This window comes from Carcharodon carcharias, chromosome 1, assembly GCF_017639515.1.
Source record: "Carcharodon carcharias isolate sCarCar2 chromosome 1, sCarCar2.pri, whole genome shotgun sequence".
NCBI classification, from domain to species: domain Eukaryota; kingdom Metazoa; phylum Chordata; class Chondrichthyes; order Lamniformes; family Lamnidae; genus Carcharodon; species Carcharodon carcharias.
In genome coordinates this window covers 212,798,926-212,924,713 of record NC_054467.1, presented here as the reverse complement: position 1 = coordinate 212,924,713, position 125,788 = coordinate 212,798,926, and the positions used below count along the sequence as shown (strand labels likewise).

General features: G+C 41.8%; 1 protein-coding gene across 1 annotated transcript; it reads right to left on the bottom strand.

Annotated features, from left to right (window-relative positions):
• Nucleotides 1-46,672: 46,672 nt before the first annotated feature.
• On the bottom strand, nt 46,673-121,812 carry lman1 (lectin, mannose-binding, 1). The gene is made up of 13 exons (XM_041201197.1): nt 121,606-121,812; nt 108,773-108,927; nt 108,578-108,685; nt 106,698-106,759; nt 105,416-105,515; nt 84,485-84,608; nt 84,269-84,327; nt 78,629-78,761; nt 72,419-72,609; nt 70,548-70,618; nt 53,495-53,639; nt 51,790-51,911; nt 46,673-47,894 (listed from the first exon to the last, which is right to left on the bottom strand). The coding sequence occupies exons 1-13, from the start codon at nt 121,781-121,783 to the stop codon at nt 47,858-47,860; spliced, it is 1,485 nt and encodes a 494-aa protein (XP_041057131.1). The 5' UTR covers nt 121,784-121,812; the 3' UTR covers nt 46,673-47,857.
• Between the last annotated feature and the right edge of the window lie 3,976 nt (nt 121,813-125,788).

Here is a 125,788-nt window from a genome sequence, read left to right as displayed (position 1 = left end):
CACATGTGCACAATGTACAGTGAATATAATGTGTATCCATTTGTACTTAGAGTCAGAAGATTGTAATTTGAGATTAATTTGAAAAAGATATTTATGATAACATTCTATAAAGAACATTTCCCAATTCAATAGGGAAATTAATAACAATTTACTACAGTGAATTCTATGATGTATTTACTCTCAATTTTCGTAAGGGCAATAGTAGCATGTTTTGTATTTTCAATGCAGAGTCAATTCATTTTTCAAATCCAATTCATTTCAATAACAAGTACAACAGAATACATTTCCATTATGGAAGAATTATGTTCTCAATGGGTATTATTTGATGAAATGCTATTGCATAGGATTTTAAACCACAAGGTTTTTATTCATAAGGACATAAGAGCTGTAGGAGGAGACAATTGCTGTGAACATTGGTCCTTAAAACCATTTACAAATGTGCAAACCTAGGATTGGGATTTCCTGGCCCCATCGTGGCGGGACCTGCTGAGGGAGATTTGGTAGCCCAGCCAAAAGTCCATTGACTTTCAGCGGAGCCAGCTAATCCCTGGGGCAGGAAAGCTGGAGGGCGGAAAATCATGCCCTGGGTCCCAAATGCAAAACCTAATTGTTTATATCATGCTGCTGGTAATCTCCAAAGAGGTTCATTACGCTAACTTTTTTCTGATTAAAGATTCATTCATTTAAAGGTCAGTTATGCAACACATTTTGTGCAATCAGAAGCTGCTTTGACTTTGCTTCAATGGTCTGTGTGGTGTAATTCAGCTGGGAAGCCTTCCACATCAAAAAAGGACAAGTGGCATAAGACTATTTCACGGAATCAATTTCATTCTACTTCACCTTCCCAACAGCTGCAGTTTTACTACAGCCACTGCAGAGCAATGTTTATAATGTTCCCACGTGGTTCAATAGATTAACAAGCACCCTTTAAAGATTGTTTTTAATCTTTTAATGCTGACTGTCTTGCTGACTCTCTCTTAACATTAAACTTAATACCATTTGAATGTCAGTGAGTAATGTTTGGTGTGGGGAATGAATGAAAGCTTCCTCCACTTAAAAATGTGGCCAGAACTCCTCCAAGTGGGAACTGGACTCTTTGCCCAGGGCAGAGATTACCACTTATAGAAGGTAGATATTGTATAGAATTACCAAGGCCGTGATGATATTCTGGACTAATTTCAATTGCGTAAGGAAGTTGACGAAGAATTTCCCAGATTTCTTCCCCCACACTGGCCTGATTTTTATATGGTTTATCGCTTTTCCCAGGAGATCACATAGGGTGGAATTTTCTAATCCTGGATTAAGTCCCGTGGCGGTGGGCGGGGGTGGGGGTTGGGGGTGGGGGGGAGAGGAGGTGCAGGGGCGGGACAGGGAGAGTTTCCTGTTGTGGAAGCTGGTGGGAATTGGTGCTGTGATGCGTGATGCTGGCCTAATTAATTATGCAGTTGGGGATTTCCCAATGTTTTGTGCGGCAAGGTGGCCAGGATGGCTTGCACTCTCACCAACATATCCAGGCGTCATATTCAAAAGGCACCCGGACATCAACTGACCCACTGTTGAAGAAGAAGATCCACCTCCGGTAAACTCCTGAAGACAGATGATCCACCTCTTGGAAGATCCTGAAGATATAAGATTTGCCTCCGACAAGATGCTGCAGCTCCAAGATCCACCCACTGCTGCACATAGTGTTCCAGGGTTCACAGTCGCTGGAGGCCTCCATCTGATCTCTGCAGATTGCCCCAGTCCTTCTTCAAGTAAGTCCCAACATGTCCATCTACATTGGTCCAAACATATTCTGAACCGACATGATATCCCGCTGGCTGTGCTGACAATCAGGCAGGGGGAGACAATTTGTTCAGGCCTTCATCTTCATCCCATTAATGGGATGCAAAATGGTTTCATGTCGGCCTCTGGCAGGAATGGTGACCTGCCATGACGGGCGGGAGCTCAAGATCCCCCGCCTTCATTTTACGCTGGCGGGAAACCGATTTTACAGCTCGTGCTGCATTGCACCACCCCCCCCCCCCCCACCCCTTCAGTCCCCCCCCCTATTCAACCCGCCGTGGGGGTACTGTAAAATTCTGCCCATAGTCTTGGGTGGACTGGTCAGTGTAAGTATTGTGTGGAACAAGCTGGAAGGAGTGGAGAGACTTTTTTGATCATCATTGCTCATTCATATGTGGACCTTATCAAAAACCTTCTTGAAATCCAAATACACCACATCCGCTGCCTGTCCCTTATCTATTCTACTAGTTACATCCTCAAAAAACTCCAGTAGATTAGTTAAGCATGATTTCCCTCTCATAAACCCATGCTGACCTGACTTTGTTTAATCCCATTAATGCCTTCCAAGTATTTTGTAACCATATCTTTTATAATAGACTCTAGCATTTTCCCCACTACTGATGTTAGGCTAATGGTCTGTAATTCTGTGCTCTCTCTCCCTCCCTTTTTAAATAGTGGGGTTACATTTGCTACCCTCCAATCTGTAGGAACTGATCCAGAGTCTATAGAATTTTGGAAGATGACCACCAATGCATCCAATATTTCCAAGGCCACTTCCTTTAGTACTCTGGGATGTAGATCATCAGGCCTTGGGGATTTTTCAGCCTTTAACCCCATTAATTTCTCTAGCAGCATTTTTTTTACTGATACTGATTTTCTTCAATTCCTCCCTCTCACTAGACCCTTGGTTGCCTAACATTTCTGGGAAATTATTTGTGCCCTCTTTTGTGAAGACAGAACCAAAATATGTGTTCAATTCTTCCGCCATTTCTTTCTTCCCCATTATAACTTCCCCTGTTTCTGACTGTAAGGGACCTACTTTTGTCTTTGCTAATCTTTTTCTCTTCACATATTTATAGAAGCTTTTACAGTCAGTTTTTATGTTTCCTGCAAGTTTACTCTCATACTCCATTTTCCCCATCTTGATCAATCTCTTTGTCCACTTTTGCTGAATTCTAAACTGCTCCCAATCCTCAGGCTTTCTGCTTTTTCTGACAATTTTATATGTCTCCTCTTTGGACCTATTACTATCCCTAATTTCTTTTGTAATCCATGGTTGAGCCACCTTTCCTGTTTTATTTTTGCACCAGACAGGAATGAAAAATTGTTGTAATTCCTGCATATGTTGCTTAAGTATTAGCCATTGCTTATCCACCGTCAACCCTTTTAGTAAGGTTCTCCAATCCATCATTGCCAACTTGCGCCTCATACCATTGTAACTCCCTTTATTTAGATTCAGGACTCTAGTTTCGGATTCAACTCCTTCACTCCATCTTAATGGACAATTCTGTATTTTATGGTCGCTCTTCCCCAACAAGATTGTTAATTAATCCTTTCTCATTGCACAATACCCAGCCTAGGCTAGCTTGCTCTCTAATTGGTTCCTCAATATAATGGTCTAAAAAACCATGATGTACACACTCCAGAAAATCCCTCTCCACAGTATTATTGCTAGGTTGGTTTGTCCAATCTATATGTAGATTAAAGTCACCCATGATTACAATTGTACCTTTATTGCATGCATCTCTAATTTCCTGTTTAATGCCTTCCTTTACATCTCTTACTGTTTGGGGGCCTGTAGAACAACTCTCACCAAAATTTTCTGCCCCTTGGTGTTTCTTATCTCCACCCAAACAGATTCTATATTATGATTTTCTGAGCCAATATCCTTCCTCACTATTGCATTGATTTCCTCCTTTACTAACAGTGCTACCCCACCTCCTTTCCCTATTTGTCTGTCCTTCCTAAATATTGAATACCCCTGGATGTTCAGTTCCTATCTTTGGTCACTCTGCAGCCATGTCTCTGCAATTGCAACTATATCATAACATTTATATTTATTTGCACTGTTATTGCGAATGCTCCGCACATTAAGATACAATATCTTTAGACTTGTCTTTTTAACCTTGTTAGTCATCTTTGCTTTATTTGTCACTATGATCCCATTTGTTTTTCACTCTTTTTTCTGCCTTCCGCTTTTGCTTCTTACTCTTATGTTTTTCGTTTCTATTCATATTTCCCCCTCCTCTGTCTCCCTGTTCAGGTTCTCATCCCCCTGCCCTTTTAGTTTAAACACTCCCCAACAGCACTAGCAAACAACATCCCCACCCCCCCGCCCTCCACCAAGGGCATTGGGACCGGTTCTGGGGAAGGTGGGACCAGTACAAATAGGATGGGTTATATCTGGGCAGGACCGGGACCACTGTCCCAGGAATCTGAATCCCTCCCCTCTATACCATTTCTTCAGCCACATATTCATCTGATATGTCCTGTTATTTCTACCCTCACTAGCACGTGGCACTGCTGGTAATCCTGAGATTACTACCTTTGAGGTCCTACTTTTTAATTTACCCTACGCTATGTGGGAAGTCATGGACACTTCCAGTGTCCCTGGCGCAAGAGGAGCGTATCACGGGTGCAAGCACTGCAGCCATTAGTTACTCCCTTTAAAGAATATTAACTACACTAGGGGACTTATTCCACTCCAAACACTCCCACTACAGTCCAAAGTCCTCACCTTATTTTGTTTAAGCTAATGGACTGCAACAGTTTAACTATTGAAAAAGTAGAAGTAGAAGTACTCACCTGACCTTACTTACCAATCAGCTGCCTCCCCTCCGTCACATCATTTTTTGAATCGTGATGTCACCTCGAACTCCACTGCTTGAAGGTCCTGAGGGTATGCCTCTCCTCTCTGGTCCCCGCCTCTGTTTTTCATGTCCTTTTATACCGCTTTTGCTGGCCTCTCCTCTCCGGTCTAAAACTCACTTTCTTCCAATCCTAACAGCAACTGTTAGTTAATTGACAAATTAAAGAAAGACTAGATTTAGATAGAATTTAACCCTTAATTTAACCCTTAAACTCCCTCAGTCACCAATCTCCAGCTGAAGCTCTCTACTGCAGCCAAACACAGCACTCCAGTGCAGACAGCTGGGGAGCTGACACAGACTCATAAAAACACTACAGTAGATGGTGTGCAATGTTGTGGTATGTTTTATAGGTTGGACTAGCATTAGTCTATAATCTCTGTAGGACCTGTTTATATTCTGATTTATTATCTGTATGGCTGCATTTTATTGATCATGCCACATCAATTTATAATAGTATTTTATCATTTAAAAATAGCCTCTGACATATCCCAAGTTTGGAAGGACAAAATCCACCATTGGTTTTCTGTGTATGTGTGAACAAGTATACATGCACATATGGGTATTGGTGGCCATCTTTGCCACCATCTTGCTTTGGCAGGAGACATAGCGTTCAACCAGCAGATTACTTTTGAAAATGCAGTCATTGATGTTGTGTATACAAACATGGCAGCCAGCTTGCATACAAGAAGGAATCATGAACAGCAAATTAAAGAATGCCCAGATAATGTTTTTGGTCATATTGGACAAGGGAGTGATGTTGTCCAGGATAGTTGCTGGCTTTTAATTGAATAGAATCATGGGATCCTTTATATTCACCCAAGCAGGCAGTTAGGATCTTAGAACATGGAATCATAGAATGGTTACGGCACAGAAAAGGTCATTAAGTCCATTGTGTCCGTGCTGCCTCTCTGCAAAAGCAATGCAACTAGTCCCACTTCTCTAGCCATTCCTTTAGCCCTACAACTTTTTCTCATTAGAGAATTAATCAATACCCTTCTGAAATCCATGATTCAATCTGCCTCCACTGCACTCCCAGGCAGCACATTCCAGATCCTTATCTAACCTATCCTAAATTTTTTCCTCATCTTGCCTTTGGCTCTTCTGCCATTTTTACCTCAAGCAAATAATCACCACTACTTGAATAAAGACAATAAATGCTAGCCTTGCCAATGACACGCATCCAAAGAATGAATAAAATAAAAATCATCTTAAATCAGTGTCCCCTGGTTCTCAACCCTTCCATCAATGGAAACAGTTTCTCCCTATCTACGCTGTCCCGACCCTAATGATTCTGAATACCTCTACTAAATCTGCTCTCAGCCTTCTCTTCTCTAGGAGAAAAACAGAAAATGCTGGAAAAACTCAGCAGGTCTGACAGCATCTGTGGAGAGAAAAGCAGAGTTGATGTTTCAAGTCCACAGACCCTTCTTTAGAGCTACAAAAAAGTAGAAATGTGATTAAACTTATACTATTTAATGTGGGTGCAGCAGCTGAAGTTGGATAGAAGGCCAGCGATAAGTGGGGGCAAAGAAGAGATTAACAAAGATATAATGAACAAAAGGACGAAGGGCAGAATTCCACCCCCCCCTCCCGATCGGGGCCCCACTGCCATTTTATGTGGGTGGGCTAATTAAGGCCTGCCCAGTGTGACGACCGCAAGGAAGCGCTATGTGCTCCCTGTGCTGGTGGGGGGGATTCCCTGAGCCAAGATTGTGCTCTTTCGTGCATGCACACAAAAAGCACATTCATCTCCCTGAGGCTAAGTGCTGCCTCAGGGAGATCAGCTCCTGTCTGAAAAAATTTTAAAAACAAAAAAAATAAATTTCCCTGACACTGTCACATGAGTTGAGACATGTCCATCACTTTCATTGACAATATTATTAAAAATTTTAAAACCTACATGAATCCTCATCCCGTCCGTGGATGAGGTTTCATGCTTTTTCTTAAGCCCGCCAGGGCTCCTGGCCTGCACACCAACCTTAAGGTTGGATGGGCAGGTCTATTAATTACTTTAACTACTTTGTCAATGACCTCAATTGGCCATTGACAGGTCAGCAGGTTGCGCAGCTGATTCTACTGAGCCCCCGCCCACCTGAAAATTGAAATGGGGCAGGGTGACGTCGGGAGTTATGCCCGATGTCATCCCGCGTCATTTTACGTGTCGGCGAGCGGACCCTGCACCCCTGCTTGCCGACAGGGACACCCTGGCCAAAGGGAATGTTAATAGTAGTGATAAGAGCTAAAAAAAGGTGCTGATAGTGGCAGAGATAAGAAAGCAGAATGTGATAATAGCAGAACAAGAGTAAGCACTTTGAAAAGAATAACATGAACAAGTAACAGGTGGCCCTTGTGGGGGTTGGGGTGGGGGAGGGGTCAGTGGTGGGAAAAAATGGATCGAAAATGGGATAAAAGGGGGGATAAAAAAGGGGATAAAACAATGAATGAATGAATAAAAATAAAAATGAATAAAAACAAAAAAAGTGGATAAAAAATAAAAATGAATTTTGAAAATAGGGATAAAAAATGGGTGAAGATGGAGGAAAGAGTTCATGGCCTGAAGTTGTTGAACTCAATATTCAGTCCGGAAGGCTGTAAAGTGCCTAGTCAGAAGATGAGGTGCTGTTTCTCCAGTTTGCGTTGAGCTTCACTGGAACAATGCAGCAGGCCAAGGATGGACATGTAGGCATGAGAGCAGGGTGGTGTGTTGAAATGGCAAATGACAGGAAGGTCTGGGTCATGCTTGCAGACAGACCGAAGGTGTTCCGCAAAGCGGTCACCCAGTTTGCGTTTGGTCTCCAATGTAGAGGAGACCGCATTAGAAGCCGCGAATGCAGTAGGCCAATTTGGAAGGAGGTGCAAGTGAAGCGCTGCTTCACTGAAAGGAATGTTTAGGTCCTTGGACGATGAGGAGGGGGGAGGTAAAGGCGCAGCTGTTGCACCTTCTATGATTGCATAGTAAGGTGCCATGGGAAGGGGATGAGGTGTTGGGGGTGATGGAGGAGTGGACCAGGGTGTCCCAGAGGGAGCAGTCCATATGGAATGCTAACAGGGGGTGGGTGAGGGGAAGATGTGTTTGGTGGTGGCATCATGCTGGAATTGGCGGAAATGGCAGAGGATGTTCCTTTGAATGCGGAGGCTGATCGGGTGAAAAGTGAGGACAAAGGGGACCTATCATGGTTCTGAGAGGGAGAGGAAGGTGTGAGGGCAGAGGAGGGAGAGATGGATCAGACATAGTTGAGGGCCCTGTCAAACACAGTGGGTGGGAAACCTCGGTTAAAGAAGAAGGAAGACATGTTCTGGAAAGTGGCATTATCGGAATAGATGCGATGGAGGTGAAGGAACTGAGCAAATGGGATTGAGTCGTTACAGGAAGCAGGGTGTGAGGAGCTGTAGTTGAGGTAGCTGTGGGAGTTGGTAGGCTTGTAATGAATATTGGTGGATAGTCTATCACTAGAAATGGAGACAGAGAGGTCAAGGAAGGGGAGGGAAGTGTCAGAGATGGACCATGGTAAGGCGACAGAGGGGTGGAAATTGGAAGCAAAATTGCTAAATTTTTCCAGGTCCAGATGAGAGCATGAAACGGCACCAAAAGTCATTGATGTACCGAGAAAGGGTTGTGGGAGGGGGCCTGAGTAGGACTGGAGCAAAGAATGTTCCACATACACCATAAAGAGACAGGCATAACTGTGGCCTATGCAGGTACCTATAGCCACACCTTTTATTTGGAGGAAGTGAGACAGGTTGAAGGAGAAATTATTCAATGAGACAACAAGTTCAGCCAGACAGAGGAGACTGATGGTGGATGGGGATTGTTTGGCCTCTGTTCATGGAAGAAGCAGAGTGTCCTCAGACCATCCTGGTAGGGGATGGAGGTGTAGATGGATTGGACGTCTATGGTGAAGTGGAGCTGGTTAGCGCCAGGGAACTAGAAATTGTTGATATGACATAGGGCATCAGAGGAATTGAGGATGTAGGTGGGAAGAGACTGGACAAGGAGAAAGAGAATGGAGTCAAGATAGGAAGAAATGAGTTCCATGGGACAGGAACAGGCTGACATAATCAGTCTATCCTGTTTGTGGATTTTGGGGAGGAGGTAGAAGCGGGCTGTCCGAGGTTGGGAGACCATGCGTTGGAAGCTGTGGAGGGAAGATCTCCAGAGGAGATGAGGTCAGTGACTGTCCTGGAAACAATGGCTTGATGTTCAGTGGTGGGGTCATGGTCCAGGGGGAAGTAGGAAGAAGTGTCTGAGAGTTGGCGCTCAGCCTCTGTGAGGTAGAGATCAATACGACAGACAACAACAGTACTACCCTCGTCAGCAGGTTTGATAACAAAGTCAGGGTTAGACCTAAGAGAACAGAATGTGGCAAGTTCAGGAGGAGACAGGTTAGAGTGGGTGAGAGGGGCAGAGAAGTTGAGATGACCAATGTCACACCAACTGTTCTAAAATGAAAAGATCAAGAGCAGGTAAGAGGCCAGAGTGAGGGGTCCAAGTGGAGTGAGAAAACTAAAAGCAGGTGAAAGGGTCCATGGAACTAGGGGAAGACTCCTGCCCAAAGAAGTGAGCATGGAGACAAAGGCAGCAGAAGAAGAGTTCAGCATTGTGCCAAGCCGAAATTCATTGAGGTGAGGGTGCAAGGGTATGAAACTGAGTCCTTTGCTCAGTACTGAATGTTCAGTACCAGAGAGGGGAAAGTCAGAGGGTAATGTGAATATACGTCAAGGGCTGGGGTGAGAAGATAGGATGGAGCCAGAGGAATGGGAAGAGGTGGAGTGCCTGGATAGGTGATGGTGTCAATGAGTGGTTGGAGCTTCTCTGGGAGGACAGCCTCAGCTTCTCCAATCTATCCATGTAACTGTAGGCCCTCATTTCTGGAACCATTCTTGTAAATCTTTGCTGCACCCTCTCTAATGCCTTCACTTCCTTCCTAAAGTGCAGTGCCCAGAATTTGACACAATACTCCAGTTGAGGCCGGATAGTATTTTATAAAGGTTCACCATAATTTCCTTGCTCTTTTAATATATGTCCCTATTTATGAAGTCTGGATGCCAAATGCCTTATCAATTAATCGCTCAACCTGCCCTGCCATCTACAACAGTTTGTGCAATCAAACACCTAGGTCTTTGAGCATAGTAGCCTAATGGTTATGTCACTCGCCTGGTAATCCAAACTGACTGGATGAATGATTCAGAAACACAAGTTCAAATCCCACCATATTAATTGGGGTACTTAATTCCACCCAGATCCCTCGGCTCCTGCACCCCTTTAGATTTGCATCCTTTATTTTATATTGCCTCTCCTAATTCTTCTTACCAGAATGTATCACTTCACGCTTCTCCACATTAAATTTCATCTACCACTTGTCCGCCCATTCCACCAGCCTATCTATGTCCTCTTGAAGTCTATCACTATTCCTCACAATACACAATCCTTCCAATTTTATGCCATCTATAAATTTTGAAATTGTGCTTTGTTTATGTCATCAATTAGATCAAGAAAAATATGGCCCTATTACTGATACTTAGGGAATCCCATACTTAATAATCATTTGATAATACCGAACTTGAGTATTGCCAAAAAAGAGATAATCACGAGAAATTACCAAGCGTAATGGGGAAACAACATTTCATATTGCATGAGAAGAAAGTGCTAATTGGTTGGCAAATGGAATCTGATTGGTGGAGGCATTGCCATGGAGAATGCAGCATGGAGCAATTAACTGCCCAGCTTTGTTCAAATTCAAACTGGGCAGGTCAACACTGATTGGTCAAGGCATTGCCCTGGGGAATCAACCAGGGAATGACTGATCCCTAAGCTTTTTAATTGAAAAAGGCACAATGTGTGAACATGTTCCTTCTGCCTGCAAAGGACACAGCCTTGTGTGTAAGTGTATGTGGCTTCTAGCATACGTAAGTGAGCCAAACTGTGAGTCCGACTGACAATCTTAAATTGGTTTTCAGTGTAATTCTTAGCACAATCAGGATTGTTTAGGAGATGTTGTCCAATCGCAGAATCACAACTGATGTTGGACACTATGTTTTGAATTTTGCAACCATGGGCTGATTGGGTATGGTCGGTACTTTGCCTGTTGCAAACAGCTGAAGAGATTTGCTGCTTGCTATGCTCTGCCATCATACCACATTGAAATTCACTTACAACATTGCTCATTTGTGTGATAGGTAAAACATCTTTTTGGCTTGGAGGCAGCATCATATTAGTATAGTAACATGCATGCAACAGCTAGCTTCAGCTGTTGTTCAAATCTCAGGTAGACTGGGCACTTTTCAGGACCAAAAGTGGCGGCCTTAGGCCCATTCATGAGTTTGCGTGATATACAGCGAGTGATGGTTTGATCAGGGTACCAATTATCTTGCAAGATGGCTCGGATGCATTTTAGTTCAGCATCGAGCTTGCACGGTGAGCAAATGGCTCGTGACCTATTTACAAGGATGTTGATAAGGCCAATCATATGGCGCGTGGAATTGTAGGAATCCCAATGCACCAAGTGAAGGTAGGCTTGCAGTAGACAGTAATAGAGAACCCATTAGTAGATTTCTCAATGATTTCTCCCACAGTTGGACAACATCTGTTCACAATCCTGATTGTACTAAAAATTACTCTGAAAGTCAATTGAAGGTTGTCAGTTGGACTCGTAGTGTGGCCTAATTATGCATGCTAGAAGCCACATATATTCACGTGCAGGGCCCCATCCTTTGCAGACAGAAGGAATATGCCTAATCATTGCACATTTTTCAACTAAACAAAAGCTTAGGGAACAGTCATTCCCTGGTACATTCTGCAGGGCAATGCCTTGACTAATCGGAGTTGTTACGACCCATGCCCAGGTGAGGCTTCCCAAAGTTATTGATCCAGGCAAGACCCCTCAATTTGTCACCATCTGGCTGGCACCCCCAAATTTTTATGCCCCAGCTGAGGACAGATGAACTGGCTTCCTGTCTTGATTCGGCCACCACCCCCTCACCAGCACCACCGCCCCCCCCCAGCCTTTTGTTGGTGGCAACAAGATTTAATCTAAAAATCATCACTTCCACGGACATCTTTTTCCCAGGCCCACCCGATCGTTCTGGTGTTGAAGGAGCCAATTTGATCAGACTTTCTTGAGTTAAACTTAAGAGTAAGTTTATTAACTACTAAAGGCAAGAAAGGATAAAACACCTGCATATACATTCATACAGGTTAAAGGTAAGGATTTAGTAAGGGAATATATATATGTATACAAAAGAAAGGCATACGGAACAATCCTTGACTCATGGGGAGTAGGTGGTTGAGCATTGCAGCCATTGCAATTTGAGATTCCAGTAGAATTGACTCCAGTAGACAAATAACTGGATTCAAGCTTCCAGCAGAGTTGACTCCGGCATTTGAATAGTCAATTTTGAGGTTCCAGTAGTATTGAATTCAGTAGAGATGGAGAAAGATCGGGATATCTACAAAATGGCGATTTACAGGGGAATTGTGTGTGGCTGTCACTTCTAAATCAACGTCCAGCACTTGCTCTCTCTCTCAGAACACCCACCAACAGATACCAGGACAGCGTATCAACTCACTTTTAAACCTCTTCTTTGTATATTCTAAGTGGGAAGCAAATTCACAAAACTGTCTTGATACTGCTCACAGGATTTCTTGATGAGATGATACTCATCTCCCATTATGTCCCATTGTCTCTACTGGAGGGAGCAATTAGTTTCTGAATGTCTTTAGAGGTACCTTGCCTGGCAACAGGGTGGGGTTCCATTAACATTTAGGGAGTACCCTGCAGCCTTCCATTCAGTGGCCTTTGTGCATTTTTAAAACTCAGGTCTTATTTTTGAAGTCCAATGTTTCCGGACGCAATTTGGTGTTTTTCCTTTATTATCATGACACTTAACCTCTTCCCTGGAGTGCAATGAGATTCATTCTCATTTCATTACCATAAGACCATAAGACATAGGAGCTGAAGTAGGCCATTCGGCCCTTCGAGTCTGCTCCATCATTCAATGAGGTAATGGTTGATCTGATAATGTTCAACTCCACTTTCCTGCCTTTTCCCCATAACCCTTGATTCCCTTTTTAATTAAAAATCTGTCTATCTCACCTTGAATATACTTAACGACCCAACATCTACAGCCCTCCGCGGTAAAGAATTCCACAGATTCACTACCCTCTGAGAGAAGAAATTCCTCCTCATCACTGTTCTAAATGGACACCCCCTTACTCTGAGATTATGCCTTCTGGTCCTAGACTCTCCCACAAGGGGAAACAACCTCTCAGCATCTACCCTGTCTAGCCCCCTAAGAATCTTACATGTTTCAAAAAGGTCGCCTCTCATTCTTCTAAACTCATGCCCAACTGACTCAACTCTCCTCATAAGAAAAGCCCTCCAAACCCAGCATCAACCTCCTGAACCTTCTCTGGACTGCCCCCAATGCCAATATATCTTTCCTTAGGTAAGGAGATCAAAACTGTTCATAGTATTCTAAGTGTGGTCTAACTAGTGCCTTGTATAATTTTAGCAAGACTTCCTTATTTTTATATTCCATTCCCTTTGAAATAAAGGCCGACATTCTATTTGCCTTCCCTATTACCTGCTGAACTTGTATGCTAGCTTTTCAGGATTCATGCACGAGGACCACAAAATCCCTCTGTGCCGCAGCTTTCTTCAATCTTTCTCTATTTAAATAATATTCAGCTCCTCTATTCTTACTACCAAAGTGCATAACCTCACATTTTCCCACATTATATTCCATCTGTCACATTTTTGCCTACTCACTTAACCTGTCTATATCCCTCTGTAGACTTTGTGTCATCCTCACCACTTGTCTTCCCACCTATTTTTGTGTCATCCGCAAACTTGACGATAGTACATTTGTTCCCCTCATCCAAGTCATTAATATATATTGTAAATAATTGTGGCCCCAGCACTGATCCCTGTGATACTCCACTAGTTACAGGTTGCCATCTTGAAAATGTCCCCCATATCCCAACTAACAGTCATCTATTCGTTAGGCAGTCCTCTATCCATGCAAATATACAACTCCCAATACCATGGGCCCTTATCTTATTAAGTAGCCTTATGTGTTGTACCTTATTAAACATCTTTTGGAAATCCAAATATATTACATCTACTGGTTCTCCTTTATCTATCCTGCTTGTTACCTCCTCACAGAATTCTAATAAATTTGTCAGGCATGATTTCCCCTTCATGAAGCCATGCTGACTCTGCTTGATTAGATTATGCTTTTCTAAATGCTCTGCTATTACATCCTCCATAATAGACTCCAACATTTTCCTAATGACAGATGTTAAGATAACTGGCCTAGAGATACCTGTTTTTTTGTCTCCCTCCCTTTTGTTACATTGGCAGTTTTCTAATCCTCTGCGACTTTTCCAGAATCTAAAGGCTCCTGGAAGATTACTACCAGTGCATCCACTATCTCTGCAGCTATTTCCTTTAATATCCTAGGATGCAACCCATCACGTCCAGGTGACTTAACGGCCTTTATCCCCATTAGTTTCCATAGCACTTTTTCTCTAGTAATAGTTACTAGATTTATTTCCTCCCCCTGCCCTTTTGCCCCGTGATTATTTAGTACTTTTGGTATGCTATTTGTGTCTTCTACCATGAATACTGATGCAAAGTATTTATTCAACTCCTCTGCCATTTCCTGGTTCCTCATTATTATTTCCCCAACCTCATTCTCCAGTGGCCTATATTGACTTTGGCCTCTGACTTCCTTTTTATATATTTAAAGAAGCTCTTACCATCCATTTTTATATTATTTGTTAGTTTACCCTCAAAGTTTATGTTCTCCCTCTTTATTATTTTTTGGTCATCTTCTGTTGGTTTTTAAAACTTTCCCAATCCTTTGGTTTACCACTAATCTTTGCCACATTGTATGTTTTTTTTTCTTTCACTTTGATACTATCCTTAACTTCCCAAAAAAGGGAAAAACTTATAAACAACAAAACACTCTCATAAACACATTCATTCTTTTAGTAATGGTCAATTTAAATTTTCTGGTTCTAACTCAGCTCTTGCAATTTCTGAACAGGGCGTCCGCAATCACATTTGATTTCCAAGGAATGTGGGTGATTTTTAAGTGGTACGGCTAGAGGAACAAACTCCAACAGAATAACCTGGCATTCTGTGTCTTAAACTTTTCCACAAAAGTTAACGGATTGTGGTCGGTATGGACTGTGGTCTCTCTATACTCATTTCAGACGTATATCTCAAAGTGTCTGAGGGTCAGTAATAAACCAAGGGTCTCCTTCTCTACTGTGGAGTACTGCTTCTGATGCTTGTTGAGCTTTTCAGGATAGTACTTGATTGGTCTCTCTATTCCAGATTTTTCCTCCTGTAGAAGAACAGCCCCAACCCCGATGTCATTCGCATCAATGGCTACTTTAGATGCGTGATTAAAGTACAGGCCTGCAAACATGGGCTCGCCTATTAAAATAGCTTTTCGAAAGCTGTCTGGCATTTCTCAGTCCATACTACCTTTGCTTTTTCTTGTTTTTTCTAGGCCTGTCAGCAGGGAGGCTACTGTGGTCAAATTTGGGACGATCTTGCACTAGAACCCACTCATCCCCAAGAACCTCATGATTCCCTGTTTTGTGGTGGGAATGTGGAACTGGGCTACTGTTTGTGCCATGGCACCCCTGGGCAGTATCTGTCCTTGACCAACTGTGTGTCCTAGTAGGTCATTTTAGCTTTAGTGAATGCGTTCTTTGTGAGATTGACCACCAAGCCAGCTGACTGTCCTTTCTGGAAGAGGGCTTCCAGTTGCTCTGCATGGTTTCCCAAGGTGTTGCTGTACACTAGGAGGCCATCCAGGTACACGACGCAATTGGAAAAGTCCTCTACTACCTGTTTCATCAACATTTGAAAGGTAGCTGGGGCATTTCAGAATCAGAAGGGCATAACCTGACACTGGTATAACTCCTTTCAAGTTACAAAAGCAGAGATTTCTTTCATGCGGGCCGTCAAGGGAACCTGCCAATATCCCTTGAGTCAATCTATCTTCATGATATAGGCTGCTTTACCTACCCTATTTATGCAGTCTTCCAGCTTGGGTATCGGGTAGGGGTCAGCTCAGCTCACTGCAAGAGCTTTTCAGTAGTCAGCGCAGAACCTTGTGGAGCCATCCGGCTTGGGCATGAGCACAGTTGGTGAGCTCCAGCTACTGTTGGTAGGCTCTGTTAGTCGGTGCTTCAGCATATAGTTAATCTCCTCCTGGACCGGGCCAGCTTTGCTGGGCCTAGACAGTAGGGGGATGTCTGTTGCTTTATGGGTGGGGCCTCACCCACATCCACGTTATGTAGGGTTAGGGTGGTGCAGTCTGGCTTATCTTTGCCTGTAAATGCAGTGAGCAGCCTCGTCAGGTCTGCTCGCTGTTCCGTACAAAGGTGGGTGAATAAGGAGTCGCAGTTTGTTGGTATCTCTGTGTTAGTTAGACGGGTAGTAGAGGGTTCAATGTGGGCCTCACCCACATCTCCCTCCAATTCATCCCCACTGCTACCCTCCTCCTCCAGGTTGATGGGAATGGGACAGACCGCTACTTGCTTGTCCCCTTCTCGGCTATGATTACAGCCTTTGCTTTATCCCCCAGCCTGGGGACTCAGTTAGATTGTTCACTTCCCCGAGTTGCTTTGCTATTCTGTATGGGCCACTGAACCGGGCCTGTACGGGCCACTGAACCGGACCTATAAAGGTTCACCTGGTATTGGTAGGAACCTCAACACGTAGTCTCCCGGCTGAAAGGTTCAGGTCTTGGCATGTCTGTCGGCCTGTTTTTTCATAGCCATCTGGGAGATTTTCAAGTGATCTCGGGCACCTCACAGGCTCTCATGAGCCAATCCTCGAACATGGCTACATAATCCAACATGGAGATCTCCTACTTCTGCTCAAAAAACCTCTCCTTGATTAGTTTTAGAGGCCCTCGCACTTGTTGCCCATAAACTAATTCGAACTGAGAAAGTTCCAGTGGACTCATTGGGTGAGTCCCTGGTAGTGAACAGCAGGAAACCTAACCCTTTATCCCAGTCATGGCGGTACTCATGGCAGTATGTCCTGATCATTGTTTTCAGGGTTCTAGTGCCCCCCGGGACTGCAGGTGATACGCTGAAGACTTCAGCTGAGTCATGCCCAGGTTACCCATAACTTCCTGGAATATCTTGGGCATGAAATTTGAATCCTGATCTGACTGGATCTTGGTGGGTAGACCATACCTGGTAAAGCTTTAGGTCAATTCCCTCACCACTGCTTTGGCAGGCATGTTTCTCAGGGAACTACCTCTGGGAAACAGATAGCCATGTCCATGATGGTAAGGATATGCCTGCGGCCCCTTTTATTTTGGGTAGGGGTCCCACACAATCCACTAACACCTTGTTGAATGGTTTCCAAAAGCCGGCACTGGAATCATAGCTGCAGGTTTTATTGCAGGATGGGTTTTTTCCAGAAACTGGCACTGTGAAGGCACGGCTAGTAGAAATGCTGGCTGGTGCGGGCTTGTGTTTTGAGTATGCTGACGTGCCCAGCCATTGGAATTTCATGAGCTAGCCGCAAGGTTTCCCCACGGTACCTCGGCGGCACTACCACCTGGTGGATCACTGTCCACTCCTCGTTTGCAGGTCTGTGAGGGGATCTCCATTTCCTCATCAGCACCTCATTTTTAATGTAGTAGCATTCAGGGATTGTTTCTGCCTCAGCCTCAACGTGAGCAGTCTGAGCTAATGTTTTTAACAGTGGGTCAGCTTGCTGGGCCACTACCAAGGAAGATTTATTTATCACCTCCTTAGCGTTGTCTAGATTCCCAAAAAATGTTACAGATAACCAGGCCAGAGGGTCTTCTGTCTGCAGTGCCATTTCAACTTCCACTGATGGAGCTTGTGGGGCCATAGACCGGGTTACCACACAGTCAGGGAAACTGCCAAGCACTTTCTGCTGCAGCTGCTGGACATCAGTGGGCTTCCCTGATGCCACTGGAGATGCTTTTATCTTTGATCCTGCCAGGGCATTGCTGAGGAGCAGGTCAACCCCGTCCACAGGCAAACTGGGGGCGGCTCCTGCCGTCACTGGTCCTTTTACAAGGTCACACTCCAGATGTATCTGGTATAGGGGAATGGGCATGTACCCTTCTGCAATCCCCCTTACCAGGGCCTCGGCACTATGGCACTCTCTGGTGGGAAGGTCATGCCTTTTCCCAGCAGTAGAGTCTGGCTGATCTCTGTATCCCTCAATATCACAACAGGCTTACTCGCCTCAACCTGGAGAAACGTGGCCACCCTTCCTTCAGATACAAAATTCTGGTAACCTTCAGGGATTCATTTAACCTCATCCGCACCCTCAGGAGTGCCCCTACAGGGATTCGCAACCATAGTCAGAGCCATAGCCTGGTCTGCTATGCTTTCTGACTGACTCCCATTCTGTGCATGAGGAGTATGTGCCCCGATAAATCCCATTGAATTTTCCTGTAACCTCCAGCAGTTGGCCTGGATGTGCCCTAAAACGCACAGGCTGCTTGGCCTCACTTTTCATCTTAGCATCACCCTTTCTGTCCTGAGGGCCCCCAGCATTTCCCTCTCTCCCATTGGTGCTCAGCCTCCTATCACTCGCCCCCCTACCCCCTCTCTATCCTTGCCAGTTGGTTGGAGGTGACTTAGGGAGGATCCATTCTGGAATAAGGGTTTCTGGATCAACTCGTGTCAGCTAGTATGGCTGCCTGACCCCTGTGACCCCCTTCTCCTCTAGCTGTGTTCTTATTGGAAAGGGTAAGGAGATTTTAAACTCCTCAAAGAGTTATTGCATGGGGGTTTTTGTAACTGGCTTCTGTTTTAAGTGCCTGCACCCACTGGTCAAAAGCAAGTTGCTTAAACCTTTTAAATTCCAGGTCCGTCTGGTCAGGGCATTTCCTGAGGGTATGGAATTTCTGATTGTACGTCTCTGGCACTAACTGGAAGGCACTTTCCTCAGGCAGGAGGGAGTAAATCTCGTGAGCTTTCCCCGAAAGTTTACTCTACAGTAATAGGGACCACTATTGCACTGGCCACTTTAACTACTTTGCTCACCGCTCAACAGAGATAAAGAAGGCTTCCATCTCTGCTACACCAAACTTAGGGTTTAGATGAGCAAACTGGGCTGCCTCAATCCTTGAGCGGAATTTTCCGTGCCTACTGGCGTTGGGCGTGATCGGTGGCGTGAGCGAACAATTTGGTGCGATCGGTTTCATGATGGCATGAAACCAGTTTGCGGACGTCCGCTCAGCCCGCTGACGGCAGGCTGCATTTCCTGCCATCGGACGTCGGGAACCTCATTGTCATACATCAGAATATCATTATCAGGCCAGCCCGCCCGAATCGTTCTCCCCCGCTGGATCGTCCATCCACATCGGCAGGAAAGCACACCGACGTGTTTCACAACAGCACATAAGTGAGTTGCACTTGGCGGCCTTCACTTTGAGGGGAACTCGAAGGTGAGTACACAGTTATTTGTGCAGTGCTTGCCAGGGTTGCCTGTTGGACTTCAAGCTTGAGGGGCACTGGGGGATTGAGGTTAAGTGCAGCCCTGCCATTGAAGTGACTTGTGGAGGGGCGGGGGGGTTGGGGTGGGGGGGTGGGATGTTGCAGGGTGTTGGTGGTGGGGTGCCAAGGCCCTGCCGTTGAATATGGTGCACAAGCATTTGAGGTGGGGGGGGTAGGGTGGGCGAGGGAAGTGGCCACGCATTAGAGAAACCAGTATAAAGTGACCATTCCTCTGCAACTCACACAGTTCAGGCACAGTCACATTGATAAGATTGGAGTCGGGCTTCTAGTTTACCAGCCCACTCAAGCAATGCAGAGGCATCAAAGTGCTACCAAGTGCTCTAAAGCTTTTTACCCCGCACCCCCCCCCCCCGCCCAACCCGTCCCACCACCCCCATCACGTCCCCCAGCACAGACTGCAGAGGCATGAGCATTTTAGTGGACTGCAGAATAGATGGATCATGTACACGTTGTACATGTTGTACAATCTCCTCACTAAATCTGGCCATTGAGCAGCCACTGCTGGAGGCGCTCACAGCCCCTTGCAATGTCAGCATCCTGGTTTGGACCTGTCTCCCCCATGGTTCATGCCAACAGTGCAGCCTTGCAGTGTGGTTTAGGAGAATGCCTGCACCTCCAGCATGCAGTCCAATGGGCAAGGCTGCAGCCAATCGGTCAGGTGGATTGAGGTGGAGGTGGGTTGGGTCTCGGGCAGCCATACAGTGCATTAAACTCTGGCCATCCAAGTGGAGGCTGGCACTCTCTGGGAATCATTGAAGGGCCTTCACACTTAAAGATACACCCATGATAACCATGTGTTTCTCACTTTCATCCTGCAAGAGGAATACATCAGGATCATGGAGCGTGGTGAATTAGCTCTATGCCTAATGGCCTACAGAGTGTGAAGAAGACAGAGGAGAGCGTGACTGAGGCTCCAGGCTGCACAGAGGCAGGAGCAGCCTCCTCAGGAAGAAGGGGTGGCTGGAGCTCCTGCACAGACTGCCCAAGAGCCATCGCTTGCTGGCTATAGATGTTGTCTTTCATACCTGCAGATGACTGAGGACCAGTGTTGCTGAAGACTGTGCATATCCAGAAAATTGGTCGCTCACCTCTGCCAGCGACTGCAGGATTTGGTGCCAAGGGGACATAGAGGGCATCCACAGCCAGTGGCCATGAAGGTGACTCAATTTTTACACCAGTGGCTCCTTTCAGGACTCCACAGGTGACCTCTGAGGGTTCTCACAAGCCTCCACCCACAAATGCATTCATGAGGTCACGGGTGCCATCTTTGCGAGGGCACACAACTTTGTGCATTTTGCCCAGGACCAGGACAGCTATATTGAAAGAGTGATTGGACTCGCCCATATCTCGGGTTTCCCACAGATGCAGGGTGCGATCAACTGCACTCACGTGGCACTCAGGTCTCTGTCGCAACACATGGTGAACTACATCAACCGCAAAGGTTTCCATTAGCTGCATGTGCAGCTGGTATGTGACAGAAATGCATCCTGCAGGTGTGCGCAAGGTTTCCAGGGAGTGTGCACGACGCCTACATCTTCAGTCGGTCACAGATCCCTGGAGTCTTCCAGGGTCCACAGAAGCTGGACAAGGGCTACCCACAGACGTTGTGGCTGATGACACCCTTGTGGCAGCCTCAGACTGCAGCAGAGCAATGCTATAATGAGGCTCATGCTGCAGCTCACAACTTGGTGGAGCAGATCATTGGGATGCTGAAGATAAGGTTCCAGTGCCTGGACTGGTCTGGTGGAGCCCTGCAATATTGTCCACAGAGGGTGTCAGGTATCGTCATCATGTGCTGCACCCTTTACTACCTGGTGCTGCAATGGGAAGACGACTGGCTGAGGAGGAGATGGAGGAGCTGCATGTCTCCTCCGTTAAGGAGGACACTGACAGGGAATGAGGGTGAGGAGGCCCTCAGAGGCGACGATGATTGGGATGAGGCCCTCGCACTGGATAGATAAGGCAGGCACACTTGGGAGGCCCAATCAGCTACTAGATTTGTGAAGAACAATGATGAAATGCAATTAGGATGTTCCATAGATCTTCACATAACCTCTGAGGATGTCTGACTCCTCTCTGGCTGAGGGCAGCTCGCTTGTGCTCTGTGATTGGGGACATATCTTAGAGACCCAATCATGAAACTTTAGAAGCATCTGGTGCTTTATCTGCCTTCAGCACCTGAGCCCTTCAGGAGCTGGAGCTCAGCATCACTGGTCACAGTTATGAAGAGATGTGGGCCAGCCCCTCCATAAGTGTGCTGAGAGCACATCAAGAGAATGAGAGAACTTTGTGGCACCTGCCCACTACATTCTGGCAGCAATGACCAGCACCGCTGAGGTGCAGGTATCAGTAATGTTTCCAGGGAGTGTGAGGCCGGACCATCACTGTGGTCTGAAGGTTGCACAGAGCACACGGACGAGGCTCTGGACTGAGACAACTGCCTTTACCTTGTACAGGAAGGTTTCACATCTGAATGACAAGAACACTGCTCATCAGAACAAGGAGCCATAGGCAGAGAGACATTCTTGGGAGTTTATTGACAAATAATGCCCAGGCTCTGCAACTAATTCTCCTTAACTTTCCTAATCCTGCCATTACATCTTGGTGCTCCCTGGACATCCACAGTGGAGGTGGAGGCAGTCTGCTGACTGTGACACCCTGTCTGTGATGACTTCGGTAGTCGTCCTCTGGAGGACTGAGACTTGGAGGGCTCCAGCTTGCTTTCGGGGTCCTGTTGTGTGGTAGTGACACCCTCTTCGACCTATAGAGCTGGAGCTGCTGAGGTCACAGGCAGAGGGGAGTCGGATGGGCCAGACACTCTCGGAGTTACCTGGATGGATGAGCCCGGATTGTGCACCTGCTGATCCTCCTCCCTATGGATGCCCAGGGGCCCCAGCCTGACTCCTTGAGAAGAAGGTGTAGCTGGAGTGGGATTGGGCATCCCTCTCTCGTACACACTGTTGGAGGCCAACTATGGCATCAGTGATCAAGTTGAGCCAACGCAGCAGTGCAGTAGCGAAATCCTGGACCAAAGTCTCCATGGCAGCAGCCATCCTACAAGTGTTGACCTCGGTGTATTGTCATGCTGGCGCTATCACCTCAGAGTGAAGGACTCCTCCATCGTACCTTGCAATGCAGTGGACTCCTGATGACTTCCTGATGTTCCCTAGCTTGCCTTTGCAGCTCCAGCAACTGTGACGTGATCAAGTCCAGAGGTTCATCATCTGACTCGGTTTCAGCAATGTCCTGGCCTCCAGCAGTCCTTCAAGTGCCTTACACCAGTGAGTCACTGCCATCGCCTGCTGTGGATCAGACAATGTGATGTGCTCACCAGATTGTGAACCTGAGGCTATTCTAAAGCTAGGTCCCACTGAGGTCTGTATCTCTGCACTGTTGGAGGGTGTGGGTGAGCACTCTGATGGCACTTTAAAGAGATTGCTCCAGATTCCTCTTCAGGGATTTCTTTGGGGCTTGATTGGACAGCCTGGGTCATGGCTGTTTGCTAGATGTGCCTGCAGAAACATGGAGAAATAATTAGTTCATGGCAGTGGCCTGTGAAACTGGGCACATTGCTCACAGGATGGTTGTCTGATGGATGTTGCACTGTTGGATCCTCACTTGGTAGAGCAGTGCTGACTTCACCATCAGCACAGGAACAGTCCAGCTCCTCACCGGCCAGCTGGATGACTGTTTTCAAAGTCAGTGAGGACCTTTATTTTGGGCATTCCGCCACCAGTCTGAAACCTCTCTTTCTTGTTGTGTGCCAGCTTGTCCTGCATGAATAGAGATGGAGAGAGCGTAAGCAGGACTCCTGCCAGGCCAGATGGCAAGTATGCATGGCCTGTGTGCGTGCGGGATGAGGACGATGATGGTGTGTGTGAGAGAGTGAATGGCGATGCTTCTTGAACTGGCAGCAAGTGAGATCACTTTGGATGTGTGATGGGTTTGTGAGTGTGTGAGTTGAAAGTGATGAGAAGAGTGACTTACCCTGGTGGAACAGAGGAGATCATTCATTCTCTTTTGGCACTGGGTGGCTGTCCTCTTTTGAAGAGCGTTGGTGCTGACCACCGCTGCCACCACATCCCAAGCTGGGTTAATGCTATTGCTGTTTATCCTGCGGTCAAAGCAGAGGTAGAGGACATCTCGACGGGTCTCCACAGAATCCAAAAGGCGCTCCAGGGATGCCTCGATGAACCTGGGGGCTGCACTTTCAGGGCCATGTCTTCTGTGCAGCAGTGGTGGTCTGGAAACATAAGATGTGTGGTTGCAGCTGGACCTTAAATATGGTGCCCAGTGTGATGCAGCGGCGGGGTGATGGCAGGCAGGCAAATGAGAGTCAGCTGACCATGGAAACGGCGTGTTTCACGGGAGTGCCGAAATGATGTGAATATATGGCGTGAAAACCTACCATTGCGGCCAGTGGGTAAAACATTGTTTTACCAGCCCGCTACCCCACTTAGTGCAAACCTGAGAAAATTCCACTCCTTAAGTCCGCTCACGGTGCCATCAAGGGATCCTGCTCTTCTCTTAAAGCTGTTTTAGTTGAAACTCCCTTTCCTCTCTCTTTTCTCTCTCCTGAAATTTTCCCTCTTCCCTTCATGTCTTTCCTGAAATTCCCTTTCCTTTTCTCTTTCCTGAAATTCTAATTTCTACTTCTGCTATTTTAATCCCTCAACTGCTGTGCTATCCATTTCATCATCCTTAATTTCCACCTGTAGACCATTGGCCAACCCTTTTAAAATTTCAGGATTTCTGGCTTTTGGTTGAAATTCTAATCCTAAACGCCTCGCTAACTCTTTTAACTGTTTGACGGATAGAACTTTTACACCCTTAAAAGTAACTGCTTCTGGTTCTGCTAGAAAGGTAGTAGGATTAAAGTGGATGTTTTAACTTATCAGTGGTATAGACTAAAGGAAGTTCATTTGCAATTCCTGAACAATTGATTTCAAAAGGACAATTTATTTTCACTATTCTAATTCATTCATTTCCTCTGTTGAAAAATATATTCCAGACTTCGAGCCCCCAATTTGTTCAAATCCCTGACGAGCACTCCAAAGTTGTTGATCCAAATGAGACCCCTCAATTTGGCACTGTCTGGCTGGGACACCCCCAAATTGTTATGCCCCAGGTGAGGAGGGATGAATTGGCTCCCTGTCTTTATTCAGCTCCACCACCCCACCCCCTGTCCCTTCTGTTCGTCGTAACAAGATTTAATCTAAAAAGGATCCTTTTTGTGGATACCTTTTTCCCAGAATTTAGTCAGTGAATATATATATATGGATATAAAAGAATGGCATACAGGACAGTCCTTGACTCGTGGGGGGTAGATGATTAAGCGTTACGGCCATTGCAATTTGAGATTCCAGTAGAATTGAATCCAGTAGACGAAGAATCGGATTTGAGGTTCCAGCGGAGTCGACTCCGCCAGAAAAATAGTTGATTTCAAGGTTCTAGTGGTATTGAATTCGGTAGAGAGGGAGAGAGATCGAGATACCTGCAAAATGGCGATTTGCAGGGGTATAGTCTGTGGCTGTTACTTCTGAATCAATTTCCAGCACCTGCTCTCTCTTAGCAGCCAATTGATATTCTTTCTCATTGGTAAATATTCACTTGCTAATTAATAATGCACTTTGGATAATTTTTTTTTTTTTGCACCCACCAACAGACACTGGGGTAGCTTTTCAGCTCACTTTTAAACCCCTTCTTTGTATATTCCAAGTGGAAAATGAAGTCACAAAATTGCTCACAGGATTTCTTGATGAGATGATACTCATCTCTCATTATATCCCATTGTCTCTACCGGAGGGAGCTACTAGTTTCTGGATGTATGTAGAAGAACCTTGTCTGGCAACAGGATGGGTTCCATTACTTCTTAGGGAGTCACCCTGCAGCATTTCAGCCAGTCGCTTGCATGCATTTTTAAAATTCAGGTCTTATGTTTAAAATGCAATATTTTTGGATACAATTCAATGTTTTTCCTTTATTATCATAACGGAATTGACATGCCCAGTTTGAATTTGTACAAAACAGGGCAGTTAACTGTTCCATGCTGCGTTCTCCGTGGTAATGCCTCCACCAAGCAGAGTCCACTTGGCAACCAATTAGTATTCACTTGTCATGTGGTATAAATTGTTGTTCCCCTATTACTTTGGTAATTTCTTGTGAGTGCAAGATGAAAGCTTCGACGGCATGTCTCTTTTTTCAGCAATACTCTAGTTCTGTACTATCAAATGACTATATGTATATCTGAGACTGAAGCACAACAAAGACCAAATTTGGGATATCAACAACATAGTTTGACTCATGGGCATGTTCAGAACAGCTAAACTGTGTATCGAATATCTCTGAGAGTGTATTGCCATAAGATTGTGCCAGTGTTCATCTCCAAGCATATTGACAATGCTAAAGTGAGACACAGTCCCACGACTAAGTGAACATTTATGCAAGATGAGGTGGAACAGATTGGTAGTAGGGTCATGAGTTTATGCCATGCCCCACACTACACTTGGTCTGAGATGCGAAAATTACTTTTTTTTTCGATTTGATCCACTTCTGCCACTGTATTGTCTCAATGGATGACCACACGCTAGTGATTGTGGTTTTATTTAGTGGGTCATGTACCTTTAAGAATAGTATATGTTAGAGAGGATCACATGATCTATAGTAACCAATAGCGGATAGTGGATAGTAGCACAGACTACCTCTGCAGTCAGTGTAGAGATAGAGTTGGAATTGAAAGCACATGTGTAGTTGCTGCTGAGCATATTGTAAATAAACTTAATGTTTCCACTCAAGAAGTGTCTGCAGATCAACTCTATTACAAATAGGCAACTCGGCCAGCCCACAACAAACTGGTGACAAGGATAAAACAAGACTGAACAGAAGAAATCAAGTTAAAAAGAAATTGGCACTGTACCTCACCCTGTAAGTGGCAAGCTCTGCTAGAATTGAAGAAGTTATCCTCTCTCAAAATGCCACAACTTGGCATGACTCTGAACGACATGCTCAGAGATCATTTAGTGTATGGTGTAAAAGAGGACACCGATTCCGAAGTTAACCTGGATTTCAAGAAGGTGCTAGAGGTAGCGCTGGCCATAGAAAGCACTGTAAGAGATTCACAAGCAATGCAGGGTGCGCAAAATGGCACCGTCCTCCACATTGGGTGGGAAACCTCAGCCGAAAGTGGCGTGAAAAAGCAAGGCTCTGCTGAGAAGAGGGGAAAAGCCCCTGCTAACCAAAGAATAAAGAAAAATAACTTAGCAGCAAAATCGAAGAATCATTTTAATAGAGGTGGAAACAATCAGTCTTTTTGCAATTGGCAGTTTAAAAAAATCGAATGCTACTATTGTCACAGAAATGGACATATGATGAGGCAATGCAAGAAAAGATTCAAGCAAGCTTGTAAACAAAAGAAGAAGCCCAATGAAATCTACAATGTGGAAGAGCCTGAAAACAACAAGTTCTGACATTTACTTGTTGTTTAATCTAAAAGTTGCATGACGGAGCCCAATATTTGTCACAGTGAAAGAAAATGGCTATCCTGTTAAAATGGAAATAAACATGGGAACTTCCACTACTGTAACTGGAGAACATACTTTCAGTTATTTGAACTATGGTGAACTTCAATTAAGCTTGAAACAAACAACGGCCAAGCTAAAAACGTACACAGTGAAGACATTCAAATAAAAGGCATAAGCGAAGTAACTGTCCACTATGGTGGTAGCAGGTGAAGGGCCAAGCCTCCTTGAGTGAGATTAGTTAAAGGAGATTAAGTTAGACTGGTCTGAAATGTTCCAGTTGAGAGCAACTGGGCTACCAGTTAACAGTTAACAAAGTAGCCAAACTGGACAGGTACCCATTCCAAAACATACACAAAGCTTGACATGAGCTTATCAATAACTAGAACTGGATAACGCCTCCCTGGAATTTGTCACAATGAATACCCATAAAGGGTTGTATCAATATACATGATTGCCTCTTGGTGTCTCCTCAGTTTGTGTCATCTTTCAGAGAACAATGGAAACCTTACTGCAGGGACTACCCCAGACTGTAGTCTATTCAGACGATGTATTGATGACAGGGTTCACTGAAAAAGAGGATTTGGCAAACTTAGAAGAAGTCTTAAAACATTTCTTGCAAGCTGGACCGCGTCTAAAAAAAGAAAAGTGCATGTTCTAATTGAGGGAGGTAATCCATTTGGATAACGGGGTAAATTCACAAGGCTTCCACCTGGCTGAGGGGCAAGTGAGAACCATAAGAGAGGCACCTGCATCAAAGAACGCCTCAGGGCTCAAATCATTCCTAGGAATGATCAACTATTATGGGTGTTTCTTACCCAATTTGTCTACAGTGCTGGCCCTCCTGCATTCTTGACTCAAAAAAACCAATGCTGGTCTTGGGATGCACCCCAGAAAGAAGCTTTCATTAAGGTGAAACAATTGTTGCACTCATCCAATCTATTAATGCATTATGACCAGATGAAAGAATTGGTGCTGATATGTGACGCATCTCCTTATGGAGTGGGAGCAGTGCTCTGTCATCAGATGGACGACGGCACAGAGCGGCCAATAGGTTAAGTTTCAAGGATGCTTACCAAAGCGGAAAAGGGATACTCAGAGATAGAAAAAGAAGGCCTGTTTATCATTTTTGGTGTCAAGAAATTTCACCAGTACATACATGGTCACCATTTCACAATCATTTCGGACCACAATCCACTGTTAGGTTTGTTTAGTGAGGAAAAGGCTATACTAGCCATAGCCTCAGCAAGAATACAATGATGGGCCTTAATTCTGACAGCATATGGATACACCTTGGTGCATAGGCCTGGCAATTGAATCACAAGCACCGATGCCCTTAGTCGTTTGCCTTCACAAGAGAATGATGAGCACGTCCCAGTTCCACAGGAACCTGTTTTACTGTTAAATTTCTTTGATTCCTCGCCAGTATGTGCTCGACAGATCAGAGACTGGACAAGTTGTCCTACAAGTGCTACATGGTTGCACCCAGGAGCCCGTATCTGATTAAATGAAACTGAACTTCAACAGGAGACATTAAATAATGAGTCAGGATGCATCCTATTGTGCGTAGTTCCTCCAAAGGGAAGGAAGCCACTATTAGTTGAACTACACAGTGCTGATTCAGGAATTTCCGGAATGATGACCATTGCACGCACCTCTCTATGGTGGCCAGGACAGGATGGTGAAATAGAGAGTTTAGTAAAGCACTGTGTGCAATGTCAGCAGCTGCAAACGTTGCTAGTGACAACTCCATTACACTCATGGGAGTGGCCAGGTAGACCCTGGGTGCGGTTACTCATTGACTACATTGGACCTTTCCTGGGAACAATGTTTCTGCTCGTTGTCGATGCCCATTCAAAATGGCTGGACGTAAGTGAAGTGAAGTCACCAACATTGGCCGCTACAATTGAGAAACTGCGTCAGAGTTTGGCCATTCATGGATTACCAGAAGTAGTCGTTTCAATGGTTTATCAGCCTCAATAGTATTAACTCATGTGAAAACTGCTCCATACCACCCTTCCTCAAACGGACTGGCCAAAAGGGCAGTTCAAATGTTCAAGGCAGGCATGAAAGAACTAACTGGTGATTCCTTGGCAACCAAGCTAGCACACTTTCATTTTCATTACAGGACTACCCTGTGGAGTTATTGTTAAAATGCCATCTCAGGGTGAGATTGAGCTTAATAATACTGAATTTAGAGGGTAAGGTGGAAAGGAGTCAGGGAAACCAGAAAGCTAGACATGACTCGCATAGTTGTGAGAGGAAATTTACCGTGGGAGAGCCGGTATACACAAAAAACCTCGGGGAAGGACCAAAATGGTTATCGGGTGAAATAAGCATGGTGGCTGGACCTCTATCTTACCATGTGGCGGTGGCAGGCCAGATTATCCATAAACATGTGGGCCATTTAAGGAAGAGAGAAACAAATCATCAAGGTATGGTTCCACGAGTGACCATGACTGTGTCTCTGTTTCCTGTTGAAGGTACTCAACCCAGGAGTGACACGTCTGATGTTCCTGTAAGAGTTGAGGATACGGAACTGCAAATGCCTACCAGATGCTCAGGCAACTCTAGAAAAGGAGGTTCCTGACAAAAAGTCTGAAGTTGTGGAGCTGCGACGTTCCACGCGTACCAGGAAACCACCTGAAAGACTGAACTTGTAAATTCCTTACCCAGTGTAAATATTATGCTGTCTTGAGAAATATGTACTTGTAAATATAATATGTATAGCCAAGTTAAAGGGGGAGGAATGTAGTACTTACGATTTTAATGTACTGTACTTTTAAGAATAATACTTGTTAGGGAATATCATATGATCTGTAGTAACCAATAGGAAAGTATCGCAGGCTACTTCAGTACTCAGTGTAGAGATAGAGTTGGAGTTGAAAGCACACATGTAGTTGCTACTGAGTATATTGTAAATAAACAGAGCAACTCTATTAATTAGAAATAGGCAACTTGGCCACCCCACAACACACGCCGTAAGCAATACCTGCTTAAAACATGCCTGCACTGTAAACTCACTTAAGTGGGAACAGTTTGGAAGCGCAATTAACAATGCTGCAAAACATGCAGTAAATCTCTCTAACCATGAACACCCTGAAAGCGAGGAGTTTGTTCTTGTGTATAGCTTCAATTTTGGTCTGCCTTTGCCCCACATCATTTGGGAAGAGGTATTGGCTGAGTTCAAAACCCTCTACTCCCGATGGCTGAAGACAGCTCCCATGATTTCTGTAGTTTATTCCTGTGGAAATTGCTGATGTTGTGTTGAAAGATTCAGCTTTTTGACTGTCAGCGTTTTGGGGTATGTTCTGACTCTCCACATACGTTTGAAATGTCTAAACCCAGAGGCAAACGCAGTCAGAATGAAACCTGGCCCGGTGCTTTATTGGCTGCAGTGTCCAATATTACAGCTGGTAACTATATGCCGGTTTCCCACATTCAATTTAATTCTGTCAGCACACTTGCTGACTTACAGAGCACTGTTTTCGCTTAGTTTGCTGGACCCTGTTTGGAACTGCATTCCTCTATTGCTACTCTACAAGCTTCTTTGGCCTCCTTCAATTTAAGGCTGCGGGATGTTGAACCATCAGCTACTGACTCAAGTGACAGAATTGCGGCTCTGGAGACCTGTTGCCCCCAGCTGGAAGCCTAAAGTACTAAATTGTTGATGAGGGTGGATGACCCAGAGAATCGCAGCCAAAGACTAAATTAGAGGATTCTCTCAGTGCCCAAGGGTGCGGAACAGGGAAACCCTACAACTTTTACTGAGGCATTTCTTTTTAGAGGTTTCCAGCAAGGAGAGTTTCGACTTACCGCCAGTAATGGATCGAGCCCATCACTCTTTGGAGTCTCGGCTGTATCATGGTGAGCCCCCAAGGCTGCATCACTATAGAGTGATGGAGCAAATTATGTGTCTGTCCAGAGAAAATGGTCAACTATACTTTTGTGGAAATCATCTATCATGACCTCAGTGTGGATCTAGCCTGGCATCGTGGAGAATATAAATTTGTTAAAGCCCGACTTCGTGAAGCCGGACTTAAATATGGATTTCTCCACCCTGCTCGCCTGCATGAAACTTTCAATGGCGTGAATAAGATTTTCAACATACCATAGGAAGCTTCAGCCTTCTTCAAGCACACAATTGTACCATCTCTTAATAATACTTCACCCAGGACAAAACGCTCAATGCTTAATTAGGTAACTATGCGTGATGGTCCTGTTACACAATAAGTTTTGTTGGTTATACCAATCTCTTTGTATCTAATGTCCAAAGTGCACTAATTGTAGGAAGTTTTAGAGAAACCCTATGGGTGTTTATTTTTTACCTTTTAGCACATGTGCAATTGAATTCTTTGAGAGCTGAATCTCCCTATATATTTGCCCTCTCTTGTCGAGTACTGTATTACAAAACTGTTGCATCGGACAGATTCTGCATCTTGTTTAGCATATGCTGAGCTTTACAATACTTATGTTTTGGATATTTGATTGTATACTGCTTTAACGTGGGCTGTCTTTTTAAGACACACTGGTAAGATAGATATAAATAGTACACTAGCTGTGAGGGGAAGCATTCACCTTGTCTGTGGAGGTGATGTAAGCTTTTCTTTCCTTCTTCCCCTTCTATATTTTGTCGCTTTCCTTCTCTCTTTTTTCTTTCTTAACTGGAGGTAAGTTTAACATTCCCAATGTATCAAACCAGCATCTCATCGATGTCCACTTTTCTCAGTTCCAACAACTAATATAAAAGCAAAATACTGCCAATGCTGGAAATCTGAAATAAACAACAGAAAATGCTGGAAAAACTCTGCAGGTCTGGCAGCATTTGTGGAGGGAGAAACAGAGTGTACATTTAGAGTCCATAAACTGACACGAAACGTTAACTCTGTTTCTCTCTCCACAGATGCTGCCAGACCTGCAGAGTTTTTCCAGCATTTTCTGTTTTTATTTCCAATGACCAACAGTCTGGCAACTATAGTTTCAAAATGCTTTCAGAGTCCCCATCCTTTACTTTGTTTACCATACGTTTTCCTCATGTTCTTGAAAGTCTTCAATTTCATCTTCTTGACAGGACCATGAAAGCTGACATCTTGGTTGTTGTCGTCAATTCTGATAAAAAGCCATGAATGCTTCCTCTCCCTTTTCCTTGGTCTCTGTAAAATCCTTGAATTACAGGTGCTGGTGCAGCTTTGCCTAATGTTATGTGATACAACTGATCTGTCTCCAATGAAGGATCAAAGGGATTAACCATATTTTGAGTGGTGTCCATGACATTTCTCACATCCTTTTCATCATGATCTCTTCTTGTCTAAAATGATGCGAGATCTCATTGATATCCTGTGACCAGCCATGCCTTGACAGTTTCTTCTTATAGCAGCTCCCTCATGCTGTAACAAAGTCCATCTCTTTACAGCTCCCTTAATAAGAATAAATCCTGTCAAACCTTCCTTTGTCTCAGAGTCATAGTTGGCTATCTGTACAAAATTTGAACAAAAGCAGTCTGAGAGAAGCTATATTCTTGTTGTCTTTGGGCAACAAATTGTCCTGCTTGTAACTCTGCATTGTTATTAGAACGACTTTCTATCAAGTTGCACATCTCAAGCCAATATGTTGAAAGATACCTGGCAAAGTTGATTTGATCATAAGCAAAGAACCATGGCAGCATGTAGTGAACACTTGAAAGATGAAGAAATCACTTGGAGTTGAGGATGTCGGTGAAATCATCATTGGAGAAGGCAGTCTAAAGTTCATCTGTTAGATTGTAAGTTAGGTCTTGCTCATCATCTGGTAGGACTGCCATCTCATTTCTATAGAGCTTCACACACAATCTTCTAACATTCTTGTTGTAATGCTGGCCACTTACAACACCGTTGACAAAACTTGCTGCAACCAGTTCAGATTCAATTATGTAGTCCTGAAGATCAGTATATACAAATCTTTTCTGGATGTAAACTTTAAATCCTATTGCAGTGTGAAACTCCTCCCATGTAAAGGATAAGTGTCTGCATGAAGAGGTCATTCCTCCAACAAATCTCCTGGGCCTTTGCGCTAATTGCCTGATCCATTACTATGACAATCTTAGCCATTCTGAGCTTTTCTACAATATCAACATTTCAATGTTGCTGAAAAGAGAGACATGTTGCCAAAGCTTTTTGTCTTGCACTCACCAAGACAAACACAATAATGCAAAATTTCAACCAATCAAAACAATCTATATTACAGGAGAAAAAGATATGGATTGTTTGGCAAGGTGACTTTGATTGGCAAAGGCATCACCATGCAGAAAGCAAAGGGGAACAGTAGGCTTCCCAAATTCCTGGGTGATTCAAGAAGGTGCAAGGCTTTTGTTTGTAGAGAACGGGTGCCTGTAAATGAATGTATGTCACTTCTAGCAAGTGTAAATGAGCCACGTTAAGAGATCGACTGATTATCTTAAATTGGTTTAATGTGGCTGTTCAGCAAGTGCTATCCAATCACGGATTCACATCTAACAGTAGTTATCGGGGGTTTTGCAGGCACAGGCTGGTTGAGTATGTTCTGTACCCTGCTTATTATGAACAACTGAAGGAACATGCTGTTTGATCAGCCAGTCGTTGAGACCTACAGCCTATGTACCTTGCATTGCATAAGCACTGAAATTCATACATGACATTGCTCAATTATGTGGTGGGCAGAATATCTTTTTAGACTGACAGCAGCATCCTAATAGTGGAAAATACCATTTGCTTTGCCACCTCAAAGTAGCAGTGTGAAATGGCTTCTTTAAACTGATGTTCAAATTAGCAAAAAAACTTTGGCAACACTATGCTGTTTTCAGCAATATTCAAGTTTTGTACTACCAAGTGACTGTATCAATGCTTTATTCGAAGATTGTGTTCACTGGAGGTTGGCATAAATGGCTGGAAGATAGCCAAATACCTTGGGTTTTCATGCAATTTCTGCATATTTTATAACAATATTTTCTACAAAACATTCACTTTTTGAAGATGGAAATATTGATTTTTGTGTTAAGTAGTTTCTCAACTAATGTTGGTGCGAATTTGAAGTACTTCCAAGGAAGAGACTATGGAAATATGGTTTTTGAGACTCGGCTCATAGTCTATAAGGTATGTTTCGGTGAATATGACTGTCAGGCTGTTGCTTGACTAGTCTGTGGGTCAGCTCTCTGAACTTTGGCACAAGCCCTCAGCAAGGAGGACTTTGTAGGGTCCACAGGGCTGTTGTGCCTTTGTTGTTTCTGGTGCCTAGATCAATGCCGGCTGGTCCATTCAGTTTTATTCCTTTTTGACTTTTCTGCAGCGGTTTAGTACAACTGAGTTGCTTGCTCAGCCACTTAAGAGTCAATAACCATGCTGTGGGCCTGGAATCAGATATAGGACAGAGCAGCTAAGAACAGCAGATTTCTTTTCCTAAAGGACATGAGTCAACCAAATTGTTTTTTGTGACAATCGATGATAGTTTCCTGGTCACCATATTGCTATGTTACAACAGTAACTGCACTTCAAAAGGACATCATTGGCTGTAGGGCACTTTGGGACATCTGGTGGTCTTGAAGGGCACTATCTAAATGCAAGTCTTTCTTGTTCAGATGCCATCAGCAAATTGCTGGACTCAGTTCTCTTCAGATTCTGAACTTAAGCTAATGAACTCCAATTTATTTTCCAATCCATAGGTTCAGACTTTAAAATTCCTCTTTGAGGAGGCATATTTCGTAGTGCCATCTGGGAAATCAGGGAGGAATTTGAGGTGGAGTTAAAGGTCTCCAGCCTCTTTTACATCCATTTAAGAATTTTCAGCCACAAAGCCAGGTGGAAAGAGCACCCATTTTCAATGCCTTGTATGTATTAAAATGATAATGACATTATGACATTACCTTTCCCATCGTTTTTGCCAGTTTTGTAGCCAGTGTTAGAAAGGATGGCCAGGAACAGAAACTCTAAACATACACGCAACTTAATATCAGATCACAACATACAAACAATATCTTGCCTTCATGCAGCTACTAAAAGTTGGTAGAGACTCAGTGCATAGGAACACCAGGAAAGTGATAGTTTACTGTTGATGGTTCTTCCTGGGGGTATTCCTCTGAAACTTTAAAAAAAATCAATTAATGCAATGTGGGTGTCACTAGCTAGGCCAGAATTCATTGCCCATCCCTAATTGCCCTTGAGAAGGTGGTGGTGAGCTGCCTTCTTGAACCATGTGTAGGTGCACCCACAGTGCTGTTAGGGAAGGAGTACCAGATTTTGACCCAGCAACTTACATTAATTAAGAAAAAAGAATAGCATGAGATATTAATGCTGGCAACACGTAAATGGAGGTGGAGATCATCTTTCCATTATTCATCTATAATAGTGTATATACCCCAGTGCTCCTGCCATTATGTGAGCTTGGATCTGTGCATGCTCATACATGATGTACTGCAGTAATTATGTGAGCAGTTATCAACAGATATTCAGCATAATTCAAGAATTCATATTACTGTCAACATCTTCATCACCTGCTCTTTTCAGAATGTGACAGGTATCCTTAGGCAAGTTAACTTTCCACAGCTCATCAACGTTAAAATATATTTTGATTCTAGAAGGAAAAGGCAGTGCAGCATTATTGAGTGCTTGGGTTCCCCAAGGTACATGTGTAATGGATCCCATCTATTGATACCTTATTGAATATTTAAATGGGAATTTTACACTGGTTGTGGAATGCTTATGCTAATATTGTGTACCAATGTGTAGAGTCTGCGAAGTACATGCTCTGTCTTGTTGTACTGAACAGCTTAAAATTGATCCTTCAAGGGTCAGCTTGAGAATACTTACAAAATAGGTAATAGTTTAATATTTTTGTAGAGCAAAAGGAAGATCCTACAGCCTCACAAAAATCTTCCAGTCTGCCTATGAAGTATGCATACCATCTTTTCTTTTCATTGCTATCATTTTACCCACTTACATATTTTGAGCTATGTCATCAGTAGAGAGCTGGAGAATGGCAACAGGCACCTATATTCCTGAGAGTTTCAATGAACTGTATTTGTAATCCAAATGCTAGACAATGAATAAATGAGAACAAACCAAGTTAATGGGCTTTTATCTGGACTTCTTTTGGTTCCAATATTATTTTAAAATTATATCAAGGGATGGTGGTGTGTGTGTGTGTGTGGCAGGGTGAAGGGAGTGTTGGGGGGAGGTGGGGAGTTTGCTGGTTAGCTCAGTTGGCTAGCACATGGTTCAGAATAATGCCAATGGCACAAGTTTAATTCTCATTCCAGCTGAGGCAGACTTGGGACCTGTCTTCTCACCAAGCCCCTGAGAATGGGATGGAATTGCAGACCACCACTGATAAAAACTGCCAACAGCTCAGATGAAGCATCAACAGACAATGAGCCAAGGACCTGTCTTCAGGCAAAGCACAAATGAATGAATCAAATGAATGAACTATATCAACTAGCACATATTGTGGTGACTGATAAACAATTTTTTTTATGGAATTTTTTCATGGAATGTGTGGGCATCGCTGGCTAGGCTAGCAGTTTCATTGCCCTTCCCAAGTTGCCCTTGAGAAGGTGGTGGTGAGCCACCTTCTTGAATCACTGCAGTCCAAGTGGTATAGGTACACCCACAGCACTGTTTGGGAGTTAGTTCCAGGACTTTGACAAAGTGACAATGAAGGATTGACAATATAGTTCCAAATCAGGATGGTGTGTGGCTTGGAGGGGAGCTTGCAGGTTGGGTATTCAGCAATGGTAATGCCATTCAATGTCAGGGGGAGGTGAATTGATTCTCTCTTGTTGGAGATGGTCAGTGCCCAGTATTTGTATGGCACAAAAGTTACTTGCCACTTGTCAGCCCAAGCTGGAATTATGTCCTGGTCTTGCTGCATATGAGCACAGACCGCTTCAGTATCTGAGGAGTCGCAAATGATGCTGAACATCATGCAATCATCAGCGAACATCCCCACTTCTGACCTTAAGATGGAGGGAAGGATTATGTTCATTTGCAACCCTGAATTGTTCCATACATTTCTTCAAATATTGATATAGTTAACTGGTCGTCAAATGAAAGGGACCAGTATTCAGCAACAAACCATCTTGTAAGTTCTCTTCCACCAGAACACTAGCTTCTATGTTTTGGACATATATATTTTCTTCCACATAATTCACACCAATGTTGTCCTTTGTATGATAAATTAATTTTATCACCTTCCAACTGAAATATTAGATACGCAAATGTATTGGCCCAGAATTTGTAGTTGAAATGATCGTAAAACTGTCAGCACTTGTCATTACAATCGTGAAACTGACAACAAATTCTGGCATATACATGAGAGCAGTTAGGCACAGAGATCAAGAAATTACTGTCAGTGATTGCTTGCTGGTCCCACAGAGTGTGATGTTGAAGATACTGCAGATTTTAGATCTTTACCAAAATAGATTAGACGAGCTGCAAGTCAAGAATTAGAATTATATAACAAATTATCTTCAATGTAGTTGTTTGCTTCTATACAGGTAAATTTGTTGGTAATTTTAGCCTGACTGATGTGTGTGTAAACACTTTTCAAAAAGGATACAAGTGTATGATGAGAAGATGCACTACTCACTTTCACATAAAGGTCTAAGTTTTATTTTTGATCATCGGAGATTTAGACCTGCCTATTAGAGCCATATTTTGCTCTGAATTTGAAGAGAATATTAAAGGGAGAGCAAAAGTTGTAGGTCACAACCGTCACTAATATAGCTGCTCTGAGCAAGCTCCATGCTTCTCTGATCAGCTTGTAATTGCTTTTCCAAAAATCCATCCATAAATGTTTTGAGTAACTGGAATTACAACAAATCAATTACTCCCTCCCTCCCCTTTCACAAAACAACTGCTAGCAAGAGATTCATCAATCATTTTTCCTTAAATATTTGAATTTAAGGATGGTTTATAAATAAATGCTGGAGCTCCCTTCTAATACCTTATTAAATGAATATTCCTGGACATCATCAATACAGATTGCTTTCCAGGTGCTATATTTTATGATTTCAATTTTATAAAGTATCAAATAAACTTCAATCAAGGAAGTGATAGGAATAGGTGCATTTGCAAGACAAATCTGCAGCTATTTTTAAAGTGACAGCATAGAATAAACCTTTCCCCAAAGTTACCTTTGCCAGACGCATAACCTGAAATAGTTGCTGTACATGTTTCAACCAAATGGGGCTCAGTCTAGTTTACAAGATGACTGAGAACATAAAGGCTGCATAAGTGACAACATCCTAAAGGCTCTGACATCAGATCAATTTAGACCACAAAGCAGAGTTATGATGGTGACTTGCAGTCCACTTTGATGTTGTAAGCTTTCCAGTTGGGAGTGAAATCATCATCCTCTGACTGGACATGTCGAAATGACAAACTGGTATTCACTTCCTTTCTGACTTCATGACATAGCGGGACAGATGCTGCCGAACTTGCTGAGTTTTTCCAGCATTTCCTGTTTTTATTTCAGAAAACTTTGGAAGTTCTTTGCCAAACACATCATCAATGTAAATTATAAAATGCATGTCTGTGATTAATGCATTTCAGGATTAAGTATATGAGAGAATCCCCTCTACCTTATGTAGTGATAAATTAATGATAACACTGAGTGAAATCACTGTAGGCTACATTTACATTTGGTACTGACCATCCTGTGTGCCCAAATGGAATTTTGAAAGCTTTGGATTCCAAGTACTCCATGTTCTAATCAGCTCTGTTCTACTTATCTTCAAAAAGACACATTAAGCTGCAGTGGCTAACATTTAGGAACTGCCAAACAACAATTATAGAATTGCTAACAGTAGGAAGGTGGAGCTCCTTGATCAGCAGTCTCATCTGCAATAATTCAGTACCTTCAGATAAAGAACAACTGCAAAACACGACTTAAGTTTGTAGATGTCAGTCTTTGAAGTTTTAATATAATGCACAAAGGCTAGAGATGGACAGCTACTCTCTTGGTGAATAATTTCAATTCACTGACTCCTTCAAGACTAGCTAATTGAGGCACTTTAGCAATTTTTGGCACTATAGAGAGTGGCAGCTGTTTTCCCCATAGACTGAAACGTGCAGATCATGTTTTGCAAACATATTCATCCAACCTTTATATTTGCTTATGCACTCTGTTGCACATTCTCTAGAGGTTCTAAACTGTTGTTAGAGGACACAATCATCAAGTCATTTCTGCTGCATGTTTTTAAAAGCAGATAACAACTGAGGCAGTAGTGGGGATTTAATAACGAAAGCCTTTATTAAACGATTTGAAACTTTAAAGCTCAACTATGCACAACCATTTTATTATGTTTCACTATGACAAGGCATTTTCTTCAAAATATGGTTTATAGCCAGATGGTTAAAACATTACCATCCAAAAATTTCATGTTTTTGGAAGGAAATGAGGACAACAAAAATCATGATTTCCAAGAAACTTCATGTCTGGCCCTCAATGTCTAATTTTGGGCATAGTTTAATTCTCCCTGATGAAAATGGTATGGTTCATAAAATCAATCTCTTTCGTTCTATTGCTTGGGTGATACACCAGGAGGTTTGGGAAAGCATACTTCTACAGGCAATTTTCTTTTTCTATTGTCATATTAAAGCAAGTAAGAGAATCACAGAATTGTTACAGTGTAGGAGGCCATTCAGCCCAGTCAGCACTGGCTCGTCGAATGATCAATTCACTTAGTGCCATTCTCCACTTTCTCCATGTAACGCTGCGCATTCTTCCTTTTCATATAATAGTCTAATTCCTTTTTGAGTGCTTCAATTGAAACAGTCTCCATCACACTCTCAGGCCTTCACCACTCGCTGCACGAAAAAGGTTTCTCTCTTTTCGCTTTGCTTCTTTTGCCAATTACTTTAAACCTGTGCCCTCTCATTCTCGATCCTTTCATGAGTGGGAATAGTTTCTCCCTGTCTATTCTGTCCAGACCCATCAAGATTTTGAATACCTCTATCAAATCTCCTCTCTGCCTTCTTTTCTCCAAAGAAAACAGTCCTAACTTCTCCAATCCATCTTTGTAATTCAAGTTCCTCATTCCTGGAACCATTCTCGTTAATTTTTCTGCATTCTTTCCAATGCCTTCAGTGTCCCAAAGTGCAGCGCCTACAACTGGACACAATATTCCAACTGAAGCCAAACTAGTGTCTTATACAAGTTCAACATAAGTGCCTCGCACTTGTACTCTATGCCCCTAATAATAAGGCCCAGGATACTGTTTGCTTTATTAACAAGTCTCAACCAATCCTGCCACCTGCAATATATACATATTGTGCACATATACACCCAGATCCCTCTGTTTCTGCATCCCCTTTAGAGTTGTGCCCTTTATTTTATATTGTCTCTCCATGTTCTTCCTACCATAATCAATCACTTTACATTTCTCTGCATTGAATTTCACCTGCTACCTTTCCACCAACTTATCTATATCCTTTTGAAGTTCTTCTTCACAGTTAACAAGTTTTGTATCATCCACAAATTTTGAAATTGTGCACTGTACACCAAGGTGTAATTTATTAATATAAACTCAGGAAAAGCAAGGGTCCCAACAATGACCCCTGGAAAACTCCACTACAAACCTTCCTCCAGCCTGAAAAACATTCATTGACTGCTGTTTCCTGTCATTCAGCCGATGTCCATGTTGCTACTGTCCTTTTCTTCCATGAGCTATAGCTTTTCTCACAACATTGACCCCATCAACCCTGTATTTCATACATTCATGGGATGAAAATGTCACTGGTTGGAACAGATTTATTGCCCATCCCTAATTGCCCTTGAGAGGGTGTTGGTGAGCTGTCTCCTTGAACGATTGCAGTCCATGTTACCACTTCAAAAAACTCCAGCAAGGCTGGCTTTCCTTAATTAACTTCATTTGTCCATGTGACTTAATTTTGTCCCAAATAATGGTTTCTAGATATTTCCCCATCACCGAACTTAAACTGAGTGGCCTGTAGTTGCTGGGCTTATCTTTACACTCTGTACGTTTGCAATTCTCCCATCCTCTGGGTACGACCAGAGTCTAAAGCAGGATGAAAAATTGGATCCAGTGCCTCCGCAATTTCCACTTTTTCTTCTTTAATTCCGGTCTCTTGTTATTCAGGGAGCACTGGATTTGTTTGCCCTACCTTCCCTTTAGAAGGAATATACCTTGATTGCACCTGAACTCTCTCTTTGAAGATAGTCCATTGTTCAGCTGTTTTCCTGCCAACCTTAAACTCCAGTTTATTCAATCCAGATCTGTTCTTGTTCTTTGTCCTTTAAGCCAGCCTAAACCTTATGATACAATAATCCTCGTCCCCTAAAAGTAACATTGCTAAGTTTTTTCTGGCTCTTACTGATTGGTGCAGATCACCAGGAGGACAGGACTTGTCCAACCGCAAGTTTCATGCTCGAGGCCTATTGAATTTCCAGTCTTGGTTACTTACATTTACTAAACTGGATGGAAATTTGGGGCAGAAGGTCACTTCAGGGAAACAAGGGAAATATTTGCACGGGCCCCACTATATTTCTTCTTATCCTCCATCACCACTGACCTCAAGACTAGAATGGATATTCAAACGCAAGGTTTTCTCTCAAAGTACAATCCCAAATATGTGCATTGCGTAGTACAAAACCTAATGACCCAAGCAATCCGACCAGCCAAATGATAGTCAGAAAATGTTTACAAAATGGCTGCTGTGCACAGTTGACTTGGTAGTTAACCCTTCAATGTAAGCAGAGGAAGCACTTTAAAATGTTTGAGGTATGAGGTGCTATATAAATTGTTACCCAGTCAATTCCTTAATATTAGATTACATGGACATGAGGTCAAGCCACTCAATTAATTGTTCTTAAATTTAAGGTTTGACCTTTTTGTGCCACCTTCAAACTGCAATGGTATTGGGCATGGGGACACTGATACCTCAGTAACCTCCATCTGTTCCTTGCCCTGCAAGCAGTGCTTTAAATTCATCCTCCCTGTTGTATTAAATAATTTCTACCTTCAGCCAGCATATCCACACTGCTCATTGGCTGCATAAATGCAATGAGCAAGTGGTCCAATATTGCAAGTGTCTACTGCTACTTAAAGGCAGCCTGCACCTTTTAAAGGAGAGATGCATTCTGGGTGCAAGCAGTAGTGAGAGGTCTTTTTGGAAAGGTGAACCTGTGAAACTTTGAGGAACAGCTGAATGAGAGAGACCAAGGTTTTCTAACAATGCACTGTAGGTCTTAATGCAACAAACAGGAGACACATAGGACATAAAAAGGTACAGCACAGGAGGCCATTTGGCCCACCTTGTCCATGCTAGCCCAAGGACACCCAGGTACCTTTTCGAATCCCACCTTCCTGCACCCAGCCCATAGCCCTGCAGCTTACAGCACTTAAGGTGCAGATCCAGGTACTTTTTTTTTTAAAAGAGTTTAGAGTTTCTGCCTCTACCACCAACTCAGGCAGTGAATTCCAGACACCCACTACCTTCTGCCTAAAAAAGTTCTTCCTCATATCCCCCCTACACCTTCTGCCACTTATCTTGAATCTATGACCCTGGTTCTAGAATTCTCCACCAAGGGAAACAATTTTATCCTGTCCACTCTATCTATTCCCCTCATAATTTTGTAATCTCAATCAAGTAACCTCTCAGCCTTCTTTGTTCTAAGGAAAATAACCCCGACCTATCCAATCTCTCCTCGTAGGTACACTTTTCTAACCCTGGCAACATTCATGTAAACCTCCTCTGTACTCTCTCCAGAGCTATTCGGTCCTTCCTGTAATGTGGTGACCCGAACTGCACACAATACTCCAGTTGTGGCCTCATCAGTGTTTTATACAATTACAACATTATATCCTTACTTTTATTTTCTATACCTCTGCCAATGAAGGAGAGCATTCCATATGCCTTCTTTACAACCTTGTCTACTTAAACTGCTGCCTTCAGGGACTTGTGTACTTGTATGCCAAGATCTCTCATTTCATTTACCCCTCTTAGTATATTCCCATTTATTGTGTAATCCCTGTAACTATTTGACCTCCCTAAATGTATGACCTCACACTTCTCTATGTTAAAATCCATCTGCCACTTTACCGCCCACTCCACCAACCCATCTATAGCGTTTTGGAGATTATGGCTATCCGCTACACTATCCACTACTCGGCCAATCTTTGGGTCATCTGCAAATTTCCCAATCGTACCCCTCACGGTCACGTCCAAATCGTTAATATATAATACAAACAGCAAGGGTCCCAACACCGAGCCCTGTGGAACACCACTTGAGACAACTTTCCATTCGCAAGGGCGTCCATGACCATTACCCTGTTTCCTGTAACAAAGCCAACCTTTTATCCAGTTTGCCACATTACCCTGAATCCCATGGACTTTTACTTTCCTGACCAATCTGCCATGTGGGACCTTGTCAAATGCCTTGCTAAAATCCATGTACACAACATCCACTGCACTGCCTTCATCAACACTTCTTGTCACTTCCTCAAAGAACTCAATCAAATTTGTGAGGCAAGACCTTCCTTTAACAAATCCATGCTGGCCATCCCTGACTGGTCCATGCCTTTTCACATGACAGTTAATCCTATCTCTCAGGATTGATTCTACTAATTTGCTCACCACCGATGTAAGACTAACTGGCCTATAATTGTTTGGCATTTCCTTTGATCACTTTTTAATCAATGGAACTATGTTTGCATTTCTCCAGTCCTTTGGTACCTCCCCTGTAACTGGTGAAGATTGGAAAATCATCCTCACTATCTCCTCCCTGACTTCCTTCAGCAGCCTCGGAAACAATCCATCTGGCTCTGGTGACTTATCAACTTTCAAGGACTTCTACCCTTTGAGTATTGGGACATATTTTATGGGGTCTGTAAAGGCAAGAAATGTGGTGGGTGGCATGACTTAAATTAGGCAGCAACCGAGATTTTGGTTTCCTAGCAGCAGGTTGAGATGCAGAGGTTAAGTCAGTGAGGTGACAGTGGCGGGTCAGGCTTCACCCTGGCCCGTGATATTCCTACTTGTAATACATCTGCATGCCATGAATACTTACATTAAAAGCTGTAATCACATCCTTCAAAATTAAATCACTGATGCATGGGAGCTTTGTGGCATCTGGTTCATGTTTGTTTAAAGGTGAGCAACATGCAGCTTTGTGCAGTTGTGTCTTGAGGTCAGCAGTTTCCTTAGTTGAACTCTGGGGCACAGGGGAGGGGAGAAGAATGCAGCTTGCATGGGGCCTAAAGGGCAAGGTCAGTGCTGTTCACATGTGGGTCCATCTCAGGGTGTTGGCTGGTAGAGTCCTTACAGAGCTTTGAGTTCACCTACAACATTTCAATTATTCATACTGGAGTGATCTCAGATAATCTCCTTTACAATGAAGGGAAGGCCAGTTGAGTCTGCAAGCTCAGCCATGTCCCACAGAGTGGCGAGTACAACACTGGACACTAACATGAACATTTAATAAAGGGTGAATGGAAAAATACAACAAAAAGAAAATGTCCCCAACTCCCCTGTAACCATCAAAGCATTCCAACCATGGGACATGCTAGGGTATTTAGCACTCTAAGCTAGTTTTAAACAGCAAGGATACACACATGAATAAAGCAAACCAATATGTGAAATATTTACAAGTGAAAATTAAATTTGAAAAACACCCATCGTACTTTTGTGCTCTTAATTAAGTCATATGTTAATGGCTTTGGGATTGGGCAGAAAAGTTGTGACCGTAATGAAGAGCCTCCTTGTTTGTCCAACAAGCTCTCTTGTAGCACGCCCATACCTGCTGCATTGTCAGCTAACAGCAGGTTTCACCAATGAAAAGCTACCCCGCCATGTGATTGCATGTTTCCTATGCCCATTGCTGCCACTTTAAATTTCCAGAATCATGTCAAAGCTGGCTCCTCACATGAGAGTAGAAGAGCACCACAGATAAAATACTGTCTATTGTGTATCTGCAGTGGGGGCAGGAGTGATACAGACATCACTTCCTTCCACTGCCCCCTTAACAGCAGAGATCAATGCAAAGTGTGTTGGATCCAAGAAGCCGTGTAGGAAGAAGTTAAACAACCTGATGAGTCATCAGGGCAAGGTGAGCTTATCTTCAAATGATAACCTACCAAATGCATCACCAGCACCAGCCTCATCCAGTGCTCACTTCAGTATGCCGCTATCACCCACTTACAACAATCTGTTAGTACTCAAACTGTCAATATAAATGCTTTACCTCACCCTCACACACTGAGCGCACTCATCCACAACACATGCTGATAGCTGTTCAATCATAACAGTTACATCTAATGCTACCCTTGCCCTGCTTTAAGATTGTAGTTGTGGTTGCAGCTGTTGGCAGAGTTTAGTCGCAACCATTTTGGGAAGGGAAGATGTCTGATGGATTGTCCCTTCTAGCCACTTGTCCTACTCTGAGGCCACTCTTCATTCTCCCAATCATGTTCAATTCCAGAGGAAAGCCAACTTGGCTACCCATGTTTGGAAGCTACTTGTTTCAACACAAGCTTTTAAATGAAAAATGTTTTTCAGCACCAGCTAGACCAAGTTCTGTAGACTTTTCAAACTTGATGCAAGAACAGGAAAACTCCAAAAACATGTGCAATTACTATTGAAGCCAGTATAAACAATCAAGAAACTTACTTGGAAGTTTTAAATAGCGCTGGTGGAGGGGCTCTTTATACCCATTGTAGTACATGGTTAAAATCAATATTAAGACATGGGCCCTGAACTTCCTTGGATTGGCAATCAATCAGTGTCAGATTGCCACTGTGGCCAATTACTTAAGTTAAATTTATTCCCAGCCTGTCTTGCCCGACCTTCCAACTCATCGAAGTGCAAGAGAGTCGAAGTGAAGAAGGGCATGCCCCCTCTTTTTTTTAATGGCACTAGCTGCTGTAAACCAGGTAAGTTTAAAGGTCCCGTGAAGTTTAAAATCCTCGCCAGGGAGAAGGCAAGTATTTAAGGTAAGTGGATAGAATTTGGGGGGGGGGGGGGGGGGCGGAGTTAACAAAATGGAAGTCAGATGAGAGAGAGAGAGAGAGAGAAAAAAATGGAGATCGGGGGAGGGGGGAGAAAAGAGAGCTGGAGGTGGGGTGGCCCTCAGGTCAGTTTCGGTCAGGCCTGGTGGGGGTGGGGCAGGCCCGCTGGGGATGGGTAGGGAAAGAGGAGGCCTGTGCAAGTTTAGGGAATCCCATGGAGGGGGATGTTGGGGAGGCCACTGGGGGAGTGGGAGCGGGTGGGCTGGGATTGGTCTGTACAATAGTTACCCAAAAGTTAGAACTGGTTTTAATTCTAACTGTTTCTGGGTAAGTAATGTAACCCAGTCGGAACTATCCGATGTTTGCAATTTAAATTGTATTTTTGGATGGTTCCCAGTGCAAGGCAATTGCCCAGTGGAAGTTTGCACTTTCGGGGAATTGCCATGCAAATCTTATCTGGAAACTTCCGAAGGGGATTCCTCAGTGCATCTTTGGGGTACCACCCCACCCTCCCACCCAAATCCAACACTGGGGAGCTTGGAAGCTAAGGCCCATGGTGTTGGCTAGAGTTGGAAGTTCTGAAAAAGGTACATGTGGTGTCAAATAAATGTTGCAAATTGATCGACACCATAATCTGTCTGCTCTGCATACTGCCAGCAGTTATCATCCTGGATTTATTTTTGAGCGTTAGATTGCAGTGTGGTGTGTTTAAAAATGGGCTCTGGAGCCCAATCTAAGCCTCATGTTTCTTACCAGTAATAAAAACAGAAAATGTTGGAAATACTCAGCAGCTCAGAGAGCATCTGTGGATAGAAACATAGCCTGAAGCATTGTTTCTCTCCACAGATGCTGCCTGGCCTGCTGAGTATTTCCAGCATGTTCTGTTATTATTTCGGATTTCCAGCATCTGCACTTACCAATAACTTTAATTCATGTAAGATTTTTTAAAAAGTATCAAATGTAGACATTTGTAGAACACAGTTATCCATAAGTTCTTGAACAGTTTATTGTCTTGCTATTGTCATTAATAAATGCTTCGTAAGGATACTTGTTTTAAAAGACCAAAATTATAGGAAGGAAGACACATAGGTAATGAGATTATCAGTTAGGTGCTGGGAAAGAATGAGTTAAGAGCAGCCGACAGTGTAATAAATCTGAATTTCGAAACAGTGCAGATATAGGGCAGAGGAAGGCTACATATGATGACACAGCTGGAGTTTACAAGAAACGAGAGAGAGGAAAGTTCAAAGAAACACTAACCACATTGACTAGAAATAAGACTGAAAAGCAGATTTGAGACAACAGATGAGGGGAGAATTTTGGTATCTTTTGTTGTTTAAATATCTTTTCAACTTCTTTTTCCTGTGTCCCATCTAGAAGGGACAGAAAAAAAGTTGTGTCAGAAGTACCTCCCTACTATAGGAGCTGTATTCAATTCCAAAGTATTTAGGCTTTATGAAGCACTGAATTGTTGCGAGGAAAACATTTAACACACAAAAAAGAGGAAATCGATTTTCTTAGAAGCCACTAACAGCAAAGATGTAAGAGTACCATTAGGTCAATTAAGCAAGAATAAATTGTAGATAAATTAAAAAATATATTTTTAAAAAAAAGCTTCAGTTTAATTTTCTCCTGCAGCCTATAGTGAGGGACAAGAAAAAAAATTCTAGATTGAAGAAAAATTACAGAAAAAAGGTTAAAATGGGTTTCTTACAATAAGCTAATTGTGAGGCATTTAAAAAAAATTATAAGGCACAGACAGTGATGCAACATAATTGTAAATCAAACAATGCTTTTTGGCACCTATGCTTTTTTATCCAGTGCTTGTTAACTCATCTGAGGAATCTTCAAAATGAACAGAAATCGGCATCTTAATTATTGCTTTTTTCCTATAAAGTGTAGGTTTCCTCAATGTGAACCGTCTTATTTAATTCTGTAACTTCGTAACTCCACAGTGCAGAATTGAAAAAAGAATTACTATCCACAGCTTTAGCTGTAGAAAAATAATTCATATGCCCAAAATAGCCTTTACAATTTTCAAAATGAAATAACATACCACAATAACTTAAGTTTTTTGAAAAATATTTTTTTTTTTTAAAAAAAGTCCATCATTTACAGTTTTCCTTTGTTTCATTCCAGGACACTAACAAAGTAAAAACTAAGAACAATTACGTCAAAAGAACTTCTTTGCAGCTGCTTCTTGCTGGCTCCTGCGTAAGAAAAGGAATAATTATTAGTGTTTAAAAAATGTGATATCACAGATTATAGAATTGTACTATACAAGTGAAGGAAAGTTCCCAGGAATGCTGCAGAAAGTGGTGCTGACGACTGACTGAAGAATAACATTTCCAGTTTTCAAAAGTGTTTTTCTGCAAGTTTGACATTTATAATTAAGTCAATTAGTGATCTTCATTGTCATCTCTTTAACTTGAATGCCATGAACAATGGGTTGCTGTGCAATATTCTTTACTCAAAAGTTCAAGATATAAATTAAAGTATTGCAACTCGAACAGTTTGATATGACTTTGACTCCTTCATTAAAGTTCTCTTTTGCTGTGATCCACAATAAAGGCCAGAACCATGTTAGCTGATCTCTTGACGATTTCCTCAACAAAGAATTAATTGTGATATAATCACAAAAAAGGCAATAATCAGCAGCAAATTCTCAGAAAATGCCAATATTTATATAAACTGTTCTGGTGCTAAATTTGATTTTCAAATTAGCGGTATTCTAAAGGAATAGTTTCTGTTCCCCTTTAAATGCATTTCAAATAGCCATATTGGTTGATATGTTTAAAAAGCCCTTTACATTAAGTTCACTTTTGGTCAATCCAATGGTACTGTACATGTGCAAATTTAAGACTTAAGAATACAGTTAAAAAAGGATTGGAATTCATAAAGACATCTAAGAGATAGCTAAACAATGTAAAGAGGAATAGATAAAATTGCAGAGGGCAGCAAAAGAGTTCACAACTTTACTAATAGTAAAGGGAATGTCAAAAAACAGAATAAACAGTAAAACTATTACAGATGAATCAGGATATGATAGATTTATTGAACTGATTCATCACAAAATCAGTTTTCACTAAGTCGTCCAATTCCAGGCACAACAGGATATTCTTATAATATAGAAAAACAGGTTAGAGATTAAAGGGATGGATTAAATATCCACAAGGCACCTGGGCCATTTGGAATATTTCTTAGAATTGGCAAGAAATTAAAAAATGAAGAAATTTGTGATGTTTTGACTCATGAATTTAGATCTCCATAAACATTGAAATAATAAGACATGGATAACAAAGCAGTTCCAATATTCAAAAAGATTTAGTTAAGATCGTAGTAGTTAGAGAACAATTAATCCAACAGCTGTAGTGGGGAAGATGTTGAATAGTATTCTATGGGATACAGAGTCAGGAAGGATTTAGCAAAACAAAGTCATACCAGATAAATATACTGGAATTCTTTGAAGGGGCAGCTAAAATTGAGGACCAGGCTAACCCAGTAGATATGGTTCACAGATTTTCTGCAGATATTTGACAAAAATTATGTAACCTTATTGTTGAACATATAAATTATCTAGATGGATCAAGAACTGGCTAAACAGACAACAGTAGCCTGTTTTTACTTTAGATTTCCAGAATCTGCAGTATTTTTTTTAGAAGTTCTAAATTGTGTTGATCAATCAGGAAGCCAGTTCTTGAGTACTATGTACAGTTTGAGGGGAATTACCTCAAAAAAGCAAGTAGATGCATTAGAAATGAATCAGAGAAAGGAAAGCAGGAAGGTCAGGAGACTAAGTTATGAAGAAAAGCTGTTAAGCAATTAAACATTTTCACTGAAGATATTATCTAGGTCTTTAAAGCAAAAAGATAGTTTGATTGCTTCAGCCTTCTCAATGGACACCAAGGAGACAACTAGAAGATAATGTAAAAGTTGCAATCTTTGAAGATGGTTAGAGATTAGGAACTGCTCTCCCAAGCGATACTGGGTATGTGAAAGAGTGAATAGATGTTCGAGTTGGGATGACGTACACCTTTAAAAGAGGAAATCCTGTTTAACTAGTTGGAGTTTTATTGAAGAGTTAACGAGAAAAGGTCGATGAAGGTAATGCTGTTGATGTGGTACACAGAGACTTTTAAAAGGCATTTGATGCAGTGCCACACAACCAACTTGTGAGAAAAGATATTGCTCATGGAATAAAATGGACAATAGGAATGTGGATACAAAACTGGCTGAAAAATAGGAAGTAGAGAGTAATGGTCAATGGATATTTTTCAGGCTGGAGGAAGGCTTGTAGTGGAGTTCCCCAGGGGTCAGTATTGGGACCCTTGCTTTTCCTGATGTATATTAATTATCTAGATCTTGGTGTGCAGGGGACAATTTCAAAGTTTGCGGATATGAAATGAAGCTTGGGAGTGTTGTGAACTGTGAGGGCGACGGTGTGGAACTTCAAGAGGACATAGACAAGTTGGTAGATTGGGCAGATAGGTGGCAGATGAAGTTCATTGCGGAGAAGTGTGAGATGATGCATTTTGGTAGGAAGAACATGGACAGGCAAGGTGAAATTTTGAAGGGGTGCAGGAGCAGAAAGACCTGGGTATATATGTGCATAGGTCATTGAAGGTGGCAGGACAGTTGGAGAGAGCAGTTAATAAAACATAGTGTCCTGGGCTTTATTAGTAGGGGCATACAGTACAAGAGGGGGAGGTTATGCTGAATTTATATAAGGCACTCATTAGACCTCAGCTGCAGTATTGTGTACAGTTCTGGGCACCACATTATAGGAAGGATGTGAATACATTGGAGAGAGTGCAGAAGAGGTTTACAAGAGTGGTTCCAGCGATGAGAAACTTCAGTTACATAGATTGGAGAGGTTGGGACTATTCTCTTTGGAGAGAAAGCGGCTAAGAGGAAATTTGACACAGTTGTTCAAGATCATGAGGGCCTGGACAGAGTAGATAGGGAGAAGCTGTTCCCGCTTATAAAAGTATCAAGAACGAGAGGGCACAGATTCAAAGCGATTTGCGAAAGAAGCAAATGTGACATGAGAAAAACCTTTATCACACGAGTGGTTTGGGTCTGCAATGCACTGCATGGAAATGTGGTGGAGGCAGGTTCAATTGAGGCATTCAAGAGTGCATTACATAATTGTTTGAATAGAAACAATATGTAGGGTTACAAGGAAAAAGGCAGGGTAATGGCACTAGGTCATAATGCTCATCTGGAGAGCAGTTGCAGACACAATGGGCTGAATGGCCTCCTTCTGTGCCGTTAATTTTCCTTCTCAGTCACAGAATTTTAACAGTTCAGTGGTGTTGGGAGGGGGAGTGAGCAGACAGCAGCAGTTTTGCTAGATGTTTTAAGGGCAAGAAGTGTAGTATTCTTGAAAATAAGGATCATCTAGTGACAGTGAACAAAGTCCAGGACACAGTAATCATAAATGGATGCTGGATGAAGCATGCTTGACACAATAATGCCTTTTTCTTGTTCTGGACATTACGTTCATCTGGATTTCACCTCATTTCCTACAAACTATCAGTCCATTGATACATTGAGTATTAGGCTTGTCAAGGCTTTTTCTTACTGGTGGTTGACTAACTGCCCTCTGAAATGGCTGAGCAAGCCACTCAGTTCAAGGGCAATTAGGAATGGACAAATGCTGAGCTTGCCAGCAATGCCAACAACCCATGAAAAGAATAAAAAATTTTAAAAATATATACAAAGTATCAGGTATTTACAGAAAAATCATTTCTTCAGGTATGATTAATGGAAAGCATGAACAATGAGGAAAAGTCATCCACAAGGTTAATTGAATAAGGGCAACAATAAGGGCAACATTTAAGATTTTAGTAACAGCGAAGATGCTAAGCTAATTTTGTATATCATTAGGATCATGTTCTTCAGAAGAATTGGACTAACATTGAACATCATAACATTTAACCAAAAACAAAGTGGCAGTTAATAAGGCATATCTACGCATCTATTCATCATCTGACAGTTTGCACAGCATTAAAATTAACATTTAAAATTAGATTACCATTTAAATTTCTAAAAGGGCTACAATGTACAAATAAAAATCTACTTCACTAATAAAATTATACTTACCGATACATGATATAACCAATAAACAATACGGTTTGAACTGCCACAAACATGAAGAAATGAGTTGTAGTCAAACATGATGGGAATGGGGGCAATTCTGGGCATTTAGGCTTTTCAGTATTTATCTGTTAAAGATAATAACAAATAAGACAATAACAATTAGTGTTGAATTAATGCTAGTATTAGTTAATGCACAAACTTGTCTGTAGTGAGCACATTTGTCTGGATGAACAATTATTATACTAACACATGTTGGCTGATAAAGAACAGTTGCCTGTACATTTTATATTGTGTGTCATTCAATCAAGCTGTTCCCTATTAAAAACACAATTTTGTAACTGCACAGAATATTTAAGAGTCAGGATCCAGAAATGTTATCACCCCTGGATCCTCTTACACAAGACTTTCCAGAGGGCTGACCAGAATGAGTTCAGTAGAATGATTGTTTGGATAAACCTTCCAAGGAACCTACTTAAAGATGGATATGCTCGTAGAGGCAAAATGGGGCAGAGGAAACAGCAACGGGAATCCCCATACACGACCAGAGACTTTGTACATACATTGTGCTCCAGGAGATCAGACTGAAAGGAGAGTAATTGATCAGAGTCATTAATTGTTTATTCCTCTGCAGATTTGCTGACCATGTCCAGCGATTTCTATTTTTATTTCAGATTCCCTGTATCTGTAGTATTTTGCATTTTGATGATTGGCTAGAGTTGTGCCAAGTAGTAGTAGTGCATGAAGTTGAGGAGGTTTAGCACACCCTTTTGTTTGAGAATTTGAAGTCATATCCTTAAATGTCTCCCTGCTCATAAGAACTTGAGAGACATGCTCACAAAAGGTGCCAAAACACGTGTGCAAGGTTGCAAATGAGCAGCACATAAAAAGGCTGGCTGTGAAGTTAGGAAAACATTAAACTTCATATTCCACAAATCATTTATTCAACTCAAATCTAGAGAGGAATCTTGACGTCTGATGTCATCTCGGAATTGACATCTTTGTCAATCCCTCTTTAGCCCCACCTAACGCTGATCTCCTATCCAGCTTCACCTGCTCCACCCCCTTAAACAGTACAAATGTCATATAATTTCTACTCTTTAGCTCTGGAGACCAGTCAAACAGACTCGAAACGTTAACTGTTTCTTTCTCCACAGATGCTGTCAGATCTGCTGAGTTTCTCCAGCATTTTCTGTTTTTGTTTCAGATTTCCAGCATCTGCAGTATTTTGCGAGAGAAGAATGATGCTTTACGCAAAATTTAGATGTATAATGCAAATGTGATTTTTGGCAGAAACTGTTCCACAATCAAAAGGCAAAGAATACAGAAAACAATTTTGTGGCTTTAGTCAACTTACTGGAATGGACCAAATGCTGGACGTTTAGGTTGTACTGAGCAAGTGAGCAATGTTTAAGGGTTCTGTTTTGCTCAAAGGCTACTACACAACAGAATAAAATATTTATAATTTGATGTTCTCTCCATTTTACCCAAGATTGGATTTTCTGAACTTCATGATGTATAGAAGCGGCCAACATGCTGTAGAGCTCTACACATACATTTATGACCATAAATTAAGATTTCCTTTCTGAACAGTACAAAGGGAAACTTACATCAAACTAAAGATCATTTGGGGAATGAAATATTTTACTGTACACTATTAAACTATTTTGTTTCTAAAATATAAAACGTTAGATTTAAAAACAAGACTTACATTTCTCTGTACTAATGCAGCAAGGTCTCTTTTAACAGTATGAAGGTTTTCTTTAATGTCATTGAAATGTTGAATTGTTTCATAACCACCAGTTGCTCCACCTGGAAGTTGAGCTGCTTGATTCAGGGCATTAGTTACAGAATTCCTATAAAAAAAAGGATATACAAATCCCAGTAAGAATACTTAAAGCTATCTGCCACATTTAATAGTCTATTCAGAACTGCAAAGATTATATACTTGTGATGGAGCGTCATCATCTACCTAAAATGTTAACTCTGTTCCTCTCCACAGATGCTGCCTCACCTGCTGAGCATTTACAGCATTTTCTGCTATATAATTGCAAATAGAATACTTTTCATAACCTCAGGATATCCCAAAGCACCTTACAGCCAAAAAAATATTTCTGAAATGTAGTCACTGATGCAATGTAGGAAATCTGGCAGCCAACTTGCACACTAGGTCCCACAAAAAGCAATAAAAATCAATGACCAAATCATCTGTTTCAGATGTTGGCTGAGAATAGATACTGACGAGGTCAACAAGAGAACTCTCCTCTTCAAATAGTTCCTTGGAATCTCTTACACCCACCCAAAGAAGTAGATAGAGTCTTTGTTGAAGATCTCATCTAAAAAAACTGAACTTCAGATGGTGCATTGCACTATGATTTTGTATTTAAGTCTCCAGAGTGGGATCTGTATTCTCAACATTCTGATTTAGGCAAGGTTATCACCACAACAGCCGAAGTGGACACCCATACTGCAGGTAAGAAAATTTCACTTATTTTTGTAGTTTAGGACACCTCCCTCCCATTACTAAATTCATCATGGCCCACCTTGTTCAGATTGTCCTTCTTGTGGATATTTTTTATGCATTAGGAGATATAATTAAACAACGGTGAAAGGGGTCACTCCCAGGCAACCCTTTGAGACTGGAAAAAACTGTCTCATCCAGTTGGTGTAGAAATCTTTTAATCAAAACAAGTTTAACTGAGATGACATAATCCTTCAAGATTGTGGTCCATATACATCTTACTTTACAGCAATTTAAAAATTATACGGCCCGAGGGAAAGATAGCTAGTTTTACTGCCTATGGTCAGTTCTTTGCTTTAAAAGTTGGACAGCCCAAGAAATTCAGCTGCTCCAATTGAAGCAAAACAAGGCTAAAGCAGTACAGTACATATAAAGGATCAAACTGCTTATGTTAAAACAAACTGGACTGTTTAGTTATATTGGAGTGCTGACTCTTGAGAGTTCACAGTAATTTAATGTGCATTGGAAAATAAACAGATACGGCATGCAAAAGTATTGCGAAAGTAAAGTACACAAAGGGGAAGGCAGTGACATTTTGTTTTTTAAAAATCCATGAATTTTCAAGAAGTTTTTAAACATTGGGAGCTTAAAATGCTTCCCTTCCACTTTTATGGTAGCAGACACTTCAAATTCATTACATGGTAAAAATAATTAAATTTGTAATTTAATGGAAATAACTGATTTTAATAAATAAAAAGCCATTGAGAGATTGGAACAGTGAAGAGGCATTGCACAAAGTAGATTAAAATGAAAGCTAGAGGCATTTTTATTGGGCCTTTAATCCCTGTCTGTTAACATAATACACAATCATGAATTTGATCTTCAAACCATTCCTCAGTTAATCTGTCTGAAACCATACATTTCATTCAAATTGGATCCTCATAAATCTCTACTCACTTTGTCAAACAGCAACAGTAGAATGAAGAGGAGAAAAGAATCTTCTGAGGTAGTAAATAGCAATTGTGTAAGTACAGGCATGTATTTCACTTTACTGCTATAAAGAACTCAGTCATTTCATGTTTCAATGTCATTTTAAAATGGGTACAGCTGCAAATATTGAACACTACTAAAAAGGTGTTAAAATATTTGAACTTAAACCAATGCAAAGTTTAGTGGGAGGGAAAAATGGCAAAGAAAAGCCCTTAAACATAAATGGAGAGTGGTAGAACTAGAAATCATGTTGATAACCAATTTATGATGGTCAGTCAGGCTCGCAATGTGTATTGGAAGCTACATATATTAATACACAGGGCCCTGTTCTTTGCAGACACATATACACACATTGCAGCTGTTTCAGCTAAACAAAATAAGTGATATCCATTTGCTGATTCATTCGTCAGGGCAATGCCTTGACCAGAGTCAAACTGCCTGGTTTAAAATTTCTGACAATATTTGGCAGTTAACCGTCAGTCACTATTAACTGGTGTGTTCATCATGGCAACACCTTTGCCAATCAGAGTCCACCTGCCAACCAATCAGAACTCGCTTCTCATACAGTATAAAGTTGTTGCTTCCCCTGGCATTGGTATCCTTGTGATTGCCCTGATGAGTGCAAACCAAAAAGCTTCAGCAAAATGTCTTTTTTCAGCAATACTAGCTTCATTTCAGGTTTATTTATTTAATTAAATTCCCTAGCTGTTGGTGGTGGAATTGGAACTCCTGGCTCTGGATCTTTGATCCAGGCACCTGGATTACTAGTCCAGTAACATAACCACTATATTACCATACTCTCTTGGTCCCAGTACAAAAAGTTGATACTAATTATATGGGCAAGTGTAATAACCCTGATGGCAAAATCCCACGATTTCATCATTTTAAAAATTGATTCTTTCATTGTATTTATCCAAATTCAAATGATTAGATTGAAGCTTTACATACATTTTGCAGACTTTGCCTTTAGAAGCACAAGCAATGAACTGAAGAGATACGATTATTCAAAAAAATAATCATAAGAATATTTTGATAAATTAAAATATGGTGTACTTTAACTATGATAAAATAAAATGACATTGCCAGGATAGGACAAGGCACATTTTGAAAATAGCAGAAGTTCCAAGTGGCTTTAGGGGAAAAGTAGTATGTAGTTACTTCTCTTGATTTCATATTAGATAAGATAGTTCTCAATTGTGATGCCCAAAATGGTTGAATAGACTACCAATATTCAAAGGCTCAAAAAGGAACAACAAAAACAAATTCATATAGTGCCTTTAACACAATTAATATGTCCCAGGAACCCTTCACAGGGCTATTATAAAATAAAATATGACATTGCTACATAGGATACTAGGGTAGATGACCAAAGATCAAAGAGATAGGTTTTAAGGAGTCTCTTAAAGGAATATGGTGGATGGGTTTATGAAGGAAATTCCAGAGCTTAAGGCCCAGGCAGCTAAAGGCAAGACCACCAAAGATGCAGCAATTAAAATTGGGGTGTTAAAGAGGCCACAATTACAGGAGGGCTGAAATCTCTGAGTTGTGGGACTAGATGAAATCATAGAAATAAGCAAGATCTTGCACAAGGTGTTGGATGAATGGGATTTGGTGCAAGTCAAGACTTGGCAGCAGAGCTTTAAGTGACCTCGTTTATAGAGGGTAGAATGTGAAAGTCTGTTGAGAAGTGCATTAGAATAGTCAATAGTGGAAATTTTAACTTCCAAAATGATTGGGTTTGGGTCAGGTGGGATTGAAAAATGTTAATATCAGGGTTGATGAGTCAAAACAAAATGGAAGAAATCTCAACTTGAAAGTTGGGACTTTCGTGAGGAGGAAGGGGGGAGTTGAGGAGAACTTTTTTCCCACCCAGAGGGTGGTAAGGATCTGGCTAAAATGTGGTAGAACAGAAGCCCTCAACTGCATTTTTAAAAAACCTCAGATATTCACCTATAACACTACAGACCAAGAGCTGGAAAGTTGGACACATTACATTTGGTGCTGTAATCAAAGTCATGGATATAGATTGAAGTAGGTCCAAGCACAGATCCTTGGATACTGGTAATAGCATGTCAACTTGAAAATATATATAAAAAGTAGTTCTGATTAAAGTAATTGACCTGAAACTTTGATTCAGTTTCTCCCTCAGCAGATGCTATCTGCTCTGCTGAGTGTTGAATATTTTTTTTATTTCAGATTTCTAGTGTTGTATTTTGTATTATTCAAAGAAACCTAAGATTGTTAAACACTATTTTCCTTTCATAAAAGAGTGCTAAATCTGTCCAATTATGACCCAAGTGCCCTATTACCACATCCTTAATAGCAGATTCTTGAAGACCAACCAGAGCTTTATATAACTGCAACATATGCTCCAGCCTACTGTATTTCAGCCACTTTTGAAAAGGGCATTGTTCAATCAAACTACTTTTTTGCATTTATCTCACAGCTTTGTGATTTCTGTAAGTCTTCAATTACTGCCATTTCATCTCTAATATTGTTTCTAACTCTTCCACCGTTTACATATTTGCCTTCAAGAGAGATTCTAAGGAGATAATTCTGTGATTTCAGCAAACAGCTACAACTTAAAAGAATGAGGATAAAAGATTGGGCTAGAAAACTGCAACATCAATTGAGAAAGGTAGTTGCCAAAGTATGGAAAGTGTTCAACATATTCCAGATTCTCTCCTTCAACATGTGAGGGGTGGAATATTTGGATGACCAGGTTGTGTTAGTATGAGTTTTGTTTTGGCAAAATTCAAGAACAGGCGAGTCTTTTGCATGCAGAATTGAAGATATCAGGAGTGCTTGCAAAGTGGACAGTGACAGTGCCGTCAGCTGCAGACTAGATCATGTATGTCTATGGTGGTCAGTTTAGTTTAAGTATCAAGGCGACTGAGGTTAAAAAGTTTTCAATCTAGGCAGAATCTAATACTGACACCAGACAGCAGTTGATCTTTGGAGTGAATGGCCACTTTAGATAGGTTGTAAATAGAGGGGTTATCACCCAACCTTGCTCAACTCCGATCTGGATATTGAAGACATCAGCTTCAGCTCAGGGCAGTTGTAGTCATATCATCATGAAGCAGTTGTAGGATTGTGATGAAGTTTCTTGGACATTCAAATTGTTGGAGCACAATCCATAGAGCCTCAATTTACTGAGTCAAATGCATGAATGCAAAGAGTTCCTGGTGTTGTTCTTATGTTTTCTTTGAATTTGTCTGGCAAAGACCATGTTGAGCTTACTCCGGATGGTCTAAAGCCACACTGTCTCTGTGTGGATTTCCTCAGCCACTGGAAGTAGGCGATTCAGGAGAATGCAAGTCAGGTTTTTCCCTGCTATAGACAAGAGGGAAATACTTTGATAGTTTCCACAACATGATTTATCTCCTTTCTTGAAGATAATTGCAGTTGTTGCATTCCTGAAGTGATGATCTTATTGAATGGCTGAGCAGGCTCGAGGGGCCGAATGGCCTTCTTCTGCTCCTATTTCGTATGTTTGTATGGAGGGAGGGAAAAAAATGTTCTTTTTTCTCCCAAATCGATAGGACGAGTTATCTTTTATTCTTTCAATGGGGTCTTGGCTGTTGCTGGCAAGACCAATGTATGTTGCCCATCCCTAATGCCCTTGAACTGAATAGTTTGCTAGACCATTTCAGGGGGCAGTTAAGAGTCAACAACAGGTCTGGAGTCACAAATAGGCCAGTGCTGTGAATGACTGATCCTATGACCAGGTAAAGATTTCCTTCCCTGAAAAAGGACATTAGTGAACCAGATGGGTTTTTACAACAATGATAGTTGTCATGGTCACCATCACTGAGACTAGCTTTATATTCCAGATTTATTAATTGAATTCAAATTGCACCAGCTGCTGTGGTAGCATTTGAGCCCATGTTCCCACAGCATTAGCCTAAGCCTCTGATCAGTGTGCTTGCACACGAGCAAGGGAGAGACCTCATCCTGAATGAGACACAGCCAGAGACTGTGGGTATTGGCAATTTGGTGCATAGTGGGATTCAGTGCGGAAGGGAAGAGGTGCTATTTGTGTTTTATTCTTTGCTATCCAACTTCTTAAATCTTCAGAGAATGGTCTTGCCCTGCTGCAGTAGTAGAGGCTACAAGGGAGAGGAATGACTGGTAAGTAGTGGGTAAGGTCAGGTAAGTATTTACTACTTTTATCGCTTATAGTTTAAGATCTTCTTGTGGTGTGTATATTCTGTAGTAACAAGGGCCAAATAAGAAGGGCCCTAGAGTAATTGATTTAAAAAGTTTAATTTAAAGGTATAAGTCATGGCAGGAGAGCTCAAAGCAATGGTGTGCTCCTTGTGCTCCATGTGGGAAGCCGGGAACATTTCCAGTGCCCAGGGCCAGCACGTGTGCAGGAAGTGTGTCCAGCTGCAGCTCCTGGAAGCTCGGGTTTCAGAGCTGGAACGGCGGCTGGGGACAATGAGGAGCATCCACGAGTCTGAGAGCATCGTGGATAGCACGTTTAGAGAGGTGGTCACACCGCAGCTGAAGGGATTTGAGGAAGGAAGGGAATGGGTGACCAGCAGGCAGTCCAAGAGAAAGAGGCAGGTAGTTCAGGAGTCCCCTGGGGTCCTGCTCGCAAATCGGTATTCCACTTTGGAGGCTGATGAGGGCGCTGGTTCCTCCAGGGATTGCAGACAGAGACAAACTTCTGGCAGCACAAGCAGCATGTCTGTACAGGAGGGAAGGAAGAGAGGAAGAGCAATAGTAATACGGGATTCTATAGTCAGGGGAACAGATGGGCGCTACTGTGGCCGTCAACATGACTCCAGGATGGTGTGTTGCCTCCCTGGAGCCAGAGTCCGGGATGTCACTGAACGGCTGCAGGGTATCCTGAAGGGGGAGGGTGATAAGGCAGAGGTCATGGTACATGTTGGTACCAATGACATAGGTAGAAAGAGGGATGAGGTCTTGTATCAAGAATTCAGAGAGTTAGGCAGTAGGCTAAAAAGCAGGACCTCTCAGGTTGTAATCTCTGGGTTACTCCCAGTGCCACGTGCTAGCGAGCACAGAAATAGGAGAATAGCACAGATACGTGGCTTAAGAATTGGTGCAGGAGGGAGGTTTTTAGATTCCTGGATCACTGGGACCGTTTCTGGGGAAGGTGGGACCTGTATAAGTGGGACGGTCTACATCTGAACCAGAGCGGGACTAACATCCTAGTGGACGGGTTTGCTAGTGCTGTTGGGAGGAGTTTAAACTAATTCGGCAGGGGGAGGGGACACAGAATGTTAGCAGAATAGGGACACATCATAATACAGTAAAGCAATCAAGTCAGAGGAAATACAGCTGCATTAAGTTTCAAGGAAGTTAGGCAAGGCTGGATGGCCTCTACTTTAATGTAAAATGGATGAGTTAAGGGTGAGAATTGACACGTGGAATTGTGATATAGTAGTCTTCACAGAGATATGGTTGAGGGAGGGGCAGGATTGGCAGCTCAACATTCTGGGACATAGAATCTTCAGACGAGACAGGGGAGGGGGTAAAAGAGGTGCAGGCATTGCATTATTAGTTAAGGAGTCAGTTACTGCAGTAAGGAGACATGGTATCTTGAAGGGGGCATCGGATGAAGCTTTGTGGGTAGGAATAAAAAAGGGGCAGCCACGTTGTTAGGTGTTTATTATAGACCCCCAGATAGTCAGCGGGAAATTGAGGAGTAAATATGTGCACAATTTGCGGAGGTGTGTAAGAACAATAACAATAGGGTAATTATATTAGGTGATTTCAACTTTCCCAACATTAATTGGGATAGACAGTGTTAAAGACTTATAAGTTTGTTATGGGCAAAGAAATAGACATATAGGTACAGGCTCAACAAGTTCCCTCTAGGGTGATAAGAAGGAGTAACAAGCCCAGAAAACTAGAGATGACCAGAGACATTCAAGTTACGATGAGAAGGGAAAGAGGCTTTTAGCAGGTACAAGGGGAGCAAATCAGCAGAGGCATTAGTGGAGTACAGAGAGTGCAGGGTGGAGCTTAAGAAAGTCAAATGGGCAGATAAGTGGCAGATGGAATTTAACCCTGAAAAGTGAGAGGTGATACACTTTGGAAGGAGTAATTTGACAAGGAAGTATTCGATGAACGGCATGACACTAGGAAGTTCTGAGGAACAAAAGGACCTTGGCGTGTGTGTCCATAGATCTCTGAAGGCAGAGGGGCATGTTAGTGGGATGGTGAAAAAGGCATATGGGACATTTGCCTTTATTAATCAAGGCATAAATTACAAAAGTAGGGAGGTCACGTTGGAGTTGTATAGAACCTTGGTGAGGCCACAGCTGGAGTACTGTGTGCAGTTCTGGTCGCCACGTTATAGGAAGGATGTGATTGCACTGGAGGGGGTGCAGAGGAGATTCACCAGGATGTTGCCTGGAATGAAATATTTAAGTTATGAAGAGAGGTTGGATAGACTTGGGCTGTTTTCATTGGAGCAGAGAAGACTGAGGGTGACCTGATCAAGGTGTACAAGGTTATGAGGGGCATGGACAGGGAGATAGGGAGTTGCTGTTCCCCTTAGGTGAAGGGTCAGTCACGAGGGGACATAAGTTCAAGGTGAGGGGCAGGAGTTGTGGGGGGTGGTGTTGGGGGATGTGAGGAAAAATGTTTTTATCCAGATGGCGGTGACGGTCTGGAATGCGCTATCTGGGAGGGCGGTGGAGGCAGGTTGCCTTGCGTCCTTTAAAAAGTACCTGGATGAGCACTTGGCACGTCATAACATTCAAGGCTATGGGCCAAGTGCTGGTAAATGGGATTAGGTAGGTAGGTCAGGTGTTTCTCATGTGTCGCAGACTCGATGGGCTGAAGGGCCTCTTCTGCACTGAGAGATTCTGTGAATTACTAGTCCAGTGACGTCACCACTACACCACCATCTCCCTCTCCTGTGTGTAGAGTCTTGGTGTGAGCAAAAGCTCACCAGCTTTGAAGACCTCAGGTTGAACACAACTGGGCCTGCAGGCTTTATTGTTTTCCATCTGTTTGATTGTGGTGGAGGGAGAATGGCCTGGAGTATCACCTGGCACTGTAGATTCACAGCTGAGAAGCTGTTAAAAATGTTCAAGTGTTGATGGACGGTATTGTCATCCTTAAGAGAAACACCATCCCAAGAGCAAAGGGGATTTTATCCATTTGACCTCGGTCTATAGACGGCCCTGGTGGCTACAAAAGAGCTTTGCAAGTCACGATGGGCAGCATATTGTTGCATCTCTCAGCGTCTCTTCCCATCACGTCCTTTATCTTCCAGATTTCTCTTTGGGTGGCAGCTTGAACTGTTGGATTCCTGCCTCCTTGACTTTTGAGCTCGTTGGGTTGTTCTGCCAGGTAATGAAATTTACTTATGTTCCAGGAGATCACCACATTCTGTAGTGCCATCGCCAGGGCTGGTTCAATGAAAACAGTGCTCATAACAAAATAGTCTGGGCACAGAGACTAATTCTGCGGACTTTATTTGATCACACTTTTCTGGAAGAGTTTGATGTGTGAAGATTTTCCAGATTGGTCATCAGCTGCACTTGAAATTCCCCTCTTCATTCGGGCTGCTTTAGGGCTAAGACACATACTTCTCATTCCCCATATGTATCAAATCTACTATTTCCATGAAATTTTCTATCTATCTGTGGCTTCTGTTCCCCTCGAACTTTTGAGCCTTACGATGTCATGGTGCTTGACAGATGCTCATCACTGATTAAATAAGTCCACGATCTGTCCAGCAGGTATCAGTGCCCCACATGGATCAGGTAATAGAGACATCAGTTAGATCTTTGACCCAAACAATGACATAATTCAGGTGCCAATGCTTTGATCAAGGGGTCCTGCACGGATACATGCTGGGTTGCCTGTACCTATGGCTGGGTTCAGCAATTATCCCAATTCTGAGATTTTTTTTCTTAGGTGTAAAGAGAGTTATCAATTTCACCTATGACGTTTGCACAGGACAGAGAGGAAAGGTGCTACTTCATAAGAAGGAGGGGAACAATGAGAACAAGATCACCACCTAGGTGCCCTCAATTACTATCAGCAGCCATTTCAGTAGATACCCTCTTAACTCAGTTGGCTAGAGGAAACCAACAGAAAAGTACAGTGGATAATTTTTTAAATAAAACTTGGAAAGCAAAATTTCCTGAAATAATTAACGACCCAAGCTCCAATTCTTCAACACGACTAAAAAGAAGTTGGTCAGTCAACCAAAATATCCTCTTGAAATCACAATCCTAGTTTCTGGTGTTCTAGGAGAATATTGCAGATGATTAATAAACTGGCATCTATATACATAGCATCTTACAGAAAGCAATTAGAAATGATATTTAGAAATTAAATTGTTAGATTGAATATACAAAGAAATCATAAAAGGACGTGCATGAAATTAAGCCCCAAACCTCTTGAACAAAGAAAAAGTTATAATTTGGGAGTATTACAGATGACATTTTTCCTAATCCTTCTGATCGAGATCACTGCTTAATAAAGAGTTGATGTTGCCTTCAAAATTACAACTTGTTCTATATATTTTTGCTGTTCTGATTAGTGATTAATAACTCTCAAATTCAACAAGCAAATCCATTAGAAAACGAAAAAGTTGCTCTCTTAAGACATAAAAATTCATGGCTGCAATTGTTGCTCATGTTTTATCAGAGATTTCTTTAATCCAGTAAGTTTTGTGATCAGACATGCCATCTCTGCAATGCACGCTAATATACAAGAAAAAGATGGAATGAGACAAAATAGTAATTGCAAGGAAATCTAATCTGATTTCTTCAAATAAAAATCAAGATTATTAAAATCAAAGTCTGTCGAATGGACAAGTAATAAGGTTGCTGAATTGTCTAATCTATAATTTTCCATAGATGATCATTTCTGCTCAGCTGTCCTAGTAATTCAATAACATTTAATGTACTATAAAAACATAGGATTCTGTGACATGACAAATATAAGCTAGCCATTGTTTACAACTAATGGCAACCTGCCTGAATTTAAATACAAGTGAATGCCCCATTTTGAAACGGTACAATGCTTAGACACTTTTTTAAAGAAATAGAAGGTAAATTTTCCACAATGAGCTGCACAAGCATAACAAATATTTTAAAATAGTGGCATATTTTCTCCAAAACGATTCTAGCAGTGAGTTAGAGAATGGCAGGCAGAAGCAGATGTCCTGCACAAGTGGAGTTGAGAATGCTTTTGCTGAAACCACTAATTTTTAAAATTTTAAAAATACTACTAGTGTGGCTATGTTGAACCCCAAAACACAAATCAAGCAGCTAGCAGAGCTCCTGAAGGACACAAAAAAATTCCTTTCACTTCACTCATTTGCCATTCATAAATTTAAGGACAACATTCAGGAGTACACAGTAAAGAGCATGGATATTGTCAAAAAGAATAACTTCCAATAAGTATACTGCTCTTAGTTGCCTTCAAATTCTTCAAGATTTTTAAGAAGTACAAACTTGAACACAATGTCTGTTAGAATAAAGGAGAAAGAAATAGAACTACTGCTGAAGAAATATACCTGAATAAGCTAAGAATTCTATGCCTCTATGAATAAAGCCCAGGATCCTGTATGCCTTATTAATCCTGCCCTGCCACCTTCAGTGTTTTGCGCACATATATTCCCTAGGTCTTTTCCTGCATTGCCTTTAAAATGGTAACCTTTTTTATAATGTCTCTCCTCATTTTTCCTACCAAGACGTATCACTTCACACTTCTCTGCATTAAATTTCATCTGCCAGGTGCCCATCCATTCCATCATCCTGTCCATGTCTTTTTGCAGCTGAATACTAACAAGCTCTCAGTTCATAACATAAGTTGTGTGTCATCTGTAAAATATTGAATTTACGCCCAAACATCCAGGTCTCGGTCATTAACATAGATCATGAAAATCAGTGGTCCTTGTACCAACCCCTGGGGAACACCATCATATACCTCTCTCCAGTCTCAAAAATCAATCATTCACCACTACTGTTGCCTGTCACTTAGCCAACTTTGTATCCTTGCCGTCAGTCTATTTTATTCCATGATTTTAAACTTTGATAAAGTGCCACATAATAGACTTGCCAGCAAACGTTTTTTTAGAAATCCATATACACCACATCAATTGCATTACCCTTGTCAACTCCCTTTCAAAAAAATTTGGCTCTAACAAATCCATGCTGGCTTTCCCAAATTAATCCACACTTGTCCAGATGAATTAATTTTGTTCTGGGTATCATTTGCAAAAGCTTTCCCACCATCAAGGTTAAACTGACTAGCCTATAGCTGTTGGCTTTATCCTTACACCCTTTTTTGAACAAAGGTGAAAGATTGAACAATTTTCCAAACTTCTGGCCCTGTATCCAAGGAGAATTAGAAAATTATGGCCAGTACTTCCACACTTTCCACCCTTACTTCCCTCAGTATCCTCCAATGCATCCCACTGGGTCTTGGTGACTTATCAATTTAGTACAAACAGCCTTTCTAATACCTCCTCATTAACAACTGTTAGTCCATCCAATTTCTCAACAGCACTATGACTTTGTAGCATATTCTTCCTTGGTAAAGACAGATGCAAAGTATTAATTTAATGCCTCAGTCATGCCTTCTGCCTCCATGAACCTTTTGGTTCCCAATTAGCCCCACCCTTTCTCCTACTATCCTTGTACTCTATATGTCTATAAAAAGGAATCCAAAAGTTGTCTTATGTTAGCTGTCAGTCCGCTCTCCTACTCTCTTTTTCATGTCACCTCTGAACTTTCTATATTCAGCTTAGTTTGCACTTGTATCATCTATCTAATATTTGTCAAATGCACCTTTTTTTTTCCTGCTTCATCTTTCTTTATCTCTTTTGTCATCCAGGGGGCTCTGGTTTTGGTTGCCCTACCATTTCCCCTGCTGGGAATGTACCTTGACTATAACTAAACCATTCCTCTTTAAGGCCACCCATTGTTCCTTTATAGTTTTGCTTGCCAATCTTTGATTCCCTCAGGCATATCTGTTTGGAAACTGGTTTTCCTCCAGATTGCTCCTTGTCCTTTTCCATGGACAACTTAAAACATGCCCTTACTGACCTACTTCATTACTGAGAACCAGATCCAGCAATGCCTCATTCTTCACTTCAAACACTGTGCACCCACCCGCCCTCGTCTGTTTACACAATAATTATCCTACTTTAGAGTGGGATAGTAAAAGTTTTACCATTTAGGTTTTCACCCCTCTAATTTCCCTGCAAATCTGCTGCTCCATCTCTTCAGGGATGTAATGGTGACTATTATTTAAGTATAGCCAGAGATTCAGTCTTTATTTCCTCCAGGACATTCTCTCCAGCACTAATATTCTCCTTAAATCAACGCAGTCACTCCTCCTCCTCTATTTCTTTCCTTATCTTTGCTGAATATCTTGTATCCAGGAATATATAGTGCCCAGGCCTGTGTTTTTTTGAGCCAAGTCTCCATTATCACAACATCATATTCCCATGTGCCTATTTGCACCTGCTGCTCTACCTTATTTACCACACTTCATGCATTTACATGCACACACTGTAATTTAGATCTTATTGCACCCAAGGATTTTTAGTTAAGATCAGAAGTTAAGTACAGATGAGAATGGTCATCAAGCTCAACTATTCTGCATTGTTTCTTAAATGATTCTTTGGTTTTTACTTTCATTCCACCAACTTGAATTTTCCATATGTTAATCACTCTTTGGTTTAAGAATAGCTTCCAAATCCTAAATTTACCTTTTATGAGTTGTCTAACTCTCTCAATTTAAAAATTAGTGTCTTGGTCCCATGAAGTGCAGTGAAGTACAGTTGTACAAAGATCACTTTTTATACTAAGCAATTTTCTGTACATTAATAACTTTGGGTCGGAGCAAATGATGAAGGGGATTTGCCTTTAAACTTTGCTATTGAAAAATTGTTTTCTTTAATTTGAAAAATAATTTCTCAGTATGAGTGTGACTAGATCAGCTAACTGTTTAAAAATAAAAATGTGCATTTGTTCATTTGACACAATAACAGAGGTTGTGTTACAGGACTAATAATCCAGAAAATCTGAGTTCAATTTCTAAAACAGTAGTTCAAGAAATTGAACTTGGATTTATAAAACTGAAAATTAAAAGCTAGTGCAGAAAAGGTGACCGTGAAGTTATGAAAAACTTCATCACAGGGAAGGAAGTCTCGCCCAAATGAACTCCAGTTCAAACTGCAATGTGATTGACTTAACTGCCCTTTGAAGTGACCTCATAAATCACCCACTACAAACAATAAAATGTTGTTTTTGCCCAGGACAATGAATTCAAAAGATACAAGAAATGAGAGAAATTTTAAGCTACATGAAAATTGTGGACCTATAGATGAAAGTGTTGGAACTGGTGTAAATGGGCAAATATACAAATATAAATTGTCAAGGAGGGTGAAAAAGCTTCAAAATGCAACACAGCTCTGCAGCAGATTTTGATTTCTTTTTAAATAAAGGATTAACTCAGCCCACAATGTTTTGAAACATTGACACTAGTCCCTTCAGAAAAATTGTGAAGCCACCTGCGAGACGTATCCTAGAGCATTAAGAATTTATCCACATAATCTCTTCTACCCAAGGCTTCTACTGTGTGATTAACAGATAAAAATTTAATTTAGTAGAGCTATTGCACAAAGTACAACAACATCTGATCACCTCGTGACCGTGAGAAAGCTACAAAAATATCCAGAACTTTCTGTATCTTGGATTTTACTTAATCCTTTTGGCGATCTAAATTACCTAATTTTGGATAGAATACAGAATTTCAATTTATGCTTATCCATCAGTTTCAGCTTTTTGTAATATTATTACAGATGATATTTTAAAAATGCAAATTACATGTATTACATAATTTTTCCTCATTAATAGATCTCCCAGAGCATTGCTCACAACGGGTTAGAAGTTATGCTGTTGCAAAACAAGAGAGGCTCATGCTTTATTTTGATTAGTAGAAAACAGGAATATATTTATATAACGCCTTTAATGTAGTAAAAGGCACTTCACAGGAGCATTGAACAAAGTTTCAACACCAAGGCACATGGAGGTATTAAGACAGAAAAAATGCAGGTTTTAAAGGAATGTATTTGGGACACATGGCCTATGTACCTGGCATCACACCAACACTGAAATTCATATACTGCACTACTCATTTGTGTAGTAGGCAAAATGTTTTTGGCTTAATGACAGCATTCTGTGCTACTGCATAGCAGCAGCATGAAACAGCTAGCTTTACCTGTTGCTCAAGTGTTTGAAATACTTTACCCTTCCAGAGTAATTTGAGGTAGACTGGGCACTTTTCAGGCTTGAAATTGGTGGCCTTAGTCCTATTTGTGAGCATGCACAATACACAATCAACAATGATCTGATCGTCCCAACAAGGATTGCATCAAATAGCAATGCTCGCAGTAGAGAGGCAGAGTGTGGGCCGTACTCAACCGACCAATGCATACAAAACTCAGTACATAATGTCTAACATGTCCAGGCATTGAGCCTTTTGAATTAAACAAAAGCGTAGGGGACAATAGTACCCTGGTGCATTTGCCATGGCAACATCTCAACCAATCAGAGCTGACTTGCCAACCAATCAGCACCCTTTTCTAATGAAGTATATTGTTTCCCATTGAAATTTTTGAAACTCTTTCCTGTTGAGTGCAACAGAAAAAGCTTAGACAGCATGTCTCTTGTTTCAACAATACTCAAGTTCTGTACTACCAAGCTACAACATGAAATTTGAGCCAAACTGCAAAACATAAATATACATTCACACAAAAGCGCAACTACAAGTGGTAATGTTGGTGGTTCTTTCAAAAAGTGTTTTGCTGAAAGAGACATGTCTAAACTTTTCCCCCTTACATTGGTATTCTTGCGAGTGTCCTGGTGAGTGCAGGATGGAAAGCTTAGACATGTCTCTTTTTTCAGCAATACTCAAGTTCTATACTACCAAACGAAAAAGTGTTTTACTTCCTTATTGATACAGCATTCAAATTTGAACTAGGAATCTATTCAATTCTTTATAGAACTGTTCATTGCCTGCACCTTTTGTCAACAGTGGAAGGGGACACCACAAATGAAATCAAATCAATTTAAGAAGGCTACCTTTTACTTTTTAAAAATACTTTGATTTTTGGGAAGGCACGTATGTCTAATTAGTTCGAGGGAAGTAGAGACCACTGCCAAGGCTAGCATTTACCGCTCAGTTCCATTTGTCCTTGAAAGGTGGTGGTGAGCCTTTTTGGGCCACTGCCATCCGTGTGACTGAGGACTCAACAGCACTGCCATTAAATAGGGAGTTCCAGGATTTTGACCTAGTGACAATGAAGGGAAAGCAATCTTCCAAGTCAGGATGGTGCATGACTTACAACAAACTTGAAAATGGTGTTCCTGTGCTGCTCTTGTCCTTCTAGGCTGTAGAGGTCACAGGTGTGGAAGGTGCTGTGAAAGAAGCCATGGTGAAACGTTGCAGGACATCTTGTAGATGGCACATACTACAGCTATGATGTGCTGGTGTTGGAGAGCGTGAATGTTTAAAGTGGTGGATGGGGTGTCAAACCAAGGGCTGCTTTGTCCTGGATGTTGTCAAGCTTTCTGACTGTTGTTGAAGCTGTGTTCATCCAGGCAAGTGGAAATATTCCATCACACTCCTGACTTGTAGACCATGAACAGGTATTACCGGGGTCAGGAGATGAGTCACTCACCCCAGAAGTATCCAACCATTGACCTGCTCTTATAGTTAAGGTCCAGTTAAGTTTTTGGTCATGAGCGACACCTCCCTCTCCGCCTTTTTTTCTAATATTGGTTCATGGAATGTGGGAATCATTGGCTAGACCAGCATTTATTGCCCATCTCTAATTGCGCCTGTTCAGAGGGCATTTAAGAGTCAACAACATTGCTGTAGGTCTGGAGTCACAAGTAGGCCAGGCCAGGTAAGGGTAGCAGATTTCCTTCCCTAAAGGACATCAGTGAACCAGATGGGCTTTTACGACAATTGGCAATGGTTTCATGGTCATCATCAGACTTTTAATTCCAGATTTTTACTGAACTGAAATTTCGCCATCTGCCATGGTGGGATTCAAACCTAGGTCCCTGGAGCATTATCCTGGGTCTCTGGAACACTGGTCCAGTGACAATGCCACCATGTGTGGGAAATCAAGAGATGGTTGGATGAGCATTACCCCCATACAATTAAAGTAGGATTTTCTGAACACAAGATTTAAAATGTTTATAATACAATTATTTTCTTAAACTACAAATTACACCAAATATGCAAGTTTCACATCTAAAAATATTATTGGAAACCATTCGTTACTCACTTCAATTCTCCAACATGCCTAAGCACTTCTTGCTGGTATCTTACAATATTGTCAAGTTCTCCTTGAGGGAGCTAAAATAGAAAAGCAGGAAAAAAATACTTTAAAAAGGGCAGCAATGTAACATATAAAGTAACTTTTTAAAAAAATGAAATGGTCTCCTGCCATCACCACTCCCATCATTTTATCATTAGTACAAACTTCTAAAAAGGGTCAAGTACTAAAACTCGTTTCATATCAAAGAATTCTTTTTTCATCTGAACATGTCAATTTTTCCATTATAAATACATTCACCAGCATTTATAAAGCACACTTCACATGCAAATGTCACTAATTACACCTTCACACCCAATGGAGGTACTGCAGCATTGGCAAGAGACTAATTAATGTGCCAAGTTTACACGGCTGTTTCCATTATAAATATAAACTAAGGAAACTTTAATGGAAATAGAAAAGCATAAAATGCATCATTTCAGATTTGGCACTAAATCATATATTTGCATTATATTCCAATTACCCACACCCTCTAACCCCAAATCACCCAAAACCTGTGTCTTTTAACCCTTACCCCTGTGTTCAAGTGTTATTTGTAGGGCATGTGTGACTGGATTTTAAATTTTATGATAACACATGGATATTTCAGTAACAAGTAAATCTAGACAAAGCCACAATTTCACCAACTCAAATACACATTTTTGTAAATAAATATTAGACCACTGACATGTTTGACACAATGGTTAAGGGAGCTTCAGGATAACTCATTAAAATATTTTTACTGACTAAACACAAGCACCTTTCAGGGATCTTTTGCTTACTTATTTTGCACAAATTTCCAAAAAATGTCTCCTCAAATTTCTTTCCATCCTTATTCTACAAAAAAATGTTGCTTTTTACAGATCTGTAAATGCTGCATGATCTAAAATACATATTTTTCATCCCTAACCAAAAGCCTGAATCTCACCAAGGCTACTGGAATATGTGGCATTTCACCTTTGCAAGTGAAAGTTTGAGATTACCTCAAAATGGGCACTGATTCACACCACTCAAAAAAAAAAGTCTATAATTTAGTTTAGATTGGAATGCTCAAGAGTGGCTACAAGGACATCTGGTCTGCAAATGGAAACGTCTCATTAATGAAATAAGGTTAATCAAGTTGGATTTAAGTCACATTGATGGGCAAGGGCAGCAAGTGTTTCATCTAGCACCCAGTGCTTGCTGAATTTAACCTGGAGTTTACTTACTGCTATCCAGGACAGCAGAAGAGAAAAGCGAGCATAACATTCAAAAACAAAGAAATAGGCCAACGTCTAAATGTTTTTAACATTAATATCAGCTGATTCTTTACTTAAACGTTACACTGAACTACTGGAAAACTAGAAAAAAAATAGAATCTACAGAACAGCAGAGAACATGACTTGCATATTTTTGTAATCAAGTTCAAGTTGAGGGATTTCAGTTGAGTAGAATTAGCCATTGATGTCTAGACTACAGGACAAACACAGATGAGGTGCAATGAAAAGATTCTAGTACTGTTGTGCCAAAAATCTTCCCTTATCGCAACTTCAGAAAAGTAAGCTATGTTAATAGGAATGTTCCCATTTTCCAAACTAGCTATTTTCATAGGCTTGTCCTAGTTAGACTGCCATCTATCAATTTGTGGGCACAGAAGGCAGTCTTTTTTTTTCAGCCTGGTACCCAGAAGAACCAAGTTAAAACTGATACAAGTTAAAAAAAGAGTAACATCTTCACAAGAGTGCTACCACCAAGTCACTACTGACAGCTTACCCCTCAGTCCTTGGTCTGCTTGTAGTAAGAAATTTGAAGTATTGCTTTTAGTATGAAACACTAACTTAGCCATATATTTCAGTACTTACTTGTCCTGCTTGTGGTGCAGTATTAGTCCCCCTCTTTGACATCTCCTCTGTCACTAGGGAGACATACCTCCTTTGCTCATCCAGAATCATGCTGAGTTGTCTATTCAACTGTTTGATTTCAAGATGGATGCGATTCTGACCTTCAAAGATTTGTCTCAATTCTCGCTCATTCACTGTTTCAAACAAATCAGCTACAGAAATATAAAGTGAACTTTGGTTGGATTCCAATCACTTTAATTTACAGAGTTTTTGCCAGTTACAGAACTAATCATGCTCACTACAAAACATACCTGAGGGGGAACCTCAGTTCAGGAATGCATTATAGAAATTTGTGCACACGCTGCCAATGATTATTCAACCATTATTTCTAATAACCAGAAAATCATGGATGGCATGCTCCTAAATTACTAATAAAGGCTCTTGGTGATAACATTCCCCGCCAGAAAATAAAATTAACTTTCAGAACTGAAAAACAAAATGTTTTTATTGGCACTTAAATCATAAGTTTAAAAAATAAAACTCTCTCCTTATTGAACTTTTTCTATAGAAACCTTAAATCCAGTAGTGTACAAGGTAATGTAAGTTCTACATTCACAAAATAGGCATATATTGTCAATTACCTAACCTTGTGAGAATTGGATTCCCTTTAGAAATTTCCTTTTATTGGGCTGCTCCTAGGCAGTGAATTTATTCAGTGACAAATCGTACCATACAGAGTAAGTAGTTTCCAAATTAATTTCCTGGTCTATACAGTTAACAGATGTTAGCTAGTTTTGCAATAGGGTCATTCTAATTGGTGTTATGTTGGAGCTGAGGTAAAGGGGGATATAAAAATTTTCCAAGCTCCCAATCACCATCCCTATGAGAAGGATGCGGACATAGGGAAAGGCAAGGTCAAGCATGGGTCGGATTCTGTCCTCTGCTCAAAGAGCTTTTCAATACTCCCTTCACTTTAAGTAATCCTCTGTTTAACATAATAGATGTATTAATTGTGCTATCATGGATGTTTAATAACTTTCAAAGTGTTGTACTGCAATACTATTGAAATTAGACTCAGCTTCAACTATTATCAATATAACCTGAAAGAGTGTGGGACAGTGCAAAGGCAAATAATTTAGATATCTTACAAATTGGAGGAATAAATGATGGATCCCAATTCAATAATCTGATATTTACATGTAGAGTGAGGACCAGATAATCTTTATAACTAATATAAATTACACATTGCACATGCGCAAGAATTATTTAATGGAAATTTCAATTTAACCATTCCACATACCATTGTATTAGTCTGAGACTGGGGACTGAGCTTTCTCGGTCTCCCCTTGTTAGAGGAAAGAGAGGAACTTACATTAAAATTCCAAACATTTCCTACAACTATAAATCACAGGGGGGCAAAACCCAACAGTTTTTAATATATGAAACCAAACATGAATTTGCAGCCTTGGCAAACCGAGTATTGCTGGCAAACTTGGAGTTTAGTGAGAAGAGAGCTTTAAGTTTTAATTTTGTTCTTAAATTTTGCTCTTAAAATCTAACCTAGTCTGTAATTAGCAGTAAGTGGAAAGTACTGTGTAAGCAGGCCAAATTCTCTTTCTTTCTTGCAGTTTGGACAAGGTAAACTCACTCTCAGCTGTAGAAGCTGAGTAGTTAGTTTGCTATCTGGTTGAATCTGGCTCCTGTAGCCCCAGTTCAGTTTATGGGGCGGGGGGGGGGGGGGGGGGGGGGGGAGGTGCAGAGAAAGGAATGACAGTGTTGTGCGGTGGGGTGGGTGTTTGCTTTCTTTTTCTATCTTTGTCACCCAATAGAAATTGGTCCTTGCTCGACTATAGGGAAAGGAAATAAGTAATCAATATAATTAAATAATTATTTAAAACACATTAAGGATGGCAGGACAGATGATGTGTCAAGGCTGCAGCATGTGGAGCTTCTGGGTGACATTGTGATCCAGGGCAAACGTGTCTGCAATTAAGTGTTTGCGGCTTGAGAAACTTTGGCTCAGAGTCATTGAGCTGGAGGCTGAGCTGCAGACTCTGCAAAACATCAGGGAAAGTTACCTGGATGCTTTATACCAGAAGGCAATCACACCACTTAGGGTACGGTCAGTCGCTAGGGACAGAAGGGCGTGACTGCGAGTGAGGCAGGTAAGGGGGCACAGAGGGCAGGAGTGTGAGCCTTTGCAATTGTCCAACAGGTTTGAGGTTCTCTCAGCTTGTTTGGATGAGAGTGGGGGCTGCAGAGCGGATGAGCAAACTGACCGTGGTAAAGGGAGCCATCGAAGTCAGGGGTGGGGGGGGGCACAAAAAAATGCAGTTGTAGTAGGGAACAGTATGGCAAGGGGGATGGACCCTGTTCTCTGTAGCAAAGCACGAGCGTCCAGGTGGCTTTGTTGCCTGCCCGCTGCCAGGGTTTGGGACATGTGCTCAGGGCTGAAGAGGAACTTGCAGTGGGAGGGGAAGATCCTGTGGTCATGGTCCATGTAGGTACTAATGACAAGATGAGGAAGGAGTCAATATGAAGAGCTCGGCACCAAATTAAGAAGCAGAACCTCAAAAGATAACAATTTTTGGATTATTACCTGAGCCATGTGCAAATTGGCATAGGACAAATAAGATTAGAGAAATGAATGTGTGCCTCAAAGGCTGGTGTGGGAGAAGTGGGTCCCAGTTTGTGGGACACTGGCACCTGTATTGGGGAAATTGGGATCTGTACCATTGGGATGGTCTACACCTGAACCATGCTTGGGCTGGTATCCTTGCAAGCCGCCTAAGTAGGAAAGTAGAGAGGGTTTTAAACTGAATAGTGGGGGTAAGGGATTACACTTGGGAAGGTGTGGTAAACAAAAGTGTAGAGACAAGGCAAAAAAGAAATGTACGGAAAATGATAAACAGACTGTGAGAAGTAGGGACAGAGTAGAATTCTAAGAGTAAACCAGCAGATAAGGCTAGGCGCTACAGAAATAATAAAAGGACAAAATTAAAGGCTCTGTATCTAAACACATGTAGCATTCGAAACATAACAGATGAACTAATAGGGCAAATAGAAATAAATAAGAATGATCTGATAGCCATTGCAGAGACATGGCTACAGGATGACATAGATTGGGACCCGAATATTGAAGGGTATGTGACATTTAGGAAGGACAGGAAGTTAGGAAAAGAAGAAGGGGTGGCTCTGTTAATTAATGATGGTATTAGCACATTAGAGAGAGGTGACCTAAGTTTAGGAAACCAGGACGTAGAAGCAGTTTGGGTTGAGATGAGGAATGATAAAGGCATGAAGTCACTTGTGGGAGTGGTGTACAGGCCTCCTAATTGTAACTACAGTAGGACTGAGTATAAAAGAAGAGATAATGGGATCTTGCCAGAAAAGTACAGCAATAATCATGGGGTATTTTAATCTACAAGTAGACTGGAAAAATCAGATGGACAAACTAGCATAGATGAAGAGTTCATAGAATATTTTTGGGATAGTTTCTTAGAACAGCACATTTTGCAGCCAACCAGAGAACAGACTATACTTGACCTGGTATTGAGCAACGAGATAACCACTTAGTGAAGGCAACCCTAGGTAGCAGCAATCATAATGATTGAATTTTTCTTTCATTTGGAGGGAGAAATGAGTGCGTCCAAGCCAAGTATTTTAATCCTAAATAAGGGCAATTATGAGGGCATGAAAGCAAAACCAGCTAAAGTGAACTGGCAGATGGGGGTGAAGGGATATGTTGATAGAAATTCAGTGGCAGACATTTAAAAGGATATTTCAGAATTACCAGAAGATATACATTCCAATGAGAAAGAAAAATTCCAAGGAGAGGGCATACCCTCCATGGTTAACTAAAAAGGTTAAGGACTTTTTAAAAATTATTTGTTCATGGGGTGTGGCTAGGTCAGCATTTATTGCCCATCCCCAATTGCCCTTGTTTAGAGGGCATTTAAGAGTCAACCACATTACTATGGGTCTGGAGTCACATGTAGGCTAGGCCAGGTAAGGGCAACAGATTTCCTTCCCTAAATGACATCAGTGAACCAGATGGGGTTTTACGACAATCAGCAATGGTTTCATGGTTATCATCAGACTTTTAATTCCAGATTTTTAATGAATTCAAATTTCACCATCTGCCATGGTGGGATTCGAACCCGTGTCTCCAGACCATTACCCGGAGTCTCTAGGATATTAGCCCAGTCTCAGCAACACTATGCCACCGCCTCCCCCAGACTTATGAAACTTAAAGAAAAAGCATTTAATTACACAGGCGGGTGGCAGGTCAGAAGATTGGAAAGAATAAAAAGAACAGCAAAGAATGATAAAAAGATTAATAAGAAATGAAACAGACTATGAGAGAAAGCTAGCTAGTAATATAATGACGGATAGTAAGAGTTTCTATAGATATTTAAATAAGAGTTAACAAAATGAGCAACAGTCCAATGGAGTACACATCTGGGGAATTGATCATGGAAAGTAGGGAGATGGCAGATGACTTAAACAGATATTTTACTTCTGTCTTCATTATAGAGGACAAAAGTAACATCTTGGAAATACCTGTAAATCAGGAAATGTTAAGAGAGGGAGGAACTCAGAAAAATTACAATCACAAGGCAAGTGGTATGGAGCAAATTGCTGGGGCTGTGGGCAGACAAATCTCCAGGTCTGGATGGACCTTCTCCCCAAGGTCTTGAAAGATGTGGCTAGTGAGATAGTTGATGCACTGGTTTTAATTTTCCAAAATTCCCTAGATTCAGGGAAGGTGCCATTAGATTGGAAAATAGCACACATAACTCTTTTAGTCAAAAAGGGAGGCAGAAAGCAGGAAACTGTAGGCCAGTTAGCCTAACATCTAACATAGGGAAAATTTAGAAGCTATTATTAAAGGTGTTATAGCAGGGCACTTAGAAAAATTCAGGGCAATCAGGCAGAATCAGCATAGTTTTGTGACGGGAAAAGCATGTTTAGCCAATTTATTGGAATCATTTGAAGGAGACACATGTGCTGTGGATAAAGGGGAACCAGTGGATGTACTGTACTTAGATTTCCAGAAGGCATTTGATAAAGTGCCACATCAAAGGTTATTGCAGAAAATAAAAGCTCATGGTGTAGGGGTAGCATATTGGCATGGACAGAAGATTGGTTAGCTAAAAGGAAGCAGAGAGTTGGCATAAAAGGATCTTTTTCTGGTTGGCAGGATGTGAATGAGTGGTGTGCCAAATTGATCAGTGCTGGGGCCTCAGCTTTTTACAATTTATATAAATGACTTGGCTGAAGGGACCGAAGGGATGGTGGCTGAATTTGCTGACAACACAAAGATAGGTAGGAAAGTAAACTGTGAAGAGGCTACAAAGTAACAGATAGGTTAAGTGAGTGGGCAAAGATCTGGCAAATGGAGTATAATGTGGGTAAATGTAAAATTTTTCATTTTGGCAGGAAGAATAAAAAAGCTTATCATCTAAAAGGTGACAGATTGCAGAGCTCCAAGGTTCAGAGGGATCTGGGTGCTCTAGCGCATGAATTACAAAAGGTTAGTATGTAGATACAACAAGTAATTAGGATAGCTAATAGAATGTTATGATTTGTGAAGGGAATTGATTACAAAAAGTAGGGAAGCTATGCTTCAGTTGTACTGGATATTGGTGAGATCACATTTGGAGTAGCATGTACAGTATTGGTCTCCTTATTTAAAAGAAAGATGTAAAGGCGTTAGAAGCAGTTTAGAGAAGGTTTACTAGATTAAAACCAGGAATGGGCGGGTTGTCTTTGAGGAAAGGCTGGACAGGTTAGGCTTGTATCCACTGGAATTTAGAAGAGTAAGAGGTGACGTAATTGAAACCTTTAAGATCCTGAGGAGTCTTGACAGGGTGGATGTGGAAAGGATGTTTCCTCTTGTGGGAGAATCTAGAACTAGGGGTCACTGTTGAAAAATAAGGGTCACTCATTTAAGACAGATATGAGAAGTGTTTTCTCTCAGATGGTTGAGAGTCTTTGGAACTCTCTTCCTCAAAAGGAAGTGGAAGCAGAGTCTTTGAATGTTTTTAAGACAGAACTAAATAGATTCTTGATTAACAAGGGGGTGAAACATTATCGGTGGTAGGCAGGAATGTGGGGTTACATTCAGATCAGCCATGATCTTATTGAATGGTGGAGCAGGCTCGAGGGGTCGAGTGGTCCAACCCTGCTAATTCATATGTTCGTAAGTTTTAAAAACCTTCCCCCAACCTGTTTCTCCTTGCACATCGGGGTGATCTTTTTGGAACTCTTCTTTCTTTTTATCAAGTGCTTGTTGGAAATTTTCATACTCCTCCCGATATTTCTCTTTCTCTTCTTGGGGAATTGTTGAATCGGCAGGCTCCTATAGAAGATATGAAAAAGTTATTCATATTTAAAACAAATATAAAAAAGTTAAGCACATTAAATTTAAAAATCAAGCTGGCCCAGTTACTTATTAGGCCAATTGCATCTCCACAGAAGCAGTAGGAAGGGATAATAGTTCCATAGGCCTGCCAAAAACCAGCACAAATTACAAAAATATTTAAGTTCAATTATGGGTTGATAATTAAATAAACCATATGGTATTGTATCAAACTATACCTGAAATGAAGGACCCCAATTCAATCTATGGTCTCTGTTCAGTCAGCTGATCTCAACCAAGACAGCAGTAAAGTGGGCTTGAATAGGGCAAGTTTTGTGGATTCATACTGAGTGGTCACTTAGGTGATCGTTGCTAGTACCAGAGAAATCAGGTCTCAGAAGACGCTGCGACATTAGAGGAGGAGGTATGGAGAGGAAAACTTTCAAACTCAGACACATGGCATTAACTCTAGGATGGCTAAATGTAAATGCTCATCCCTTTAAGTCAACACTTTGTCAAAATTCTAGTATTCATAAAACCCTGTGACAGCCCAATCAGTTGCCACACTATAATCATTTTAAATACTTCTCTCCTGTTCGCAGAAAACTGATGAGGAAATGCAGTAACAGTAGGATTGATGACATTTTGTTCCAGCATAATGATCTTTGCACTGTTTCACATGACCTGCTAAATAAACACCATAATAATTTCTATTTTTTAAAATTCATTCACGAGATGTGAGCTTCGCTAGTTGGGCCAGCATTCATTGCCCATCCCTAGTTGCCCTTGAACCGCTGCAGTCCATGTGGTGTAGATACATCCACAATGCTGTTAGGGAGTTCCAAGATTTTGACCCAGTGACAGTGAAGGAACGGCGATATATTTCCATGTCAGGATGGTGAGTGTCTTGGAAAGGAACTTCCGGACAGTGGTGTTTCCATTTATCTGCTGCTCTTGTCCTTCTAGATAGTGGTCGTGGGTTTGGAAGGTGCTGTATAAGGAGCCTTGGTGAATTCCTGCAGTGCATCTTGTAGATGGTACACACTGCTGTTACTGTGTGTCAGTGGTGGAGGGAGTGAATGTCTGTGGATGTGATGCCAATCAAGTGGAATGCTTTGTCCTGGTCGGTGTCCAGCTTCTTCAGTGTTGTAGGAGCTGCACTCACCCAAGCAAGCAGGCATTATTCCATCACACTCCTGACTTGTGCCTTGGGGATGGTGGACAGGCTTTGAGGAGTCAGGAGGTGAGTTACTCGTCACACGATTCCTTGCAGTGGTATAACTCTAACTCTATTGCTTGGGGTTGAAAATCACATACAGCATACAAAAATCGAAGTATAGGAAGCAATATTCAAAAGGTTAGTTAGGAGAATTTAGTCATTATATGCCAAAAGCAGAAAGTTCCCTTTGTATACTTTTGTATGGTTCTATCCAAGCTATTTTTAAACCTAAAATTCTAGGCTTAAGAATTGATAAGCACCTTAGTTTGTTAGAGTTATACTACTACAAATCTGAAATACACTAAAGAAATAACTACTATTTTTTTATTTCACTTAACATGCATTTGGATTCAATCACTGTACATTTTTTCGCATGGGCCAGAATTTTTCCGTCGGCGAGTTGGGGGCAGGGCCTGCTTGCCGACGTGAAAATGACTCAGGATGATGTTGGGGGAACCCCCGACGTCATCCCGCCCCATTTAAATATTCAGGAAGGCAGGCAGACAGCAAAATCAACTGTACGCCCACCGACCTATCAATGGCCAATTGAGGCCATTGACAGCATAATTAAGCCAATTAAAGGCCCCGCCCGTCCAACCTTAAGGTTGGTGGGCAGGCCAGGAGCCCCAGCGGGCTCCTAAAAAAACATGAAACCTCATCTGCTGGCAGGTTGAGGTTTCATGTCTGCTTTAAAAAACTTGTGTGTGATATTTATTAACATGTCTCATCTCATGTGCTTAGTCTCAGGGAGCTGTGCGCTCTTTTGCGTGCATGCGCGAAAGAGCGCACTTTGACAGTTGGGGAATCCCTCCCCCCCCCACACAGGAAGCACATAGCGCTTCCTGTCAGGTGGCCCGCCCACTCAAAATGGTGGCAGGGCCCGTTTTGGCTCCCACCTGTACTCTTGCATGATGAATCACAGCATCTTGCTGACTATAGCTGCTTTCCCTCTCCCAGATCCTAACATACTGTGTCAGAGAGTTTTCAGGGATATGTTAGAAACCCTACGCCTCTCTTAGCTCATCTCTGTGTGAATGTGAATCACATGGGCCTTATATCCAGGTAGAAATGCAGATTAGCTATCCTTGAGACCCCCAACTCTCTTGTCTTGGAAGTAAATGGGCAGTTTAAAGCATAACTGTTTACGATCCAACATTTTTCTGGAATTCTAGAGTCTGTCTACTGTTAGCACATTACTTTTGGAGACAATGATGACAAACAAACACCTTGCACCTTCTTCCCAGGAAACAATCTGGGCCCCTTTAATGTCCAACAATCAAACTACCCAGGTTTCCTGTCAGGCAGATTCCAGAACAGGTCACAGGACTCCCTTCATTTTGCCTTAAATTAAAGGCAGTCCTGAAGCAATCTTAGAAACCTCAATTGCAACAAATGCAACGACTTACAATATCCAATCTTAATAAGTACAACCTCTATTTATTCTAGGGATGGGCTAGGTTTCTCTCTACAGGCTTCTTACTACGTAGATACTGTGAGCAATACTGAACATTTGATACAGACAATTGACAAATTATATCATAGGTGTGGGGGGCAGTGTTGTCAGGGTGGAACACTCTCCCCAGTGCTGTCATTCTTTACACTGATAAGCAAAAAAACTATTCCCATCAAGAAGCCTTTTTTACTTAACAAAAACGCTACACACATGGATCTACATGTGTAATTCTCAGTGGACAATAATAGAATTGAGAACTTTTGGTCTTTGGCATTTATGGAATAAAGACCCTAGAAATCTGTTACAATCATGCAACACAAATGCAATGAAGAAGGACGTAAGGAGCACAGCCTTTACTTGCCATTGGTTTAGGTTGCACAACCAAATTGGGTTACTACAAAAGCAAAAAAGGTCCATCGACTTGAAATGCTAACTGTTTCTCTCTCCACAGATGCTGCCAGGCCTGCTAAGAATTTCCAGCATCTTCTGTTTTTGTTTCAAATTGGGATAGTATTCTTTGTTCTGGTCAAAATCCACACACAAAACAATGCATGATAACATTGCAAACAAGTTTGGTTAAACTATCACATCGTATGCATTTTCTTCCAAACTACTTGGCATCAAAATATAGTACACAAGGGTAAAGCACACCAAAATACATCATGAGTTCAAATAGCACATGGAGCATTTGATCTGATCCAAATAGGACATGGAGCATTTGATCTGATCCAGCCATCTTCACATCAGTTTATGATGTCAGTAATCTAAATTGCAGAATCAAGTACTGTGCTAAAATCACCAGGATTATTTGGACCACTAATGGGGAAGAGAGTCTTGGAAGTAACAAAAAGACTTAAGAATGTGCTTTCAATTAGCTAGAAAAACGACGTTTCATAGAGTCCACATTTCAAAGGATGTATAACATTTGCTTAAAATTCCACATACAGACTGAAGATAGGCTAGAAATTGCATGAGCAAAATGTACTCTAAAAAGTGACATTGTGAAGAAAATGATCAGAGCTGAAAAGCTAGAGATCTCTTCTAGATGGCAGGTGGAGAGAAATACAAAGCGAAGTTGTCCTAGGCATAGTTATATGATGGCTGTCACAGAGCAGTTGCAGATGAAGTACAGTGGATGTGTGAGGATTGTAAAAGATAAGCATAACATACTTTGAGAACATATCTCCAGATAGCAGTAGCTACAAGCAGCAACAATAAACATTCCAGGAAGTGGTCACTTCACAGGTCAACAAATACAGCAAAGAAACGGGGAGTCCACTTTGAGTCTTGTTTCAAATAAGTGTACAGTCCTTGATCAGCTTGTAAAAGGCAGGAAGTTAAGGGTAGGTAGCTACAAAACATCATGAAGCAAGTGATTCATTGGGGCAAATAATATTTATTAACCTATGGGATTAAAACAGGCAATAGCAGAGTGGAATCAGTTTTCCATAAACGTTGGCATTAACTGATTGCTGGAGAATCATTCCACTCAGTGCAATTCATCACCAATATCATTATTGCAGGAAATTCCTGGCTGACGACTCTTCAAAATGATGACTAAGCCATGCTGCAATACTGTGTGTGTTTTGGGGCTCTTCCCTATAGAGTGATACAAATGCTCCATAAAAATTGCAAATCAAATATGGCGGAATGACACCCGCGATGAGGGATTGGAGTTTGAAGGAAGAGTATAATAACTAGGGCTACATTCCATCCATCTAAAGATCAAGGATGGCTTTGACAAAGAAATAGAGGTAATAAATCATTTCAATTGATGGAGAAATTTAAGACAAGCATGAATCATCATCTCAAGATAGGTGTGAGAAACAAAAAGGGAAGATCAGCAGATGTACTTTCTGTTAGTTCTAGAAAATATAATGCCACGCAGCAGCATGATGAATGTAAAATCAATTACAACATTCAAAAATGTACTGGATAATTATAAATTAATTTGGAGCACATTTTATTAAGAACAGAAATCTAAATTCAGGCATGAAGAGTTGAATAGTTTTCTCCTGTGTTATGTTTCCATTGTAACACTGGCTTTCAGCGAACAGTAAACATGTAAGCCCCACCTTTCAAAATAGTCATTACAAGTATTGAGACAGGGAAAAAAGGAAATTAGAATAAGAAAGTAAAAGTAAATTTGAAACAAAATAACAAACCAGGAAGATGATTAAGATGACATTAGTGGTTCAAAGTCCATTGTTAGTATTAGGTTTCATAGGTTATTCCAAAGGTTGAATAATTTATTATTTTAATGGTTTATTTCAGTACATGAACTAAACAATAAAATTAATTACAAAAACAATAATACCTGGATAAACTCAAGAACTAAAAAAAAAAATCTATATTTCATATCATTTCTATATTTTTTAGTTTTGATGAAGGGTCATACGGACTCGAAATGTCAACTGTATCCCTCTCTGCAGATGGTGTCAGACCTGCTGAGTTTTTCCAGGTATTTTTGTTTTTGTTCTAGATTTCAAGCATCCGTAGTATTTTGCTTTTATCTTAATAAAATTAGTTAGCCCATTTAGAAAATTCATGATGTTCAACTCCTATTTTTAATGACCCAAATACATGCAAGCTTCAAGCAAATGAGGGTTTATATTTTAATAATTTGCATTTGAAAAAAGGGATTCCCCACTCACTAAGTAATATGCCGAAACGTATTCATCTTCTGTCTTCCCCCTACTCTTTCACTTTGTTATTACTTGACAATTTACCCATATTCTGACTTGCCAGGTAATATGCTGCTGCATACTGTGCTTTGGCTCATCAATTTACAATTACAAGTTACAACTTCAATTAATAATTTTAAAAAAATCTTACCACTGGTCTGCCAGGTTCCAAAAGTCTGAATGTCAGGAAAGACAAGACATCATGGTCATCTGTCAAGAAACAAATGAAATGCAACATATCATCCAGAAGTCAAATTGTGAAGTTCATACTAAGCTACACACCATTTCCAGTTTCAAACAAACTTTTCTGCAACACTTAAAAATACATCTTGCACACCTTAATGTTTTTGCTAAAAAAACACCCCACCTGCAAGACCTCCAGTTGCTGCAGAGATTCCAAAATAACCCTCAGATGGAAGCATCATATTTTCTACTCTGGCACAAAGTTCATAATCGTCATTATTCGGAGTAAAGCCATTATGTAGCATAACCTACAACAGAAGATATGGACATGTATTTTTGAGAGTCTTATGACTATATAGGTTAGTTTTTTTTTAAATTAGGCAGGCTAGCTATTTCTTCTGTTATTTTTGATGAAATATGCTATGGATCTGACTGAATAAAAGGACTACTTAAAAGGGATCCTTTTTGGTTGTCAGTAGAACATAGTCAGGTGAGTTCTATGAAAAGAAAAGCATTATATCTTAGAGAGGTCTTCAGAATACAACTTAACAGTAAAAAAATGTAATTAGACCCACATATTGAAACCTTCTGCATAAAAGCAGAAAACTCAATAGGAGAAAGCTGACCTCAAGGTTATCTTTTAATTAGTTAGTGGTTCAAAAAAAATATACAAAAATAGATACGATTTAATCAGATAAATAATAAACCAACCAGCAATTATGCTGCTCAAATGTTGGTATTTTTAAAATAAATTGGAGCTGTCCTGATGACTCAGAGTACCTGCTTTACTCAGTGCAGTTTTGTCAGTGGTGGATTACTTGTGGATGCTCTCACTAACCATACATGGTTAGAGTTACCTTTGAGGTAAAAGTTGAGGATGAGAAATATAGCAAGTTACAAAATGAACTACTCTGGTAGGCATCTTGAATACTAAATTTCACAGTAAATGCCAGTGGTTTATTATAGCCAACATTATCAACTTGCTCCGTGAAGACCCTACAAAATAGGAGCAGAAGTAGGCTATTTGGCCCTTCAAGCCCGCTCTGCAATTCGATAAGATCATGGCTGATCTGTTTGTGTTTCAAATTCCGCATTCCTATCTGCCCCTGATAAACCTGTGATTCCCTTACCTAACAAGAATCAACCTGTTTACCTTTGCCTTAAAAATATTCAGTGGCCCCACTTCCACTGCCTTCTGAGGCAGAGTTCCAAAGTCACACAGCCCTTAAAAAGAATTCTTCTCATCTCTGTCTTATAACAGCAACCCCAATTTTAAAACAGGGCCCGCTAGTTCTGGACTCGCCCAGAAGAGGAAACATTCATTCCACCTCCACCTTGTCAAGACCATTCAGGATCTTATATACTTCAGTCAAGTGACCCCTCACTCTTCTAAACCCCAGGAAACAAGCTCAGCCTGTCCAGCCTATCCTTAGACAATCCACTCATTCCGGGCATCAATCTAGTAAACTTCCTCTGAACCATCTCCAATGCATTTACATCCTTCCTTAAATAGAGAGGCCAAAACTGCACACGGTATTCGAAATGTGGTCTCACCAATGCCCTGTATAACTGAAGTATAACATCCTTACTTTTATAAAAGCAAAATACTGCGGATGCTGGAAATCTGAAACAAAAACAAAAATAGCTGGAAAAACTCAGCAGGTCTGACACCATCTGCGGAAAGGAAGAAAGTTAACGTTCGAGTCCGTATGACTCTTCACCAGAACTAAAGAAAAATAGAAATGAGCTGCTTGAGAGGGGTGTGGTAGGTAGAGCTGGATAGAGGGCCAGTGATAGGTGGATGCAAAGAAGAGATTGCCAAAGATGTCATAGACAAAAGGACAAAGGGGTGTTGACGGTGGTGATATTAACTAAAGGATGTGCTAATGGTGACATTAAGGGTAGAAAGCAGGATGAGCAAGTGACAGATGGCCCTAGTGGGGTAGGAATCAAAATAGGCTAAAAGGTGGAGATAAAACAATGGATGGAAATAAATTTAAAAATAATGATAGAAATAGGTGGGAAAAGAAAAATATATATAAAAAAATATATAAATTATTAGAAAAAAGGGGGATCGGAAAAGTGATGGGGATAGAGGAGAGGATTCATGATCTGAAGTTGTTGAACTCAATGTTAAGTCTAGAAGGCTGTAAAGTGCCTAATCAGAAGATGAGGTGCTGTTCCTCCAGTTTGTGTTGAGCTTCACTGGTACATTGCAGCAGGCCAAGGACGGACATGTGGGTATGAGAGCTTGGCCTGCTGCAATGTTCCAGTGAAGCTCAATGCAAACTGGAGGAACAGCACCTCATCTTCCAATTAGGCACTTTACAGCCTTCCGGACTTAACATTGAGATACTGTCAAACCTGAGTTTTTCCAGTTACTTTTGTTTTTGATCCTTACTTTTATGTTCAATTCCTCTCATAATAAAGGATAGCATTCCATTAGTCTTCTTGATTGCTTGCTGTACCTGTATACTAACTTGTGACTCATGCACGAGAAAACAGAGATCCCTCTGCACTTCTGATTCTGCAGTCATTCTCTGTTCAAATACTCTGCTTTTTTTATTCTTCTTGCCAAAGTGAATAACTTCACATTTTCCCACATTATATTTCATCTGCCAGATTTTTGTTCACTCACTCAACTTATCTTAACCAATCTGCAAACTCATGTCTTCTTTGCAATATACTTTCCTACCTTTGTCTCATCTGCTAATTTAGCTACCATGCCTTCACTCCCCTCATCTAAGTAATTGATGTAAACTGTAAAAGTTGAGGCCCCAGCACTGATGCTAGTGGGACCCCACAAGTCACATTCTGCCAATCAGACAAAGATCAATTTATGTGTACTCAGTAGCAATCTTCTAAGCATGAGTTCCACCATGAGGTTTTATTTTCTGCAATAACCTTTGACGTGGCACCTTATCAAATGCCTTCTGGAAATCCAATACAGCGTGTCTACAGGCTCCCCTTTAACCACAACACATGTTACCCCTTCCAAGAACTCCAAAAAATTGGTTAAACATGATTTCCCTTTCACAAAACCATACTGACTCTTCCCAATTATCTTGTGTTTTTCTAAGTGCCCAGCTATTATGTCTTTAATGATTGACTCTAATGACATCCCCATGACAGACGCCAAAGCAACTGGCCTACAGTTTCCTGTTTTCTGCCTCCCTCCCTTCTTGAATAGATGGGTTATATTTGCTACTTTCTAGCCCAAAGGAACCTTTCCAGAATCTAGGGAATTTTGGAAAGTTAACACCAACACATCTATCATCTCATTAGCTGCCTCTTTTATGACCTTAGGATGAAGTCCATCTGGACCCAGAGACTTGTCAGCCTGCGGCTCCATCAGTTTGCTCAGTACCACGTCACTAGCGATTATAATTTCACCAAGTTCCTCTCCCCTCCACCTCCTGATTTATAACTATTAATGGAATGTTTTTTTATATCCTCTATAGTAAAGATTTCTTCTGCCATTTCCTTATTATCTACTCTATTGAGGACCAAAATTTACTTTACCTATTCTTTTCCTGTTCAAACACCAATAAAGAGATAAGAAGGCTGCATGAAAACAAAGTAAATAATTCTCATGGGAGACTTAAATTAATTTAACATAAGTCTAAACCACTTCTTCCCAGTTTAAGAATCAGTAAGTGTAATATATCGCTTTATTAAGCCAATATGCAAAATAAAGCACAACAAGCAATTCTCATTTTGATCCAGTATTCATTCATGACCTAGAAGATATAGAAGCCATGACGTCCTGGAAACATCAGCCACAGAATGAAGTAGTTTAACCTGATCTGACAGTGAGAAGCATTCAGGGACCAGGACTTCAATGAAAATAGGGAAACAAGTAAAGCAAATGAATTGGGGGTGGGGTTCTTCAATTAAGTACCCTTTTAAAAAAGTGCAAGATGCTAAATCCACAGGATGGAAAATATAATCCTCAGGGGCAACATACCCTCTATTTTTGTAATGTGGCCGATACATTTAAGTGCACTGGTCCTATTTTTTTTGTGCAGTCATACAATTTAGAGGGAACATTGTAGAGTATTTACTGCCACACCAAGTGGGGAAGCAGAGTGATCCAGGGACCAAATACTTCATGAACAGAGTGCTAAGTCAGGAATTTGATGCAAGTGTGCACCTCTGGTAAATATTTCTTAAGTGGTAATTTAGGTTAACGGTTAGAATCTGACTCAGAACATCTTAACTAGCTTGCAGCTTTGAAATGTAGCTGATAACTGCTGCTACCTGGCTGTTTCTAACTGTCAATCAATTGAAAGAGTTTTGATGATTATCTCTGTTTCTCTGTCTGACCTGAGTATTTCCAGCATTTTTTGTTTTTATAATTGCCTCAATAGCAGCTGTAACTCAGATGTGAGTCATAAACTCTCTATGTAAGAGAGGGTGATTATGGGAAAGAGTGCTTTGTGAACTGTATTATGGCAGAATTTGGTGCAAGTGGGAATTCTGGTTGCGGCATGGAGGGGGAGTGAGGCGCAAGAGTAGAAAAGGAGGCGCTGCTTTTTATTCCTTTGTTTTATCTTCAGTAGCTGGTGAGTGTTTTACTTTTGTCTCCAACTTAGGACACTGTAGCTTGCTATTAGTTACTAATTTAGTAAAGGCTTAGTAAAGTGATCAGATAAATAAAGTTGAACAGGCATGGCAGGTCAGGTGGTATGCAGTAACTGCAACACGAGTTTGTGGAATGCACGGCAGTCCGATATCTGCAGCTGGAGCAACTACGATTCAGGGTTGCTAGGCTAGAGTCTGAGCTGCACACTTTTTGGGGCATCAGGAGAGGGGAAAGAGTTATGTGGATACTTTCGGAAGGCAGTTAACTGAGGGGGTGTAAGTAGAATTCAAGTTGGTCAATGGTCAGGGTTAGGGGAGCGTGACTGCAAGTGGGGCAGGTATGGGGATCCAACATGTAGCAATGCAGGAGCCTCAGCCTTCAACATTGACCAACAGATATGAACAAGGACTGCAGGGTGAATGAACAAACTGACCAGAGTACAGGATGTTATCCAACCGTGGGGGTGTGGGTCCAAATTATAATGCAGGACCTCAAAATGGTAATAATCTCTAGATTGTTAACTGAGCCACTGCAAATTGACACAGGATCAAGCAGATTAGAGAATTAGGCACATGGCTCAAATGATGGTGTGGAAGAAAAGGTTTCAATTTATTGGGCAGTGGCACTAGTACTTCAGGAAACGAGGAGCTGTTGGGATGAGATCCACATAAAATGAGCTGGGATCATACAACCAGGACTGTGGACAGGCTTTAAACTAAAAGAGCAACAAAGGCATAAATGAGGGTTTCAGCAGCAGATAAGCAAAGACAGGGACAATGTCTGGCAGTCTCAATAATAGCACATAGAAGGTCAAAAGCTCATCTCAGGTTCAAATCTGACATCAAGGTTGAGAACAGACTGGCTTAATCCCAAGAGGCGTGCAAAAACAATAACATTAGTTGATTATATTAGGTGATTTCAACTTTCCCAACACTAATTGTATTACATAGTATTAAGGGCTTGATGGAGTGGATTTCTTGAAATGTGTACAGGAGAACCTTTTAGGTCAATATGTAGAGGGTCCAACAAGGAACGGTGTACTGGTGGACCTAATTTTGTGGAATGAAGCTGGACAGGTGGCTGAGGTGGTGGTGGGGGAGCATTTTAATGATAGCAACCACAACATGGTACGATTTAAGCTTGTTATGGGCAAAGAAATAGACACATAGGTACAGGCTCAACATGTTCCCTCTACGGTGATAGGAAGGAGTAACAAGCCCAGAGAACCATGGATGACCAGAGATAGTCAGGATACAATGAGAAGGAAAAGAGAGGCTTTTAGCAGGTACAAGGGAAGCAAATCAGTGGAGGTATTAGTGGAGTACAGAAAGTGCAGGGTGGAGCTTAAGAAAGCAAATAGGAGAGCAAAGAGGGGAAATGAGAAAGCTCTGGCTGGTAAAAGTAGGGAAAATCCTAAGATATTCTATAAGCAGATCATTGGGAAGGGGATAACTAGGGAGAGAGTAGGGCCTATAAGGGACCAATTTATGAGTGGAGACAGATGACACTGCTAGAGAGTGTTGAATGAATGTCCGTCTTCACCCAAGAGAATGAGAATGAAGGTGTCAAACTCGGGGAGAGACACTGTGGGGTTCTTAAGCAAACTGATATAGGGAGTGACAAGGTATTGGAGGTGTTGGCAGGCTTAAAAGTGGACAAATCTCCATGTCGAGATGATTTGTGTCCCAGACAGCTGAGGGAGGCAAGGGAGGAGATTGCAGGGGCTCTGACCCAAATTTTTAATTCCTCTCTGGCCACGGCGGGAGGTGCCAGAGGACTGGACAACAGCTAATATGGTTCTGCTATTTAAGAAAGGTTGTAGAGATAAGCCAGGGAACTACAGGCCAGTGAGTCTCATGTCAGTGGTAGGGAAACTGTTGGAAAAAATTCTGAAGGAGAGAATCTATCTCCACTTGGAGAGGCAAGGTTTGATCAGGGATAGTCAGCATGGCTTTGTCAGAGGGTGGTCATGCCTAATCAATTTGATTGAATTTTTTGAGGTGACCAGGTGTGTAGATGAGGGTAGTGCAGTTGATCTAGCTGATATGGATTTCAGCAAAGCCTTTGACAAGATCCCACATGGGAGACTTATAAAGAAGGCACATGGGATACAGGGTAATTTGATAGATGGATTCAAAATTGGCTTAGTTGTTGGAGACAGAGGGTGATGACAGAAGAATGCTTTAGTGATTGGAATCCAGTGTTCAGTGGTGTACCACAGGGATCTGTGCCAGGTCCCCTATTATTTGTCATTTATATAAACGACATAGGGGGTTAGGATTAGTAAGTTTTTGGATGGCACAAAGACTGGCCGGGTGGTTAACAGTGAGGTTGAGTGTCTTGGGCTACAGGAAAATATAAGCGGGATGGTCAAATGGTCAGATAAGTGGCAGATGGAATTTAACCCTGAAAAGTGTGAGGTGATACACTTTGGAAGGAGTAATTTGACAAGGAAGTATTCAATGAACAGCATGACACTAGGAAGTTCTGAGGAACAAAGGGACATTGGCCTGTGTGTCCATAGATCTCTGAAGGCGGAGGGGCATGTTAGTGGTGAAAAAGGAGTTGTATAGAACCTTGGTGAGGCCACAGCTAGAGTACTATGTGCAGTTCTGGTTGCCACATTATAGGAAGGATGTGATTGCACTGGAGAGGGTGCAAAGGAGATTCACCAGGATGTTGCCTGGGATGAAACATTGAAGTTATGAAGAGAGGTTGGATAGACTTGGGTTGTTTTCGTTGGAGCAGAGAAGACTGAGGGGCGACCTGATCGAGGTGTACAAGATCATGAGGGACGTGGACAGGGTGGATAGGGAGCAGCTGTTCCCCTTAGGTGAAGGGTCAGTCACGAGTAGACACAAGTTCAAGGTGAGGGGCAGGGGGTTTGGTGTGTGTGTGTGTGTGTGTGTGTGTGTGTGTGTGTGTGTGTGTGGTGTGGGGCGGGGGGGGGGGGGGGGGGGGGGGGGGGGGGGGGGGGGGGAGGTGTTGTAAGGAAAAACCTTTTTACCCAGAGGGTGGTGACGATCTGGAATGCGCTGCCTGGGAGGGTGGTGGAGGCGGGTTGCCTCACATCCTTTAAAAAGCACCTGGATGAGCACTTGGCACGTCATAACATTCAAGGCTATGGGCTAAGTGCTGGTAAATAGGATTAGGTAGGTAGGTCAAGTGTTTCTTATGTGTCAGTGCAGACTCGATGGGCCAACGGGCCTCTTCTGCACTGTGTGTTTCTGTGATTAATGAAAGGTTGTTGCTGGGAGGCACAATGGAGTCAGTATTTAGAGAACAGAGTTTGGACCAGGGACTGGTGACTGAAAACAAGGGCTTCAGTCTTCCCAATATTCAATTGGGGGAAATTTCTGCTCATCCACCACTGGATGTCAGACAGGAAGTCTGATTATTCAGCAACAGCAGAGGAGTCAAGAGAGATGATGGTGAGGCAGAGCTGGGTGTCAGTGAGAACTAATGCTGTGCCTTCAAATGATGTAGCTGAGAGGCAGCATGCAGACGAAGAATAGGAGGGGGTGAAGGATAGATCCTCGGGTTTTGGGGGGTGGGAACACACCAAAGGGAACGGCATGGGAGAAAGATGATTGCAAGAGGTTCTCTGGCTACAAAGTAGACAAGAATGGAAGTATGTAAAAGAAATCCCACCCAGCTAGAAGAGACAGTGGAGAAGCATTGGAGGAGGATGGTATAGATAACTGCGTCAAAGGCTGGTAAAAAAAGACAAGGATGGAATATTTATTTTTGTCACAGTCACATCAATGTCACAAATGACATCTTATAAAAGAGCTAGATGAGAATGTAAGCTGTGAAAAGTGATATTGTCATTAAATGAGTGGACAAGATTGCAGATGAAGTATAATGTGGGGAAATGTGAAATACACTTTGATCTCAAGAACAGAAAAAGAGTACTTTTCAAAAAGCATGAAGCTTATAAAGGTTTATGTGCAGAGGGATTTTGGTATACTCGTACGAAGAACAAAAGTTAGCATGCAGTACAGCAAGCAATTTTTAAAAGATGGCACGTTGGCCTTTATTGCAAGAGAATTGGGGTACAAGGATAAGGAAGTCTTACTACATGATACAATTGGTGAGGCCACATCTGGATTACTGTGCATAGTTAGTCTCCGTATTTAAGGAGGGTATTGGAGGCGGTACAGTAAAGGTGCACTAAATTGGTTCCTGGTATGAGATGGCTGCCTATGATAAGAAGCCAGGTAAATTGGGTTTACATTCTCTGGAATTTTAGAAGAATGAGAAGTGGTCTTATCAAGACACACAAGATTCTGAAGGGGCTTGACAGGCTAGACAAGGAGCTTGCTTCCCCTGACTTGTGAACACAGAACACAGGGGCATAGTCTCAGGATAAGGGCATGATCATGTAGGACCAAAGTAAAATTTCTTCAACCAGAGGGTTATGAATCTTTGGATTTTCTACCCCAGAGGGTTGTTGACGCTCCATCGTTGAATACATTTAAGGCTGAGATAGACAGATTCTTGGTCTCTCAGGGAATCAAGGGATATGGGGAGTAGGTGGAAAAGTAGAATTAAGGCATCAGCTATGATCGTATTGAATGACGGAGCAGGCTCAAGGGGCCATATGATCTACACGCTCCTATTTCTTAAGGGCAGAATTTAGCCCTTGGCATGCGGGATCAGCAGAGCGATGAGGAAACCAACCGCCCCTCGTGATCAGGCAGCGCTCCGTGATTTTACATGGGTGGGCCAATTAAGGCCTGCCAGCATGATAGGTGAGTGGCAGCGCTGAGCGCTGCCTGTGCAGATGAGGAGGGCGAGCAGGCCTAGCGTGAACTTCGCACATGTGCGCGAAAGGGCACTGAATAATCTCCCTGAGGCACAGAGCTGTCTCAGGGAGATGAAGAACGTATTGAAAAAATTTGAAAAAGTTTTTATTTTATTTGTATTTGATTTTAGAAACCTCATCCCGCCCATGGATGAGGTTTCCAAGAAAAATGCAAAGGCCGCTTGGCCTTTTCGCCTGCCCGTCAACTATTGGTTTGAACGGGCAGTGAAAAATTCAGCGCAATTGATAACTTAATGGTCTTAATGGGCCTTTCAATTGGCGGGCATGCCGCTGGCTCCAGTGTGCGCCTGCCGACCGAACTATCACGTGACTGCGCATTGACATCGGCACGCTCAGCCGACATCATAGTGTGTTATTTCACGCTCAGTCGGGTCGGGCATGCGTGCGCCCACCCAAGCTAAAAATCCGGCCTTGTTATTTTCAGGGGTATATAGCGTTTATTTAATTTATGTCTTATACACATGACCCAATTTGGACAACCAAACTGAAAGTGAGATAAGTGGATAAAAAGCCTGGACAAACCCTACACTTAGAACGGAGGAGCAGCTTACGGGGATGCTAACAAGAAAAAGCAGAAAAATATTGAATGACTGAAGAGCAAAGAGTGACCTGGAAAGAAGGTGTAGGAGTGAGGTTAAACTGCAAAAAGAAAACTCTTCCAGTATAACAGAAAGCAGGTACCTGAAAATTATAAAAAAGATGCATGCAGGTTTGAAAACAAAGAATCAACACAAAAAAAATGCTGAATGACTATTTCCTTCAAATATTGACAAGACAAAAGCAGCCTGCCCAGTGCAGATAAAGTAAAATAATGACTTTACTGTGACTGAATGTGGCGGGGCTGCCTCAAAAGTGCTTGTGATCAAGTCATTTTATGAGACAAGAACAGCTGCTTGAACTGCACAGAATAGTTGAAGTACTTAATATAGCCAATTAATGTCTAATTAACCCTTATCGTAATGTCAAATGGCCATTTGCCCAACATAGGCAGCTGTCTGGGATAGGCAGGGAACGTGCAAGTGGCAGGGACTGTATCTGAATTGAAAATCAGGCAATAATACAGACATCAGCAACTACAGACTTGCAAGGCTTGGCCTGAATAGCCAAGTGGTTATGGTACTGGGTTTGTAACCCCAAGATCAAGAGTTCAAATCTCACAATGGCAAACTATGAAACAATGTAACTTCATCTGAAACAGGTGGAAATGGGTTTGTACTCGAAAGAGTTACAGACTTGCAAATTTTACTTCTTTGTAAAATAAATTTACTCCTGACAATCCATTTCATTGAGAATTAATCGGGGGAGGCGGTAGCACAGTAGTATTCTTACTGGGCTGGTAATCCAGAGACACAAGCTAATGTTCTGGGGACCTGGGTTTGAATCCCACCATGGCAAATGTGGAATTTAAATTCAATAAGAATCTGGAATTAAAAGTTGATTGTCGTAAAGACCCATCTGGCTCACTAATGTCCTTTAGGGAAGGAAATCTGTTGTCCTTGCCTGGTCTGGCCTACATGTGACTCCAGCAATGTGGTTGACCCTTATATGCCCTCTGAACAAGGGCAACTAGGGATGATAAAATAAAAAATATACAATAAAAATCCAGGAGTCAACATGAATGTGGCTGGGAAAGATCTTTGAGAAGTGACAACCCAAGAGGACTGTTCCAAATAAGTTCCAAAAAGGCTTTTGTAATGGATAAAAAACTGGACAGAGATGTCACTCAGCTCTGCTAGAGCTCTGATCTGACTGTAACCTCCTGTCTGCTCCTGATAAACAAGTGGGTGAAAGCTTATGAAAAATCTACCTATCTCTGTCTTGAAAACATTCAGAGACTCTGCCTCCACTGCCTTTTGAGGAAAGGAATTCCAAAGACTCACTACCCTCAGGGGAAAAAATTCTCATCTCTGTCCTAAATGAACAATCCCTTATTTTTAAACAGTGACCTTTAGTTCTAGATTCCCACACAAGAGGAAACATCCTCTCCACATCTACCCTGGCAACATCCCTCAGGATCTTATAAATATATGTTTCAATCAAGTCACCTCTCACTTTTCTAAACTCTAGCAGATACAAATCTAACTTGCCTAATCTTTCCTCATAAGACAACCCACCCATTCCCGATATTAGTTTAGTATACCTTCTCTGAACTGCTTCTAATGCAATTATATCCTTGCTTAAATAAGGAGACCAGTACTGCATACAATACTTCACCAGTGTCCGAGGCAAAACTTTTATGTTCAATTCTCCTCGCAATAAACAACAACATTCTATTAGTGCAGCCATAGGAAGCTTGGGAACGTTGTGAACTGGGAGGAGGACAGTGTGGAAATTCAAGAAGATATAGACAAGTTGGTGGAGTGGGCAGATGAAGTTCAATACGGAGAAGTGTGAGGTGATGCATTTTGGTAGGAAAAACATGTACAGACAATATAAAATAAGGGATGGAATTTTGAAGGGGATGCAGGAGCAGAAAGACTTGGATGTATATGTGCATAGATCATTGAAGTTGGCAGGACAAATGGAGAGAGCAGTTAATAAAGCATATAGTATCCTGGGCTTTACCAAAAGGGGCATAGAATACAAGCACAGAGAGGTTATGCTGAATTTATACAAGACCCTCGTTAGAACTCAGTTGGAACAGTGTACAGTTCTGGGCACCATATTATAGAAAGGATGTGAACACATTGGAGAGAGTGCAGAAGAGGTTTACAAGAATGGTCCCAGGAATGAGAAACTTCAGCTATGAAGATAGATTGGAGAAGTTGGGGCTGTTTTCCTTGAGAACGGAGAAGGCTGAGAAGAGACTTGATAGAAGTTTTCAAAATCATGAGGGGACAGAGTAGATAGGGAGAAGTTGTTCCCACTCGTAAAAGGATCAAGAGCGAGAGGGCATAGATTTAAAAAGTGACTTGCAAAAGAAGCAAATGTGATGCGAGAAAAAACTTTTTCACACGAGTGGTTCGGGTCTGGAATGCACTGCCTGGAAGTGTGGTGGAGGCAGGTTCAATCAAGGCATTCAAGACGGCATTTGATGATTATTTGAATAGAAACAAGGAGCAGGGGTACAAGGAAAAGGCAAGGCAATGGCACTAGGCCATATTGCTCATTTGGAGAGCCGGTGCAGACATTATGGGCTGAATGGCCCCCCTCTGTGCCATTAAGATTCTGTGATATTAGCTTTCTTAATTATTTGCTATACCTGCATACTAGGTTTTTGCGACTCATGCAATAGAACACCCAGATTCCTTTGCATCCTCTCACTATTTAAATATATTTCTCTTTATTCTTCCTGCCAAAATGGACAATTTCACATTTTCCCCACATTATACTGCATTTGCCAGATCTTTGCCCACTCACTTAATCTATCTTTCTTCTGTTTGTAGCCTCCTTATGTCCTCTTTACAGCTTACTTTCCTACCTATCTTTTTATAATCGGCAAATTTAGCAATCATGCCTTCTGTCCCTTCATCCAAATCATTTATATTAATTTTAAAACGTTGAAGCCCCAGCACTGATCCCTTTTGCACACCATGCATTACATCTTGCCAATCAGAAAATGATCCACCTACCCTCCATTTCCTGTTAGCTGGCCAATCTTCCATCCTTGCTAACATTTTACCCCCTACACCATGAGCTTTTACTTTCTGCAACAACCTTTGATGTGGCACTTTATCAAATGCCATCTGGAAGTTGAAGTACAGTACATCCACCAGTTCCCCTTGATCCACAGCACAGGTGACTCCTTCAAAGAACTCCAACAAATTGGTTAAACATGATTTCCCTCTCACAAAACCATGCTCTGCCTGATTACCTTGATTTTTTTTCTAAGTGCTCTGCCATAACATGTTCAATAATAGCTTTCAACATTTTCCCTAAGATAAATGTTAAGCTAGCTGGCCTATAGTTTCCTGCTTTGTGTCTTCCTCCCTTTTTGAATAATGGAGTTACGTATGCTATTTTTCAATCTAACAGCACCTTCCCCGAATCCAGAGAATTTTGGAAAATTAAAGCCAATGCATTAACTATCTCACTAGCCACTTCTTTTAAGACCCTAGAATGAAGTTCATCAGGACTCAGGGATTTGTCAGTCGCAGCTCCAACAATTTGCTCAATGCCACTTCTCTGGTGATTGTAATTTTCCCTGAGTTCCTCTTTCCTTTCCAATCCCTACGAACATATGAACAAGGAGCAGAAGTAGGTCATTTAGCTCCTCGAGCCTGCTCCATCATTTAATGAGATCATGGCTGATCTGATAGTAGCCTGAAACCTGCATCCCACCTAGCAGCAATAACCTATCACTCCTTGCTTACCAAGAATTTATCCACCTCTGCCTTAAAAATATTCAAAGACCTTGCTTCCACCACCATTTCAAGAACAGTGTTCCAAGGACGCAACCCTCAGAGAAAAAAATTTCACCTCATCTTTGTTTTAAATGGGTACCCCTTATTTTGAAATAATGACCCCTAGTTCTAGATTCTCCCACCAGAGGGAATATCCTCTCCACATCCACCCTGACAAGACCCCTCAGGATCTTATATGTTTCAATCAAGTCGCCTCTTACTATTCTAAACTCTAGTGGATACAAGCCTAGTCTGTACAAACTTTCCTCATAAGACAACACAACTGTTCCAGGATCGTCCTCCAAAGGATCGTCCTCCAAAGGATCGTCCTCCAAAGGATCGTCCTCCAAAGGATCGTCCTCCAAAGGATCGTCCTCCAAAGGATCGTCCTCCAAAGGATCGTCCTCCAAAGGATCGTCCTCCAAAGGATCGTCCTCCAAAGGATCGTCCTCCAAAGGATCGTCCTCCAAAGGATCGTCCTCCAAAGGATCGTCCTCCAAAGGATCGTCCTCCAAAGGATCGTCCTCCAAAGGATCGTCCTCCAAAGGATCGTCCTCCAAAGGATCGTCCTCCAAAGGATCGTCCTCCAAAGGATCGTCCTCCAAAGGATCGTCCTCCAAAGGATCGTCCTCCAAAGGATCGTCCTCCAAAGGATCGTCCTCCAAAGGATCGTCCTCCAAAGGATCGTCCTCCAAAGGATCGTCCTCCAAAGGATCGTCCTCCAAAGGATCGTCCTCCAAAGGATCGTCCTCCAAAGGATCGTCCTCCAAAGGATCGTCCTCCAAAGGATCGTCCTCCAAAGGATCGTCCTCCAAAGGATCGTCCTCCAAAGGATCGTCCTCCAAAGGATCGTCCTCCAAAGGATCGTCCTCCAAAGGATCGTCCTCCAAAGGATCGTCCTCCAAAGGATCGTCCTCCAAAGGATCGTCCTCCAAAGGATCGTCCTCCAAAGGATCGTCCTCCAAAGGATCGTCCTCCAAAGGATCGTCCTCCAAAGGATCGTCCTCCAAAGGATCGTCCTCCAAAGGATCGTCCTCCAAAGGATCGTCCTCCAAAGGATCGTCCTCCAAAGGATCGTCCTCCAAAGGATCGTCCTCCAAAGGATCGTCCTCCAAAGGATCGTCCTCCAAAGGATCGTCCTCCAAAGGATCGTCCTCCAAAGGATCGTCCTCCAAAGGATCGTCCTCCAAAGGATCGTCCTCCAAAGGATCGTCCTCCAAAGGATCGTCCTCCAAAGGATCGTCCTCCAAAGGATCGTCCTCCAAAGGATCGTCCTCCAAAGGATCGTCCTCCAAAGGATCGTCCTCCAAAGGATCGTCCTCCAAAGGATCGTCCTCCAAAGGATCGTCCTCCAAAGGATCGTCCTCCAAAGGATCGTCCTCCAAAGGATCGTCCTCCAAAGGATCGTCCTCCAAAGGATCGTCCTCCAAAGGATCGTCCTCCAAAGGATCGTCCTCCAAAGGATCGTCCTCCAAAGGATCGTCCTCCAAAGGATCGTCCTCCAAAGGATCGTCCTCCAAAGGATCGTCCTCCAAAGGATCGTCCTCCAAAGGATCGTCCTCCAAAGGATCGTCCTCCAAAGGATCGTCCTCCAAAGGATCGTCCTCCAAAGGATCGTCCTCCAAAGGATCGTCCTCCAAAGGATCGTCCTCCAAAGGATCGTCCTCCAAAGGATCGTCCTCCAAAGGATCGTCCTCCAAAGGATCGTCCTCCAAAGGATCGTCCTCCAAAGGATCGTCCTCCAAAGGATCGTCCTCCAAAGGATCGTCCTCCAAAGGATCGTCCTCCAAAGGATCGTCCTCCAAAGGATCGTCCTCCAAAGGATCGTCCTCCAAAGGATCGTCCTCCAAAGGATCGTCCTCCAAAGGATCGTCCTCCAAAGGATCGTCCTCCAAAGGATCGTCCTCCAAAGGATCGTCCTCCAAAGGATCGTCCTCCAAAGGATCGTCCTCCAAAGGATCGTCCTCCAAAGGATCGTCCTCCAAAGGATCGTCCTCCAAAGGATCGTCCTCCAAAGGATCGTCCTCCAAAGGATCGTCCTCCAAAGGATCGTCCTCCAAAGGATCGTCCTCCAAAGGATCGTCCTCCAAAGGATCGTCCTCCAAAGGATCGTCCTCCAAAGGATCGTCCTCCAAAGGATCGTCCTCCAAAGGATCGTCCTCCAAAGGATCGTCCTCCAAAGGATCGTCCTCCAAAGGATCGTCCTCCAAAGGATCGTCCTCCAAAGGATCGTCCTCCAAAGGATCGTCCTCCAAAGGATCGTCCTCCAAAGGATCGTCCTCCAAAGGATCGTCCTCCAAAGGATCGTCCTCCAAAGGATCGTCCTCCAAAGGATCGTCCTCCAAAGGATCGTCCTCCAAAGGATCGTCCTCCAAAGGATCGTCCTCCAAAGGATCGTCCTCCAAAGGATCGTCCTCCAAAGGATCGTCCTCCAAAGGATCGTCCTCCAAAGGATCGTCCTCCAAAGGATCGTCCTCCAAAGGATCGTCCTCCAAAGGATCGTCCTCCAAAGGATCGTCCTCCAAAGGATCGTCCTCCAAAGGATCGTCCTCCAAAGGATCGTCCTCCAAAGGATCGTCCTCCAAAGGATCGTCCTCCAAAGGATCGTCCTCCAAAGGATCGTCCTCCAAAGGATCGTCCTCCAAAGGATCGTCCTCCAAAGGATCGTCCTCCAAAGGATCGTCCTCCAAAGGATCGTCCTCCAAAGGATCGTCCTCCAAAGGATCGTCCTCCAAAGGATCGTCCTCCAAAGGATCGTCCTCCAAAGGATCGTCCTCCAAAGGATCGTCCTCCAAAGGATCGTCCTCCAAAGGATCGTCCTCCAAAGGATCGTCCTCCAAAGGATCGTCCTCCAAAGGATCGTCCTCCAAAGGATCGTCCTCCAAAGGATCGTCCTCCAAAGGATCGTCCTCCAAAGGATCGTCCTCCAAAGGATCGTCCTCCAAAGGATCGTCCTCCAAAGGATCGTCCTCCAAAGGATCGTCCTCCAAAGGATCGTCCTCCAAAGGATCGTCCTCCAAAGGATCGTCCTCCAAAGGATCGTCCTCCAAAGGATCGTCCTCCAAAGGATCGTCCTCCAAAGGATCGTCCTCCAAAGGATCGTCCTCCAAAGGATCGTCCTCCAAAGGATCGTCCTCCAAACATGCAACACCTGCCCCTTCACTTCCTCTCTCCTCACCATCCAAGGGCCCAAACACTCCTTTCAAGTGAAGCAGCATTTCACTTGCTCGTCCCTCAATTTAGTCTATGCATTTGTTGCTCCCAATGCGGTTTCCTCCACATTGGAGAGACCAAACGCAGACTGGGTGACCGCTTTGCAGAACACCTTCGGTCTGTCCGCAAACATTACCCAGACCTCCCAGTCGCTTGCCATTTCAACACTCCACCCCGCTCTCATGCCCACATGTCGGTCCTTGGCTTGTTGCATTGCTCCAGTGAACCTCACCATAAACTGGAGGAACAGCACCTCATCTTACGACTAGGCACTTTACAGCCTTCCAGACTGAATATTGAGTTCAACAATTTTAGATCTTGAACTCTCTCCTCCATCCCCACCCCCTTTCCGTTTCTTCCCCCTCCCTTTTGTTTTTTCCAATAATTTATATAGATTTTTCTTTTCCCACCTATTTCCATTATTTTTAAATGTATTTCCACCCATTGTTTATCTCTACCTTTTAGCACTTAGTATTCCCCCACCCCCACTAGAGCTATCTGTACCTTCTGTCCTGCTTTCTACTCTTAATTAGCACATTCCTTTAGATAATATCACCACCTTCAACATCTTTGTCCTTTCGTCTGTGACTTCTTTTGGTTATCTCCACCTATTACTGGCTGCTTGTCCCAATAACCACACCCCCCCCCCTTTAAACCAGCTTATATTTCATCCCTTTCCTATTTTTACTTAGTTCTGTTGAAGGGTCATGAGGACTCGAAACGTCAAGTGTGCTCTCCTCCGCCGATGCTGCCAGACCTGCTGAGTTTTTCCAGGTATTTCTGTTTCTGTTTTTGTTCTACACCCGTTCCAAGTATTAGTCTGGTAAACCTTCTCTGAACTGCTTCCAATGTATTTACATCCTTCCTTAAATAAGGTGACCAGTACTGTACACAATACTCCAAATGGGGTCTCACCGATGCCCTGTACAACTGAAGCATAACCTGCCTACTTTTGTATTCAATTCCCCTCGCAATAAATGATAACATTCTATTAGCTTTCCTGATTTACAGCTATTCCTGGGATGTTACTTATACACTCTATAGTGAAAATGGATGCAAAATTCAATTCATCTATCACCTTATTTTCCATTATTAATTCTCATTTTCTATAGGACCAATGCTCACTTTAACTCTTTTCTAATTTAAATATCAATAGAAACTCTTGCTATCTGTTTTTATATTTCAAGCTAGCTTTCTCTCTCTCACTAATTTTTCCCCCGCATTCTTTGGTCATTTTTTTTGCTGTTCTTTACATTCTGGCCAATCGTCTGACCTGCCACCCATCTTTGCGCAGTGAACATTCTGGCCAATCGTCTGACCTGCCACCCACCTTTGCACAGTGAACATTCTGGCCAATCGTCTGACCTGCCACCCATCTTTGCACAGTGAACATTCTGGCCAATCGTCTGACCTGCCACCCACCTTTGCACAGTGAACATTCTGGCCAATCGTCTGACCTGCCGCCCACCTTTGGAATGTAGCTATTGTGTATTCTGAAATGTAGCTGTTTGAGAAATTGTCACAGGATGGCAGCGGGGGGTGGTGGTGGTGTGAGGCAGGTGGAAAAGGTAGAGTGATTTACTTCAGGACTCAATGGAGGTGCCACAATTGTTGCAACTCAGGTTCAGAAATTCAGTGCAAAACTGGCAAATTTGCAGACGGTATCAAGCTAGGAGGAGAATGAGAATCAAAGGGGTGAGACAAAAAAAAAAATCGGGTCAGAAAGTACAGAATGATTTGGACATTACACAAAGCCGGGGGGGGTAAACCCTGGTTCAATGAAGAGTGCTGCAAGGCATGTCAGGAGCTGCACCAGGCATACCTAAAAATAAGGTATCAACCTGGTGTAGCTATAACACAGGGCTATTTGCATGCCAAACAGTATAAACAACAAGCATTAGACAGAGCTAAGCGATTCCACATCCAACACAGCATATCTAAGTTCTGCATTCCTGCCACATCCAGTTGTGAATGGAGTTGGCAATTAAACAACTCACTGGAGGAGGATGCTCCACAAATATCCCCATCCTCAATGACGGTGGAGCCCAGCACATCAGTGCAAAAGATAAGGCTGAAACATCTGCAACAATCTTCAGCCAGAAGTGTCGAGTGGATGATCCATCTCAGCCTCCTCTTGGAGGTCCCCAGCATCACAAATGCCTGTCTTCAGCCAATTCGATTCACTCCATGTGATATCAAGAAACAGCTGAAGGCACTGGGTACTGCAAAGGTCATGGGCCCAGACAATATTCCAGCAATATTACTGAAGACTTGTGCTCCAGAACTTGCCAAGTCCCAAGCCAAGCTGTTCCAGTACAGCTACAGCACTGGCATCAAGCCAGCAATGTGGAAAATTGCCCAGGTATGTTCTGTACACAAAAAGCAGGACAAATCCAACAGGGCCAATTACCACTCCATCAGTCTATTCTCAATCATCAGTAAAGAGATGGAAGGGGTCAACAGTGCTGTCAAGCGGCACTTGATTAGCAATAACCTGCTCACTGATGCTCAGTTTGGGTTCTGCCAGGGTCACTCAGCTCCTGACCTCATTACAGCCTTGGTTCAAACATGGACAAAAGAGCTGAACTCCCGAGGTGAGGGGAGAGTGATTGCCCTTGACAGCATTTGACCGAGTGTGACATCGAGGAACCCGAGCAAAACTGGAGTTAATGGGAATCAGGAGGGAAACTCTCCACTGGATGGAGTCATACCCAGCACAAAGGAAGATGGTTGTGGTTTTTGGACTCAATCATCTCAGTTTCAGGACATCACTGCAGGAGTTTCGCAGGGTAGTGTCCTCGGTCCAACCATCTTAGCTGCTTTAACAATGATTCTCCTTCCTTCGTAAGATCAGAAGTGGGGATGTTCACTGATGATTGCACCACTTGCGGCTCCTCAGGTACTGAAGCAGTCCACGTCCAAATGCAACAAGATAGGGCCAACATCCAGGCTTGGGCTGACAAATGGCAAGTAGCATTTGTACAACACAAGTGCCAGACAATGACCATCTCTAACAAGACAAAATCTAACCATTGTCCTTTGACATTCAATGGCATTACCATCGCTGAATCCCCCACTATCAACATCCTTGGGTTGGCGGGGGGTGGTTAACCATTGACCAGAAACTGAACTAGGCCAGCCGTATAAATACTGTGGCTAAAAGAGCAGATCAGAGGCTCAGAACCCTGCAATGAGTAATTCACCTCCTGACTCCACAAGACCTGTCTATCATTGACAAGGCACAAGTCAGGAGTGTGATGGAATACTATCCACTTGCCTGGATGAGTGCAACTCCAACAACACTCAAGCGGCCTGACGCCATCCAGTACAAAGCAGCCCAGTTGATTGGCATCCAATCCACAAACAAGTGGCAGCAGTGTGTACCATTTACAAGATGCGCTGCAGGAACTCACCAGGGCTCCCTGGACAGTACCTTCCAAACCCACAACTGCTACCATCTAGAAGGACAAGGGCAGCAGATACATGAGAACACCACCACCTGGAAGCTCCCCTCCAAGCTGCTCACCATCCTGACTGGGAAATATATCGTTGTTCCTTCACTGTCGCTGGGTCAAGATCCTGGAACTCTCCGTAACAGCAACATGGCTGTACTACACCACATGGACTGCAGCGATTCCAGAAGTCAGCTCACCACCACTTTCTCAAGGGCAGTTAGGGACGGGCAATAAATGCTGGCCTAGCCAGCGGGGCCCATGTCCCATGAATAAATAAAGAAAAAAAAATATGCAAGTGGGCACAACAGCCACAGACAAAAATGTAAAATAGACAAGTTAAAAAAAACTATACAGAAAAATGACATAAAAAAAAATTGTGAAATTTATATAAGTTCATTCATGGGATGTCACTGGCTAGGCCAGAATTTAATGTTGGTACTGAAAGAGCTAGTCTTACAGCAGAATAGGTCTAAGCTTTGTAATATTTGTTTCACAAACCATTTAATTTTGCCTTATGAATCTTGGATATTATTGAAAAACCAATTATTATAAACACCTTTCAAACAAATAGCTTATAGGGAAGCCATGGTTGTTCCTAATATAATTGTTCAGAATAGATTTCTTTGATAAAAATGGAGAAATCTCAAGGCTACACAATTATTTTGAACATATGAAAATACAAGAGACTTACAGTCAGTGTTTTTCTGTAGTAGATTATCCTAGCTCTCACAGGGTAAGGCTTGTTCCTAAAGTCTCTCAGGCAAGAGCCCAATGCTTGTGTTGCACCATCGCTGCAGAAGCAAGTTATTGCATTATCAAAACACAGAAATAAGTTAAATCTTTATGAAGGTTACACAGAGGTTAAGCCCATTAGCAAACAAAAATAAAATTGGGGGTAGTTTAATACGTTTCCTTAATTTTGGCTTAAAGTATTCAAAATTCAGTGTTCAGGGTTTGTTTTGCTGGTTTTATACTATCCATTTTTACTGGCTATGTATTTTTGGCCTACATAGCATTATAAAAGTTATTTAAAATACAATATTTTCCCCCTCCCCCTATTGATATAAAAAATTAGTTTCTATGTACAGTGGGGCCTAGATTACTCATCATAATTAATCACTGGGCAGAGTCAATTAGCTGGAAAAATTTTTCCATCTCAATTGGGCATAATTCAGAAATGACATTGCAGATTCTAAGCTGATCTTCATAAATTGGGACGAAACATATTTTAAACTACTCAATTCAAGAAACATTTCACATTCTGAATTTGGCATGCAATCACAGCATGACGCAATTTGACAATTTGCATCATACTGTGCAGTTATAAATAAAGATTGGTCAATGTTTGCAAAGGCAGCTCCACTTAAAGGAAAAAATGCAGAAACGCGAAATGAGCAGAGAAGGAACTTGCATCCAAAATGTAAATACACACTTGTAGCGGTTTTGCTCACAGCAAAGTCCCACAAACAGCCATGAGATGAATACCTAGTTAATCTACTTTCATTGGAGGGAGAAGTTAGCCAGGAACTGAGATCTGCTCTATTCAAATTGGAGTATGGAATCATTCACACGCACTGAATCTCGAAAGAGGTATATGTTGGTTTAATGTCTCATCAATAAGATAGCATTTTCAACAATGCAACACTTCTTTAGCATTGTGCTGGAGAAGGGTTTGAATCCAGTTCAGCAGATATTAAGGCCAGGACAGGTGACAATGCAAAACCAATTGTTTTATTTTTCAAAAAATGACTTTTTTGCTTAAAATGATGGCTATCCAAACTGGTAAATGGAACTCAGGCTATTTCAGACATTCAACGTCAAGCGCTTCCAGGTCAGACATAGCCCAGTAGATGCAGAGTAAATCACCTTCAATCCTCACTGACCTAACCCAACAATGTGCCCCAGTCTAAACAGATCCACATTATTACAAAAAAGATAAATAGTTACAGAAATTACTTTAAAAAAAAACTTACTTCTGATGATCATAAAGATATTGCCCATTGTTTCCGATGACAAGTATTACTGGGTTATTCTTCTGCAAATTACAAAAGGAAACTTTCGAGTTAACTTTCCACAATCATTATTCTTCATTTTAACTATGTACAACTTTTCCTATTCACTGTCAGAGCTTAAGGGATTCCACAACAATAGCTCAACATAAATACAACGATTAACAATTTATATAATTAATATCAAAAAGAAGCTTTTTACTTGTGTTAAATATCTTCGTGCTGGTTAAAAATATCTGGTTAATATCAGGTTAAAAAACTCAAATATAGGGCATAGGATGAAACTACAGTAACAGGATTAAAGCGCACACATATTTATAAACAAAACAAAAGCAAATCTACACAACTACAATATCAAGATCCAAAAAATGATTGCTGATTGCAGACATTAAAACGGTAGAATTCAATGCATCTGCACACATTGAAGGTAGATTCTGCAATTATAGACGGGATACCATTGAGATCTAGAACCCTATCCTGTACACTAATGAAGTTCACAAGAAATAGAAGGCCATAGAGCCTGTCGAGCCTGCTCCATTATTCAATACTATCACAGCTGATCTTGGGCTTCAACTCTGCTTTCCTGCCACTTCCCATATCTCTTAATTCTAAGAGACCAAAAATCTGTCTGTCCCAGCCTTATGTGTATTCAATAATTGAGCATCCACAACTACCTGGCATAAAGAATTCCAAGAATTCACAACCCTTTGAGTGAATTAATTTCTTCTCACCTCAGTCCTAAATGATTGGCCCATTATCCCGAGACCGTGCCCTCATGTTTAAGATTCCCCGACCAGTGAAAATAATCTCTTAGCATCCACCCTGTTAAGCCCCTTCAGCATCTTGTTTTTCAGTGAGGTCCCCTCGTTCTTCTAAACTCCAGACAATATAAAACCAATTCACTTAGCCTCTCATCATAGGACAATCTTCTCATCCTAGGTGCCACTTTGCATTTAAGTTCAATCAGAAAGAGCTGTGCCATCTGGTATCAAAATACTAATATATGCCTCATAAGCAACAAAAAGTAGCTGCATTCAGAAAGTGAAAATGTTTCACTTTGAATGTTTAGTACTATTGAAAATGAAGAAAATCAAATTTGTGCTTGGACACAATAATAACAGTTTTGTACTGAACAGGTATGTTGGGGGTTTCTCTAACATATTTTAATTGTAGGCATATATCAAATATACTTGACACAATAATCCTTTCCAGTTCAGAAAGGTTACCAAACTTGGGTAATTTCAAATATCTTTGAATGATCTCCATTTTTAAACTGGGTCAGGTTCATATGGTTAAATTCAATTCTTTACAGCACATGTTACCATGCTTGAGGAGGAATATATGATGCAAACCACTTACAACGGATACTATTCTTGTCTGTTAAATGTGAACTCTGAAAGAATGGAAGAGCCACAATTTGTGCAATTAGGAAAAACTGGAAATGTGAAAGGTAAAGTGAGCCTTTACCACTTGTGGTTTAAAAACAAATGTGTGCTATTGGTATAGCAAGGAGGGAAAAAAACACAAACGGTTATTCAAGTTCCCTCAAGACCAAAATTAATGGGATATCTTGTGCACCAAGATAATCAAGGGATATGGCAGGAAATGCAGTTGATGGAGAAGTCCAGTCACTATCTTACTGAATAGAGCAGGCTTGAGGAGCCACATGGCCTACTCCTGTTTCAATTTCTTATCTCATAAGGTCGTGTTCAACAATATACTCAAAACTGCCCAACACAGAGTGCATATTTATAAACACAATAAATAAGATTTTACTGGAGGGAGTTATCATAACTGCTTTAATTATGTTTTTGTGTGAAGTGGTCATTTGTACTTGTACATACCTTTCCATCATTGTCAAAGGAGTCAAAGAAAATACCAACACCATTCCATGAATCAGCTGCTCCAAAAACTGGGCCATCCAATCCTTGATCTACAGTGTACCAGATTGCCTAAGTCAGAAGGAGGTGAGAGAAGTGCATTGTAATAAATGGCACAGCAATTTTCAACAATATAAAATAGAATTAAGAGGACATTACCAGCCCATCAGCTCCAACCCGTCCTCTCCCTGTCACTCGGAAAGTAACTTCAATTTCCCAGTTTTCAAAGCTAAATTTGTTTTTTGTCCAAACAGATCCCTTCTGGCTTTTCAGTGATGGTGTTATACGAATTTGATCGGCACTTGGGATTGCATCTAAAAAAACAAAGAAAATCTCTCAATTCATACAAACATTCAGGACGATTAAAGGTTTAAACTACTATAACAGTTTCTTCCATAGGCGATGTTCAAATAATCTCAGCCCAGAGTTAACCCAGTCCACTCAATCTCATCAAGTAGGCAACCAAACACACGATAGTTCTCCAAAGAGAAAACTCCACCTTTTCAGCATCAGTGAAAGTTCAAGCAAACAAAACACCATAGTAATCCAATCCCATCATATTCAACATGAAGAGATACAAAGTATATGACTTTCATATAAAAAGGAAGTCACTGGATGCTGCAAAGGCTATAGGCCCTGACAACATTCCAGCAATAGCACTGAAGCCCTGTGCTCCAGAATCTGCCACACCCCTAGTCAAGCTGGTTCAGTACAGCTACAACATTGGAATCTACCCGGCTATGTGGAAAATTGCCCCGGTATGTCCAAATCCAACCCGCCCAATTACCGTCAGTCTACTCTCCATCAAGAGTAAAGTAATAGAAGGGGTCGTTAACAGTGCTATCAAGCAGCACTTGCTTAGCAGTAACCTGCTCATTGCTGGCCAGTTTGGGTTCTGCCAGGGCCACTCAACTCCTGACCTCATTACAGCCTTGGTTCAAACATGGACAAAAGAGCTGAACTCCCGAGGTGAGGGAAGAGTGACTGCCCTTGACATCAAGGCAGCATTTGACCGAGTGTGGCATCAAGGAGCCCTAGCAAAATTGGAGTCAATGGGAATCGGGGGAAAACTCTCCGCTGGTTGGAGTCATACCTAGCACAAAGGAAGATGGTTGTGGTTGTTGAAGGTCAGTCATCTCAGCTCCAGGACGTCACTGCAGGAGTTCCTCAGGGTAGTGTCCTCAGCCCAACCGTCTTCAGCTGTTTCATCAATGACTTTCCTTCCATTATTAGGTCAGAAGTGGGGATGTTCGCTGATGATTGCACAATGTTCAGCACCATTCACGACTCCTCAGATACAGAAGCAGTCCATGTTCAAATGCAGCAGGACTTGGGCAATATCCAGGCTTGGGATGACAAGTGTCAAGTAACATTCATGCCGCACAAGTGTCAGGCAATGACTGTCTCCAACAGGAGAGAATCTAACCATCGCCCCTTGATGTTCAATGGTATTACCATCACTGAATCCCCCACTATCAACATCCTCAGGGTTACCATTGACCAGAAACTGAACTATATAGTCATATAAATACTGTGGCTATAAGAGCAGGTCAGAGGCTAGGAATCGTGCGACAAATAACTTGCCTCCTGACTCCCCAAAGCCTGTCCACCATCTAGAAGGCACAAGTCAAGAGTGTGTTGGAATACTCCCCACCTGCCTGGATGAGTGTAGCTCCTAGAACACTGAAGCAGCTGGACACCGTCCAGGACAAAGCAGTCCGCTTGATTGGCGCCACATCCACAAACATTCACTCCCTCCACCATTGATGCACAGTAGCAACAGTGCAGTCCATCTACAAGATGCACTGCAGGAATTCGCCAAGGGTCCTTAGACAACAGCTTCCAAACCCACGGCCACCATAGAAGGACAAGGGCAGCAGATAGATGGGAATACCACCACCTGGAAGTTCCCCTCCAAGTCACTCAGCATCCTGATTTGGAGATATATTACCATTCCTTCACTGTCGCTGGGTCAAAATCCTGGAACTCCCTTCCTAACAGCACTGTGGTTGTATCTACGCCACATGGACTGCAGCGGTTCAAGACGACAGCTTCCCACCATCTTCTTAAGGACAACTGGGGATGGGCAATAAATATTGGCCCAGCCAGCAAAGCCAATATCCCGTGAATGAATTAAAAAAACGTAAAGACTATCTTTAAGTTTGATTACTGGTGAAATGTACCTAACTACAAATGGGAGCCACAAAAGTATTTTATACAGTGAAACCATTCACAAAAAGCAACGTGCCAAGTGCTGTTATATATGGGAGCCTTAGATTGGATACCAGTGATATTTTGATTCACCAGGTACCCAGCTAATTCACAATTTCAGCAAAGACTGGAATTCACGATCAAATTAATTATGAAGCCATTTTTGAAATCGAAGAAATAATCTGCTAGCATAGCTTTTTAATTTGCTTCAGATGTTACATTTAAAATTCTGCCTGGAAAACAAGTCACACACCAGCAGCTTCAGTACACTACAGATTTCATGTTGTAAACAGAAATATTTTAGATATTTAGAATTTTCTCATGATCGGTGTTGCATCTGTCAAAGATAAAATGTAGAAAGCGAGGATTTTGGAAGCATTCAAACGGTTTTAGTTTGATTGCTGCCTGGATAAAATACAATGCAGTTACATTTTCTCATTTAATGTCATTCACTTAATTTCTAACACCAAAAAAAAGGTTTCAGGACCGAATACAAAGACACAGTTTAACTACCAAAAATACATCCAAATGGGTTATGTTTTTTCTCAGTATTATGCATATTTTGCCAGTGTCTTTCCAAGGTTGATTAACCCAAGGGGACTCCAACTATTGTTTCACCAGAACATCTACTTAACTGATATTAGTTAGACTGGTAAATAAGGGACTAAGTCCAAGGGCCCTATTTTATTCTTCATTCTGGCGGTGCAGGCATCCCTGGCAAAGCCAGCAGTTACTGCCCATCCCCAGTTGTTCAATGAAGCTGGTGGCCCAGCTTCGTTTTGAACCATTGCAGTATGGTTTCTCTTTCTAATGGCTAATGTAGAGCTACAATTTTGCATTCAGGTGGTTAAGCGAAATAATTACATCAGGAATAAGGGAGTGTATCACTGTGATGTCTCCTTTGTAGTGAGAAGCACGGATATTAAGTAGCAAAATGTTTCATGGTCTGTTCTGGATGACCACAGTCACAAAGAATAGAGTTTATAATTTTATGATGAACAGTCAACAATTTGAAATGTTAACTCTGTCTCTACAGCCAGGCCTGCTGAGTATTTTCGGCACTTACAGTTTTAATTTCAGATTTCCAGTATCCATAGTGTTTTCTTTCTAAAGTTTTACATTTGTGCATCAAATATCTGCATCTGCCATGATTTGTGTGGATGCGGTTTAGGGTTGACCACAAGCTTTACAGGAGATAATCAAAGCCAGGGATCTTGTGATTTTGTGAACTACATTCACCTTTCCCCCCAGACGTCACCAGCATTGAAGTTGTACTGCCCGAAAGGGCTTAAATGATTCCAAGTCATGTTGAGGGATATTGTTTAGGGCTCTGGTGGATGGAGAGACATTAGTTTTCCCTCGATTTGCTGGACTTTCTGAAACAATGCAGCCTCATAGCAACAGCACAGGCAGCCAGGGTGTTGGGTCAACTTGATGTCCAACCAACCATGCAGTTTGTCGCTGGAACTTTCAAGTCTGGTTACTTCTGGTCCATGCTAATGCACAATAAACGAGGACCATCATTGACATCCAAAGCACTGATGCTCCCCGAGCATGTTTGCCAGTTTCTGAACCAGGTTGACCCACATCTCCAACTTAGCAGCTATCTTCTTCAGGCGATTGTGGAAGGTTTGGTTCAGCTTCATTCAGGAAATAGGTTAGAGTGCTGTCATGTTGCATGGTATTACCACAAAAGCTCACTTCTCAGGGTATGCTTAGCATTCTTGCTGCAAAAATGGAATGCAGTGAATGTTGAAAATTGACGTGATGTTCTTCTTCCAGAAATATTTTTCCATGCAGCTTATATTCCTGTTCACTCAGACCTGGAAAGTCCCTTAATGTTGAGGAGGACGACCTTGTTCCAGGACCCCTCTATTCTGTTATTTGGCCCTGAAGAGTACCATTATCCTGGCTTGAGTTGTTGCTCTAAAAACTGGGAGATTGTTGATTCATATTTGAATGCTCGATTGAGGACATTAGTCCTGATTTCTCATTTAAAAGAATAGGCCGAACAAAGGCTGGCATTTAGCAGTTACCTTTAACTGTGATTTGAGGCAATTTCAAAGTTGAGAATCTAACCTCTTCAATGTATCAGATATAGGTCAGTCCAGGGAAGGAAGTTTCCCTTCCTAAAAAAGGGCTTCAGTGAATCGGTTGGGTTTTTACAATGCTTCATGGTCACTTATTTTAGCCAAATGTTTTATTTTCAAATGTTCAAGCTCTCAAATCGCCATGGTGGGGTGTCAACAAACTTTTTAGATTAGTCCAGGACCCTAGATTATTAATGCAGTTACTATGTATATTTCTACTAAAATTTAAATGGCATGACCCACAAGAGGTGAGTATTACAACATTTATTTTATTTCCACAGTGTAATGTAAAGAAGTCTGCCAGCACCAAGCCAATAAATGCCAAGGCAGATTAGAGCATCCCAATAATGCGTTGTTTGCTGGTGATACAATGTCCAGCATTTTACTTTTCACACGTCTACAGCAGCTGTAGAAGCAGCAAATTCCTCAAAAAAAATTACATGTCTACCATGTAACAAATGGTGTTTTCACAACAATAAATTAATGTCTAGATGTTTCAAGGCTTAATGAAAGTTATCAGCTTCCCCTCCCCCACCAAAAACACATTATTGTTATTGTACCTACGCAAATTTTCCACATTAAAATTAATGTGCACTACTTCCTCGCAATTATACTAGATTAAACACAGAAACTGTTATAGTCATTACACAAGCAAGAGCACAACCTCAGCAAAATTTTAAAATTCACAATCCTTTAATTTAAGTTATAAAATATTTCAAACAGACAGGATGATGTGAAGAACACATTTTAATTTACCACAAAAAAAATAGTAATTCTAGGTGGCAATGTAATTTACATGCCGTCACATGCAGTTAAATAAAACCTAACAATTTATTTCAAATTGCTTCGTTCAATTACAGGAGTCTCATCTGATATTGCATTAACTACTGGCAAAAAGTGCACAAAAATGAACTAAACCTAACAATTTATATATTGTATAGAGAACACATACTGGAGGATAAAGCAGGGTTGAGAACATTGTAAACTGTCTGCTCTTCGCATCATAATCTTAATGTGTTGTTCAGTTATGTATGGTCTACACCACAATTCAAATTTTGTTGAAAAATGTATAAATTTAGCACTAAATTCCTACTTTACTATGCCAGTCACAACTCAAATTATTGGATAATATAAAAATCTCTCATGAAAATTATAACTTGAGTTACTAGGAACAGACAAATACTGCTTTTCCAAAATGGAATCTGCAAAGGAATTCTACAAGGTACCCAAGGTCATCAGACTTCAGTCAACTAGGAGCTGGGGCATGAGCACAGTATGCCGAGAATTAAGTAAGCTACTTTTCTTTCCTTTTATTTGTTGACTTACCAGCAAGTTATATACTGAGCTATATGAATTTAGTTTGTAGTGTGATAATGCCAGAAATTACTGCATATATAAATTTTTATTAACAAGAAAAACATATCCAGCAAAAAAATGTTTTCTGCAATGATTATAGTGACTGCCTTTCGACAGTCTAAATAGGAGCATCTCTGTCGTGCATCAATTATACACACTTTTTTGAACATTTTAAGCTAACACAGACACACCCATTACAGTTTTAATGCTTGATCTATGATACATCAGGTATGTAGCAGTAGTGGTCATGATAAGGGACTAACAAACCAGAGGCTTTGGTTTCAAATCCCACTATGCTAAACTGCAATTAAATGTACTAAGTTTGGTCATTTGTGGATTAGTACCAGAAAACAGAACTGGGCTGTTAAAAATCCAACTGTTGCACAGGGAAGAGAATCTTCCACCTTCGCTCAGTCTAGTTTATATTACAGCATCTTCCACACAAAAGAGCAGGACAGCTTCCACCTAGCCACGAGGACAGGAATTCAAATCCTACTATGGCAGCTAGGGAATTTAAATTCAATTAATTAAATAAATCTGGAATAAAACATTTAGTGACAGTAATGGTGACCACAAGTCTAACAATTAGTCATCAATGCCCATCTAATTCACTAACATCTTTTCTGGAAAGAAAATGGCAGTCCTTACCTGATTTGGCCTATATGTGACTCCAAACCCACAGCAATGTGGTTAACTCTTAAACTGCCCTCCAAAATGCCTAGCAAGCTACACCACTGTATTCAAAAAGATGACTCATTACCTTCTGCTCAAGTGCAATCAGTGGTGGGCAATAAATGGTGGCTTTACCAGCTACGTCCACACTTATTTAAAGGCACAAGTTAGGTATGTGTGATGGCATACTCTCCACTTGCCTGTATAGATGCTGCTACAAGAAGTCAGGAAACTCAACATGATTGGGGAGAAAACAGTATATTTGATCAGCACCCACTCATTCACTGTAGCAATACTTTCCAAACCTGCAACATCTACCAGTTTCCCAAATGGTGTTCTGTGGAACGTTGAGGTTCCGTGAAGAACATTTGTGTAGTGTGGGTGGAGTGTAGGGGTATGCAAGGTGGCAGTCTTAGATTAGAGTTGATCACACCATGTGAAATTGAAAATGTTTTGCAACATGGTCATGTATATAGTTGTACAAAACATTTTGTATTGCCTGCTTGGCTAAATGTGTTTCACTGTGCGCGCACACTGTTGGCTGGTGAAAACGTTTTGTGCCGCTTGCTCGTGGTCGCTGCTTAGTCTCATTAGTGATAATCTATTTGTGCATTATTTCAAGGAAACAAGCTTCTCTTGTGTTTGTAAAATTTTGCAATGTTACAAAATTATATTAGGGCAGGCTACTTGGCTATGGATTGGTGGTTAAAGGGAGCTCAAAGAAGTGAAAAGCAAGCTCTCCTGATATAATAACTAGCAATGAAGGTAAACAACTTCAGTCAACCACTGCCGAAAAAACAGAAAACGATCTTTCCAAAATGAAGTGACCACTACCCACAACAATTGAATCAGCAGCGGGAAATAAGAAACACAAGTATGACAAGAGCTGTGTGTATTTTGAGCTTGTGTTGGAGAAAATGATTCCCCTGAAGCACAATGTGTCATGTGCTACAAAATATTATCCAACAGTTTTATGGCACCTGCTAAACTGTGAAAGCATTTGAAAACAAATCATTCTGAATATAAAGGTAAAGACATAAGGTTTTTTGAGAGAAAGCTTAATGCACTTATAAACTGTAAAAGCTTAATGTTAGAAGCTGTCAAAACTGATAATGAAAATACAACAGGGGCTTAGGTTCCTGCATTGCACTTGCGGGAGAAGCCCATTTGATTAGAGAAAACCTGATCATGCCTTGTCCTAAAGACATTGTAACATGCATGCTTGATGAGCATACTGGGAAAAAAAATTGAGGCACTACAGCTGTCAAACAATACTGTTGCCCAGTGAATTCAAGATCTTGCTGCTGACATCGAGAATGAGCTACTTTTGCGACTGAAATCCTGCGATGCATATTCATTACAGCTAGATGAGTCAACTGACGTGTCAGGGCTTGCAGAATTGCTTGTATTTGTGCATTAAGTCGGATAAATTTATTGAGGAGGAATTGCTTCTATGTGAATCTTTGCAAAGCAACACCACTGGTGAAGAAATAGTCAACTGCATTAACAACTTTATGAAAAGACATAAAATTAGTTGGGAAACGTACGTTGACGTGTACAGTGATGGCACCAGGGAAATGGTTGGGAAGACAGCAGGTGTTGTAGCATGGATCAAGGATGTAGCATCGCATTGCACGAGCAGTCACTATGTCCTCCACAGACAAGCACATGCTGTTAAGAAGATGCCTACATCTCTTGAAAAAAAAATGTGCTGGATGGGGCAGTGCAAATTATCAATTACATTAAAACTTGATGGCTGAAATCCAGGCTATTTAAAATTCCGTGCAAAGAAATGGGTAGTGAGTGCACAGCGCAGTTCCTACATACAGTGAGGTGGCTGTCGCAAGGCAAAGTGCTTGTAAGACTGAGCTTTGTCATGAAGTACTGGTGTTTTGTGTGGATCACAAGCTTTCCATGTATTGGTCAAATACCTCATGAGCCTTGTGCATTATGCAGATAGTTTTACAAAACTAAATGAAGTGAATCTGTCGCTAAAGGGAAAGGATGTTACCATTTCTACTGCAAAATGTCAAGGTTTCATTGTTGTTGCAGAAACTATATTTTTGGACTTCATGCATAAAATGCAAGGGGCCGTAACTTCCTCAGAGTGGCAATCAGTTTCAGATTGCCACTCCATGCTCAATTAAGTACATGATTTTTCTTCCTAGCCTGTCTCACTCAACCTTCCGACTCAGGCCAGGAAAGATCCAGGTAGCGCAGCTTGTCCCCGAGGCCCAATATTCAAGTCCAGCTCCGTTAAAGTAAAGAATTCATGCCCCCTTTAAAAAAAAAGCACTAGCTGCTGTAAATCAGGTAAGTTAAAAGATCCTATTGAAATTTAAAGGTCCTTGGTAAGCTGGGGAGAAGGTAAGTGAATAGGACTGTTGAGTGGGGGGCGCAGGGGGCACGTGGGTGAGGGCTGGGGGTGGCCTTGGCCTTTACAATAGTTACCCAGAAGTTAGAACAGGCTTTAATTCTTCTAACTATTTATGAATAACTCTTGGTGTAACCCTGCCGGAACCATCTGAAGTCTGCGATTTAAATTGCATTTTCGGATGGTTCCCGGTGCAGGGCAATTGCCCAAAGGAAGTTTACACTTATAGGCAATTGCCTTGCAAATCCTTAATTGTGAGGCAATTGCCTTGCAAATCCTTAATTGTGAAGTTCCAAGGGGGTTCCCCAGCACACCTTTGGGGTACCCCCCAAATCTGATGCTGGGGAACTTGGAAGATACGGCCCAAGAACGTTGACTGCTTTCCAACGTCGAATTACTTTCTCAGTAAAATTAATTCTGCTCCCAGTAAAAATATCTTCAGTGATGTTACACATCACCTGCATGACTTGCACTCCTCTTTGATGGAAGATTTTCCAACAGCAAACGACTACAATACGTGGATGCGTAACCCATTTGCGCTAAGAACCAAGCCAGTGTATCAGTGTAAGATTATGAGAGCTGACTCCACACTAAAACAAAGCTTTAGTTACCTTCCATTAATAAATTTTTGGAGTTGCTTAATTCACAAGTGCCCGAATGTGGCAAAAGAAGAATTCACGAGCTCCCTCCTTTCACTACAATGTATCTGAATGAAAATGCTTTTCATGTTACTCTGCAACAAAAGCAAAGAACAGGAGCAGGCTAAATGCAGCACCTGATATGAGAATCCAGCTCTCCAGCATCACTCCTATTATTAAATTAATTTGTGAGTAAAAGCAGCAGCATCACTCCTCCCATTAAAAATGGGGAAAAAAGTCTTAAATACTTTGTTGAATAAAATAACTTAATTATAAATGTATACATATAAGAAATAGAAAAAACTCCTATAAATTTGTTTTATATGTTTATACCTATTGCACAAAAAACAATTTTTTGTGCTTTAACTTTTCAACATAAGATTTCTTAAGTGTTCCGTCAATACTTTGAGGTCAAAAGTGTTCCGTGGCCAGAAAAAGTTTGGGAAACGCTGACCTAGAAAAATAATCATAGCAGGTGCATCAGAACATTAGCACTTCAATGCTCTCTTCACAATATATGGACAAGTAACACTATTAGAGCCCTGGAACTCTATGCAATATTGTGGCAGCACTTACACAACACAGGGTTTTAATTTAAGGCCCAATGCAACCTTCACAAGGGCATCCGTTGACGGTCTATAAATGCTTGCCATGCCAGCAACCCACATTGTCAATTCTCCAAAACCATAAAAAAAAATCTAACATCAGAATTGGATGACTATATGAAAAATAATGCTGGAAACACTTGACAGGTCAGGCAGCAACGTGAAAAGACTGTTACTGATTCAGGTCAATGACCATACATCAAAAATGACGAGTCTATTTAAGACCCACCATTATCCATATGGGTCCACACTACACCTACAGTGGAAAATCTTGACACAAGATTCCATCAGAAAGTGCAAAGAAGCACTGAGACATGCATAAAACCTCCTTGGTTTATAAAGCATTTATGGTCACATAAAGGCACTGTGTAATTGAAGTACTGGCAAATCAGTGCTTATCAGATTTGTTCCGGGGGTATATTCATGGTCTTGTTAAAATGCCCTGTATGCGTCAATAATCTTATCGACACTGATGTAGTTTCAAGTAGACAATTCAAGGCATTTGTCAATTTATATTCAGTACTCAAATTATCTAAAACCTAGAATATAGTCCATTTTATCATTTTATGATGATGATAAAACAGATAATTATGTTTTGGCTCACTTGGCAGGAGTAATTAACTGTCACAGAGAATGCTTAGAATGTTTTATTAGCAGGTAATTGCAGGAGGCAAATTTGTTTCTTCCTCCAAACAATTGCTTAATGGGAAAACAAAAACAGAATTATCTGGAAAACCTCAGCAGGTCTGGCAGCATCGGTGGAGAAGAAAAGAGTTGACGTTTCGAGTCCTCATGACCCTTTGACAGAATTTGAATTCGAGTCCAAGAAAGAGTTGAAATATAAGCTGGTTTAAGGTGTGTGGGGGGGCGGGAGAGAGAGAGAGAGAGAAGTGGAGGGGGTTGGTGTGGTTGTAGGGACAAACAAGCAATGATAGAAGCAGATCATCAAAAGATGTCACCAACAACAGAACAAAATTGCTTAATGGGACAACTTAAAAGCAGCAACTATTTAGGGAAAAAAAATCACTCCCAGGTCTCCCGTCCTTGATGCCCCTCCAGAGACAGAATCTGTGATTGGAGGAGCAGCTCCTCACAGATTCTCTCTCTCTTTTATAGGGTCGACTTTTCTTTCATTTTTGCTCCCATGATTGAATTTCCCAGGTCTTTTTGGGAGCTTTCGAGCACCAATTTGTCTGCCATTCTGGGGAATTTTGAACTATAGTGTGATCACATTCTCCCTGTCATGCAGTGACCAGAATTGTAAACACTACTCCAGCTGCAGTCTAACTAGTGTTACACGAGAATACAAGAAATAGGAGGAGTACAGTCCATTAAGCCTGCTCTACAAGTCAATATGATCATGGCTGATCTTTTGCCTCAACTCCACTTTCCCACCTGCTCCCCATATTCCTTGATCGCCTGACACACCAAAAATCTGTCTATCCCATGCCTAAGTATGTCCAATGGTGGAGTATCCACAATTCTCTGGAGATACAGGTTTCCATAGATTCACAACCCATTGAGTGAAGTTTCTCCCTCATCTCAGTCCCAAAGGATCAGTTTCTTATCCTGAGTCTGCATCCTCAGGTACTAGATTCCCCAGCCAGGGAAATAACCTCTCAGAATCTACTCTATCAAATATCTTCAGAATCTTATATATTTCAATGGGATCACTTCTCATTCTTCTAAACTTCAGCGGGCATAGACCCAATTTACTCAGCCTCTCAACATGAGAGGACCCTCTCATCCCAAGGACTATTCTGGTGAACTTTCATTGTTTTGTTTCCAATGCAAGTATAGCCTTCCTTGGATATAGAGCCAAGACTGCACAGTACACCAGGGCTTTGGTGAGGCCACATCTGAACTGTAGCAACAGTTCCTTATTCTTGTACTCCAATCCTCTTGCAATAAACAGCAGCATGTTATTCACCTTCCCAATTGCTTGCTGTACCTGCTTGCTAACATTGTTTCTTATACTTACACCAAGACCTTTTGAACATCAACATTTATAAGTTTTACACCTTTTTCAAAATGCCCTGCTTTTTTGTTATTATGCAAGTGAATAACCTCACACTTCCCAATGTTATACTTCATCTTCCATATGTTGCCCACTCCCAACCTGTCTCTGTCTATGCAGTCTCTGTGCTCTCCTCACAAGTTAGTACTTTACACAGTTCTAGCATAACCTTCCTGCTCAAGTGCTCTAGGCCTCAATTAATAAAAAGGAAAGTATCCCACCTGCCTTCTTGACTACCTGTCCTACAACCTTCAGGGAACTGTAGACATAAACTCCAAGCTCACTCTGTTCCTCCACACATTTCTGAATCCCATTTATTATGTATACCCTTACCTTCTTAGTTCTCCCCAAATGCATTACCTCATACTTCTCTGGACTAAATTCCACACTTCCCACATTTCTTCTCAAGACAATTGTAGCAAAATTTAATTCTCTGCCATGCATGTTTAACTTGAGACGAGAATTAGTACGTTGTAGGCCATGCACAGCAGCACGATGTCTGAATGCATTCATGACATAAATGAATAAAAACATACGTTGCAGTTGCGAATCATCATTAAATCATTAAAATGCTTGAAAATTGCATCAAAACGACAGTGGATAACTTTAAAAAAAAAGACAGATCTCTAATTTAGTAACAGGCACTTGTGCATACACAAAACTGGAGCAATAGCACAGAATAATGATTTACATTGAACTCTAAGTTTAGACAGGAACGAAGCGTTCCAGTAATAAGAGGGGAAAAAGGCCTAAATAAAATCCGTTATGGTTCTCCTCACTTGGGAGTAGCTCACACTCTTTCTAAAATTCGCAACCCACTCTTTCTTTCTGAAGGCTGGGTGTCTCTCACTCTCCCCCATCTCCAGTCTCAACATTGCCGTTCGCAGGTCTGGCTGGGGAAGCTGCGCCAGCTTGCCGCAATTGGGAAAGGGAAAGCGGCAATGACAGTAATCCACACGGGCCTGCCTCCCTCCCGAGGGAAGCACCTTCGCCCCTGAGCCGCCGCCGGTTACCCCAGTGACCACTTACTGCCCGTGTGTGTCCAGAAGGGGATACTGCCGTCGCTGTGTACCAGGTGCGGCCCCTTAAAGCTGTATTTGTACTCGAAGCGGCGGCTGGGCAGCTCGGCGGCTGTACCGCCGCCTCCGATGGCCTGGACAAGCTGCAGGAGCAATAATCCACCGGTAACCGTTACCAACGCCGCCATCTTCACCTCGCGGAGGCAGCGCCCGGGGCACGCCGGGAAACCTGCTAGAGCCAACACGGCGCTTTCCTATTGGGCAGTCCGGCCGGGGTCAAGGGCCAAGGCAGACCGGCCCACACCTGCAGGGACTCACCTGTGTTTCAAACCCCAGCAATGGTCCAGGCTGAGTAAGCTTCCTTCAACAGCATTTTTTAACCTTTAAGCTCTGTTTTAACCACTTAGACCTGATGCGTGGTAAGTGAAACGTTTTAAGGCTGCCGTTGCCAATGTGGGCAAATGGATTGAATTCATTTATTTAATTTCTGCCAGAGAGGAATGCCATAAGAGTTCGTTTGTTAATAGAGGCAATCTATTATTTTCTATATATTTGGAAAGTTATACAGGGCATTAGTGAGACCCGGACACATCTGGAGTAAGCATTAGTTTCCTTATTTAAGGAAGGATTTAAATGTATTGGAAGCAGTTCAAAGAAGGTTTACTAGGTTAATATCTGGAATGGACTGGTTGTCTTATGAGGAAAAGTTGGACAGGCTAGGCTTGTATACGCTGGAGTTCAAAGAATAGGAGGTGACTTGATTGAGATATTTAAGATCCTGAGGGGTCTTGACAGGGTGGATGTGGTGAGAATGTTTCCTCTTGTGGGAGAATCTAGAACTAGGGTTCACAGTTTAAAAATAAGGGGCTGCCCATTTAAGACAGAGATGAGAATTTTTTTTTCTCTGAGGGTCGTGAGTCTTTGGAAATCCCTTCCTCAAAAGGCGGTGTGGAAGCAGGGTCTTTAAATGTTTTTAAGGCAAATAGATTCTTGATAAGCAAGGGGGTGAGTGAAAGGTTATTGGGAGTAGGTGAGATTGTGGAGTTGAGGTTACAGTCAGATCAACTATGATCTTATTGAATGGTTTGGGCCAAGTGGCCTACTCATAGAGTTATACAGAACAGAAGCTGCCCTTTCGGCCCATCATGCCCATGCCGGCCATCAAACACCTAGTTCTAATCCAATTTTCCAGCACTTGACCCGTAGCCCTGCATGCAATGGTGTTTGAATGTCGTGAGGGTTCTTGCCTCTATCACCCCCTCAGGCAGTGAGTTCCAGATTCCAACCACCCTCTGGCTGAATTTTTTTTTCCTCAAATCCCCTCTAAACCTCCTGCCCCATACCTCAAATCTATGCCCCCTGGTTATTGACACCTCTGCTAATGGGAAAGCTTTCTTCCTATCTACCATATCTATGCCCCTCATAATCCTGCACACCTCTATCAGGTCCCCCCTCAGCCTTCTCTGCTCTAAGGAAAACAACCCTAGCCTATCCAGTCTCTCTTCATAGCTGAAATGCTCCAACCCAGGCAACATCCTGGTGAGTCTCCTCTGCACCCTCTCGAGTGCAAACACATCCTTCCGATAGTGTGGTGACTAGAACTGCACACAGTACTCCAGCTGTGACCTAACTAGTGTTTTACATAGCTCCAACATTACCTCCCTGCTCTTATATTCTATGCCTCAGCTAATAAAGGCAAGTATCCCATATGCCTTCTTAACCACCTTATTTATGTGTGCTGCTGCTTTCAGGGATCTATGGACATGTATACCAGGGTCCTTCTGATCCTCTGTACTTCCTAGGGTCCTACTATTCATTGTATATTCCCTTGCTGTGTTAGTCCTCTCAAAATGCATCATCTCACACTTCTCAGGATTAAATTCCATTTGCCACTGCTCTGCCAATTTTACCAGCCCATCTATATCGTTTTGTAATCTAAGGCTTTCCTCCTCACTATTTATGACATCACCAACTTTCGTGTCACCTGCAAATATACCTCCTATATTCACATCTAAATTATTAATGTACACTACAAACAGCAAGGGCTGCAGCGCCGATCCCTGTGGTACACCACTCATCACAGACTTCCAATCGCAAAAACAACCTTTGCCCATCACCCCCTGCCTCCTGCCACTAAACCAATTTTGGATCCAATTTGCCAAATTGCCCCGGATCCCATGGGCTCTTACCTTGACCATTCTCGCATGCGGGACCTTGTCAAAAGCCTTACTGAAGCCCATGTAGACTACATCAACTGCACTACTCTCATCTACACAACTAGTCACCTCTTCGAAAAATTCAATCAAATTTGTTAGACACGATCTCCCCCTGACAAAGCCATGCTGACTATCCCTAATTAATCCCTGGCTCTCCAAGTGAAGATTAATCCTGTTCCTCAGAACTTTTTCCAATAGTTTCCCTACCACTGATGTTAGACTCACTGGCCTGTAATTACCTGGTTAAACCTTACTATCATTCTTGAATAATTGTTCCACATTCACTGTCCTCCAGTCATCAGGCACTTCTCCTGTGGCCAGAGAGGATTTGAAAATTAGTGTCAGAGCCCCTGCAATTTCCTCCCATGCCTCATAGCAGCCAGGAATACAGCTCATCTGGGCCTGGGGATTTATCCACTTTTAAGCCTACTAAAACAGCTAATACCTCCTCCCTTTCAATGCTAATTAGTAAATCACACTCTGATCTCTACACCTACATCGTCCTTCTCCATAGTGAACACAGATGAAAAGTAATCATTTAAAACCTCACCCAAGTCCTCCAGCTCCCTGCATAGATTGCCACTTTGGTCCCTAATGGGCCCAACTCTTACCCTGGTTATCCTCTTGCCCTTAAGATATTTATAAAATGCCTTGGGATTTTCCTTTATCTTGCCTGCTAGTGTTTTTTCATGTCCCCTCTTTGCTCTCCTAATACATTTTTTAAGTACCCCCTACACTTTCTAAACTCCTCTAGGGCTCCTGCTGTTTTCAGCCCTCTGTATCTGCCATAAGCCACTTTTTTTTTCCTTATCCATACCTCTATCCCTTGACATTCAGGGTTCTCTGGACTTTTTGGTCCTACCCTTCACCTTTGTGGGAATTCGCACTGATGTGATGTAGACTTTCCTACATGTAGCTGCTCCCAGGCTACTTTGGCCAGATCCTGTCTTATCATATTGAAATCGTCCTTCCCCCAATCCAGGACCTTTATTTCTGGTCTATCTTTGTGCTTTTCCATAACTACCATAAATCTTAGAGTTATGGCCACAATCCCCAAAATGCTCCCTGACTGACACTTCTACCACTTGCCCGGCTTCATTCCCTAAGATTAAGTCCAGCACCGCCCAAACCACTGCTCCTAATTCGTACGTATGAACCAGGGTGACCAACCGTCCTGTCCTATAATTTTACATTTTGATCCATGTCATGTTTGTTGGCTCCCGCCGGGACACCATTTGTCCCATATTTCTCGGGCAGCTGCTGGGGATCGAGTCTTCTCGTGCTGCTGCCCTTGTACCTTGCACAAGCGCACTGTCATCAGACCACTCAGCCACGGGGTGCTCTGGAGGAAGAGGACTCGCTCAAGGCCGGCTTTCTGAAGGAAAACATTAAAAGACTGACTTTCCAGTTCACTGTTTCTTCAAAGTCAACAGGTAAAAATATCCACACTTAAGTTACTAAAGCTTGATAGAACTGCACCTTTCAGCAGGTAGTGGGTAGAGGGGCTACTGAGTGAGTGCAAGGGTGAGCGGGGTTGGGAAGAGATTTGTGTGTGTTTGTGTGGTGGGGGCTAGTATGGAGCATTGAGGTAATAGCAGGCGGAGCAGCGAGGGAGCAGCGGGGTGTGTCAAGAAGGCAGATTGTAAATAAAGTATATTATATGCGGAATGTAGTGACGGGCCTAGTTTTGAAGGTGATTTCCAATTTCCCCAGACAGGAACTGTGCCCTTCCAGCACGGCATTTTTGTTGCCTTAACCATAGAGCATGGAAATGATATACATTATTTTCTATGGTGCAGCCTCTATGACTATATGACTGCAGTGAAAAGGCTACAAATCCTCATTTGTTAAATGGTGGCATGTGCCTAGAACTTAGTCCTTTTATTGAGTGGTTGATTGTCAAGCAACCCCCTCCCCCAGGTTGCCAGCACCCTCCCCCCACCCTCCATTGAAGTGTCCCTTATTTTATTGCCACAG

Excerpts from the sequence above, each read along its gene's own strand:
- lman1 (XM_041201197.1), bottom strand. The coding sequence starts at position 121,783 with ATGGCGGCGTTGGTAACGGTTACCGGTGGATTATTGCTCCTGCAGCTT. Across the intron at positions 72,610-78,628 it reads CGATGTGCAAGGAGAAACAG|CTGATTTGTTTGAAACAGTG; the intron begins GTTGGGGGAAGG and ends ATATTTCTGTAG. Across the intron at positions 47,895-51,789 it reads ATTGGTTATATCATGTATCG|GAGCCAGCAAGAAGCAGCTG; the intron begins GTAAGTATAATT and ends TTTCTTACGCAG.